The sequence below is a fragment of the Crinia signifera genome, chromosome 1 (genome assembly GCF_055691185.1).
Source record: "Crinia signifera chromosome 1, ASM5569118v1, whole genome shotgun sequence".
Classification (NCBI taxonomy): domain Eukaryota; kingdom Metazoa; phylum Chordata; class Amphibia; order Anura; family Myobatrachidae; genus Crinia; species Crinia signifera.
Window position 1 is genome coordinate 336,582,747 of NC_139217.1, and position 122,936 is coordinate 336,705,682.

The 122,936-nt window shown below is 45.1% G+C and overlaps 1 protein-coding gene across 3 annotated transcripts; it reads right to left on the reverse strand.

The window, feature by feature from the left end:
• Positions 1-1,013: 1,013 nt before the first annotated feature.
• On the reverse strand, positions 1,014-94,734 carry RASAL1 (RAS protein activator like 1). 3 transcript variants are annotated; one of them, XM_083145468.1, is made up of 21 exons: positions 94,162-94,734; positions 60,690-60,746; positions 42,291-42,404; positions 38,500-38,561; positions 37,408-37,537; positions 22,597-22,678; positions 17,216-17,362; positions 16,917-17,008; positions 15,921-16,038; positions 15,670-15,820; positions 15,398-15,462; positions 13,752-13,864; positions 10,690-10,882; positions 10,400-10,537; positions 9,312-9,456; positions 3,044-3,216; positions 2,187-2,327; positions 1,877-2,012; positions 1,676-1,796; positions 1,368-1,447; positions 1,014-1,268 (listed from the first exon to the last, which is right to left on the reverse strand). In XM_083145468.1, exons 1-21 carry the CDS (start codon positions 94,224-94,226, stop codon positions 1,147-1,149), a joined length of 2,445 nt encoding a protein of 814 aa, XP_083001594.1. In that variant the 5' UTR covers positions 94,227-94,734; the 3' UTR covers positions 1,014-1,146. The 3 variants fall into 3 exon arrangements, with proteins under 3 accessions (XP_083001594.1, XP_083001600.1, XP_083001606.1); XM_083145474.1 differs by lacking the exons at positions 22,597-22,678; positions 38,500-38,561; positions 42,291-42,404; positions 60,690-60,746; positions 94,162-94,734 and having other exon boundaries at positions 37,408-37,533; XM_083145480.1 differs by lacking the exons at positions 16,917-17,008; positions 37,408-37,537; positions 38,500-38,561; ... (1 more) ...; positions 60,690-60,746; positions 94,162-94,734.
• Positions 94,735-122,936: the final 28,202 nt, after the last annotated feature.

The window sequence follows — 122,936 nt, forward strand, 5'->3', positions numbered from 1 at the left end:
TCTCTTTTCACTACTTCGTACATCTGTATAACCCTGTATTTAAATACCACTGAGCTATAAAGCATCCATCATTTTGAAACTAAAATACAGGGACACATCACACCATCATTCCTAAAGATAGAGAAAATTAGCAGTCTATTACATTTTCAGTAATGTTACCCGTAGCTGTGACTCATGGCAGACCTATTTCATATGAATACAGTCATTGAAATGAATAGCCTACAAGGCCCAACATTCTGGTACTTGGGTCATTAGGCAGCTCATGTGACCTTTGCAGGTCATGTGACCTTTGCTTTTAAGGCTAAGGTTTCTAGATCGCTTAGAAAATGCCACTACAATCCTACATTGCTCAGCGTGTAAGGGCATAGCGATATCAATGTGCAGCCCCGTGCGTTGCAACCGCCCCGGCTATTAATACCCAGCACGCTGGATAATTCTAATTAATCGCCAGGGTCAGGGCCAGTGTTCTTAAGGAGAACACTGGCCCTGACAGATTGCGCAGCGGCACATTGCTGTGCAGTGCTGTGTGCTGAGCGATCTGAGCAATCTAGCAAAGCTCATAACACTAATTTCTACATGTGTAGGCCCCATTAAACCAGTGACAGCACACTGCATTTAACTAGCTGCAACTCCATGCACCGTAGCTAGCTATGTCTCATGTGCTGCAGGCCTCTTGACTACACTGGCGCTCCTCTGTTCTGGTGATCCTAGGACAATACTGCCAGATGAGCCCCCAGGACCACTATGAATGTGTGCTGAAAATGAATGAGTAATATGAATATCTACAGTAGCAATAATAATACTTCCAAGTAGAATAAGTGTTATACAACCACCAGAGTCAACCACAATGGTTACATCCAGGATATGCAGAGGCTAAAACATAGGTCATTCAGTGATAAATGGGGTATTTACAACAACTTAGAAATTGCTAAGAAGGTCCCTAATTTTGGCAGCATATAATCCAGTCATTACATTGTTCCTCTAAGAATAAAGAATAACATAAGGCAACTGACTGCATTGTTGGGTTTTTATATTTTGGCCTCAGTCTGAAAAAAAAAAATACAAAAATCTGAGGAACGCTTGGCCATGTTTTATACAGCAATATATAGGGCTTGGATACGTGTGCAGGCTGCCATGGTTTCTCCTCTAGGTGCAGTGCGTGTGATTAGGAGCTTCCTCCCGCTCCCTCCTCTCAAAGGCCTGGTGTGCTCTTTGCAGATCCTCAATCACTGAAAGCAAACGTCTCGCTGGAGAAGTCATTGTGGAACCTGGGATCAATTAAATGAGAAAGAAAGACGCCGCATTACATTTTTCATGTGGTGCTATTGCAAGGTAAACATTAATCTTGTGCAAAGGTCATACAGAACCTTCCAACCCTTTCTCACAGTAAACTCTACAGTCTGGTTTTCCTGTGGCTTCACTCTCTGCACCCTCCAGGTACTTATTCCTATTAAAAAAAGAAAACACCAGATCAATGGTTTCCAAGCAAAGATGAAGAAGGTCATACTTGGAAATAGTGTAGGGGTTTCACACAGGTACAGAATACAATGCAAGAGGGACAGAACCTATGATGAAAGGCACACAGGAAGCAGAGGATATGACAGTAATTCCAATGTTGGATTTACAGGCAGTTTGTATTTGCACATAATATATATGGAAAGCAGCGTTTGCAGACCTGAGCATGTCCTTTGCTGATAGGAGATGTCTATATATAACCTGAGCCTCTGCATCAGGATCTAAAGGATCACTCCAGTCTCCCAGAGTCACAGCCAAATGTGTCCGACTGCACCCGCGCACTGAAAGATACACATGACATTACCGGATAATAAAGTATAGAGCTTGCAATATGTTGGACTGTGTGTAGGCTGTGTATTACCTGTACGGTCAGACTGCAGGCAGCAAGTCCAGTGTGCATTGCGGTACGCCCCTGGGTGATAGGCCGGCAGCAGGCGCTGGTTACACAGACTGACTTTCCGCAGGGCAGAGAGCCACTGATTCAGCTCATTTACATTCTGTGCAGAAATAATAAAATATACACCATATTGTATCTGGATCCTACACTCTTGTATACCACTGTATATGCTTTATGTATCTCACATACACATATACAAGTGTTCTCCATGTCTCAGGTTGTAATATACATCTTTTAGTTTACATGTATCTTACACTACAGCCCTGCATCTCACCTTGCACTGTATATACATTATATGGCCACCCTGTGCCTCGCCATCCTGGGTAATGATCTGCATCATGTTTGGCTGTTGAAATGCATTTTCATCTACCCGCTCTACTGCACAGATCCGATGCACAGGTATAGAAGAACGCACCTGCAATAGGAAAGATTCATTTCAATGCAGCCAGTTTTGTAATGGGTACTACAACCAGCATATTCAAAGTGATTTAAACTTTAGGAAATGATTTGGAGGACCAAAAATAAAGCTTAAAAGTACAAAAGGAGGTAGATGTCTATCATGAGCCATATTGGAGATCGAAGTGTCCCCAATATCATGATTACATGGCACCATAACCTGTGCTCTAGGTCCTATGAACCTATTGCCATCCTTTATGCTTAGCTCAATTATTATAAATATAAATAAATCCTGCACAATAAATCCCAAACTTCGGGGGATATTCAATCCTCCACCGTTATTTCCTCTTTCGGAAATAGCAGTGAGAGCCTATTCAATGCCGACAGCATTGAACAGGCTTCTCGGCAAAACAAGCCCGTCTTTAGAAGCAGTCGGGCTTGTTTTGCCGAGAATGGCCGTGGGTTGTCAAGCTCCCGGCCGCAGCTTGACGATCCATGGCCGTATCTTGCGGGCAAACGCCCCCTTCTCGACGATCGACAGGTGGGACTTTGAATCCCGACTGCCTATTTCAAGTTGAGCTGGCCGAGAACGGGACAGGTTCACAGCTGTCGGGCCAGCTAGACAGTCGTGACCCTAGATTGAATACCCCCCTTAATTCTTGTGCAGCCTGAATATGAATAGCTTCAAACAGGGGGAATAATCATATTGGATACCTCTCATAGAAGGTTTCTCACCTGCCAGTCTGGGGATTTGGAGTAGGACAGAGTCTGGCTACTGAGCCAAAAGTATCTTTTCTTGAAAGTAAAACGAGTAACCAGATTCACAGCTTCTGCTTTACGCTTGTGTAAAAAGCCTTCCTTAATAGTAACGGATGGGTGGAACAACGTACGAGATGTATGCCAACACTCTACAGAGGAGAGATACAGATGTGATTAATGGGAGAAAGGGGTCGGCAGTGCTTGAGAAAGGAAAATAGAAGATAAAAGGCTGAAAAGATGATCAGCAGATATATATATATATATATGCCAACAACTGGTAGATAATTGATATATATAACAACAACTGGTAGATAATTGGAAAATAATAGGCAGATGTGTGTGACATACAGCCCAGAGACAAGTAATATCCCTCTGCAAGACACACACTAACACACTATGGGGGTTATTCTAAATCAATTGGTCCGACTGTTCGCGATTGTGCATGCACATAGGTTTTTATGCACATGGCAGCCGCTATGTGCAAGCGCCCACAGCGCTCGCACACAGAAGTCCGGGCAGGGGGAGTAGGGAGGTGGGCTGGAGAATTTGCCTATGGGAACGCCCAGTGTTTCATGGGCATTCCCATGAGAACCCTGGGCATTCCCATAGAGGTGTCTCAGATCTGCGAAGGCTGAAGAAATCATTTGATGGTCGCTGACCACCGAATGATTTTTCCCCAGCACCCAAGCCTGCGAATGGATGATTATGCAAATCATCCATTTGCATGCGCAGGTTTTTTTTGGGGGGGGGGGGGGGTCGGGGGCAGCGATCGTGCGGGCGGCATCTGGGGGACTCACAGCCTTGCAAGTCAACCAGAATAAGGATCTAGATTTCCTTCATAGTTTCGCCTGCTAATATTTTTATTGTGATGATCTGGAAATCTCCAATAAATGGTAATTCTCTAAAAGTTAAACTGCACAGGGCAGCCATTTTGTCTCTTTACCGCAGCAGAGATTCAGAGCCGAGGGCTTGTCACATAAAACATTTACAAGTTCCATTAAAAGTCCTAAGGACCAACTAGCAATGAATTATCAGAACAACCTGCTCTGGAAAGATTAATATCTTCCCATTTGAGGAGTCCAGAAAGGTGGAATACTTGCTATCGCTGGAGGTTTCCAGTTCAACGGTGGACTCAATGAGTATAGATGGATCCTCTCTAGAAAGCGGCTTAGTTCCAAATTTGCAATCACCTGTACACCAATCTTTCATCAAAAATCCTGACAAGTGGACCCTGAGAATGTGACCGCCATTTTAAACTGGCTGCAGCTTATTGGACTACTAGTCCCTTGGAGCTTCCAGGGTTTTGAAAAATATTATTATAAATAATATACCCCATTGCCCAAATTTCTGCTATCACCAAAAAGGCAAAACCTTTCAGAAGTATCTCACAAGAAATTCCTGTGGTTCATGAAGTTCAAGATTTTTCTTCTTGAAAATAATGGGGGTGATTCTGATTGACTCCCTGTCTCGATGTTTTTCGGACTGCGCATGGTATATTATGTGCATGTGCAGGCCTCTTTTGCAAATGGTTTTCACATCGGGACGGGGGCGGATGGCAACGGGGACGGGTATCGCCCATGGGAGTGCCCAGCGTTTTGTGGCCGTCCCCATGGGTAATCAAATGGGATGATGTCTGCTGGGGGTCGGCGACATGCGAGGGGTCGGCGACATGCGAGGGGACGTGTCTTTGTTACACATGCCCTCACATGTTAATGTGGGGATTCGGCGGCGGTGTGGGGGGGTATTCGGCGGGGCGGCATCACAGGCTCTCGGTAAGCTCCGCAGCCTACTGAGCAAATCAGAATCGCCCCCATTATATCTGTGGATTTTTCTATTACAAAAAATGATTCTATTAATGATAGAATAGGCTTGGAAGGTCTATAAGGAGCAATTATTGTTACTGTGTACATAGCCTATAAAAACCTTTAATACTACCAGGTGGCACGAAGACTTAATCCTCGCCAAGTACAATAGGAACTTTTATTTTCTCTATTTGTTTTTTTTTTCTCTCCTTTGATCCAAGAAATTGAGAGTACATATCCTCTCTCAAACATTTCCAAGAACATAAATGTTCAATGCATTGTGGCTGCTAGTCCAATCAATATTTACAAAATTCCTCCAGGGACAATAATTATAGCGTATTCTTCGATGATCAGTCAACAGTGTCTAGATAGACAGTCAATAGGTCAACACCAAAAGGTAAACATGCACAAGGTCAACAATGACAAAATGTCGACATGCACTTCGTTGACATTCACAAAAGGCCGTCATGCACTAGGTCAACATTGACAAAAGTTCGCCACAGGCAAAAAGTTGATGTGGCAATGGTCGACACGTGAAAAGGGATTTTTATACTGTAACATCCATGTGGACGCCAATTGGGAATAGTAATGTGGCCTGGCCAAAGAATGGCAAGTGAAAAGAGTCATGTGAGGGCACACGCTACACTAATTCGGGGTCCAGGTACTAAGTGTCAACTTTGACACCCCCCAAAAAATAAGAAAAACTCATGTCAACATTTTCATGTGTCAACCATTTCCATGTCCTCCTTTTGCTTGGGTCAATCTTTTGTCACTGTCAACTTTGTGCATGGAGTCGACATATTGACTATCTATCAAGACATCATTATCCAGAACCATTATCTTCACCCCGGGCATCCTCCTTTGGCCACAATTCCACTTATTGCGAACTATGGGCCTGATTCAGTTTTGATCGTTCGGGACAGAATTCAGCCCGGTGTGTGCATGTGTGAACCCCTGTGCAAACACCTTTGGCGAGTATCACGCTCACTGAGACGTTCCCACAGGCAGGAGAGGGAAGGAGGCGGATACAGGGCTGGCTCCCATAAAAACGCTAGGCACGACACGATGCCTGCTCGGTCGGTGGTGTTTACCTGTTCACTAGGCTGCGGATATGCAGCCTAGTGAACAGGTCTGAATCAGTTATGAAGAAACCTCAATAGGTGATATCATATCTGCCCCCTCGGAGTGCTCCTAGACAGGATATTTGCGTCCACATCCTCCTGTTCTGGAAATAGGCAAGACTCATATTACTAAGGTCATAATAATAAAACAGTTCTTTGGACCCATATCTCAGAACACTAGAGATATGTGGAACGTATTGCTCTCTGAGCAGAAGTCACTATATTAGTGTGTAGGTTTGCTATTGACACTACTGTTTGTGATCACCAATACGTCACCAAAGACACATATACTTCTGCAAAGACACATATAGGCCCTTATTCTGATCGGTGCGGCCGGATCCGAATATGCGGCCAGGACCGTGCGTGCGAAACCCCGCCTTCCATACGGATCGCCAACTCCGTCCGTACGCGGTAAGAAGCTGGCCGAATGGACCGCACGTGTAATTTTCATGGAATACGCCTCCTCCATCTCAGGGAACCTCCCCCATCATCGAATGCAGGACCGAGTGGTCCACCAGCTCCCGCAACCTCAGACCACACGGACATTTTTCCGTGCAAAAGCAGGGATATGGGCGGGCAGCTGACATCCGGCGATGTCATATGTCCGCCCCCTACACGTGCGTCACGACTGCATTACCATACGTACGCCCAGCGTTTGTATGGGAACGCCCATGAAACGCGGGGCGTATGCATATGGTAATGAGCCCAAATAGCCCTTCACGCCCCTCTCCACCCCCTGTTCGGAGTGTTCACATTTCATGCGCGATTTGGCCCTACGCCCCGCTCGCACATGCGCAGAGACGCCTCTGCACATGCGCAGACACAAAACATCGGCGGCACGAACGCACGCGGATATTACCGCACCAACCAGAATAAGGGCCATAGTGAGGCTGGTTCAGAATGTACACGAGTATATATGCAGGTCATTATGGTCAATGCTCACTTGCACCTACTGCTCCACATAGTATGTATAACAGATATGCCTGCAGACAGTCATATTTATGCTTATGTCCAGGGGCCTGATTCTGACCTGATCGCTGAACTGCGAATTTTGCAGCCAGAGCAATTATACATCCACTTTACATGTGCATGGACCTTACTTATAGCATATGCGCAAGGCCATCCTACTCATGAAAGCCAGCTACGGCTTTTTGGCACGGGCCACAGGCTGATTGACAGGCGAACAGTGTTTGGAGGAGGCACCTGACCATTTCCTGGGAATGTTTTCAGGGAGAACCTGTGACGTCAGCCGCAGCCCCGTTCAGGCACTTCTACTAAAGCCGCCAAGTACGTGAGGCCTCCACACACACAGTAGTGTAGGGGGGGACACACACTATCATTTGATGGTGGCGTGACATGAATGGATTCGCAGCCTTGCACAGGGGTGGAATTATACTCTGGTGGGGCAGCGTTTACCTGATCATTGGGCTCTGAAGATTAGCAGCCCAGCGATCTGGTCTGAATCAGGCCCAGGTCTGAAGAGCCTGCACTTGCATAGAACCGCTTTTACTCTACTATACCTAGGTGGGAATGCTCCGTTACTTCCTATGCCTCTTACATGTATATGACTTTGCATTGCCCATGCTTGTATACACAAGATATGCTCAGCTATCAGACGGATACAAATAAAAAAACGACTCTAACCTTTTTTTTCCTTATTGATAACTAAAGACATAATAATTGATTACATAACTACTGTTTTTTTGCAGCTTAAATACATCAACTGCAAAACAGACACTGGGGCAATCATATACTTAATTCATCAGAGTCCATCTGTATATATATTTCAATTGATTTAAAAATAAATACAATTTAGAAGCACCAATCAATAGATAAAAGAAAATGTAAAAGACTGAGTATTGCTAGTGCACTGCCAGTTCCATTATCAAGAAACCGAGAGAATGTGACACAACTGTACATTTATCTAGAACAGGCCTCAGTCAGGCACTTGTTAGGGAGGCCATCAAGAACCCTATGGCGACATAGTCATTCCTTCATGGGAGAGCATCATTATTAAAATCAAAAGCATTCATATCAAATCATAGAGCATTCGTAGAGCATTTTTTGACATTACACACATTTTAGGGCATATGCATCAATGCTTGGAGAGAGATAAAAAAAAATGACTGTAAAGCCCCATACACACTAGGAGATATTGTTCACAATATCACCCAAAAGGGCTTTCTGAGCGATATTGTGGACAATATCGCCTAGTGTGTACACTCCCTGTCATTACCGATGCGCATGCCTGCTCGTCGTTAATGACCCCCTTCCTCATACACCATGACCGGACGAGGTAGGTCCTCGTTAACGTCAGCCATGCTGCAGCGGCTGCACGGCCATCGCTCCCCTCGCTGCCCCCTTACAGTCGCTCACCTTGGAGATGCCATAAGCAAGTGTGCATGGGTCACTTAATGGGCTTAATGGTAATTTTCAGGGTCTGTATCTGCTGACGGCTGCAAACTGTATATACAGAGGCAGAACTCTGGGAGGCAATGGAGTCATCTGCCGCTGGGCTCCTGCTCCCAAGGGGGCACCTCTCCTCCCCTGTGAGTTTAAATTCATTAATTGAAAGCCATTAATATAGTATCTCTGGCTGTGTTCTGTAACATGTGTTCTCTCTCTCTCTCTCTCTCTCTCTCTCTCACATTTTCTATATATTTTATATAAGATTGTGTGTGTATATGAGGGGGGCACCAATATATATCTTGCCTCCGGGCAACTGGGACGAACTTACGCCACTGTGTATATAGCTTGCGAATGTGTACACAAATGTGTTTGCTAATATTAGCACCTCCAAAGCCCAGAAAATCATGAATTAGGCAAAAAGTACCAACCAATCAGCACCTGTTATTTTCAAACACAGCCACTAACATGACAGTTGGAAGCTAGTTGGCTATTACTTTATCTTTCTCCACGTTATCATTCACCAAACATTTATGCAGATCCCTTTTGTGTTAAACTGTAAGAACCCCAACATAAGAAAATAGAACGCAATTATTTAAATAGGGACTTCAGATAAAAACACAGGTGAGAAGGATGCAGGTGAGATTCAGTAACCTGTATCCTGGTAAAAGACACTCATCTAAATCCCAGTGACATAGACTAAACAGAAAGAAAGATAAACTGAGAATGAGATTGAAACAGTACAATGGTAGAATGAGTAGGATGTCATGTTAGGAAGATGAAGGCAGGAATGATGTCATGTTAGGAAGATGAAGGCAGGAATGATGTCATGTTAGGAAGATGAAGGCAGGAATGATGTCACCACCTGGATCTGCCTGGACATTAACTAATAACACTATTACTGCTACCACACACCAACATCACTCTCCATGTCTATGAGCTTGTCCAAGAAATCCCGCAACCGCCCTACACTCTGTTGAATGAGGGGATGTAATGGAGACATCCACTGTTCTTTTCCATGGCCCAACTGCTGACCAAGATTTCCAATACTTTGTACAGCCTGAGTCAAAGAGATAAGGACAAGTCAGTAACAGATACAGTACCCATGTTGCAATGAACAGAATCAGAGTAATTAAATGTTCTCTAACTAACGTACAGGTATTGACAAGACTGAAGCCATCAATGACCACAAACTCCAGCAATAAAATCATTGCCAAATATCACTACTAGAGTGATACCTGTGTTGTAATAACAGGGGAAACTGCAGGACCCAGCAAGTAATGCTCGCTATATGTTTACGAGGTTACTTCCAGATAAATTGCCTGCACTGTTGTACCGTAATACGTTTGGTTGAAAATAAGATGCACAGGCATTTCAGGAGAATAGCCAGTGGTGGTTTTTACCTATGGGCAGCAGGGCTGCAGCCCCCCCAGGTAAAATCCACCACTATAGTGAAGCCAGATGCAGTCTGTGAGACTACACTGGCTTCACTGTGACTCACAGTGACTTCCTACTGGAAGTCCGACCTGCCAGTCACCAAGGCAGTCCCATTGGGAGGTGTTACCTCCCTCCAGGAAGCCTTGCTTTGGGCTGCCATGCAAAAACGGCAAAATGCGCATGCGCAGTGCCTATATCGGAACTGCGCACGCGCTGTCCCGATGCCTGTAACTTATATTGTACAGGCGCTGGGACAATGATTACTTCTATGGGCTGCTGCCGAAGCAACCCATAGATGCTGGCCATATGTGCAGTACATATGTTTGTACTGCGCATGCTCCAGTCCCGGTGCCTGTCATCATAGGACAGGCACCGGGGACCTGAAGGTAGCAGCAGTGACAGGGGGAGGGGGGTGCCTGCGGCCAGAGGCAGCCCCCCTCCCTGAAAGAGGTAGGAGCCGCCACTGAGAACAGCACAGGCTACAATGACAGAGCAGAATACAAGCAATCTACAAACAAAACCCCACTCTGCCTAGCCAGAGCTTGGTTTACGCTACTGAGTGATACCTTAGCGAGCAGGAGTAAAGTGCGAGCAGTGCGTGGATCTGCGTGTTGCTCCCGTAAGTGGAACAGCTTAGGAGTAAGGATGGCAGGAGCAAAAAAGCGTAAGAAGAGGAAACCACTGATGGAGGCATACTTCACATCCTGAATTCAAGCAGAAAAATATTATTAGCCAGATTGTATCCCATGAGGCAATATTTCCACAAGAGTGTACTGTCATTTCTGGTGGAAGGCACTGCATGCTATTCTTTTTTGTAAAACTTTTAATACATAAAAACTTATATTGTTATTTTCACCTGGTTGCCTACTCCAGCAAACCGCTCCTCCACCCGCTTATGTAGCTGTTTGAAGCAAAGGCGCATACCAGGTGGGCATTGTTCCACTGAGCCCAAGATGGCATTAGTTATGTCACTTAGGTAACCTCTCAGAGACTCCACACTGCTCTCGCGGATCTGCTGCTCTGAAAGTGAGCCTTTAAAGGAGATACGTCTGCAAAGAGAGGGAAACACATTCAGTCCAGTCTTGGATGTTAGCAAAACCTGGAAATTATGTTGTATTGATTGGAAGACATTTAGAAGCCATCATGGGAAATTTCCCACAAAAGGGATCACATTTGCTGATGCTGTGCTTTGCTTATGTTTAACTACTCCTTTCTGTAACTAAAAACCCAGGCAACCTAGTCCAGTGCCAGAAGTGGCATTTCTCTGCAAGGTTTCTTTTCTCCATGTTGATAAATTATCAATGATTCTATAGACATACAGGTGCTGATTCTGAGTTGGACATAGGTAAAACATGCATTCGTTGCAGCAGCCTGTGGACTAAGATATGCTAATATAGCTATCTGTCCATCCAGGCCTATCTATGGCCCTTATTCTGATTGACGCGGACTTTACCGCATTCTTACGGATCGCGTCTTTTCGGCGTCTGCGCATGCGTGGAGAACGCAACGCGCATGTGCCACGCCTAGACTCCGTACCAGTTCGGCCAAATCCCGTCCAAAACTGTACCCCGCAATCAGTCGGGAAATCTGGGCGTATTATGGGCGTCATGCGGAATGGCACATGGGCGTAGTTTCAAAGTGGGCAAAACGGGGCGGAAACATGGGCGGACACGGGGGAGTACACTTATGTTGGGGGGCGTACATTCGGATACCACTCCGAATGCACGCGATGAAAAAGGGCAGAAATGTGCGGTGTCCACAAGTGTACTATTGCTTTGCGGACACCACTCGTTCATGCGGTAGGCGAACGTACGCCTAATGACTACAAGCTTTAACACCTGAACCCAATAGAATCTACTCCTTTACTCATTACTCACTAATAGGCCGCTTGTCAGTGCTTTAATTGAAACCATTGCTGCTTCAAGGAACCCTTACTAAACACCCACATATCCTGTACTTGTCAGACACTTTAAAACTGCTAACAATGGACATGACAGAATATTAATACTAGCAATACACATGTGTATTCGACATGTACTCATGAAACCACACATTTTTGGGTAAAGTAAAAAAATTTATTTCGATACATGTCACAGTCAATGCCACTGTGATGCAATGACCAAAAAATACAAAATCAAAAAAAATACTTCATAGTGGGTTGTTTGGCGTAAATACTCCGCTTACGGGCGGTAGCACCGCTTGGCTCCCGTTCGGATGCGGTATTCCCGTGCATACTCTGTAATACTCTGTAATACCGTGCAGAATCGGAGTGTTTCTCCCGCACACGCATGGTTTGTATGTCGTCCGTAAACACGCCCTGTTCTTAAAGAGTGAGTCCGTCCGAATGCGGAGGACACGTGGGCGTTTCTACGGACGATGGCCGCATGCGGCAAAACACCGTGGCGTGCGGACCGCTCCGTAAGAATGCGGGAATATCCGCACCAACCAGAATAAGGGCCTATATTAGTGCGCTGTCATGTGTCCCGCTCACACCACCCACTATTTTATTTGTGTCCATGAATTAGCTGTCATTGTTAGTATATGGAATTTCAACCGCCCCATGATGGGTGCAAGGAAATCCATCTGAAACATATAAATAACTTGTTGTTTGTACACTGGACTCTTATGACACTCCAATCAGACACATCCACTCATCTCCATACACCATGCCCAGTTGGCACCTATAGACGCCTACTTGGGTCTAGTCCCGGGACTAATGAGACCCTACAGAGTCGCAACTGCTTGCGGATTTGGACACAGCACGTGTCACGAGCGCACACCAGATTTTCCTATTCAGACAAGTGCACACCCCAACATGCAGAATCACCCCAACAATAAATGTGGTATAGAAAATTTGACAAATATTAAAATAGCTAGAAAAATGTAAGCAGTGATGAAATCAGCATTGTGAATAAATAAAAAAAATGTGAGTTAAAAATGTCACTGTAAAGCCTATCAGGCAATGCTAGTAGACTTACTCTATGTAGCTCCTGCTACTGAGATATGGGACTGATTCAGGGGTGCATGCAATATCAATTTGGGATGATTTGGGATGATTTGGGATGCAGTAGAGTGTTTCGTGCCACTGCACATGCACCGAAGTCAAGCATGCAGTGACTGAATAGCGCACACAGAGGATTTATTCATACAGCGAGTGACAGTTAATTTGGGAGTGGCTATAAAACCACAGGCGTGTTGGAGCCAATCAGCCAATGCAAAATCATTCACGTCCAGGCATCTAAAGTGAGATGCTAATTCTGAGACACCGTAGAGTTGCTCAGAGGTCTGTTGTGTGCCACATATTTTCACATACTGTATATGGGTGATTGACAGGTGTTAGACGCTGGCAGTGGAGGCCTCTCTGTGAGCCAAATCATATCTGTGCATGCAACTAGATGCTACTCAGACTTAGGTCTGTTACCTATTCAATCTGTGCCGATATTTCCTAACAATGGAAATAGCAGCACTCACCTATAACAGCATTGAAGGGTGTAAGATCTGAGTTTTTTAAAAGTTGGATCTGTTTTGTCGGAAACGGGCATGGATTGTCAAATTCACAGCCATTTTCGCTGATCCATGGACTTTCCAACACTCGACAGCCAGAACACTGAATTACAGCTGGGAAGAAACAAAAACGGCCTGGGATTCCAACTGTCAGGAAGTTCCGACAGTTGGAATCCTGGATTCTAGTTCTTTGTTCTAGCTTGACAGTCAATGCTTCCTATATCTGAATCCTTAGTGTTTGGGTAATGATTTTAAAATGGTGAATAATATTAAGGGCAAAATCTACTCAAGTTATTGAATTATTTATACTGTAATTGTTGCCAATTAATTTTATTTTACAGTCAAAAAACAGAAAATAATAACCATCATCAACATAAAATGAGGTATTCAGGAAAAGCCTGTATAGCCTCTTACCTACTGCGATTCATGTCAATCTTGCAGGGATCAAGTTCTACATACTTCTTCTCCTCAAAGATCCGGGTAATTATGGGCCTCAATACCTCATGAAGGAAAGGCATTCCCACTATCTGGCAGGAGAATGGTAGAGTAAGGGTCTCATTTATACAGTCCATTTCTTATTGCACAAACATGCCTAGGCCTATGACTCATGCTCATAGCAGTTGAAACCTATATCACAGTTTTTGGAATGCACACTGGAAAATCCCCCTATGAGCATGATTCAGAGTCGGACATGGGATTGACCGATGCTGAGTCTTCAATAGCACAGCATCTGAAAAGAAGGACCACATATGCACTGTGAGCAGAGACACGGCCGGCAGCACCTGCAGGACCAAACTATTGTCCTTTAACCCAGCCCCACTGGCGCTAACTGCAGCGCTGCCTACTGTCATAGATGCAGCATTACAAGACAGTATTTGCGTAATATCTGTATAGTCCCCCACATATGTGTATTAATACAAAAATGTATACTTTGTGTCAGATCGCTATTCGATATGAGCTACTATGAACAGTAACTTTGTTAATAGTAACCATTACAATAGAGACAAGGCACTATCATCAGTATACTGTAACATTTATTCTCCTGTAATAGCACAAGCAGAGAACAATAAGCAAATAATTAAAATGATAGATACGGACAAAAGACAGTGGGTGACATTTAATAGGATGCAAATTTTTTTGGGGGAGGGGCATATTTTCACAAAAAACATCCGTTTTCGCACTTTTTCCGAAATCGCTATTTTAATGAGATGCAAAATGCAGCAAAAATCTTTTTTTTTGCGGCAAAATCGCACATTTTGAAGTGGCAATTTTTACTCACACTTCAATTCGCATCCTGATGTTTTCCCATTATAAAGTATACAACTCACAACTTTAATGAGATTTACTAAAAATCATTGTGATCTGTGCATGGTTCCAGTGTAAAAAAAAGGCTTAAAACAAAAAACGGTCCCCCTCCTGAGCATAACCAGCCCCAGGTTTAAAGAGCCGGTCCTGGTTTCAGAAAAGCACGGGGCAAAACAAAAAGGGGTCCCCAGGATTTTATAAAACCAGCACCAGGCTCCCCAGTTAACCCTGCCCGTCACCCAATCATGGTCCAGGAAAATCCAGATTTAACTGTACTGCTGGGGGACTACTAGTCCCAGCGGGCCCTTTATTGCCTGGCATGCAGGAACTTGTGGTTCGCAAAGTCCCTGCATGCGGTGCTAGCTTGCTAGGACTTGTAGTGCCACAGAAATAGTTTTTCCTTTTTTTTACACTTTAATCAGCTCGATGCCCACCGCCCAGGACACCAAACACGCATAGAGACACTGCAGCTTCTATAGGGCTGGTGAAAGTTTCAATGCTGCGACCGGATCTAAGGTCGCACCAATCGGTAATTCATGTACACTGAGAGTGGGCGCCTCAGTTCTTGCACAGAAGTACACAAGGGATGGACTTTGTAGCAGCATTTGCATTAAGTTGCAGGTGAACAACCTCTAATAGACACAGCTGCGGGAGCTCCTGCCTCCACCTCTAAATAACGCCCTGTGACTTTCCTTGTTACATCTACCCCTGATGAAAATGTTGATCTCTTTACTACACTTGTTAGTGTGACCTACCTTCATATACTGCTCCATTGATTTTGATGCAAGTGAGTTTGACCGGAAAAGTGTATTTGGGTCAGCTACAAATCAGAAAGAAAACATAAGTTTTTAAAAAGAGGCGTGTAAATGAGTGAGAGCAGCACACGGTTTATAAAAGTGCTATAAACTTTTCTAACAGTATGAAGTGTCATTGTCCAGCAAGAAGATGGGCACTAGCTAGAGAAATGAAATGATACATGAGCTGATATGAGACTGTATTCGAAGAATCTGTCGATGGGTAACCTCACCAGTTCGATTCACCTCTCGCATATTCAGTTTGTCAAGGAAGGTTACCGCCAGCCCCTGCCCCAGAAACATTTTCACCAGCTTAACAGCCACCTCCTGCCGACTCTCTGCGGAGCACATCTCCTCTAGAAGTGCCAGCACACTACAGTCTCCCTGTATTGGAGAACATACATGATGACAGCTCACATCTGCACACACGGAATACAATTACTAATCTCCACAATGAGCATAATAACCACTATCAGCATCCCACCTGGCCAGATGACTGGACCGAATCCACAAGGAGCTGGATGAGGTTCTGGTAATAAAGAGACGGAAGAATTCGCTCCTCCGATAGGTTTACTTTGACACGCAGGGACCCAAGTTTACCTCTGGAAGACAGAATGATAAGCAATGTAACACAGGCCCCAAAGTGACACTTGAAATACTGTACATAGGCAATGACAACATGTACACACAGTGATGCGCTCACAATAACACTACAAAGCAATGTATATATAATAACATGTACACAAAAAATATAATAACATGTATTAGAATATTATAGTATGTCTATAAATCCCTAAGGAAAAAAATAGATGCTGACCTTGCTAAAAGTTTACTATAGTAGAATATATAATAAATGTATGACGCATGGCATTGAAGTAGAATATGCATGGTGGTGCGCCTGTTGTTCTAGTCACCTAGATTAACCCTTTGAGTGCCAAGAGAATTTGTCGAAATACTGTAGGTGTGAAAATTGCCAAGCAAATATTTTTATTCATCATAATGACCTGTAATGTTTAGCTTTGTAGGAAATGTAATATTTTTTGACACAACATGTTTTATTTGAATTTATATAACAAAGTTTGCTTTCTTTAATGTTGTACTTTTTGCAAACATTTTAAAAAAGATTTGTGTAAAAATAAAAATAATAATATTAAAGTGCACCTGTCACCATGAATATCTAATGATCTCAATATTAAGCATTATATTTATTTACATGTTTATTTTGTCTCTCTTTTCAATAAGCATATGCCAGTGGTTCCAGTATGCAATGAGAGAGTTTGGAATAAGTTAGCAACATTATGTTAGTGCGCAATAAAGAGGGCTCGTTCCACTGTGATTAGGGGAAATATATTTAACATTCCTTGCTGTTTTATACAATGTAGCTTTACGTCACAGTGACAGATTCGCTTTAAAGAGCAGCCCCACTCCCTTTTCGATAGCAATGTCATGGTATGATGTCACAGAACAAGCATCGTTCTACCCATTCTCCTCCTCCGTGTTTCCAAAAGGCAGGAGACGAAACCAGCCAGTCACCGCAGGATTTCTGTGCAGGGGCTCCAAAGGGAACCACACCTGAAGGGGGTTTGACAGGGTGAGTGATGGAAGACATTGTTTAAACATGCAAGGAGTGAGAGAACAGAGGAAAGTTAATTGATACAATAGGTGTATAAATCATGACAGACATATATTAAACAGTAGGAAAGAGGGACATGATGTAAGAATGAAAGATAAAGGTAAGAAGGATGAGAGATGAGCACATTTTAGAAGTCAGATGCTTACACGGCCAAGGAAATCATTCTTTCCAACCATATCCCAGTCCCAAACTTCAATGCTTATCACTTGGTCTCCAGGATCTAGTTCTTCTATTCCTCGCAGGTCAAACTCTAAGACATCATTCCAGCGTGGGAAACGTGTTCTTTTAATCACCTGCAAACAAGCTATATGGTAATATAGTGCAATTACACTGCAACAGGTACTGAGAATAGGGGGAAAGACTTGCATGCAGAGCTTTTTTATGGTACTTGGCTCATTCAGGGGTAGATGTATGAAGCAGTGATAAGGGAGAATTGATAAAGTGCCTGGTACATTATCACTGGCCAATCAGTTCCTAACTGTCCCTTTTTAAACCCAGCCTGTAATGTAAAAGTCAGGAGCTGATTGGCTGGTGATAAAGAACCAGGCACTTTGGGGGAAATTTACCAATATGGATTCGTAAAAAATAGGTGTATTTCTGCCTACGAATACACCTATTTACTATCCCGAAAATACAACAATTCGTATTCCTAATGATGGGACATTCGTATTTGTATTTACAAATACGAATGTCTACACCATCGATAGGATACGACAGGAATCACCATTCAAAAGAATGGTGGTTCCTGATTTACTGAGCAGCCGTATTGATAATACGGCTGCTAATTGGTGTAAAACAGGCACGTATTTTGGTCCGACGTAGTCCAGGGCTTCTTCCTCCTCCTTCCATCTTCTTGCTTCTTTTTCAAGCTGCCGGCGACTCCAGACTGTCAGAGCCGCAGAGATCCTTCCTCCTCGGCGTCTGTACTCAGAATGAATTCTGGCCGACTTTCCTGGCTCCTGATTGGCCGCTAGGCGGCTCCTGATTGGCCAGAATTCATTCTTAGTACAGACGCCGAGGAGGAAGGATCTCTGCGGCTCTGACAGTCGGGGAGCTTGCTGGAGTTGCCGGCAGCTTGAAAAAGAAGCAAGAAGATGGAAGAAGAAGGAAGAAGCCCTGGACTACGTCGGACCAAGCCAGAAGAACTTCCATGGAGGACCTGGGTGAGTTGAATTTCCCTCCACAGGTCCACCATGGATTTCTTCGGACCCGGACCTGACACCGACATGAAGATCGACATGGTGAAGAATGACGACATGATCCGGAACCAGGACAAGGCACCGGATCAAGACTCTGGGACCTACCTACGGGATCAAGATAGGTAAGTATCAGTGTGTGTATAATGTATGTATTAAACTTTTATTTTTCAGGTGTCAGTGTGTATTTATTTTACTATTTTTTTACTGTGGAACTACAAGACCCAGCGGGCCCTTTAATGCCCCGCAGGCTGGGACTTGTGATTCTCCAAGTCCCAGCTTGCAGGGGAGGCTTGCTGGGACTCATAGTTCCACAGTTTAAAACAATAGTTTATTCATCTTTTTTTTTACACCAAGATCAGCTTGATGCCCACCGCCCAGGGGCATTGAGGACAGCACCAGGCTTCAGCCTGGTCAGGTAAGTCCTGGAGGGGGGGGGGGGGCCTTTATTGGGGGGGTCCCCACTCCCCCAGGTCCCCTGGCCAAGCTGACTGGTCAGAGGGTTAATGCTTTGGCCGGGGGGACTTGTATAAAAAGTCTCCCCCCGGCTGTGGCATTACCCTGCTGGCTGGTTTGGCCTGGGGCTGGTTCTTAAAATACGGGGGACCCCTAGTCATTTTGTCCCCCGTATTTTGGGAACCAGCCCCGGACCTGGAGCCTGGGGCTGGTTGTTAAAAATTGGGGAACCCCTATTTGTCGGGTTCCCTGATTTTTAATTACCGGCCCCGGCTCTTTCAGCCTGGTGCTGGTTACAGCTGTGGGGGGGACCTCACGCTGTTTTTTTTTATTTATTTATTTCATTTTCTATTTTTTTTACACCTTGCAGCCTGCACGGATCTGACTGATCCGTGCAGACTGCTCACACTAATTCGTATTAGCGGCCGTATATACGGCCAGCTAATATGAATGGTTACACCATCGGAAGGTTACAAAGCAGTCGTATCTGACTGCTTTGTACATTCCCCTCCGGAACACGACTTTGCATACGACTGAAACAGTCGTATGCAGTCGTAGGGAAAATACTAATACGAAAAACTAGGTTTTTCATATTAGTAAATTTCCCCCTTTATCACATTTCCTCCCTTATCACTGCTTCATACATCTACCCTCCAGAGAAGGGGTTATATGTAAACAAATTATGTTCATTTATTTCCATTAAACTTCAGCTATTACTACACATACCATAGGCAGCACCTTTCTGATCGGAACCTTCATTTTTACAAATACATTGAGTTGAGTGTCTGCTTCTACTTTGAATACTCTGAAAGTGTCAGTAGTGTACCAGTCATGGGTGCAGGCTGTACAGTACTATGATTTACAGGGGCTCCGCACTGGCTGTCAAAGTTTCATTGGGTCGGTTGTTGACCCATGAGCTGGTCACAACCTTGGCTCCTTCTTACAGAAGAACAGAATTTAATGTCCTGGTACTTTCCACCCCCTACCCAACCTGGCTCTGCTTCCTGCATTTCAGCCTAGGATAGCATGCCTGGGCTCCTACACCAACATTAGCTACAGTATTAAAATGCTACTACTGATCTTACAGCAGAGATAGGAATGCTTTTGCAAAGGTCCACACCTATCAATTTCAGACAGGACACTGAAGCTGTACATTGCTCAGGACAGAGACCTCATCCGTTTCTCTTCTCAGATACAAGCGACTCACCCCTCCTCTTTCTCTCTCCCATGTTTACCGGTTCGTCCTTACTTATGGTCAAATATGGGCAGTCTATACTGCCACTTACATTAGTGGAGCCATAGAGGTAAGAAGCTAATATGCACACATGACAAGTGGAGTGTAGGAAGGACATGCCACATAAATCTTCCAGAATCTCCCCTTATCACATACACCCATCCCGAAATTGATCAACATAATAGACCATTTAACACTCATCCAAAGTACCTAGAAAATTAAATGGGAACGAAGATGCACAACTGAGAAAGAAGTAGCACAATGGCGGAATTATGGGCCCTACACACATGCTGATGTGTGTAGGGCGACCTAGCTGTGCTATGTCGGGCCGTTCTGCTCAGCACACAGAGCTGACAGCCCACACACAGAGCGAGCTGTCAGCTCTGTGTGCTAAGCGAGCAGACAGCGCCAGTGTTCTCCGGTGGGAGAACCCTGCCGATGCCGATATTGATGGACACTGTTCATCAATCTCGGCCAGCGACAAAGACGCGCGGGGACGATATAGCCCCCACACACACACCGATGTGAGGGCATTTTCTATGCGACTTTGCCAAACTAAGCAAAATCGCTTAGAAAATGCCTTAATATCGGCATGTGTGTAGGCCGTATTAGTAGCTAAACTGAGAAAATAGTAATTATCTAGGGCAGTGGTTCCCAACCTGGGGTACTAGTACCCCTGGGGGTACTCTGCAGACCAGTTGGGGGTACTTGAAAATAATATTGGTAATGGCGGACGATGAAAAGGTCTTTTGATGGCTGAAGAAGACCCATTGCCATGGAGACAAACCATGTTGTGTCATATGCCTGACCAGCAATCCACTGGGAGCTTCCCATGCTGCCCTCAGACATAAGCAGTCATCTGCCCTGCACTGACAAAGGTGGAGGAAGCAGCGGCATTAATCCTACCGGTGTTAGCGGGAATCCTGGAGATAATACACAACCAGTCTAGACACAGAAGGGCATGATTCCTTGCTGTATACTACTCCTCCGCTCCTCCTTTATATAAGGACATGCATAAGGATCCGCATACCGCTAAGTAATGTCCATATTTCAAAGTGAGAGGAGGGGGTACGTATCAATGAAAAGCCTAATCCAGGGGTACGGGAGAGAAAAAAGGTTGGGAACCACTGATCTAGGGCAAAAGACAGGTCCAGTGCGAGTGACCTGTGCATGCTTACCTACAACTTTCTACCTAAACCTTTGTGACAGAAAAACTAATACTAAGTACTTAGTACTCCATGTGGGAATTAAATTCTCCACTCGGCCATATCAGTGCAGCACCCGCCACATTTTATCTTGCATAAAAGTTTTTGCTCCCTCATAAGGTATCTGTGTGAATCTGCCATTCAGCTGGCCGGCCAAAGTGTGTGAGAGGGGTGTGCCTTTGGGGTAAACGATATTGCACAAAAAGCATAGCAACGAGGGGTGGTTAAGTACCTGTGTTTTTTTTTACAGTCCCCTTTTGCTCGATATACTTGGCCCAACGATATTCACACTTTTTCAATCCCTCCAAAAAATTGGTTTTGTTGAACTCGCTGGGGAACAATTCTGGGGAATTCCGCGGATGCGGCAGCAATTCTTTGCCCAATTCCACCAATTATTTTGCTGTGGCGACATGGAACGAGCATTGTCGAGGTAGAACAGCACTTTTTTCTTTGCCAAGTGGGCCCATTATATCTTGAATGTGTCATTGAATCTGCCCAATTATTAAGCATAATACTGCCCTGTGGATGTTCTTCCCTTTTCCAAATAGTCGATGAAGATTATAAGATTATGCGGAGCTTGGAGACAGCATCAGCTCCAAGTTATAACACCCACCCCCAATATGTGCACCGCTCCGTCCTTTCTAATGTCAGTGACCCATCTTTCTGCCGGGTCATTGTGGTAGCTTTCACACTGCAAATGCCTGTGCCAAAATCCCAGGCACGACCCAGCATTTGCTGTGTTAAAGGGGTATTATTGTACTTGCAGAAAGTAACTAAAAATGTAAAAGTAAATAGTTAATAAAATAATAATTTATTTAACATATTAATGATGGATGCATTAAGCATTTCTATCTTTGCAGGTAACGCAAAACAGGATCTATTTAAATTTCAGTAGTCATCTTACTATGTTTAGTAAACACTGCTACACAGTTATAAGGCCACCATACATTACTAGGACATCTATGAGGGGAGAAGTCCCAGATGATCTCCCTTTAACTGCCCAGGAACTTTCCGGATGGCAGGATAGCATGCAGTACTTTAACATGAAATATATTGCATACAATCCCAACAAGTTCTGCCGTAGGCTGTTGGATCCGACAGATCCTACATGCTGCACTTGCAATCTGGGGGCTCCAATCCAATGTGCACGGGACTGTGCATCAGATCCAATCTAAAACACATGCGACTTGCCCGATTACACCCGATTTCTTAGCCCGTTGTGTTGGAATTGGGTGAAATCTGTCAAAATCACATAACTGTATGGCCAACTTAAAGCTCAATAAACGTTGATTTACACAAACTCCGAAGACCAGAAGACAAAGAGGGGATTTAAGCGAGTATGTGAGCATTGCAGCCAGAATGAACAAACCAAGGTAGATGTTAGACACAGATGTTCACAAGATACAGACACAGGGCCGGAGTAGCAGTATACTCACTGAGGTCTCCAAAGTCTGATTGTTGCAGAAGATACGTACAAAGGGGTCTGATGTACCAGAGATGTCCCGGGGTGCTAGATCTCTGAAGAAGAGACAAGGCAACAGAACTCTTATATAGAACGCAGGTTACACAACAATTAACTAAACCCAGAATAGCATTGCATACTCAACTACAATCTTCATTTAACACAAGGCTTTATTCAAAATATTAACAAACATTTACATTATGTTTATGCTCATATTATGGAATCATGTACATTCGGGTGCCGGACGGGTTCCCGAAAGTCGGGATCCCGACAATCATTTACCCGACGACTCGGGATCCCGACTGTCAAAACGCAGACAGCCGGGTGCCCGACGGCCACCCGCTATTTTCCCTCGTGGGGGTCCACGACCCCCATAGAGGGAGAATAGAATAGGTGACTCGCGTAGCGAGCCACCGTGCCCGCAGCGTGGCGAGCGCAGCGAGCCCGCAAGGGGATTTTTTGCACTCGCCATGCTGTCTGACTCTGGCCAGTCGGGATCCCGATGTCGGGATAATGACTGTCAGGATCCCGACTGTCAGAGTCCCATACCACACCCGTACATTCACATATACCACAGATAAAATAGTTTCATTAAAAATGTAGGTAAAAACACTGGGTCTGTTTCCAAGGTAAGATAAAAAAAAAACAGCAAGTCATTTTATATCAGGATGAAGCCAAGTTGCAGTTGGGTATAAATACATTTATTTTTATTTATTTTTTTTTGCATGCATGCATGGCAAATGTTGGCTGTTTTTATGGAGTTCTTGTCAGTTGTCTGAGCATTCCTCCCTTCAGCCTCGGGTAGTGTCGGGTGGTAAAGGGGTTGTATCTGTGGGTCAGCTATTTCAAGATGGAGTTTTAAAATCTTTTACATAGCTGGCTGATGAGTTCAGTCTTCCTTCTATGTATTTCTTTAGATACCTACAACTTTGTCATCTCAATTCCCTCAAGGCCCTCCTGCTATACGGCACACTCCCTTTAAAATATTCCTCTTACCTTTAGACTCTATGCGTGCTCTCTCCTACTTATATTATTTCCTTCTGTCATACCATCCTACCTCTGACTTACCTAATTTACAACAGAAATGGGAACTGGAGGATGTTCACTTGCACTTCAACAAATCCAACAATTTATTCTTCATAGAACTTAAGTGATTCCAGCTAGGTTGGTGAAACTTGGTGGGAGGGCTTCAGATGCATGCCCTAAGTTTCAAGTTAGTTGTCACATGCCGCCAGGAGGCCATCGCACAAGAGGGACTCAGGGACTCAGTCTTCTCCCAACGCCGGCTCTCACTACACTGTAGCTACGTTGGTAGACAAGCAGACTCCATCGGAGCTATGCTGGTTGCTAGCGGATGAATATCAGTCACCTTCCAGCGGTAAGGTCTGCTCCCGGCGCCAGCTCTAGTACCATCAGAGCAATGCCGGTAGTAGCGGACCTTGCGCTCTCCTATTACCTAGTTTTCTTTTCTACCTCTCTGTCCTGTTGTCATGACTGGAGAATGGTGGACCCAGGAGTGACCTTGGTGGCTAGCTGACTAATGGAAACAGATCTCAGAGGCACGTAGATATAGTGAAGGAAGTTTATTGCATAATGGAAATAATGGTACAGGTGATTGCTTTGAGGAAAGGTAAATATCAGAGTCTGTAAAAGTCTTCGGGGAAGCTAGTGAGAATGATTGGAGCTGGGAGAATTCACCAGGGGAATTGGACTGGACACTTGGAGGTTGTAGCTGGAGACTGTGCAGATGCTGGAAGCAGATAATGCACAGAAGTTGGCAGCAGGAGATGTACAGGTACTGGGTGCCAGAAGCACAAAGCAGATGCAGATGAGGCACAGGTGCCGGAAGCACAAAGCAGATGCAGATGAGGCACAGATGTCGGAAGCACAAGAACTTGCAGCAGGGTTCGCACCAAGGCAGGAGGCTGAAGGTGCACAGGAGCTTGCAGCAGGGTTCGCACCATGGTAGGAGGCTGAAGGTGCATGGCAGCTTGCAGCAGGGTTCGCACCAAGGCAGGAGGCTGAAGGTGCACAGGAGCTTGCAGCAGGGTTCGCACCAAGGCAGGAGGCTGAAGGTGCACAGGATCTACTTGCAGACTGAGTGGTTCAGGACATGGAAGCCTGCCCAGAGAGAGCTCCTACAGCATGGAGCTTGGAAGCAACAATGCACAAGCAAGGTGTGTCTCCAGATCTGTGAAGATAACCCCTTAGAGAAGCACTGATTGGGTAGCAGGGTGATTGGGAATAGCAAAACCTGGAACAGTCTCTGAATGAGGCCAACAGGGTCCATAAACAGGGAACTTGCATTATTCCATTCCACCGGTAACTATGGAGTTAATGGCTGAATTAGAACTCACCCACCTCATTACTAGCACAGGCTCAGGACACATGATAGTCTAGCTGCAGCAGGCTAGGATAAACTGGACTGAAAAGCAGGCATGGCAGACCAAATACACAGACTACAGGCAGGATTGTGATGCCCTCTAGGTATATAGGGAATCTGCCTAGATTAAGCAGGGTCTGTACAAAAAGTCTTCTGAGCTATGCATATCCTTGGGAAGATTCCTGACTATTTCTAGTGCCTGCTGCTTGCTCAGCCCTGCCTGTCAGTTTATTCCAGCTGGCCTCTGACCTCATCGCAGCCTACACAGGCTGGTCCGGTTCGTTTGTCTGCTCCAGTCCACTGGGTTACACTGGACCTTCACAATACTCTCTGGTCTCAGCTTCAAGTCCAGTTCCAGTTATCATTGTCTTCCAGTTCTTCTCATTGGATCCAATTGTCTTATCATCAGCTCCATTCTTCTTTCTGGATACAATCCCAGCCTTCATTACCTTCTTCAAAACATCATCTTCTATCTCCAGTACAGCCTTCACAGCAATCTTCCATTACCCCAAGTTTTTCACTTGCTTTATTTACGTTAGTCACTGACTTTTCTCAAAGAAGTACTTGAGTTTGCTATTGTTTTCCCCTATATGAAATCATTTATTAAACCTGCCAGTTTCAACCCTTCATCTTCTGGCCTGGCTCCATTTCCTGAGAGCCACACAATAACATAAAATCCCTTATCCGTGACAATTTGTACTGACCCAATGGAATCGAGTGGGAATCAGGGAGTGCCCACAGACATTTTCGCCAGGAATTGTTACTTGTCTGGAACAATTGAAGGCATCCCAGTGACAAGTGGCTCAATATATTCAAACTTCAATACCTCTGCAAATAACTCCTATAGGTTCTCCGCTTCTGCTCTGACAGTGCTGGGTCCCCTACAGTCGCCCTTGCCGAATAAATACGATGGGTCTCCCAAGGCCTGTCGTGGGTTCCTTAATCAGTGCGATGTACATTTCACTCTGCAGCCATCCAACTTTCCAACACCCAAGTCCCAAGTTGCCTATATTGTGTCGCTTCTCACGGTCCCAGCCCTAGAGTGGGTCTCTCCGTTATGGGAAAGTTATGATCCACTGCTCTCCGACTATGCTGCCTTAATTTCCACCTTCTGATGGATCTTCGATAAGCCAGGAAGAGTTTCATCTGCGGCTACTGAGATTCTGAGAATCTGACAAGGTGGTCGACCGGTGGGCCAATATATAGTACAATTTCAAACTTTAGCTTCCGAATTAAGCTGGAACGAAGAGGTCCTCGTGTCTGCCTTTTGGAACGGCCTCTCCAGCCACCTAAAAGATTAACTCACTACCCGTGACATGCCTTCCACTTTAGTCTATCTAATATCCCTATGCAACAAAGTGGATCTATGGTCCCAGGAAGAAAAATAGGGCAGATCGCCTCCAATTCCGGTCTTCTTCTAGTCCTGTTTCCACACCCAGATCCAGCGCCTCTTCGACTCTACCACCAGAAGAACCAATGCAAGTTAACCATTTTCACCTTTCCCTGGAGGAGAAAGCTTGTCGAAGAAAAGAGAACCTGTGTATGTACTGCGGGTCCTCCTCTCACCTAGTTTCTGCCTGCCCTTGTCATCCGGGAAACGACCTCTCCTAATCACCATGGGGGAGGACAGATTAGGAGTCCTGTTCATATCTCCCACTTCACCTGAATCCACCATCTTTGTTACCCTTTCCGCTCCTTAGAAGAAAATTAGAGTAAAAGCTTTGCTGGACTCTGGAGCGGGTGGGAACTTCATGTCCTCCATGATCGCTACACAGTTTTCCTTTCCTGTGCTTCCGTTAGACCAGCCCTTGTTCCTTACCGCAGTCGACAACAGTCACAACCCCTAACGTACAGATTACCTTACAAACTCATCCTCCAGATGATGGCAGACACAGCGGGCAGCGGGCTACAGGGTTACTCATGAGATGATGACATCATCATCTCGCGAGTGCGTCTGTCAGGCTGCGGAGGCAGGCCTGGCAGGCGCAACATTAAGCGTCGTGACAGCTGGGCACTGGGGGGACAGGGGAGAGGCGGCACATAGAGCTGGAGGTAGGGTTGCCACCTCTCCCAGATTTCCAGGATTCTCCCGTTTTTGGTGGCAACCCTCAGGGAGACTTTTCCAGTCTCCCAGATTCCGGGATTCTCCCGGAATCCGGTGTCTGAAAAAGCCTCCAGCCCTATTTGCCGCGTCTCCCCCGTCCCCCCAGTGCCCAGCCATCATGGCGCTTAACGTTGCGCCTGCCAAGCCTGCCTCCCCAGCCTGACAGACGCACTCGCGAGATGATGTCATCATCTCGTGAGTAACCCTGTAGCCCGCCGTGCCTTCCTGTCTGCTGGTCATCATGTGCTGGCTGCGGGCTCAGTGCTGCACAGTGCACATGTCCCATGTAGTGTGCATTCCTGGTCAACACCCCATAGTGCTGTTCAGCAGCTTCAAATATACCAGGCACATAAAAGATGTACAGATTGTTCTTTCATACAGTACATTGTGTTTTAAAAATTTGGCACACAATTAAATTTTTTACACTAAATAACAAACTTGTCATTTTATACTATGCCACAGCATGCCATTTCAAATATTAATATCATCATTTCCTCTCTTCAAATATCCATGGGATTTTTGCATGCGAATGGCCTTATGTAGAATCCCCATCCCTTTCTTTATTCCAGCTATCCCCACACTTCAAATGATCCCGTGTTGCTAAGCGCATAAACCTGTTGCTAGGAAACCACAATCTTTTCTGCTTCATGCTGGGAGCTGGCAAATTGTCATTAAATGTCTAGATCTGAGGTCATATTTCTAAGCACATACATTCGTTTACAGCCCATCACTGGAACCTTTATATAAATATCAGTCTGAAAAGTGCAGAAATATAGGGCGCGCTTCCATTGCGCAGGAAGGTACTAGTCAATGGAAATGGTTGATGGATACCACAGTGATGTAAATAACGATTGTTGTCAAAGAGCTGACTTTTAAAGGAATGAATAGTATTTCCGAGACTGCCATTTAGTGATCTGCTGGCATGCAAAAGAGGCGGTCTATTATTTTGACAGAAAAGTCTTTGTCAGATGCTGCATAGGGAATGGGCATGATAAGTGGAAACTGAATGTTCATAAATAATGCTGAGGGAGGTAGAGGAATTCATTGCCAACAATGGAACAGATTGGGCCTCAACCAACTACATGAAGAATCAGAAACATAAAAAATAAAATATTTAAGAAGAATAATTTATTATATACTGGAAGATCCAGAAATGGAAGAGTTAAAATGTATTCTAAAGAACGAAATCCAGAAATGTAAGTAGATCTGAGCAAGCTTTTCATAACACAACATTTTCCACTTACAAAAATGCAGCGCTTTACAAACAAATGATCCTTTAATCTCTATGAATGTTGACAACTGTGAGAAAGCTCTTACACTTTTTCGGCCTTAACAGTAGGGCTGCATGGTGAACCCACTGTTCGGGTAACACTACAATCTTCTTGATTATTTCAGTTTAGCAACACCCTCATGCCCTGAATACATCTTAGAGATAAAACTGGCCATTGCCATCCAGGATAAAAGTAAGTGTAGACTTACTTTTATCCACGAAGGGAGGAAAACTCATTTCATGGTGATCGACCATCAAATCATTTTTCCTCCATGTCCTTACATGCGGCGGGGCGGCGTTTACCTGCTCGCTAGGCAGCGAATATATGCAGCTTAGCAAGCAGGTCTGAATCAGGCCTGATGTTCTCTCTCCAATTTTTGGTCAGCGCTCTTTGCACTTGGCACCATAGTAAGTCGCGCATTTTGAGTCCAAATCACCTGATGCAGCAGAGTATCAGTCTATACACTACGCTACACTACAATATATGCCTTAGTAGTGGAAATGAAGGGAAGAGCCTGAAGGAGGGGGGTGATACAGAGTTGTTTGCAGTGAGCTCAGGCACTGTTGGACTGAATAGAAGTGAGCAATGCTGGGGAGGGAGGTGCTGAAAATGTGCTGAACTGAGCACACTGTGTAAAATGCTTTGCATGCATCTCTTCCGCAAAAAAAGAGGTTCTTTACCACTTTTCTGATCAGACAGTTTGAGTCTTTCTACAGTGAGGTGAACTAAAAAGGTCAATAGCGGTTTAGCATCCAATGCAGTTGAGTGGCAAAGCCCAGAGATGACTGTCAGGGTACTGTCAGTATCTAGTTATGGAGACAGGGGAGTAGAGTACCCAAACATTAGACATTAATCAAGAATTTGTTTCACGCCAAAGTTATGTGTGCCAGCTTGCAAAGTTGAAAACAGAAAAAATATTGATACATTGTAATGTAAAAACAATACAGTAGATATGAGAAAACTGAACTGCGCATGGTTCGCTGTAGCCTTAGCCGCTAGGGCACGCAGCCTGCTGTAAAAGAGGTATGTCTGTTTATTCACACCAATGTATACATTACACAATATCTTTACTACTTTCTGAAAAAAAGAGGTTTCTTTACCATGCTATGTAAAGCGCCGCTTTAACTACTGCAATATGTTGGAGCCATTCATTTACAGTCTACAGCTATCCTGAAATGAAGGAAATGATGCTAGGGGGATGCAGAATTTCACGAAGTACGCAATATTATTGCATTTACCATAAATTGCACTGTGCCGTTAGGCAGGCATTGGTACATACAGTACCTGTACGTGTACATTGTATTATGTAGTTCCATATCCATCCGTGGCTACTCAGAACTGTACTGTAGTTTTCATTTGTGGAGCAATCACCACCTAGTGGTGAAGCATTGGAATTACATGCTTTGGATCCTCTTACACCTTACTGCGCCTTAACGTACCATTCTTATGGCGTGACTAGGATACCTGAATAGGGCGACTGCAGCAATGATGAGTGTGGCTATATCTGTAGATGGGATAGTCAGTCCCCTAGACAATAAAGGATACATTTATAGTATAGCAGCACTGTGAAAATACTTCTCTACTTGTACTTTCACATCCACATCCCACCAACAATACAAAAAAACACAAACATCCACCTTTATCTATCTCTCCTTTCTAATCTTATTAGCTGGTGACATATCACCAAACCCAGGCCCAAACCACCTGTCCCACTCAGATGTCATTGCTTCTAAGCCTAAAAATTCAGCTAACCTCATAAATATCACAAGCCTCCCACCACACACCAAACAACTTAAATGTGCCCTATTGAATGCACGCACTGTTTGCAATAAATTAACATCCATCCATGACCTCTTTATCTCTCACAAATTCAACCTGCTGGCAGTTACAGAAACCTGGCTCACACAATCAGACAAGGCCACGCCTGCAGCACTGTCACATGGTGGTTTCCACTTCACTCACACCTCCAGGCCTGGTAACTGTAAAGGAGGTGGGGTTGGTATATTACTGTCACAAGACTTCACATACTCAGTTCTACCACCTGTTCCTTCACTCACATTTACATCATTTGAAGTTCACTCTATTAGGGTTTTTTCCCCTTTCTCTCTGCGTGTTGCTTTCTATCTATCGCCCACCTGGGCTTCCCAAAACTAAATTTCTAGAAGATTTCTCTGCCTGGCTCCCCCATTTCTTATCCTCTGACATCTCCACTGTCATCCTGGGTGACTTCAATATTGCTATTGACAGTCCACCATCTTTGCATGCTTCCAAACTTCTCTCTCTAACCACCTCCCTCGGCCTCTCCCAGTGGTCTGACTCCTCTACTCATGAGGAAGGCCACTGCCTTGACCTTGTTTTCACCAGGCTGTGCTCAGTCTCTGATTTTACTAACACTCCCTTCCCTCTCTCTGATCACAATCTCATTACCCTCTCACTCTCCTCCATTACCCCAAGCTCACTGACACTGAAATCATGCAAGCCTACTCTAACCCGCAGAAATACTAATGCTATTAATTTTCCACAACTTACCACCTCCCTACAACAACAGCTCTCACTAATTTCTACATTTACCTCTCCTGACTCTGCTGTTTCCCACCTCTACCAGACTCTTTAAACAGCCCTTGATGACGTGGCTCCAGCTACCCATTACACCCCACGTAGGCTTAGATGCCAACCGTGGAACACCAAAACAACAAGACAACTACGAAATCAGTCACGTAAAGTAGAACGCCAATGGTGCAAATCTCGTAGTATGACTGATTTCCTCGCATATAAAACTAGCTACCACTCCTACTGCAATGCTTTGGACGCTGCCAAACAAAAATACTACCAATCTCTCATCTCTTCTCATGCCACCAACCCTAAGCGATTTTTTAACACATTTAAGTCTCTTCTGTACCCTCCCCCTCCTCCCCCACCGGTTATCATCAGTGCACTAGAACTTGCCTCCTACTTTAAGGACAAGATTGATAACATCCGAGATGGAATGGTATGCTCTTTCACAACCTCTAAACCTCTTTCTTTCCCACCTGAACCCTCTGGCACTTTCTCTTCATTTGAGCCCACAAATGAAAAGGAAGTATCCGCACTCTTCTTATCCTCTTACTCTACTACCTCTCCTCTCGATCCTATACCTGCGCAAGTCATTAAAAATCTATCTCCTGTGATTATTCCAACCTTAACTAAAATCTGCAATCTCTCTCTTACTACTGGTACTTTTCCTTCTCTGCTCAAACATGCAGTGATAACTCCTATTCTAAAAAAACAGAATTCTGACCCTAACTCTCTCTCTAACTATCGTCCTATATCTCAACTCCCATGCCTCTCCAAGCTACTGGAGAGACTTGTCTACTCTCGCCTCACAAACTTTCTTAACTCTAACACCCTATTAGACCCACTTCAGTCAGGCTTTCGCTCTCAACACTCCACTCAGACAGCACTGACTAAAGTGGTGAATGATCTGGTAACGGCTAAGTCTAAAGGCCATTACTCACTACTTATTCTTGATCTTTCTGCGGCATTTGACACCGTCGATCACTCTCTTCTCTTACAAACACTACACTTCCTAGGTCTTAATGATACAGCCCTTTCCTGGTTCACATCTTACCTATCTGATCGCTCTTTCAGTGTTCACTTCTCTAACTCTACTTCCTCTTCATTACCTCTGTCAGTCGGAGTTCTGCAAGGTTCAGTCTTAGGTCCTCTGCTTTTCTCAATCTATACCTCCTCTCTTGGCAAACTAATCAGCTCTTTCGGATTTCAGTATCATTTGTATGCTGATGATACTCAAATCTATCTATCAACCCCAAAGTTGTCACCAGTGGTTTTGGGTCGAGTCTCTGATTGTCTCTCTGCCATCTCATCTTGGATGTCTTGTCGCCAACTCAAACTCAATATTTCCAAAACGGAATAACTTATATTCCTGCCAACTAAGAACAGTTACCATTCTGACATCTCCATCGCTGTTGACAACTCGATAATCCACCCTACCTCACAAGCTCGTTGCTTAGGGGTCATCCTCGACTCTGAACTGTCCTTTCTTCCCCACACTCAATCTGTCTCCAAATCATGTTACATGCATCTAAAAAACATATCCAAAATACGACCCTATCTCACGCAAGACACTACCAAATCTCTTATCCATGCACTCATTATATCCCGCATTGATTATTGCAATAGTCTCCTAACTGGTCTTCCCAAGAACAGACTCTCACCACTGCAAATCAATTTTAAATGCTGCTGCTAGGCTGATCTTCCTTGCAAGACGCTCATCGTCTGCTGATCCGCTCAGCCAGTCCCTCCATTGGTTGCCTGTATATTACCGTATTCAATATAAAACACTTCTACTTGCACTCCGGGCTGCTCCCATCCTATGGAATGCCCTTCCACGCACATTAAGGGCAGTATTCAATGAGGCTGATTTGCCAAGTTTTATGGCGATTTTGTGCTATTTTCGTGCTGTACGGCGAATTTTTGACTAAAACGGTGAATCACCCTATTCAATGACCAAATGGCGAATACATTTCAAGGTTTTTATCGCCATGATTCACCGAGTAGCAATCGCTATCTTTTTATGGTGAAGTGGAATGTGAACTTTTAAAATAAAGTGTTTTGTTTTTTACATTTGGTGTAAAAAAATCAGGAATTTTATTCTGAGGAGGGACATGCTATTTTTATTCATGTGCTGTAAGCACATGAATATATATTTAATTTAAAAAAAATATATATTTATTTTTATTTATTTTTTTACACAGCAGCCAGCAGGGGGCCGGGAGCCGAGCCGCTCATTAGATATTCATATATTCACTGCACCCGATCATTACATATGCACGATCGGGTGTAGTGAATACCCGGTCCCCTGTTGGCTATCCCGGGGGGCAGCCTGTGCTGCCTGGCTCCCGGGGAGCCCACCTCCCCCCCACAAACGTTCTGGGGCAGGCAGGGAGACTTCCATCCCCCTGCCTGCCACCATCCTCAGGCTCCCTGTGGCATCACCGCAGGAGTTAAAATTCGCCGGTCAGGGGAAGTGAGCCCCTGACTCGTTGAATACTGGAGCCGGCGAGGCTCCGGAATGCGGCGGGCAGTGGCCAATGTGCAGCGAATCCTAAACAGGATTCGCTGCACATCATCAAAATTCTCATTGAATACTGCCCCAAGACTCTCCACCAGTCTCCAAACTTTCAAGCGTTCCCTGAAAACTCACCTCTTCAGGCAAGCCTATCATATTTAAGTCCTACATGCATAACCCTCCGAGGCACTTATGTATTATATAGCTTCCCTTCTGGACTTGTAACTACTATGCTATTACTGGTGCCTGTCCTTGTGTTTCCCTCCTATGTCCCTATAGATTGTAAGCTTGCAGCAGGGCCTTCCTACCTCCAAGTCTGTCTGTTGTTGCCCAGTTTGTCTTATCACTGTCTACTATTGTAAAGCGCAACGGAATCTGCTGCGCTATATAAGAAACTGTAAATAAATAAAATAAATAATAAAAATTAATTTACGATTACAGTTTTAATAAAACAATATAAATACATATAAATAAAACCTAATTTCACATGAATATATTGTATGTCAGCAAAATCCGACCTAATATCCATGCATGCAGGATAGAGTCTAAATAATGATATAGACCTGTTCCTATATATACCTCCAAGTGAAAAAGCTGCTTGCCAGTGAAACACGTCAATGCTATCTACCTAATATAGCCCACCTATGACAAGTCTTCTGCATCAGCACAAGACAAGCTGTGAAGCCTTCTTATTGTTTACATGAACTGTGGCTTATATGGACACTGTGCTAATTGTGGATCATATGTCCACGGATCTTGCCTAAAGAAACTTTACTCTATTGGTGACCAGAGGTATTTGCAAACAAATACCCTGTACACACTGACAGAAAAATCCCATAGAATATATTTATGTGATCATATGTTTTATTTATATGTATGTATATTGTTTTATTAAAACTGTAATATTCTTATATTAATTGTATTATTCTTTACTATCTTCATAGCTGGGCTATGTGGCTGCTCCAGGACAGGATAAGATACGATCAGGGGTGCTTCTAGAGAGGAGGAGGCCTGTGTGCAGACTGGGCTCCCTCCTCTCTAACCAGCAGTGCTGTAGACACTGGGAACTAGGGTCACTGGAGGATCCTAGCGCTGTACCAGAGTATACTGTGCGTGCGCAAAATGCTAGGAAAATGGTCAGCACACCAACATGGGACTCCAGTGGGCAAGTATTTAAAAATGGGTGCAAGGTGTGGGCCCCTTGGACTGCTCCCATTATAAATATGCCATTGGATAAGATTCAGCAGATGAGAACTTAAATAGGTAAGCTAGTATGGGGGAGTTGCTGGGTATAGATTACTATAGGTGCACTAAGCACCATTACGAGTATTTGTCCTGGGTAACAGAAAGGCTAGTTTCACCCATAGGAATACAGTAGAGAACAGAACCTGTAACTGTGAGTGGGGATGCACTGGAGACAAGGATAATCCAGGTGAGAACCAAAAAGGCGGAGAACAAAACAAACACGTATTTTCTGCACCACAATGCAGGAGACCACTAATGAGGGCCAAATCTGGGAGGGGGGGGGGGGGGGGGGGGGCTATGCTCACACTGCAATGGCCCTAGACGGATAGTAAAGACTGCAAAGAGGCCTGGTGTTCTTTTATGAACAGGTGTATTTTCGGTGCATATTTTACCCTGAAAGCTGATACTTTTACTGGGTGTAAAAGCTAACCATGAAGTGAACCTTGGAGCCTGGGGCCGTGTTGTGGGAAGCCCAGTGTCTTTGGCATTAAGAAGACTGGAAACCTGGGGGCCACGGAAATAAAGTTTTGTTTTATCTATCAGTACAGCAGCGTGACATGGCAAATCCATAAATCTGGACCTGGAAATAAGAAGGTGAAGAAGCTGAAGCCAGAAAGAGGGATTAAGCTGGAGAACACGATAGGCTTTAGTCCGGGAATGAGGCTGGAACCAGAGAGGGAAACAGTACAGGAGTCAGAGAATTAGATGAGACTGGAGTGGTAGAAATGACGATAGGAATGGGGCTGGGAGCCAAAGAGGTCGATGAAACTGGAGCCAGAGGGACAGATAAATCTGGAGAGAGGAGGTATCAGGTTAGAGCCAGGGGGTTGTAGGGCAGGAGTCGGAGATAGGGGGATGGGGCTGCAGCCGGAGAGGGTGATGAGATCAGTGAAATGGGAATGAGGCTGGAGCTGAAGAGGGGGGTTAGGTTGGAGACAGAGAGGGAAGTTACACTGTGGTGTAGACAGAGAGGGGGATCAGGCTAAAGCCAGAGAGATGAAGACTGGGATGGGTCTGGAGAACAGACAGGGATGTGTCTGGAGAATGGAGATAAATGGCCAAAAACTAGCTTATACCTACCTATACAGGCCTCAATATTTCTGTTGCCAGCCCTGCTTATACCTGTAGAGTATCTTGGATCCTATCAAAGAGTACCCTTGAGGTCCTGTAGTGTTCAACAGTATTGTACAAACTCATTCATTAGGGTCTCAATATAGAGGTCACAACATAGTACACTTCACGCAAATGTTATTGTCACAAGACTGATCATCATGGCTGGAAACTAATAAAATAATTTGTCTTATAAAATAGGCTATGGGTTACAATCACATTGGCAGCTATTCTAATAATATCCCTTACTCCCAGGAGAGCTGCATCTGCCCTTCTCATTGGTATGAGATGAAGAAAGTAGAGCAGACAGTTTGTTTTCTCTTGACCGCCTTTCATACCGTTTACCTTTGCAGTGAAACAAAATAGAACATCCCGTAATGGGAGATATTTCTAAACTAAAGAAGGGGTGACCAGCAGTAGATAGCCTGTGGCCACATGGGGCTGTTGCACGCACTTTAACCATTTATGTTATATATGTATGACACCTTCCATTAAAATAGGTATGAATCCTTGGTGTTCACTTTATAATAGAACTTTACCGGGCCTGCATTCATTTTTGTATCAGCAATTATGGTAATTTTTACAAGTGGCCAGGGACATCGTGTTATTGTTGACTTATGCGTAATGGTCTTATGGTTCCACTCACAGGCCTGTGCCCTCTTTCCCCCACATTTCTTTTATAAGCAAAAACAAAAAAAAATGGTATTGTGACGACACTTATGTAGTCTCTTTGAATATTGCATTTCAGTTCCATGGGTTTACTGGTACCATTTTGTGTATAGTAGCTTTATTGTTACCCGTGAGGTTTTTTAAGGCTATTTACTGTTTAATGCTGGTACATGTTCTATCTCTATGAATGTTTGTATATCCTTTCTGTCTGTCACTTACTTAAGAGAAAAAAAAAAAAAAGTTTGACAGGCTGGAAACAAACCTCACCGACACACGCTGGAAACAAACCTCACCGACACACGCTGGAAACAAACCTCACCGACACACGCTGGAAACAAACCTCACCGACACACGCTGGAAACAAACCTCACCGACACACGCTGACTGAGAAAACTCAGCTGGGTGGTCATTTGAATTTGCCCACCCAACTGTGATGTCAGTCCCTAGAAGCAAGTGCATGGGTGGTTGGAAGACCACCTGTACACACAGCCAGATGCGTCAATATACCTAAAGAAAAATCAGTAATCATCTGTGCTGCACAGCTGACGCAATGTGTCTTGGAACGTTGTTCACAGACATACCCGGGAGCACACTCCCGACGATTACCGCAATATATATAGGGCGTTCCATATATAAGCTAGAGTGTAAATTGCTAGGACAATATCCAACCCTGCAAAATCAAGCAAAGAGTAAGTATAACCTTTTTTCGTGATTCATTTAGCCGCAGGACTGCTGCAGCTCACCTGGATCTATTCAATTATTGCCAGCTATCCTGGGTGGTAACTCCCAAGGAAGCACTTAGCTTGGATCTGTCCATGCAACCTCTGGAGCTACAAAGAAAAAATGCGGGGAAATTCCATAGCTCCTGGAACTCCACATACTGATAAAATTGATTTGAGTTGCAGTTCTGTTGGCAAAAACTTCATGTATAGTACCTGGCCTCCAGGACATGGCAGTGCAGGTTGCTCTTGTGTTGGTCCTGCATTATATGTAACTCAAGGTAAATTTCCCCCTGGACTTCTTCATCCGGATTTACACGGCTCAGGTTAATCCAGCTGTCAATACCTGAAGAGCATACAAAGTATCTTACAACCTGACAATTTCACTGCAAGGAATACATGACAAACAGAATAATAATTAATAATAAATGCCAATTCTTTAAAAAAATAGGAATATTTGAGATATATATATATATATATATATATATAGAGAGAGAGAGAGAGAGAGAGAACTGGTGACAGCGGCACTCGAATAAATGACACAGACTGCCAGGGGTTATCACAACGTTTCAAGCCCTTCCAGGCCCTTTATCAAGGTGCAGAAGACACCTTGATAAAGGGTCCGGAAGGGCTTGAAACGTTGGGATAACCCCTGGCAGTCTGTGTAATTCATTCGAGTGCCGCCGTCACCAGTTCTCTATGTAAATCTTCATTGATTGTTTCCCGAAGGGCACCGGCTTATTCACATTTCTGTGATCCTAAATGGAGTGCCACACTCATCAAAATACGATGTATATATATATATATTTGTGTGTGTGTGCAGGGCAACCGAGAGGAATGCCGGGCTCCGGTAAAAAAAAAACCTCCTGCACTAAGGCCATGCCCCCAAAATATTTAGAGGAGGGTGAAAGAAAACTAAAAACTGTAATCTCAGCAGCAGCACACACCTACAGCATGTTCTGTGCTGACAGCAGGCTCTGCATGACCTCTCATGCTATCCGTGAGCCTGCTGTCAGCACAGCACATGCTGTAGAAGTGTGTGCTGCTGTTGCCACCCAGGAGGGATGGAGGGGGAAGGGAGGTGCCAGACCAGGGCCCCTACGGAGTGCCTCCTGGGCCTGGGTAATTAGTACCCGCTCCCCCCCCCCCCCCTCGGCTGCCCTGTGTGTGTGGTGTGTGTGTGTGTGTGTGTGTGTGTGTAAACAGTGGAGAATGCTAGCGACAACACCCCTATTCCCACTTTCTCCAGTTAAACTGCTGTGAGAAGGTGTATTACTCTATGGACCCCATTGTAAGCACTGTATTTACCTCGCGGTTGTGATGCAATATATTCCTTGCTGAGTGATATCTTGCCAATAACATCATCATGTCTGAGATAGGAGAAACACTGAGTTTAGTGTGACTGCAACGGAGTAGGAATGGCATGTGATACAAGTGACAGGAGGTAATACATTAAGTTATGTAAACATTAACACACTGGAACTCAGGAAATAGAATCAGTGAATGTGGATTTGACCAAAAGCAGATGGACGCCCCTTCTAATTTGTCACAAAGCCAAGCATTCTCCAATAGGCAAACATTGGCAGTACAATGGGTCATACTGAAGAACACAGTGACTTTCAATGTGACATTGTAATAGGATGCCACTTTTATAAAAAGCTAGTTTTCTACCCTGCCACACTTCTCTGCTCAACTGTATACACAATTACCAATCACCGGACAACACTACTGTGCAGGCATTTACAGGTGGTCTTTGCATCCAGCTGGGATGTCAGCTCACTGGCGACCTCTGCAGCAAGTGTACAGGCGGCTGACCACCCGTACATACAGCACAATGACCGATATATATGCACAGCTGACACGTCTGTAAATGTTCAACTGCGATGATAAACACCTGCAGACGCAACTATGATATATCGACCAGTGTGTACCCAGCTTAAGAGCAACAAAGGCTCAGGGACAAAGAGGAAAGTCGCACAAATTCCAAATGCGTGTCATGGAACAGGCCCTGTGTCCCTCTTATCGTACCCGGCACTGTCGTCTCATCTGCAGAGGAGCTCCCGCTAGCACAGTAAACATAACCATATTGTTTTGGTTAGCTGCTGGTTATTTGGTGCCTCTACCTGACTTCAGCACTGCATGGCGTTCTGCTACCAGCTCCCCCATTGCAAAAGTGGATTTGTGCACACACTCAGGCACCGCTGGGGTTTTCAAAATATTTTTGCACATGTGCAGTAGCAAATAATCACTCAACTATGCAAAACTGGAATGTGTGTGGTGAGTGTCCACCTCTGAATCCAGTTGTTTGTTGAATGGATAGCTGAAGAATGCTTCCTGTCTAACCACATACTGTCAACTGTAAAATGCTGTTCTGGGGCTTTTTTCTGGTTTTGCCTGAAGCAGTTCCAGTGAAATGAATTCTTCATGCTACAGCATTCAATGACATTTTAGAGCAGTGGTCAGGGAACTCGGTCCTCATTACCCCACGCAGTGCATGTTTTGCAGGTCTCCCCACAGAATCACAAGTGAAATAATTAACTTCACCTGCAGACCTTATAAAATGTGTCTGTGAGTAATTAGTACACCTTTGCACCTGCTGGGTTACCAGCAAAACATGCACTGTGTGGGGTAACGAAGACCAAGTTCCCTGACCACTGTTTCAGTGTGACAATGGACTTTATTTGGACTTGTACACAAAGCCAATGATTTGAATACAAGTATGATGGCAGAAAGTTTGAGCATGCGCAGGCTCTGTTCTGTGAGCTTGCACTAAGTGCCCCTAAGCTGTAGCATGACTGGCATAGGGAGCGCATGTGCTGGTCCCGGTGGCTGGGACCGTGATTTCCCTTCTATGGGCTGTTGCCGAAACAGCCCACATAGAAGCTGGCAACATGTGCTGCACAGAGGTCGGTATTGCGCATGTGCTAGTCCTGGCACCAGTCATAATAGTACAGGTGCCGAGAATGAGAAGGAACCAGGAGGAGCAGAGGCGTCGGCGGGGGGCTGTAGTGACCCACAAATGTTGCTCTGATCCACAGGATCAGATGACATATCAGGCCAAATGTAATAGGGTGTAATAATCAGAATAAATTATTTTTTTAAAACGGCAATCATTTACATGGCAAAATCAATTTAGTTTTTGCAGTGTAACTATTGCTGCTTTAAAATAAATTAAATACCTCACCCAAAATCTCTTACTTTCTGATTCTCACATCCTATTACATTTGGCCCATCACCTAGTGAGTACCTAGCTTTAGCGTGGATAGTACCAACCTGTCAGCTCCTTTCATTATTCAATTCAGCCTGTGACATGTCAGTTAGGAGCCTGGCTAGTACTTTATCTCTCTCCAAGACTTAGTACATCTTTCGTAAAGAGATTAATAAATAAATAAAAAAACTTTTTATACTAAAGAGGCCTACACATGGGGCAATTTCAGGGCATTATCTAAGCTATGTCACTAGAACGGTTAGAAAATGTCCCTACATTGCTTTATATGTAAGGGCCATAGCAATAGCGATGCGCAGCCCCGCACGTTGCTCTAGCCTGGCAATTAATATCCAGCATGCTTCCGGTGGTGGCCGGGGATGGTCGCATCACGTGGAGCTCCGATCTCCCATCCACGGAGCTCCACCATCCCCGGCCTCCGGAGCAGCGTGGCGGCAGCGGCGGGCAGAGAGGAGGAGGTGGCCGGTGGGAGCAGAACGGAGGAGGCGGTCGGAGGTGACCTGCGGCAGGAGAGGCTCCATACCCCCGGCCTCCGGAACAGCGTGGCGGCAGCGGCGGGCAAAGAGGAGGAGGCGGTCGTTGGGATCAGAGCGGAGGAGGCGGTCGGAGGTGACCTGCGGCGGGAGAGGGTGAGAAGTGAGCACCGTGTCCCCCGTGTCCCCTCGGCGCAGGATGCGGCGTCACCCGGCCAGAGGCGGACAGAGCTGTGCTCCCGCCTGCAGCACCATCGATCGAGCAGCACTGCGGGCCCCCCCCCCCCCCCCCAGCAGCTCCATCGGGCAGCGCGGCCCCCCACCCGCAGTAGCATCTTCTCCCCCTCTGGCAGCAACCCACCACCGGCAGCACCATCTGAACATTTGTCCGGGGAACCAACCCCCCCCCCCCAGAAACAACACAGGATCAGAAGATCCCCCGCACACTGCATTGGGGGAATATGGCTGAACAAGGCAGTTTGGGGGCAGGGCAGGTCTCCACATCATATCAGTCTGGCAGGATCCCCCCCAGACAGGCCGCACCGGCCCCGGGTAACTCTGCAGGCCCCCCAAGCCCTCCATCCCCCCTTCCTGACTGACTCTCCCCCGGCCTCACTGACTATTTCTGCCCCCTCCCCCCGCCACCATCACCACCACCACCACCACCCCAGGAAGATACAAGTTGGCGCCGCAAATGGCTGCCTAGGATCTGTGCACTCAGCCATATGTAACCCCGTGTCCCCTATGTGATAACTTAACTGTCTCTGCTTTAATTGCAATGTTTGTGCTCATACTGTTACTGCTACCTTCCACAGCTACTTCAGCGACCAGTGGCGCCGCGGATGGCTGCCTAGGCGCTGTGCTGATCGGCGGGCTGCGTTCCCCACATGTAATGTCTCAATGTAATGTATGTAATGCCCCCCCCCCCTTTTTTCATCCCTGCTGTTGCTGCACTGTATATCCACAAAAAATTCCTAGTGTGCGCAAGCACACATGGCCAATAAAGTTGATTCTATTCTATCTATTCTATTAATCGCCGGCACACAGCAAAGACACATCTAGTATCACTCAGAACCTTCAGAATATCTCCCCATGTGTAGGCAGCTTTAGCCTTGCAGAGTGATAAATTACCAATCAGCTCCCAATTGCCATGCTACAGGCTGTGTTTGAAAAAATACAGTTAGGAGCTGGTTGGTTGGTGGTTTATCTCTCTCCTATTACTCTCCAAGACATAGTACATCTGGCTCAGAGTTAGCAGAAGAGGAGAGCATGAATTTGATGGTTGTTATTATTTTAAAGACTGATGCAACGGCTTGAATACATTCTTAAAATGCCCTGCACATAGAAATTATTTCACATTTATAGATAATGCTCTGCAAAAGGAAGAAATATTTCCTCACCCAATTGTGTCTTCATCCATGACATAAAAGGAGAGTGTATGGAAACCAAGGGGGAGGTGGAGGGTGAACTCTTCACCCCAAAATGGGTTCAGATCCTTCCAGACAGTGGCTGTGCTGTATGTGAGCAAAAAAAAAAAAGATTTATTTATTTATTTATTAACAGGCTCTTATATAGGGCACACAAATTCTGCAGCGCTTCACAGAGCATAGTTATGAGCAAAAACACATAACAAATTACGATACTCTTTACCTAGAAGGGCGCCAGCGATTGAAATCGCGGTCGTCGGGGGTAAAAATCGCGGTCATCGCGGGCATCGCGGGTAAATCGGGATGGCCGCGATGCCCGCGATGACCGCGATTTTCCCATAGGGAACAATGTTAAAACGGCAGATTGACCGCGATTTTACTGTTAAATGCCTCAATGGACCCAATTTGGGGCCAAATAGGCCAAATTAACCCTTAAATGTCCCCCCAAATTTTTAACGCCACCCCACGATCCACGCCAACCCGAAGCGTGGCGAGCGCAGCGAGCCCGCGAGGGGCGGCGGTACGCGTCCTCCGACCTTTTCATGCCCTACTATCCACTAGGGCGTGGAGTGAGAATATAATAGTGTGGCGAGCGCAGCGAGCCACCGAGCCCGAAGCGTGGCGAGCGCAGCGAGCCCCGCGAGGGGACGCGGATACCTTCACAGGTAGACGCGTCCCCTCGCGGGCTTCACAGGTGTCCGCCTCGCCACGGACACCTGTGAAGCCCGCGAGGGGACGCGCATAACTGTGAAGGTATCCGCGTCCCCTCGCGGGGCTCGCTGCGCTCGCCACGCTTCGGCCACGGTGGCTCGCTGCGCTCGCCACACTATTATATTCTCACACCACGCCCTAGTGGATAGTAGGGCATGAAAAGGTCGGAGGACGCGTACCGCCGCCCCTCGCGGGCTCGCTGCGCTCGCCACGCTTCGGGTTGGCGTGGATCGTGGGGTGGCGTTAAAAATTTGGGGGTACATTTAAGGGTTAATGGGCTCTGTGGCCCATTTAACATTGATTCCTATGGCCAAATCGGGTGGATTGAGCCATTTAACAGTAAAATCGGGTCCATCGCGCCTTTTAACATTGATTCCTATGGGAAATCGGGAGCATCGCGTCGCGGGCATCGCGGGTACATTTATGGCCGGCCGCGACGCGACCGACACGATTTCCATGTTTAACATTGGTTTCAATGGGAAATCGCGATGCCCGCGACGGGCGCCCTTCTAGGTAAAGAGTACCCAAATTACAGCACAAGACAGTTTAGGACAAATACATGGTAAATATGGATAGTTGCAACAGGGGACAGGACACTGCAGCAATCATCAGGGTGGCAGAGGTTTATATATTCTAAGAAAGGCACATGAGGAGAGAGGGCCCTGCTCGTGAGAGCTTACATTCTAAAGGAATATATTTTCTTTATCTGTATTAAAAGGAATGATTCATAGAAACCTAAACAGTGTATGTAATGCAGTCATCTATAGGCTGCACAATTAGATCAGAACAGAAATTTATAATGCCAGGTCTACAAGCTTTTCGGGATGATCCATGCAGTTTATTTAAAAAACTAATTTAAGAGCAACAATGTACTGCAGTACCTATGTCTTCTTCTACTATGCTTCTTCATATTGTTATTATAGTTGTTATGATTATTATTTTTATTTTGAGTATCATCTATTGACTTTAACACCAAACGCTTTATTTTTTAGCAGTAAAATAATATCCTTTAATGCCCCTTTCCCACTGCAGCTCAAAAATGGTAAATTGCCGATTTTTCAGTGCAATATACCGTTTAAGGCTGCAGTGGGAAAGTGCCAGAGTTGAAATACCATTTAAAGTTAAATGGTATTTCAACCCATTTTAAAAGCAGAGTCCTACAAACTAAAATAACGTTTTTTAGTGATAACAACAGGCTACAATTCAGTGATAGGCTGTTGCCTGTGTTCTGACACTCCCCACCACCAGGAAGTTTGTGGGGAGAAGATTGTAGAAGAGTGCACACGTTTTTTGGAGCATTGCTGGTGATATTTAATCAAACAGCAGAATGTAAGGAGCTGCAAGACCCTCTCACATGCTGAATCAATCAGCATTACAGCAGAAACAATGACAAAATCCACAGAGACATGTGCTCTGCCAGCCACGGTGACTGTAGGAATGGCCATCGACCATCGATGATTCAAAATTATCGATGGTTCATGGCCGATGTCGAATACTTTAGCCATCGATGGGGGAGAACCAGATGGTTTCCCTCCATCGATGGAACAGCAAAACTATGTATTGTGGGGTTTTTTTAAGTGCCGGGACACAGAGCATAGCTCCGCCCCCCGACACCCGCGAAGCCCCGCCCCCGTGTTTTGATTGGCCCACAGGCCAATAAAACAAACATAATGGATGACCATCGATATGTAAAATTATCGATGGTCAACCATAGCATAGTTTAGCACTATCGATGGCCAGTTGCAGAATTGCCATCGATGGCAACCATCGATGACAATGGCAACGATGGCCATCCCTAGGTGATTGCTGCACTAATCCCTCCTGGCCCCTCCCCCTCCTTTTATACTGTGAAAACATCATAGGTGTGTGCTTTTTAACCCTGAAAAGCCCATTTAAAATGACAGGCACTCATTTCTGCTGTAAAAATGTTTTGAACAGCTTAAACGTTTTACCTGCAATGGGAATGGTACTTAAGTGGTATTTAAAACGGTAATCTGCTGCAGTGGGAATGCTAATACCGTTTAAAATACCATTTAAGATTACCAGTACTTTAAACGGGTCTGCAGTGGGAAAGCAGCATAATTAAGTCTTGCCTACTATTTATATACTGTATGTATCTGTAAATTTTTGCCTTTCACTAATGACCATGGATTCTAGTAATTTATAAAATAATATACCATCCAGTCCACCTAGTCCTGGATACTAGACACTGGACAGCATACTTTGTGCCTGATTCTGCAAGGCTTGCTAAGCAGCGGTCATTCGCTGAAACGCCGCCCGGCTGATCACCCACTTCCCCCCCACACACCTCCCTGCCACCGAATCTTCTCAGTAACATGCGAGGAGAGTACGTGAACACATGCCATCGCATTCAGCCAAAGGGGAGAAAAATAATTTGATGGTCGCCGACCGTTGTATGATTTCTCTCCCCTTCGGAAATGACAGTAAGTCTGAACTGACATTCATGTCCGCGGAAGAGGGGGTAGGTGCTGACGTCCTGCGACGTCAGCAGCCCACCCCCAGCAGACATGGGCCCACCTGTGTTCGCAGGGGAACGCCCATTGTTTTCATGGGGATGCCCATGAAACCCTGGCCGTTACCCCGCTCCAGCCCCGTTTCTGCCCCTGGCCCTCCCTACCCACAACGAACGGCCCAGCAAGTGTGTAACTCGCTGAAGCCGTTCGTTGCCGGGTTTGTACATGCTCAGAAATGCGCATGCGCAAACCCTAATGAGCGATCCAGAATCTCCCGACAGTTGGGATCCCGACAGTCATTAACGACGTTGGGATCCTGACTGTTAAAACACGAACTGCCGGGTTCCCGACGGCCGTCAGCTATTCTCCCTCGTGGGGGTGCACGACCCCCATAGAGGGAGAATAGAATAGGTGGCGAGCGTAGTGAACCACCGTGCCCGCAAGGGGATTTGTTGCACTGGCCACGCTGTCCGAGTCCGGCCAGTCGGGATCCCGATGTCGGGCTAATGACCCAACTGTCAGAATGGCATAACACACCCCCTGAATCAGCCCCTTTATTATTATGATTGATGTTGTTGACTTTGCTCTGTTATGTCAGACAGTAAGGACCACAAAACATACACAAAACAGGGGCATGCAAAGAATACAAAATAAATTCAGATGTAACAGCAAAGGGTAATATGAGCCCTGTTCCAAAGGCATTCATCCTTTACTGTCCTGATTTAGCAGTATATTCCCATTTTGTGGCTCTTTAGAGAGAAGGTATATACACAAATTAATATGGAAAGATAGAATTTGACTTCAGAAAAGAGCCATTTAGTCTGCCCTATTAGTGTGTGGTTATCAGGGTAAAAATGCGTACACATTAGCAGATTTTTATTAACAATATGCATGATTACAATATCGTTAACAATATTTTCGGGCATAGCATTAATGATGCATGCTCCCACGGGTCGTTCTCGACCTCTGCTGTATGTGCATGCAGTAAATTCTATAAAATGGTTTCATGTGAATGTACTATATATCGTTTGTCCAGGAGTTCCAGGCAGTTCCAGGCAAATACTTAGCACTATCGCCTAATGTGTTCCCAGTTTTACGGGATACAGTTGGTTTAGGGGTTTGCATTAGGTGTTTGGTGTTAGAATGTAACCCAGAACAGCAAATGCTGCTTTGTCAAAAAAAGGGGAGATTCTGGGTACCTAATGGAGGAGTTTAGATAAAGCAAATTTGGGATCACAGTATTTTATCCTGGTAAGTTTTAATGTTTAGAGGTATGTGCAGTAGCTGGAAAAGTATAAATAAGAGCAGCAAATGTAGCTCAGAATGGAGATTGTCACAGTAGTAAGTGTGAACAAACATGAGTATTATTAAACAGAGTCATCACAAGGAAGTAGTGGGCCATGCCCAGGTATTACACTGCTAGGTGGCACCACAATGCTGGCTCCTCTCAGGGCCGGATTTGTGGGAACGGGCCTAGGGGCAGCACATATTATGGGCGGCAGCTGGCAATTCCTCCCCTGCACTCTTTTAAGTTTTTGTTTTCAATATAATGCAGCGGGCGGGCAGTACCGCGTTCCCCTCTTCAGCACCGCGGATGCTGTCCCACTCAGCTTCCCCACTTGAGTCCCCCACCTCCAGCACTGCCCCAGTCCCACGCTCACCCTGCTGCAGTGCAGTCCCAGTGTACTCCTGCCAGCAGCACCTCCTCAGTCCCGCACTCCCCCCTCCAGCACCGCAGCTGAAGTCCCTCTCCACCACCACCATTCCATGCTCCCCCCACCGGTGCTGGTGAGAGGGAGCTACCAGAGCCAGTGAGCCGCGGTCCCATTGTACTCCAGCGGCGTCACTTCAGTCCTGCGCTCCTCCCTCCAGCACCGCATGCAGAGCTGGTGAGGGGTAGAACCTGAGGCTGAACTGCTGGAGCCAATGAAGGAAGACCTTGCGACCCTGTGCTGCCTTGGCTTTCAGGTACACAGTAGAGCCACCAATACAGAAGCGGTAGAGGGGGGAGGCACACAGCCTGTACTGGGGGGTGGGGGTGGGGGGGGGTGAGAGTGGAGGAATAAGGTGTTCCAAACCCATGCGCTCTCTCTCCTTCCTGCTCTCTGTCTATCTACCCCCATCTGGGGTGTCCAAAAAAGTTGTGCCTAGGAGAGGTCATTCGCTGAAACGCCGCCCGGCTGATCACCCACTCCCCCCACCCCCACACACACCTCCCTGCCACCGAATCTTCTCAGTAACATGCGAGGAGAGTACGTGAACACATGCCATCGCATTCAGCCAAAGGGGAGAAAAATAATTTGATGGTCGCCGACCGTTGTATGATTTCTCTCCCCTTCGGAAATGACAGTAAGTCTGAACTGACATTCATGTCCGCGGAAGAGGGGGTAGGTGCTGACGTCCTGCGACGTCAGCAGCCCACCCCCAGCAGACATAGGCCCACCTGTGTTCGCAGGGGAACGCCCATTGTTTTCATGGGGATGCCCATGAAACCCTGGCCGTTTCCCCGCTCCAGCCCCGTTTCTGCCCCTGGCCCTCCCTACCCACAACGAACGGCCCAGCAAGTGTGTAACTCGCTGAAGCCGTTCGTTGCCGGGTTTGCACATGCTCAGAAATGCGCATGCGCAAACCCTAATGAGCGATCCGGAATCTCCCGACAGTTGGGATCCCGACAGTCATTAACGATGTTGGGATTCTGACTGTTAAAACACGAACTGCCGGGTTCCCGACAGCCGTCAGCTATTCTCCCTCGTGGGGGTGCACGACCCCCATAGAGGGAGAATAGAATAGGTGGCGAGCGTAGTGAACCACCGTGCCCGCAAGGAGCTTTGTTGCACTGGCCACGCTGTCCGAGTCCGGCCAGTCGGGATCCCGATGTTGGGCTAATGACTGTCGGCATCCCGACTGTCAGAACGGCATACCACACCCCCTGAATCAGCCCCTTTATTATTATGATTGATGTTGTTGACTTTGCTCTGTCATGTCAGACAGTAAGGACCACAAAACATACACAAAACAGGGGCATACAAAGAATACAAAATAAATTCAGATGTAACAGCAAAGGGTAATATGAGCCCTGTTCCAAAGGCATTCATCCTTTACTGTCCTGATTTAGCAGTATATTCCCATTTTGTGGCTCTTTAGAGAGAAGGTATATACACAAATGAATATGGAAAGATAGAATTTGACTTCAGAAAAGAGCCATTTAGTCTGCCCTATTAGTGTAAAAATGCGTACACATTAGCAGATTTTTATTAACAATATGCATGATTACAATATCGTTAACAATATTTTCGGGCATAACATTAATGATGCATGCTCCCACGGGTCGTTCTCAACCTCTGCTGTATGTGCATGCAGTAAATTCTATAAAATGGTTTCATGTGTATGTACTATATATCGTTTGTCCAGGAGTTCGAGGCAGTTCCAGGCAAATACTTAGCACTATCGCCTAATGTGTTCCCAGTTTTAGAGGATACAGTTGGTTTAGGGGTTTGCATTAGGTGTTTGGTGTTAGAATGTAACCCAGAACAGCAAATGCTGCTTTGTCAAAAAAAGGGGAGATTCTGGGTATCTAATGGAAGAGTTTAGATAAAGCAAATTTGGGATTACAGTATTTTATCCTGGTAAGTTTTAATGTTTAGAGGTATGTACAGTAGCTGGAAAAGTGTAAATAAGAGCAGCAAATGTAGCTCAGAATGGAGATTGTCACAGTAGTAAGTGTGAACAAACATGAGTATTATTAAACAGAGTCAACACAAGGAAGTAGTGGGCCATGCCCAGGTATAACACTGCTAGGTGGCACCACAATGCTGGCTCCTCTCAGGGCCGGATTTGTGGGAACGGGCCTAGGGGCAGCACATATTATGGGCGGCAGCTGGCAATTCCTCCCCTGCACTCTTTTAAGTTTTTGTTTTCAATATAGTGCAGCGGGCAGGCAGTACCGCGCCCCCCTCTTCAGCACCGCGGACGCTGTCCCACTCAGCTTCCCCACTTGAGTCCCCCACCTCCAGCACTGCCCCAGTCCCACGCTCACCCTGCTGCAGTGCAGTCCCAGTGTACTCCTGCCAGCAGCACCTCCTCAGTCCCGCACTCCCCCCTCCAGCACCGCAGCTGAAGTCCCTCTCCACCACCACCATTCCATGCTCCCCCCCACCGGTGCTGGTGAGAGGGAGCTACCAGAGCCAGTGAGCCGCGGTCCCATTGTACTCCAGCGGCGTCACTTCAGTCCTGCGCTCCTCCCTCCAGCACCGCATGCAGAGCTGGTGAGGGGTAGAACCTGTGGCTGAACTGCCGGAGCCAGTAAATGGAAGACGTGGCGACCCTGTGCTGCCTTGGCTTTCAGGTACACAGTAGAGCCACCAATACAGAAGGTGTAGAGGGGGGAGGCACACAGCCTGTACTGGGGCGTGGGGGTGGGGGGGTGAGAGTGGTGGACATTAGGAGGAATAAGGTGTTCCAAACCCACGCGCTCTCTCTCCTTCCTGCTCTCTGTCTATCTACCCCCATCTGGGGTGGCCAAAAAAGTTGTGCCTAGGAGCGGTCTGACCCCTAAATCAGCCCCTGGCTCCTCTACATTGACAGGTGCCATAAGCTGGCAGTGTGATCTTACAGCAATCAGCTTCTAATAATAATGCCACTTTATAATAATGCCACTTTATAGGTCATTAGTACGGCCTCATCTGGAATACTGTGTCCAGTTCTGGAGACCATGGGCTAGATTCTCTAAGCTTCAAAAGTGATAAAATGGAGAGTGATAAACAGCCAGCCAATCAGCTCCTACCTGACATTTTTCAAACACAGTCTGTGACATGGCAGGTAGAAGCTGATTGGCTGGCTAATTATCACTCTCCATTTTATCACTTTTGAGGCTTAGAGAATCTGGCCCCATATCTTCAAAAGGATATAAATACATTAGAGAGCGTACAAAGAAGGGCAACTAAAATGGTGCATGGCCTACATCACAAAATGTACCAGGAAAGACTAAAATATCTTAACATGTATAGTTTGGAGCAGAGAAGGGAAAGGGGGGACATGATAGAAACTTTCAAATATATCAAGGGTTTAACAAGGTACAGGTGGGAGACATTCTTCACAGGAAAATAAGTAATAGAACGCGATGACATGCACTGAAACTGGAGGGAGGTAGGTTCAGGGGAAATGTTAGAAATAATTACTTCACAGAAAGGGTAGTGGATAAGTGGAATAGCCTCCCATCAGAGGTGGTAGATGCTAAGAAAGTAGAACAATTTAAATATACTTGGGATAGGCATATGAATATCCTTACAAAGAAATAAGGATTAAAAAGGGTTGAGATTACCTGAAGGGTAAAAAAAGGGGCAGACTAGATGGGCCAAATGGTTCTTATCTGCCTTCAAATTCTATGTTTCTGTCAGTGAGAAGACACCAGTTTCGTGGGCCAGCCCAGCATCACTGAGGAGAACCATGCCGCATACCTGTGTAAACATGTCCTCTTACCAGGGGAGCATGCTGAAGGGCTCTTGCCAGTCATGACTGGGAATTGCATAAATGGGTAGGAACAATGGAGAACTCTTGAACTCATGTGAAACAGTTTCCAGCTGCTACTAACAGCAACTAATGAGGTAACAGGTAACAGCAACGTATGCCATCTGAAAATGGCATTAGCTGTCGGTAAGCCTGGTAACTGACAGCTAAGTTGCCTCCCATACAATATGGATCTGATGTAGAAAAAGGAGAGACTACAGCATATATATTGGAGATATCTGCTGTGGTCACTACATGTGCCATTCATGAGATACTTAATATATGTCAGTGCTCCTTGAAAATACCCATTTTCTAGGAAGATCTCAAAAATATTACTCCCTAACTAGGCCACTTAGACACAAAGGTTTGGTTATATATGAGGATGGCCTTTGGGCATGACTGGTCCAATAAAACAGAATTGTATGATAAAAAAGATGTGAGAAGAATCATCTAAATTCAGCTACATGTTTTAATGATCTTTGATGAACAGAGCAGGACTAACAACAGGGGAGCATAGACCCCATATACTGTATATAGCTGCATCACCAGCATTGGGCGCTCTATGGCAAAGGTGAACTGTGTGACATTATAGTGTGCTTACATTGGTGGTGCTGAAAGTATATACACATTGAACATTATAATAGCAGCAGCATCGTTTATTGACAGGTTTTATGGCGGGACGCCCAAAACACTTAATTTTGCCCTGATGAAATAAATGTATTAATCCGGGAGAATCTGATGGGTTTTTACTGCACTGATTTACTAATTTTAAAAACCATTAAAAAACAACCCAAAACCACGGTTCAGAATGCAAAGGTCATTAGGTCGACAGTACCTAGGTCAATAGGTCTACCACTATTGGTCGACATATGAAAAAGCATACCTCCCAACGTGGCCCTCTCCAGGAGGGACACAATGTTCTGTTTCTGGACTTTCCTCTTAATTTAGGATTACTGTGTTGAATCACCTTTCTTAGCAATTAACCAGTTTAAAACACCTGACGACAATCATACATTAAGAGAGTCCAGAAACAGAGCATTGTGTCCCTCCTGGGGAGGGTCATGTTGGGAGGTTTGGAAAAGGTTCGATATGCATTAGGTCAACATGGTCAAAAGGTCAACATGGGAAAAGGGACAACATCAGTTTTCAGCGGTTTTTGTTGTCGACATGGACACCGTATAAGTGTATCGCATCTCCTGGTGCTTTGGGCACGGTGCCTCACTGTGATCAGCACACTATTATATTATTCTTCTATGCCCACTGGGATGGTAAAGTATGAACAAGTTTTGTTTTTTTAAATTGCGAAAAATTCATGTTGACTTTTCATTATTTTGACCTTTTGCTTGTGTCGATCTTTGACCATGTCGACCAAATGCATGTCGGCATTTTCATGTGTCGACTCTATTGGTCAACCCTTCGACTGATGACCAATAGAGGTCTACCTTTTGACGGCTGACCTAGACACTGTCGTCCTATTGACTGCATACCGAATGCAATTAAACATTCCTATTTTTTGAATATTAAAATTATAATAATCCACCAGATTTGTCCTAATGAGTCACCTACATTTGTCCCTGCTGGACCCCTTGCATCAATGCAAAGGTGATGTCCCCCAAATAATAACCAACACTGGGGCAGATGTATTGAGCCTGGAGAAACTGGGGACAAACTGGAGATAAGGTAAAAGGAGATAAAGTACCAGCCAATGAACTGTGTTTGAAAATGACAGTTGGGAGTTGATTGGCTGGTGCTTTATCTCCTTTTACCTTATATCCACTTTATCTCTTCTCCAGGCTTAATACATCTGCCCCATTAGCCCTTAAAGCCAGAGAGACAAAAAGCATGCAGTTGGTGCCAATATTTGAACATTTAACATGACAAATAACTTCTGTAAAAAATGATCCAATTTTCGCACCTTTAATCATTTGGAATGAAACGTGCATGGGTTAAATAGCATCTTTCAAACAGCTCCAGTTTAGTTGATGCACAGATACATTAAGGGTGCAGCGCATCCCTTGGGTATAACAAGGCTTTACTCCAAGCTTAGTAACAAGCTCAACAAGAGCTATAACTCCATCCTGTCTCCATGGAAACAGGATGAAGGGATGCTGAGAAACTCACACTTCATAGGAGGGGGTGAGGGGAATCTTTTCTCCCCCTCATCAAGAAAAACAGAGGATAAAACACCTTTATATAGAATAAGGTATAAGGCATTATAAATCCAGGTCAGCAAGTGGGGAGGGCTATTATAAACCGTCCATTATACTGTAATACACATACACTGCAGCAATGAATTGGCCACTAACTGGTGTAGTTACTGGGACTGGAGTATCTTTGGCTATTTTGACATTTTAATCAATTGCTTCTGTTAACCCACTCACCCATTAGCATTACAGGCTGCTTCTAAATTCCACAATATACAGTGTAACCATGATCTCTATGCCCTTCTTCCTGATATAGTAGGTTACCTAAAGTGTAAGTGTGTACATTTAAATAATGAAATAGCGATAACTTTAATTAGTGCTACAAAATTATCCTGGAAGGACAAGAAGATCTAAAGTCTTTTCTGCCTCATTTCACTGAACCGTGGAACATTTAGCTGTTATATTACTGCAGTAAAAAAACCTCCTGTCTGGGAGACAATTAGTGCTGCAGCCATGTCTCTTGTCCTCACTTTTCAAGAGGACATTTATGAAAAATTCATAAGAGATAATACTCACCTTGCTGTATTAAAAGTAACTTTAAGGACGTATTCAGTATAAAATCCAATTTTTGTTAAACATCAATAAATAGGCATTAAGTAAAATAGAAAGTGGCATGGTAACTATAATTTAGTAACCACTCACAAAGGCTGAATGGTGTAATAAGAATTCTACTACAGGTTGAGTATCCCTTATCCGAAATGCTCGGGACCACAAGCATTGTGGATAAGGGATTTTTCTGGATTTTGGAATATTTTTCTTTTCCATACTTACCTGGTCCCCTTGTTGTGCCCCGATGGTCCCCCGTCGTCCACGGTGTACCCCGGCATCCACCGCAGCCTTCAGGATCCTCTTCAGTGGCAATTCCGGTCCCAGGGGTGCATTGCACATGTGCGCCAGTAATAGGGTTACCAACTCATCCCTTTAATCCGGGACACATATTAATTACACAGGTTCTGTGGCAGTTTAAAACCAGGTGAAATGGAGTCTTGAGGCGTGGCAGTTTAAAAGCAGGTGAAAGCCAGCCACAGAACCTGTGTAATTAATATGTGTCCCGGATTAAAGGTATGAGTTGGTAACACTAGCCAGTAACTCGCGCAATGCACCCCTGAGACCAGAGATACCACTGAATAGAATCCTGAAGGCCGTTGTGGATCCTGGGTATGATGTAAGTATGAAAAAAAGGGGAATATTTCAGTTTTTGGAATACACGGATAAGGGAGACCTGACCTGTAATACGACTATAATAATAATAATAATAATAATAATCCTATATAATAATAAAATGCTGATGATGCTCCTCACCCCTATGGAAGAAATTCAGGTGTTTTGAGCACCAGCGGCCAATAGATGGTGCCCAATGGAGCAAGTAAAGTGTTGCTCTGTTCAGGTGAGCACAGCTGTCCTCGTTAACATTACTGTTATGTTGTTCCGTCATTTTGACTGGCTGGTAATTAGTAATAGCAATCAAAAGAAACCATATTTGGAGACTGCAGCTTGCATATCATCTGTGTTTTGAAGGATAGAACTAGATCTAATAATTCTTGACAGAGTACCAATTTAATAGCTTAAGCAGCAGTGTTCCTGAACAACTTGTAATAAAAGAATTCCTTCACCAGAGGTCAGATAAAATGTACTTCTTTGCAAGGAATAATTTGTGACATACTTTATACGACATAGGTTGGTATTCAATTACCCCCGATTGTCTTGGCTATTTAATTAGCCACAATAAGCCGGCACATGCTACAGCTTATCTGAGATTTTGTTTTAACTGCCTCAGGCAGGTAGTGTTTATGAAAGTCTGTTTTAGCAGGGCATCATGCCATGCCCAATTTTTAAAGGGCCTAGAAGGATCACTAGGCAGGCGGAAAAAAAATACCTGAAAACAGCCCTATTTTTTAATGAAAAGGGCTGTTTCTAGCGAAAATACACAGATTTCACTGAACCTGTGTGTTTTGGGCTGAATTTTTATTTTTATTTTAGGTGTCTAAATGGCATAGACTGACAAAAAAAATGTGTCCGTTTTTCGCACTAAAAGTTTCTTCCAGTCAAATTAAATATCACCCAAGGTATTTTTTTGTGTGTGTGCACAGTGATATTTAAACCAGACCAAACATTGAGATACATTTAACATGTTTTTTTTAGATACATAATTAAACTGAGGGATTGATTGGTTTGCACATGCCGTTCTGCAACGCTAAACAAAACAAAAAAAATGACTGCATATTTCTCCTTTATGTGCTATTTACCAAATACTTTTCTATCATTGGAGCAGAGCTGTTTACTTTTCCTAACTCTTGTATACCTTATACACTGTAACTTGTCTGTGAAACATTTGCATACAATGTAAATAGCAGAACTCAGATGTACAAAACATTTCATGTGTAAACCAATGATCTTTCATGCGAAAAGGTTAAATAAAAGCAGTTGTACTGGTGAATTCTTCTGTTTCTGAATAGCAGTAGCAACAATGACATCTGCAGATTATTTATTAACTGATATTTATATAGTGTCTACTTATTAGGTAGTGCTTTACAGATATTCTATTTAATCTATGCTTGCGTACTTTTTTGACCTCACCTAGGGAGATCCCAAAGGTGAAGTCCAAAGGCTAAGTAGGAAGCTAATGCGTCATCATGCAGTGGGGTGGGGTGCGAACTGCAAACCTACACGCTTATACTGAGATAGTTTATAAAAACAAAATTAAGGTCCATACTCACGGGGTGACTATGCCCAGCGTGTATGGACAGCTATGATCGTTTTCATCGCTGGGGGGAAGATTATGGGTGTTTGTCATAAGAAATCGCCGGCATATATTAGAACTGATAATGCTTCTTACTTTGGCAGGTGGGAAATGGAGACAATACTGTATCTTTGACTCTTTAAACAGGGAAGAAGATTTGGTAGAGAAGTTGTGCAAAGTATCCAGTCAGCTTTTGTCATTATCTAGCACAGTCCTTGAATTGACAGAAGATGATTGATTGATTTTGGCAACTGATCAATCTTTTCTCTCTTCAAGGCTTGATATCCCCTAATTTAAGGTTCATTGAAATGAATGGATGAGTGACATTATGGGGTAAATTTACTAAGAAGGGAGTCCTATTGAAGATGGAATGTTGCCCATCGCAACCAATCAGATTCTTTTATCTTCTATTTTTATCTTCTAAAAATAAATAAGAAGTAGAATCTGATTGGTTGCTATGGGCAACATCCCATCTTAGTAACTACGTGTCTGATTCTGAGGTGCGAGTAAAGCAAAAAAGTGCAGCAACTGTGCATCTGGACACGTTGCAATGCTAGGGGTGCAAATTAATAATTTTTTGCACCCAGGCACGTGCCCCCCCCCTGTCGTTTATTTTGTAGCTGAGGACCAGGGCTTTCTAACAAGCCCAGCCCCGTGTCTCTAGCCCCCCGGGAACCGGAGATATCGCCTGCCAAACCTGTAACTTTTTTCCCCATAGGATAATATGGGACCCATCAATTCCGACCCCCACCCGGTTCCGACGGCTGCCAGTTCCCGCCCTGGCATCACAGAAGCTTGGGATTGATTTCATTCAATTCCAAATCGCTGGGCCTTCAATATGATACCAGGCTGGTCCATACCGGTCATTCCGTTCCAGAGATATTGCGTGTAAACCGATTTTTTTATTTTTGAAATGTAATTTCATGGCTGTTCATGTTCTTTGAGGGCAGATTACTCTGGAACCAAATGTTCCAGTTTCACTGGAGCAAAATCATTCAAAGCCCACTCAAAAGTTCTTCAATATGATACTTGTCTCATGTAAATGGGTCAGTTGGTTCCGAAGATATAGCCGGTTAAATGAGATAACTGGTTAAAGGGGGGAGGGGTGGTTTTCTCTACCCCTGACACCAGAAAATGCAGGGACTAGGCTGGTGTAAAAGGGGCCAAACTGGGAATGCATTTTCTGGTGTGAAAGGGGTATTATTTCAAATAGCTGGGACCTGCAGTGCTCTGAATACAGCCAGGCTCTGCCACTGTCATACCCCTTTTACACCAAAATCCCTGGTCAGACCCTGGTCTTTGAACACAGGAGTTTCCAGGGTTGGACCCAGCTTCATACCCCATTTACACAGCACTGTGACCCAGGTCGGACCCAGGTCTGCGCCGTTCACACTGAACCTGGGTCAGCACTGCTTTTCCCTATGGATGACATTAAAAATGTCCATTTTAGGACTGATAAACTGCCAGCACACCTTCCTTCAATGATTTAAAATAAAAATTAAAAGACATGACTAGTTAGCATTGAAGAATGTTGGTTTGTTTATTTTGTAAAATATTTTTCAAAAAGTTTGATTCAGTGCTCAAGCCTACATACAGGTATAAAAGTGCAGCATCTCCCATGTTCACTCCCCAGCCGCTTCCCCTGCAGCAGCAGACCGAATCTCCCATGTGCTCCCCCAGTCCCCCCCCCCCAAAGAAAAAATTAATAATAGTATAAATGATACTGCATCCAATTATGATGTCTGTGTGCACTGCCCGTATCCTTCCTGGCTGCTGTCTTTTGCCACTGCAGCACACTGTGGAAAGGCATCCAGCACTTCTGGTATCCTTTCAGCACTACCCGGATGTCCCAACCTGGGTTGGGACCATTTACACCGCCCACGACCCAGGTCCAACCAGTGTTCAACCCTGGTCAGGACCTGGGTAGGAGACCAGTGTTACTGGACCTGGGTTGACCCCTTTTACACCAACATTGACCTGGGTTCGACCTGGGTCCAACCTGGGTTATTCCTTGGTGTAAAAGGGGTATTAGTGGCTATCACTTCTGCCTGGCGGCGGCTGTCCCCCATTTACCACGAGCATGTATTCCCCCTTGGCAATGAGCATGTAATCCCACATGGCAACGAGCATGGAACCTCTGGCAATGAGCATAGAACCCTTGGCAATGAGCATGTAGAGAAGCAGCACTTATGTAGCATAATTTTTAATAGGCATTATGGTGTTTGGCATAACACATAATGGACATAATGGCGTGTAACTTAACGTGTAAAGGCCTCTTCTCTATCCTCATCCAGCTTGATCTGTCGGCTGCCTTTGACACTGTTGACCACCCTCTCCTGCTCAACACCCTCCGCTCCTTTGGCATCACTGGCACGGTCTTCTCCTGGTTCACCTCATACCTCTCCGATTGCTCCTTCTCCGTCTCCACTCCGAGCTCCTCCTCTCCTACTACCCCCCAGCCAGTCGGTGTTCCCCAAGGGTCAGTCCTTGGCCCTCTCCTCTTCTCCCTCTACACCACCTCTCTGGGCACCCTCATCAGCTCCTATGGTTTTCATTACCACCTTTATGCTGATGATACCCTAATCTACCTCTCCTCCCCCGACTTATCCCCATCACTTCTGTCCAAGGTCTCCGAATGCCTCACGGCCATCTCAGCCTGGATGACCCAACGCTTCCTGAAACTAAACATGGCTAAAACTGAACTTCTAATCTTCCATCCCCCGAACATCCCCTCTTCTCCCACTATCTCCATCAGCATTGGTGAAACCGAGATCACGTCCACCGACCAAACGCGCTGCCTCGGTGTCATCATTGACTCCTCCCTCTCTTTCACCCCCCACATTCGTGCTCTCTCACAGTCTTGCCGCTTTCACCTACGCAACATCTCACGCATCAGACCATTCCTCTCCACTGACGCGACCAAAATTCTCATTCACTCTCTTGTCATCTCCCGCCTTGACTACTGCAACATCCTTCTCTCTGGGCTACCTCTCACCCGCCTCGCACCTCTCCAATCCATTCTTAACGCTGCTGCTAGGCTCATCTTCCTCTCCCGCCGCTCTACCTCCGCCTCCCCCCTCTGTTTATCTCTTCACTGGCTCCCCATTCCTTTCCGAGTTCTCTTTAAACTCCTCACCACCACCTACAAGGCTCTCTCCTCCTCCACAGCTCCCTACCTCTCTTCACTGATCTCTATCCACACTCCCTCCCGTCCTCTTCGCTCCATCGCTGACCGCCGACTGACCTCTCACCTAATCACCTCCTCCCACTCCCGTGTCCAAGATTTCTCTCGCGCTGCCCCCCTGCACTGGAACAACCTCCCGCCACCCATCAGGCTATCTGATTCCCTTACCTCCTTCAAGCGCTCCCTCAAAACCCACTTTTTTCGACTAGCCTATCCCTCCTCCTAACCTCTTTTGATCCTCCTATCCTGCCTCCGTTCCCCTCCGTTCCTACTTATCCTATTGTATTTCGTTCGTCCACCCACCTATTTTTAGTATGTTAACTCTTATGAGCAGGGCCCTCCTTCCTCACGTACTCACCCTACCTCATTACCTCACCTGTGCTCCTTTCCTGTTCTTCCCTTCCTCTACTTCATCTTCGGTCTCCTTGACTATTTTGACACCTACTTCTGAACTGATGCTGATTTTAGTTCTACCAGCTATACCCCTATTTATACTGTATCTTTCTACACACCCTGTACGTTACCTTGTAATTTTTTTTAATTTTTTTTTTTTGTTTGCTATGTACGGCGCTGCGGACACTTTGTGGCGCCTTATAAATAAACGTACTACTACTACTACATTATGGTGTAAATGTTTACTGCGAGCCTTTGGTGGACAATGTCCCTGTTTATGAAGTGTATTGTGAATTTTGGCTTAATCTGTGTGGCATTATGTGAATTCTGGCTCAATCCATGTGGCATTATGTGAATTTTGTCTCAATCCGTGTGGCATTATGTGAATTTTGGCTCAATCCATGTGGCATTATGGGAATTTTGGCACAATCCGTGTGGCATTATGTGAATTTTTTCCCAATCCGTGTGGCATTATGTAATTTTGGCTCAATTCGTGTGGCATTATGTGAATTTTGGCTCAATCCATGTGGCATTATGTGAATTTTGGCTCAATCCGTATGGCATTTTATGCATTTTGGCTCAATCCATTTGGCATTATGTGAATTTTGACACAATCCATTTGGCATTATGTGAATTTTGGCTCAATTCTGTGTGTGTTATTATGTAAATTTTGGCTCAATCCATGTGGCATTATGTGAATTTTGACACAATCCATGTGGCATTATTTGAATTTTGGCTCATTCCATTTGGCATCATGTGTAAGGGGCAAGTATAATGGGGTCTAGTATTTTGTTGCATAATGTGTAGAAGTTGTATATGGTGTTGACACGCACCCTGTTGAGTGGCCACACACCCTTTTCCGGAGCACGCCTTTGGCGCTCGCACAACTACATCCTTCACTTTTGTCGCCATGGTGGGCCTGCGTACTTTAAATGCCAGGGCCTATTTTTAATTCCATTCCCACCCTCTCCTGCCGCTCTCTTAGCATGTACACTGGCGCCACTAACACTGCCCCTCCCCCACCTAAACCCTTTTTTATCATGGTGCCCCCCCTGTCATTTTATCCTGGATCCGCCCCTGAGTGTGTGTATATGTGTCTATGTATACTGCAAACTTCATTTTAACAAGTTTATTCAGAGTATAACAATGTACAGAACTCACCGTGCTACGACTTCATTATCCACCTTCACAATGCAGTATGGGTCACTTGTGCCTGACCTTTGGGAGACAAAATAAAAAAGGTCAAACATTCACAGTGGCAAGAGACCCAAACTGTCCAGTCTGGCTAATGTTCTACTAATGTAACCAAAGGCAGTCATTACTAAACTATGTGCCAAGCTAAGGCAAGTCCATAAGTCATAATACTGTAGCATTCCAGTACAGCTCACTGTGCTCACAAAATACTAGGATCTTACTTCTTTACAGTGGCAAGTCTGAGTGGATACAACAATAGCAATACTCAAAGTTGAACTAATCTTAATCAGGCTTGCCTACCCTTCCGGAATTGCCAGGAGGCTCCCGAAAATCGGGTCCCCCTCTCGGCCCTCCGGGAAGGTCGGCAATCCTCCCACAATTGCCAGACAGCTCCAGCACCCCCCTTCTGTGCCGCACTAATTACTGTGTTTTCGCGGGTCCGCGGCAAGGGATGGGACTAAAATGATGCAAATCGCGTCTTTTCACATCATTTTAGCCCCGCCCCCTACTCACGGACCCGTGAATCGCGGCATTTGCGTGGATTGGGGGCAGGGCTTTCAGTCATCAGCCCCGTCCCCGCCCCCCGACCTGGAGATCCGGTTGTCCTCTCCGGGCTTCTCCCGGAGAGGCTATTTGAAAAGTTGGCAAGTATGATCTAGTAAGCCTCAATTTTTGTTCTTTGTTATTTTGTAAAAATAACATCAAATACTTTTAAGCATTATCTACTTATTATCTACTTATTTAATCTTATCTACTGTTCTCTGCCCCTACTAGGAGATCCCAGGCCTAGAGGGAGGTCCAAGTTTAAAGTGCATGTTCTCCAACCAGCCACCAGCAATGCAATGCCTGGTTGTAAAAGCAGCATTTTTAGCATTCACCTGTTTCTCAGTTATCCTCCCACAAATGACCTCTTTTCAAAGATTTAATCTTTTGCATGCTAAGTCAATTTGGCAAAATTAGTGTAAAAATTGCCAAGCAATCATTCATCATAATGATCTGTAATGTTTACCTTTAATATAATCTTTATACAACATTATTTAAATTCATATAACAAATGTTAGCGACGCTGGCCAATGTATTGCATATCTCTCACAGAGCTGTTGGTACTCATATTTTGTGCATCTCTCACAGACCTGTTGGCATTTTTAGCTGATATTTTTGCGTATCTCTCACAGATGTTGGCACTCAAAGGGTTAACATGCTGCCAGACACATTAATCTGTATATATGTACTGCTCTCACATGATGGCAGAGTGGGGAAAATAAGATGTCACAGGCAGACAAAGCTCAGGAAAAGGGCATAACTACCATAAGTGAAGGGTGTGCAACTACTATAGGGCCCACAGCTGCAAGGGCCCACCTTCCCTGTTATGGGGTGTACATACGCTTTGATTTTGACATGTTTTTGATTCGATTTTGCTTCTAGAAGCAAGGTCGACATGAGTTTTTCATTTTACTTATTTTTTAGCCGACATGTGCTGACAGCCGGTATTTCATGCCCTACCATCCACTAGGGCATTGAGGACTAATAGAATAGAGTGCCATGCATAGAGAGGCACCGTTGCCGAAGCATGGTGACCAGTGCACCAATACAGGGTACATGTCGACATTCGGGACAAAAAATGACGAAAAAGTGATGTCGACCTTTTGACTCTTGACCTTCCCATAGTAAACCTAATGCTTGTGTTGACCTTTTGACCCTGTCGACCTTAGCCATGTTGACCCTTTCATGTGTCGACATATTCCCTGTTGACCTTCTGTGGTCGACCCAATGCATGTTGACCTTCATTTAGTCGACCCAATGACCCATACCCGAACTCGCAAAATCAAACTCTTAAACACTCATGACGTAAGACACCAGTGACAGCTAAGATATAAATAAATGGGGTACTTTAGTTGGGAATACCAATACACCACTATGCTGGCTACGTAAACTACGTAATTTACACAAATTACGTAATTTATGCAAATTACGTAACTGGGGCCCTGCTAACACATTAAGGATCATTTGCCCACTATCCACGGCAAATGATAGCAGATACGTGTCCGCTCGCCACGCTTCGGGTTCGGTGGCTCGCTGCGCTTGCCACACTTTCTGAAATTGACTCCATGCCCAAGTGGACACTGGGGTTATGACGTGGATAGTGGGCATATGATTGTTTAAGTGCGTGTTGTTGTGTGTGTAGTGTGCATGATACTTACCATCCACGATGTCCCCTGCGGCTCTGGCTCTCGGCTCTCGGCAGTCCCGCCCGCCATGTACGCTATTAGCGTAGTGCCCCTGGGGGAGCTAGGAAACCATGTGATGCTCCCCCAGCGGTGACTACACTAAATCGCCGCCATTGCTCACCGCCGCCTAGAGGTTTCGGCCCCGCCCGGCCGCCGCTGAATCCCCGCCGCCCGCCCTTCAACAGGAGAATTTAAGTAAACACTCCCCCCCCTGTCTGCCCAGCCGCCCCCGCCACACAATCCCCGCCTGACGCCTGAGATTAGCCGGGGCCCGGCTAACATATAAATACCATAAATGGATACCTATGAGACAAAATGACTCCAAGGGATATATGTACTACATTTTCAAGAAATTATGTTTTCCTGTTGCCCATAGTAAACAAAATGTATGTATTGATTGTCCATTGCATTTTAGAAAATGATAGACAGAATCTGATTGGTTGCTTTAGATAATATTTCCACTTCTCTGTATTAGAAGCTCTAGTAAATCTACCCCCAAGAGTTTTAAATATATAAGAATTGGTCAGTGACATCACTACCCCCACCCCCACCCCCCTGTTGAGTACATGCAGTTTCTGACAATATTGTCAGATTGAGTTGCATGTACAGGTGACAAGGGGGGTTGTTAATGATGTGCAGTTGCGGGTTGCGTGCATTGTTAACAATATAGTGGGTACACAATTTGCACTATAGATATATATCATCCATATCATTAACGATATATCACCCTGTGTGTACCCAGCTTTACAATATCTAAAAGATGAAAGAAAGCCCCTCATTCTGTTCAGCAATCATAGGAACCCATCTTCTAGTTTCCTCCTTTTCATTAAGTATAAGCACAATCCCATGCACCTCACATTTATTATCAACTGTTGCATGTATAGAAAGACCAACGTGCCATAAAAATATCAGGCTGGGAGTGCTGAAAGGTTCTGTTTAACAGTTATGGTGCCCATACACTTGTGTGATCGGATGCGATGCAACATTGCGAGAGAGCTCAGCCAGAGGGCCGCCCAGTCTTTTGAAAAAAAAAAAAGGTACTCTTTACCTAGAACGGCGCCCATCGCGACCATCGCGACCATCGAATGCACTAAAAAATGGGTGCGATGCGATGCCCGCGATTTCCCATAGAGACCAATGTTAAAAGTGAGATTGGACGCGATTTTAGTGTTCAATGCCTCAATGCCCGCGATTTTTACATAGGAAACAATGTTAAATGGGCCACAGAGCCCAAATAGTCACCGTGAAGTCTGAAATGGCCCCCACAATTGTTAACGCCACCCCACGATCAACGTCAACCCGAAGCGTGGCGAGCGCAGCGAGCCCGCGAGGGGCGGCGGTACGCGTCCTCCGACCTTTTCATACCCCCACTATCCACGTCGGCATGGAGTCGAGAATAGAATACTGTGGCGAGCGCAGCGAGCCACCGAGCCCGAAGCGTGGCGAGCGCAGTGAGCCCCGCGAGGGGACGCGGATACCTTCACAGTTATACGCGTCCCCTCGCGGGCTTCCCAGGTGTCCATGGCGACGCGGACACCTGTGAAGCCCGCGAAGAGACGTGTTTACCTGTGAAGGTATCCGCGTCCCCTCGCAGGGCTCGCTGCGCTCGCCACGCTTCGGGCTCGGTGGCTCGCTGTGCTCGCCACACTATTCTATTCTCAACTCCACTTCGACGTGGATAGTGGGGGTATGAAAAGGTCGGAGAACGCGTACCGCCGCCCCTCGCGGGCTCGCTGCGCTCGCCACGCTTCGGGTTGACGTTGATCGTGGGGTGGCGTTAACAATTGTGGGGGCCATTTCACAGTTCAAGGGCACTATTAGGGCTCTGTGGCCCATTTAACATTGTTTCCTATGGCCAAATCACGGGCATTGAGGCATTTAACAGTAAAATCGCGTCCAATCACAGTTTTAACATTGATCCCTATGGGAAAATCACGGGCATCGCGTCGCACCCGTTTTTTATGTACCCGCGATGCCCACGATTTTTTACCCCCGATGCCCGCGATGCCAATCGCGGGCGCCGTTCTAGGTAAAGAGTACCAAAAAAAATATATCTAATTCTGCCGACCGCCACCAGAACGATGTCTACCAACCGATGTACATATACACTGAGGGTAAATGAGAATAGTGCTTTGATAAATCCTGTGCGACTGATTGCCCCACGTCCCCTTTCCCCAAAACTCATTCTTAGATGTATATACATTTTCTCTGGAAAAAAAAACAGGATAATGTCCAAAGTAAAATCAGTATATTTAATAAAAATGAAGATTGAGGTCACAAAAAAAGAGTTCTTAATATCCATAAAGTACGCAGTGTCCATAAAAACAAACACCTGGTGGAAAATGTTGAGCCTTCAAACAGCAGCGAATGTATTTGAGGATAGACACATCCATATGGCTCTTGGGGTGAAGTACTGTACAAAAAAATTATCTTACAGTACCTCCGTTGTCTCCAGCCGCGCTTCTGATTTGTGTCAGCCGCACTGTCAGTCGTCTGAATTCACATTGAGTGCTGTGTCTCCAAGCTAATACTGTGGTCCCGGTTTTTAGCAGAGACACTGGTGTCTCTCATATGCTGTGTGCACAATGGGGAATCGCGGCAGGAAGAGAGGAATGCTGGGAGCTGTAGTTTAAAGCTCCATACAATACCGGAAGTGACGTGACGGCACTCACGTCGTGGTCCAGGGAATGCGTTCCTCTCAAAGATATTGCCGGAAGTGACGTTACGGCAATCCCCGCCGCGTCTGGAAAAAGAGAGGTCTTCTCTAAAGAATTGTTTATGCACAACAAACCGGAGGCACGTCAGGGCACCGTGGTTGTCAAGGTTACCCTAGTTGCTGGAAACAGTAACAGGAAGTCCCGCAGACTCAGCAGGGGACTATGGGACATGTAGTTTTCTGATTCATTAATTAGGAGTCCAGCTGAGACGCGGGAAGGACTGACTATATTAAGGGCTCCAATACAGGGAAACAGTACACCTTGAAAAAGTCCTCTGAGGAGGAAGAAACGCGTTGGTGGTGGACTGTATTTGGACTCCAGGAGAGACAGTGGATTCCGTTTTTTTTGCAGCAAAAGTGCCCAGCTGTATTGCCTGTGTGAGAGACACTCTAAATGCATTTGGAGCTGATCTGTCAGTTCCCACAGGATCCGTTAATTTTGCAATCTCTGTCTTTATTGGATACCCATGCAATGGATGTTTTAGCATTTTTTTAAATCTTATATTGTGTTTTTTATGTGTATTGCCATTAAATGATGTGTGTTTGAATACATACTTCACTATTGCATACCATTTCTTATTCCGCCATATGTGCCGATTGGAGTTGAGAGAGAAAATCCAGTGATATAAGATCCCAAGCGCCGGATAAGTGCCTTTCTCAATTTTTGTTTACATGGTGATTAGTTGGTGAAGGTCTCTGAGAAACCTTTGGCAGAAAGGTCACTTATTGTGCAGCTGGATGCGCAATATATCTATTCTTTTCACTCTTGTCTACATTGTCTCTCATATGCTGTGTGCACAATGGGGAAAAAAATTTTCGGATCAACTATATCTCCACACTGATGCCAATTGTTTAAAGAAAAAAAAAGATAAAATAGCTGAAAAAGTTTGACCATATTCACCTGCTCCTGCCAACACGTTTCAATCCACTAGGGTTTTTTTTCAAGGCTCAGGTGGAGGTGGTCACGTGGTCACCTTTTGTAGTTTTGTGATATCTCATATCCAGGTTCTAGGCTGTTTGCTTTATGCCCTCTCCAGGGTTTTCTTAAAGGGATAAGACATTTTTACTTTTCACATATGTGTGCTTTCTAGGCATGGAATTATGCAAAGTGTTAATATTTTTTCAGATCTGGCATGCTGTCAATTAACTTCTGGCCCACATACTGACTAATGGCTGCCCATTTTTGCCTAGTCAATGCTTGGAGTTGGTCAGGGTTTGTGGGTTTTTGTTTGGCCACCCGCCTCTTGAAGATTTACCACAAGTTCACAATTGGACTAAGGTCTGGGGAGTTTCCTGGCCATGGAGCCAAGATGTTGATGTCTAGTTCCCTAAGCCACTTAGTTATCACTTTTGCTTTAAGACAAGGTGCTCCATCAAGCTGGAAAAAGGCATTCCTATACCTTCTGCATAATATCAGTCTGTGCCTGATATTTTTCCTAGAGAGAAGTGACTTCTTTGCTGCCCTTCTAAACTCCAGGCGATCCTTCAAAAGTCTTCCCCTCACTCTCTGCACTTGTGATACCCCAATACCCCAGCTGAATCAACTTTAGGAGGTTCTCCAGGTGCTTGCTGGCTGTTCTTGGGAACCCTGAAGCCTTCTTCACAACTATTGAACCTTTCTCCTTGAAGTTCTTGAAGATCCAATAAATGGTTGATTGAGGTGCAGTCGGACTACCAGTAATACCACAGCCTGTGAAGCCCTTTTTGTGCAATGCAATGATTGCATGTGTTTGCTTGGTTAATCATGGTTAACAGAGTCTGTTATTCTAACTCATTCAGCATGACAGAGTGATCTCCAGCCTTATCTTTATCAACACTCTCCCCTGTGTTAACCAGACAAACACTGACATGATGTCAACTGGCCCTATTGTGGAGGGGATGAAATGAAGTTGAATTTTTTTTGGGGGGGGGGGGGGTGATTAAGTTCATTATTGTGGCAAAGATGGACTTTGCAATTCAGCTGATCGCTCTTCATGACATATGAAAATTGGCAGCAGATACTTCGTTCTCAAAACTTTTGGCTATGGATGCACATGTGCCAGAGAACAAGACATTATAATTAAGAGAATATTAGATAAAGTCAGCTCAACCCTCCCCCTTAAAAAAAATACAGGACATACAGTGACAGTAATCTTTTTGATAATAATCATCTAACAGTACATATAAATGTGTTGTTGATATCATGCAAAATCTATGCTATCAAGAGTTAATTTCAATTTTATTCCGATTCTAGTTTTCACAAAATGAATTAGCTCATCCTCATGTTTCCTTATCTGTACACCTCCTCTGCCTCCCACCAGTCTTCATCAGCTGTTTTTTTAATTAGAATTTCTAATTAAATAATGAGTGCTGATTAGGACAGGGAGAGAGAGAGTGGGTGAGAGTGAAAAGATTGGGAGGGCCCATCTGGATCTGAAAAAAAAAAACAGTTTTGGCATATGGATCATTCTTTTAGCAGCCCCCCGCTGGGAGGGTCTGTCTGGGGAAACTTCAAGCTGTGTTTAAATAGGCATTTTTAGATGTTCAAAATCAGTAAAATCAGAGCCGTCTCCTTGTTCTTTGTCTGACATTTCTTGGTTTGTTTTGTCTCCTATGAATATTTCTTTATCACACGTATTGATCATCTGTACAGATAAACAGACATACTTAAATGGGCAAAGAGCATGATTTCCATAATATATATCTGCTCTTTCAAGACCCTCATGGTACCTCTCACAGGTCCCCTAATTGGTAATGGTATATTATCGAATACTAGAAAAGGTCTTTAATGAAGATACAATATTATGCATCACAGCTAAAAGGAATAGAGATTTTTGTACAGCAAACAGCAGCTTAAGATCATCGTTGCCAACATATTATAACTTTTTCCAGGCAGATTCGTATTATTAGAATATGTCCAATTTTCAAAACTTTGTTTTATTTAATTAGAACCAAAGGGCAATTTAATCCATATCAAATCCTTACCTATACAAACGAGTTTACACTAGAATGTACTTATAGAATACCAGTGTTTGAAAACTCTTCAATATTTACAGAAAAAAAACATGTTTTCACTGTGAATACAAACCCATTCCCATCTCATTTGTTGATAACGGTGGCTTTCAAACTGTGGCATAATTTTTTTTTTTTTTATTAGGATTTGAATTACCTCCCTCCCTGGCAGGAACATCTTACAGTCAGTAACAGCTGCATGGTAGTCAGGGGAGTTGTCACCCTGAGCAAGGTAGTAGTGAGATACAGCAATTTCACCCTAAGCCAAATTAGACTGCCAAATCACCAGCTACACAGTAAGTGAGTTTTCTCTCCACTGCCTGAATTGGTACTTGGGGGAGCCATGTTAGAACCAGGATTATATTTCAAGATACAAAATGTTCCCACATCTGTAAAACTAAATACTGCTGTATATTAAGGGACATATTTATTGTCAAACACAGTTTTATTGTGTTATGAGGTGCTAATTATGCTTCAACTCACGTTAATTGTATATTACAGCATGCATTAATTAGTTTATTAGTTGCCTTAATGGAACAGAGCTTCCCAAAAAACTGTAACTTCAAGGAGTACTCTTTATATTTACCAGCGGAAGACTGGAAGTTATCATCGCTGACGTCAAAGACCCACCCGAAAAAACTCCTCGTCACTCCTGCATTTTGACATACACCCCAACCAAATGTCATGTGTACTCCCCTTAAACTCTGGCTTCCTGCTAATCAAAATGCGACTGCATTGATGCAGAATGCGTTCACAGAATAATTAGCAAATAGAGGGCACGAATGCAATAATCAACTGGATTGTGTTTTCTCAATTTAGCAATTTATAATGAATTAGGTATATAAATCGGAGCTAAGAATTGTGAAATCATGGTAAAAAACCTGATATATAATAAAATGTTTATAATAAATGTGCCCCTTAATATGATAACCAATTATATCGCCACAATGGAAATAGCCTCACACTATCAGATAATGAACACTAAGGGGGATATTCAATCTTCGGGGAGATGCCCGCCGGGCCCTATTCAATGCTGTCTTCCCCGACAGCATTGAGCAGGGTATCTCGGCAGAACGAGCCCGACATCACTAGCTGTCGGGCTCGTTCTGCCGAGAACAGCCGGGAAGTGACGAGCTGCCGGCTGCAGCTCGCCTCTTCCCGGCCGCAACTCGCGGCCACGCCCCCTTTTCGCTCCCCGGCAGGCGGGACATTGAATCCCGCCTGCGTGTTCTCGGTCGAGCTGACCGAGAATGGGACTGGGTCACGGCGGTCGAGCAAGCTCGACTGCCGTGACCCTGACATTGAATACCCCCCTAAGGTACCACCTAAAAGAACTAATAATTAGACCTATAAAATAAAAAAGACTGTGATAATTGCAATCTGTCATCTTATCTCTGCTAAACAACATTGTCTTTTCCACTGTTATATAATATACATTTTAAGGATTTATGTTTTCCAAAATATAAAATAGTGAAATATTTAAATAATTTACAAGATGTTTTAAATATTGGTATATAAAGCCTTGGCTTACCTACAACTATAACTATAATATAACAATATATATTAGGCCATTCTGTGGCACTAGGTTATTCTGAGAACCTCATAGCAAATTAACGTTAAGTATCTTGTGTCCAAGAAATGTTTTAAATATTTATTCCTGCTGTGTAAATGAGATGAGTATACATGATCTTAGACAAAGGTATATGATGAAATGCATCATACATGGAATAGAATGTGTTTACTCCACTGGCTCATAGTCCTTTTAGAGATACAAATGTCAGAGAACGGGGAGTTTCTAAAATACCTATGATCTGTTCAACCTTCAAATTCTATGCATTAATCATAAGTCAACAGAAGGTATACATGTGAGGAACAGGCAGGAGTAGTGATTGGGAAGTCTACCTCTACCTAATGGTTGATGTGTGCCTGTAGTGTGAATGGAGACCACTATGTTTCAATTTAAGGAAACAATACAAATAGACATCTCTGATATTCCAATAAAGGCTTTGAAAGGCTCCAGGCTGTATGCCATAAAATCCAGGTGTGGTATAAAACACCATCATTAGCCCGACGTCGGAATCCTGACTGCGGGGACTCAGACAACGGGGGGAGCGCAACAAAGCCCCTTTGTGGGCACAGTGGCTCGCTATGCTCGCCACCTATTTTATTCTCCCTCTATGGGGTCGTGGACCCCCACGAGGGAGAATAGCCCATGTTTGGGGCTCTAAGCAGTCGGGATTCCAACGTCGCTGTAATGACTGATGGAATCACGACTGCCGGTCAGTTATCCGGCACCCGTAAAATGCTCCTTAACAAAAGAGCACACTATTTGAAATGTCTTCAGTTTTGAAAAAATGTGAAACAGCATTTCCGCATAGAAAAGCTTGAATTTCATAATTTATAATATACATACTCTGCTCTGTGCTGGAAGATTTTGAATTTAGATGTACAGTTAAGATACAAACTGCAGAAAGCTTTGAGCTTTATCTAGAGACCTCATCCAGGTCCGGTCACTGCTGCTACTCATGCCGCAAAGTACCGATTATCAGTACTTTGTACAGGACCTGTTCTGCGCATGCACAAACAGGTCCTGCGATGTATGAAGCAGGAGGGAAACAGACTGTCAGTAACTAACAGTCTTCTGCTGTCTAGGTTGGTAGAGACGTCCTCTATTTCCCAAAATGCCACCTTTTAGGGTGAAGAAAGAGGCTGGGTACCTCCATTGTTAGATAGAGATATCCTGGCCCCTGCCATGGGCGGTGTGCTGCTGAACCATTGTTGCCATAAGCCACCCAATGGTGTCAGATCACTACTGGTCACCAAAGGTCAGATCACTACTGGTCACCACAGGTCAGATCACTACTACAGCAGAAGGCATCTGCTTGTAAAACATGAATCCTGCTGCATTACCATACAAGTAGCAGTGATAGCAACTCCGTCCACATCTGAAAACCCTCTATATTTTTAAGGATCCCTTCCAGTAGGGCGAGGTATCGTGTGATACCCAGCCAACTCACCCGGCAGCTGCCTGGCGGCAGGATTGCATATGATACATTGTATGCGGTTCTTCTGCATACATTGTATCATATGCGATCCTAGCCAGGGCTACAGATTGCAACAAATATTCATAACAGCCCATAGGATCTGCGATGCGTGATGCAAGGGAACACGCCTCATATCGCAATCGCAGGAAAATGACATGTGATGTGTCACTTTTCATGCAATCCGTGGTCATATTGCACTTGTGTATGGGGCCTTTAGTCAGCTGCAAATTGAACACTAATGTTATTGAATATTGTCTTCAAATTTGAAGTGAGTGTTAGACATGTAAAAATGCCCCAAAACTTAATCGCTGAAGCCATCCAGTACAAAAATAAAGGATGTCCTAAAGAGACATTCTACTGGCATTCTACTGGCAGCAACATATTTCTGGCAGCCACTACTGTCAGGAACATTAGCTGTGCCAGTAAATATATTTTAAAAAAGTTAATTGTGTACATAAGGGGTAGGATAGAGGATATGGGTTGGGGCAGGTCTTATAAAGTGAAAGGTTAAACAAATCTTGCACTTGGCTATCTAGTAAGATCTAAGCGATCTAGTGAGGTCACTTAGAAAATGCCCTGAAATTGCCCCGTGTGTAGGCCCCAACAGACTGTCTGGATAAGTGTTCGGATGCATATTTTATTAATTTATTAAATGATTTAAGTTATTTCTGGTTTCTGGAACTAGTTACAAATTTGTTGTACTCTTCTACAAAAAAGAAAGCCTCATACTTTTCTCTGAAAAAACTTGGTACTGGAATTGGTATCCAGCATTGTTTATGTGATATTTAATACAAATCAGATTTCATTTTAATTCAACATTTAAGTATTTTAAATAATAAAACAAATTAAAATGTCATGGACAAAAATAATGGCACCCTTATTTAGTTGCACAATCTTCAGAGGCAAACACTGCAATGAAGCCATTTAATGTAGCTCTAAATGAGACTACTGTAACAGGTATACTGGCCATCGCTTCCTTATCACACAGCTACAGCTTCTCAGGTTTGATGGCTGCCTTCTCCAGATGACAAGTTTCTGCTCTTTCCATAGATGTTCAATTTGATTCAGATCAGGACTAACAGAAGGTAATTTCTGAATAGTCCAATTTTCTTTTCTTATCCATTTTAGCTAGGTATTTGGGTTCGTTATCCTGATGAAAAGCCCAAGACCTGTGACTGAGATAGAGCTTTCTGGCACTGGGCCATATGTTTCACTCCAGAATGCATTGATAGTCTTCAGATACTCATTGCACCCAATGCCAGAGGCAGCTTAGCAGCCCCAAAATACAAAACCCCTTCAAAGTTTCACAGCAGGTAGGCTGTTATTTTATTTAAAACCTTTTTAATTTTTCACACATATTTGTATAACTTATGTGATTTAGAAAAAAAAAGCTCCAAATTATTTATCTTTCCAAAGGACATTCTCCCAGAGGCATTGTGGCTATTAATGTGCATTTAGCAAATTCCACATTGGCTTTTTTTATGGTGAGTCCTCCTAGTGTGTTTTCTTACATGGAGTCAGGGTTGCATAAAAAATCAGATTTAAAAAGTAAACTCAGATTTATTTGATTTAAATATTTTTTTTATTTATAGCAGATTTTTTGGATTTAGGAGTTTTTTATAGAAACAATTTTAGTAAAATGGTTTAATTTGAGATGTTTAAACTCTGTTGAGTAATACATGAACAAATTTTGAAGTGAGAACAGTAACAAAATGAACACAGTAATAGAATTAATAAATACACACTAAACAGTTCCATCAAGAAGTACAATTAGACATGTTTTTGTGCACGTCCTCACATCTGACCTCAAGAGAAAAGGCTCTATAGCATGCAGCCAGCTTAGCTGGTTTTTCATTTCCCAATCTGTTGCTTGTTTTTGGATTGTACCAAACTGTACATTGAAAAAAATCCTTTCAATACCTGCACTTGATGAAACTGTGGTGAGCATCTGCTTCAGAAGATTTACTACAGAAGTGTCTAACTGAAGTTGAGCGGCGTAGGACATCCATCAGGCTAGAGGAGATACTTGGCGTAAAGTGTCCACTTCAAACATGTATGGTGCAAATGGTTCATGGATGTACAAATGTTGATGATGACTGGCATAATTTGACAATTATTGGCATGCGCAAACTCTATAGCAGTCTCAATTTCAGCTGGACTAAGCTTTTTTCCCCTGTACCCAAGATCAAGCAGATTAGCCAGCAAGTGGGAACTGTGAGTGCAATTTTAGCTCTTGTCTTTGCCATCTTTACTACATTGCTGTGATGTCCTTTCTCTTCAAGATCATGTACCAGCTTCTTTCACACTTGTGCATCCTCACTGATTGTGTACTTGCGTCATTGTGCACGATCCAGGGCTGCAGTTACAGGTTTCAGTCAAGCCAAATCATTTTCAGCACTCCGCTTAATACCAAAGTTAATAATGTCTTGAGGAATATCATCTTTGTTTTCGTCACATACTCTAAAAAGAATGGGCCAGTTTTTCAGAAAGTACTCTAAACAGTCTGCCATAGTGTTCCAGTGTCAGTCACTTGGTAGTATAAGCCTTATCCCACCTGATTCTTTAGCTTCTGAAAAATGGACATTTCTGAAGTGCTTAATAAGAATGATATGTTCCTTAACTCCTGGAATGTTGAGGTCATGTGCATGAAGACTGTGCACGAAGTGTGAAGAACATCCATGTGCAATAATATCCAGATCATCAGTTTCTTTCATGTCTGCGCTCATCTTTGCCATATTGGCATCCTTATCACTCACAAAGCTCTTCACAGAACACTCAATAAATTCTTCACACATTTTAATACTTTTGGCTGCAAGTTCACTTAAGGACTCTGCATTCTGACTTTGGCCTGATGTGTCAATACTCTCTACTTAGTACTTAGTCATCTGAAGTAACCGAACAACAAATAATTGGTTCATTTTGCACATTGCTTCAGCCACTAATAGCCATATACACTATATTGCCATTCAACTTTTCCTTGCTTTCTTCTTGAACAGACCGATACACCTCATTAACCAACTTCCCACCTACACCATTGCAGTTGGGGGCTTGTATCCTGGGTGAAGCATCTGCACAAACGTAATCATGTCTGGGTTTTGAACACATTTAAATGGTGCATTTGTTGCATAGATGTTCAGAGCACATTGAAGGTCAAGAGCTTCTTTTTCTGATTTGGTAGTTTTGACTACAAAATTTCAGGTGTTGTTGCTTTTGTGGCTTTTCGCCTACTTGCATGTCCACTAGAAAGCCTTGGTGGGCTGCACATTTCCATATCAGAAGAACAGGATGGTGAAGGGGTGGAAGTTGAAGGATGAGAGCTCACACCAACAGCAGCTACAGATTACTTTTAATTTCCATGAGTAGTGGTACCTTCTGGAATTACGATTTCCATCATAATCAGAACCTGAATGTGAAGCACATTTTTTCCAATGGTCTTTCATTCTTGCTAAAAGTCCTTGCATAACTTGACTGCATGTTTTACATTCTGCTTTACATTCAGAATTACCTAGGACAGTTTTTTTTGTTGAAATATAACCAAATGGCCTCCTGTTTGCTGCCAGAAGTAGCCATACTTACTAACGGCTTGTGTCTGCTTGCTTCAAAAGTGAAAGTGAAATTGAAGAGCCATGAGAATCCCAAAAGTACATGGGAAACTGAAGAGCTATGGGGAATCGCCTATTCACCATCCATTATTAGAATTACTACTTTTCTCCCTTGAAATGGGCTGAATGATTAGAACATTGAAGACATATGCTGCTAATTGAAGGAGTCATTTAGTTTGAAATATAAGAATAATCCATTTGCATAATATATTTTGTAAGGGTATCAGCCAATCTAACCAGGTAATTTATAAAAAATAATAATAAAATAAGCAATAATGTATCTCTTTTAACAGTTCCTTTGCTTTATTCTTTGACATACCAATAGCAAACAGGTATCCATGAAACAATAACTTTTAATTAATAAGGGTTAAAAAAAAAAATACTCTTATTTTGCTGGGACTCCAGATACAGCGCCATAACTTCTTAAAAAATTGCCTATTATATTACTAAAGTAGTGTTTTTATTCAAAAATTGTATGTATTACTATTCATATACATATTTATAAGCAGAACTAATTCTAAACATTAACTTGTTCTTATTTTCAATTTCATCTGTCTCTGAACTTTCCATGTATTAATATGTTTAAGCTATCTACATATATTTAGACGTAATAGGAATAAATAGCTGTAAATAATTCAAAGATGCTAAATAAATCAAATCAAAGGCTTATACCATTATTAATGTTCCAAAGCAGTAACACATGATTGATGAAGGTTTCTTTCTAGGTTTCTAATACAAGATTCATTTTATTTTATTATTAAAACATTAATGCAGAAAACTAAGGATTGGAGCTTTGTTTCAATTAGCTTTAAAGACACTCTGTATACTGTAAGTGTTCAAATGCTTATATTATCCATTTCTAAAATCATTTCACTGATTTCTTTCTGTTTGTGGAACAAGTTATTGGGAATTTGAGAGTACACAAAAAAGTGCTGGTACAGTGTAACCCAGAGTACCACCACATAGAAAATATTGGCTCCATTCTCTGTATTTTGCCTGCCTGCAGGTGAAATTCTCTGCTTCTAGTTCCTCTAGAATTCTCTTCAAACTGCTTACTCTCACCTACAAACCCTCACCAGCATTTTTTCTCCATACATCTCTTATCTTGTAGGAAATACAATTTTTATTAAGCTTTGACAACTCTCCCTAGACTTTAAGCTTTCACTAACAGAGGTCTCTTTACCTTCTGTCTCATGCAGTGGCGTAGCTAAGTTTTGGACGCCCCCTCGCCGTTAGAGGGGGGGCGCCCCCCGTCCCCCCGCCGCCGCCCATGCAAACCCCCCCCCCAATCCCCCGTAGCCTCACCTATCGCGCTGGTCCCGGCGGCTCCGTTCTTCTGCTAAGGACCACCACAAAATGGCCGCCCCCATACAGCAGACAGTTTCAGAGAACTGTGTGCTATATGGGGGCGGCCATTTTGTGGTAGTCCTCAGCAGAAGAACGGAGCCGCCGGGACCAGCGAGATAGGTAAGTCTGCGGGGGATTGGGGGGGGGGAATGTGCATGGGCGGCGGCGGGGGACGGGCCCCCTCTAACGGCGGGGGGGCGCCCAAAACTTAGCTACGCCACTGCATGAGACAGAAGGTAAAGAGACCTCTGTTAGTGAAAGCTTAAAGTCTAGGGAGAGTTGTCAAAGCTTAATAAAAATAGCACCGCAGCCCCCGCCGCCTCCACATGCACAGCGCCCCCCCCCCCCCCCGCGGTGGCGGGGGCTGCGGTGCTATAGTTACGCTGCTGGTCTCATGCACCGGTGGAACTACCATTGGTGCAGCAGGTGCAGTGCACTGGGGCCCCCAAGGATTAAGGGGCCCATTGCTGACCCTGTCACCCTCTTCCTCTCATCCACTGTTTTTCTCTGTCACACTCTGCCTCCCACCTGCCTCTTCATGTCACCACCTGCCATGTTGCATATTGTGAACTTGGGTTGGAGTGGAGGAGGGTGGCCCAAATCATATGTTTGCACTTAGGCTCAACACCCACAAGTTCTGCCACTGGTCTCATGTATGCACTTCCTCCGGTGACATGCGGTGGTGGTTGTGTAAAAAGAGGCACTGAACACAGCCACCACCCCGCTGCCGATGACAAACACCCCGCCACAAATACAAATAAGGGAACAGTGGAGCTGGGGCACCAGGGGAGTGCCGGATAACAGCGGCACTTCTAGAAGCTTAATTGTCAGGGGCTGTTGTGATTGGACAACTTGATCTGCTGTCCAATCACAGCAGCCCCGGTCAATAAAGCACATCTAGAAATGACACTTTTGCATAAAAAAAATGTAATGGCTTTTTAGTCCCACGGTTTAGCCCTGCCCTCTGATGCTTCATTCCCTTCACTTATCAGTTGGAAGCACCGCTTATTGTTGCCTCCCAAACAAATCTTCAGGTTACAAATTACTAAAATAATATAAAGAAAATACTCATGTCAAAGAATATGTGTCATATATTCTTTGTATTATTCTAAACAGAATCACTGCCTCCCCTGACTTCCTCTGTCTATCTCATTTGTAACTGTTTTGCTTCCTGTTAAGGCCCATACACACTTAAAGATTTTCATTTCAAAAGACTTTGCCAAAATCTCTGAAAGATATATCTTTCACCAAAGTAGTTCGTACACACTGAGCTATTTTCACCAAAGAGCGAGAGATTTTCAGGTGGCGAAAGACTTTGATGAAAATCTTTCATTAAAAAAGGATATTTACATAATGGGCAGGGTTTGAATTCCAAGGGTGGGAGCAGGGGCCCTTTAATTTCAGTGCATTTCTGTTTTTGGGGCCTGATTCAGAACTGATTGCTGGGCTGGGTATATTCGTAGCCCAGCGATCAGGTAAACGCCACCCCGGCTGTTACTGCATAATATACATTGGTGGGCCGTGGTATATATAGCCGGCAAGATAGCTGGCACTCAGCTCTGTAGGATAATGGGCCCCGTGCCCTCAGTGGTGTCCGGTGATGACCGGGCAGATAAATAGGAGATAAATGTACAGCGGCACTGGGGTCTTCAAATAACTCAGACAAGACGTTGCCACACATGTTAATGTTGTCTGAGTTGTTTGAAGACCCCAGTGCCGCTGTACATTTATTATATATATATAATTTTTTTATTTATTTATTTATTAGGGAAGCCTTGCATTGGTGGTAGTGGTTTATATATATATATATATATATATATATATATATATATATATATATATATATATATATATATATATATATATATACATACATACATACATACATACATACATACACATATATATATATATATATATATATATATATATAAAAATAAATAAGGAAGCCTTTCATTGGTGGCAGTGGTTATATATATATATATATATATATATATATATATATAAGCCTTTCATTGGTGGCAGTGGAGCTGCGTCAGCATAGGGACACTGGAGCGGGCGGCTGGAAGCACTTTTCCGCGTTCCGACACTCAGTCAGAGTGTCAGAGGGTCAGATGACAGCAGGGACCAGGAGCTGCTGCGGGCGGGTAAGCGTCTTTTTCCCCCTGCTCCGTCTCCGTGCTGCGAGCAGGGGGAGGGGAAGGGGGGAGAGCAGGGGGAGGCGGCGGAGCGGCGGGGCGGTACACGGGCTGAAAGTGGATAATCTTTCAGCCCGTGCTGCGTACAGACTCAGCGATGATGGATAAAAAACCATCCATCATCGCTGGCATGCTGGTAAAACCAGCCGACGTGGGTCCTCGCTAGCGATGATGCGGGAGCGCGCATCATCGCTAGTAAGCAATCTGTGGGTCATACACACTAGGCGATTTTCAGCTGAAAATCGCTCAAAACGGCTGTTTTGAACGATTTTCATGTGAAAATCGTTAAGTGTGTATGGGCCTTTAAGCAGAGTCTGATTAACAATAGGCTGATTAGGCTGCAGCCTAGGGCGCCAAGACTGGGGAGGTGCCCTGCAGGTGACAGTCGAGGAATAAAATCATGGCCAAATTTATACCATGTTTGTAAGTACGGTGGGGATGGGGGGGGGGGCACTCAAGGTGACTGCAAGAGGGCTGTGCCAATATAACTTAATGGTGGAACCATTACTTTACGTACATTGTGCCAGATGGTCAGCCTAAATCCAAGGTCTCCTTCACACACCACAAGCACTAGATCATACATGCCTGTGTTAAATGCACATGGGCAGTGTGAATGACGAGCCCCTGAGCACCCGTACACATGTGTTTAGCAGCATTACAAGGCAGCTACATGTGTTTTAGCCTAGGGCACCTGGAACCATTATACAGACCCTGCTGTTAAAGATCAAATTATATGATTTAATGTATCTCTACATACTTAATCTGATCTATATAATTAGAATGTTTTATCATTTTAATTGTGTGGCCCCATGATGATGATGAAAGGGGGATTTAGATTGGGATGCGGCATCAGATCTGGCCAATCTGGGCTACCTAGCATGTAGACTCATCCGCATCTTTTCTTGCATCTACAGTATGTGAAAACCATATATTTATGTTTGTCATTGAGGAAGGTAACGGCCACATCAATGCTGACTATAGTTGCCGCTGCGTGAACTGTTGCAGCTATTAACTTTCTACATTTTTATTCTGTTTTTTTCTAAATATTTTTATTGAGCATGAAGAGAACACAACACAAAAATCAGAAATGTGCAGACAATGATATGGTAAAATATAACTAAAGTAAGCAGAACATACATTACAAGGGCAATGGGGGGGGGCGTTCACGTATCGCAAGACAGATAGTCTTGGCTGCATTGACTACATAGTTTATATAGTCAAAATTGTGGCACTGCATGCATGCCGTGCTATGCGAGTCCCGATACGATCTGATCGTAATGGGACTCGCATAGCACGGCATATCTACCGTGTGTACACACCATAAGCATGACAAAACCAACCTTGCCTGGCCCTTTATAGAATGCTACTTTAGAACATTGGGCTCATTGGGTCTTAGCCAATGCCTGAAGACTATTACATTTACACCATAAGCTTAAGTTTGTGTAGTTGCATTTAAGAATGGCTTCACAAATACTACATGCCACAGTCTAAGAGGTGATTAAAGTTGTTGTCCCTTGCATAAATAGCCACATGAGGTCCGTATCTTCCAATGGTGAGGGACACACCACTTTGACAGTTCTACCCAGGGCTATCACATTTTATGGTCACTGCCAAGACTTTAGGGTTAGTTCAAAATATAGCGACGTGCTGTTGCAATGGCGCAGAAATAACACCAGTGGTGCATCAACTCACAACTGCGGGAATGTGCACTCTTATCAGTGGGGTGAGCCAACATGAGGCTAGTTAAATTAAATCAGCTCTCATGGGTGGATATTTAGTTATAGAGAGACAAGCAGCATAACAGGTTCATACATGTCTACAGGTGTGAAGCGACTGCATGTGTGATGTATTAATTTACACTACCCTGTCCATACTATGTGCTGCTGTCCATACTATGTGCTGGAGTTTGAATGAAAATACTTTTCTTCATTTTCACCTCTCTGGGTCCTGTCACGCTTCTGGTTTCTATGGTAAAAGTAGCAGTTTTACGCAATTCATTTTCTGCAGCATTAAACCTAAGATGGAAGCCTGGTGCACATCAAATCAGCAAAACGGAACTCAATGAAAGAAACCAGTTCAGTATAAGCGCTTTATAACGGTGTTCATTGAAGCCACAAGCACAGTAATAATCTATTCCAAGCAAGAAGAAAAGCCATGGCACTCCATTTACTAAACAATATTGTGAGGTATAAATACCCAGAAACCTCATTTATAAGCTAGTAACAATCATGCAATTCTACAAGGAAAAGTAATAGCAGTCAGTTCACATTATTCACATAGCATTATGTTCACCTGGTCCTTAGTACATGCAGCTTAGAAGAATTGTGCTAGATTTTCAGTAACTAAAACTTTAATATGAAAATGGCCCAGCAGCATATAGATCACACAGGCTGCGGCACAGAAGACAATTTTCTTTCTAAAGTGATTTATCTGTGAAAAGGCTGTCGGTTAACTTTTTCTGTCAAGCATGATTGATGAACATCATACCAGTGTCCTCTACAGCACACTCGTGTAGCTCACTGATGCACTGGTCCTCCGACAGAACAGAAAAGCTGAAATGCACATACTTCAGTCTGTAGACTGGAGGACTATAACGCTAAAGTATGAATTATGGGAAAAAACCCTCCTATGCGATAATTAGAGTGACCTTAGCAAACAGTCTAGTACTACGGTGAAGGAAACATATCTATAAAACATACGTTACTAAATATAGCACATAGTGATGTGACCTGGCAAGAGATCCATTGAAGCATGTACAGCGATTCTGGGCCCAATAAATAGAGATAAGTAATGTCATCTTTACACCATGTGATGAATTGTGTAATTTTGCTGTCCCATTAAATGTCTATGAGGATAGCAGTAAGCACCAGTAACATAAATGAGAGAAATGTTAAACAAAATGCATCAGCAATCTTCATTAGATTTTAGGCTTTTCATGGCTTAATACTGTGCTTCGCAACGTCGGTTCTCAAGACTCCCTTACAGGTTTTAAGGATACTTATGTTTGAGCACAAGTGGTGTAATTAGTGTGCCACTTTTCTTTAACCATCTGTTTTCAATATCCTTACAACCTGGCCTGTAAGGGTGCCTTGGTTTATTAAACCGACCTTCCAGTGTTGTTAATATCTCTGGCTTTTAGATAATCATTATCATTTATATATTTAGCTCCACAAATTAAAATGTGTTGTACAGAGTATATTCGGAGCTTACAGTCTAAGGGCGCCTGTTGGGAATGGCTGCGGGGCCCTATTCAATGCTGTCTTCAACAACAGCATTGAACAGGGGATCTCGACAGAATGAGCCTGACTTTACAAGCAGTCTGGCTTGTTCTGCCAAGAACGGCCGGGAATTGACGAGCTCCCGGCCTCAGCTCTCGGCCGTGCCCCATTTTCATCTTGCGGCAGGCAGGACATTGAATCCCACCTGCAAATTCTGGGTCGAACAGACCAAGAACGGGACAACATTGAATACCCCCCTAAGGGGTCCATATATCATTGTTGGTAGTGGGCCACTGGTAACTACGGTATCACTATGTATAGCTGCATATCACAGATATAAATAATGATATACAAGTGAATTTTCTGTGCTGGTGCTCTGCCGCTAACATTATTCATTGATTGTTCACAGTAAAAACTGATATTTATGATTACTGTCCATGCATGCACAGTTATACCCTTTTCAGACAGAAGCACAAGCTCCGACCTACAATACTGAATATGGGTCAGTGGTTTTGGATGTACTTACGCTTTCACACCACTGCTAGGACCAGGGTTATTCCCTGGTTGTCGTTGTTTACGCAGGATGCTTGCAGGCGACATTATCTCCAAGCACTCCTGAACCTTCTAATCAGCAGCCTTTTAGGTATGACTAGGGAGGCCAATCCCGGGATCGGGATCGGCGGGATCCCGGGATTTTAGCCTAAAAACGGCGGGATTTCAATCCCGGGATTGAGCCTTCCAATCCCGGGATTGCGGGATTAGTACCTGTTTGTAAAAATCCAGCAGACGGCTGTTTGGAACAGTGTCTGTGTGTGCTGTAGCGGCATGACGGTGGCCGGGCTACGCAGCGTGACCCCTGACATCACATAACGCTGCACAGCCCGGCCGCTGTCATGCCGCTGCAGCACACACAGACACTGTTCTGAACTTGTTCACCTGGCCGCCCGCTGAGGAGCTCCCAGCCGCTCGCCCGCTAAGGAGCTCCAAGCCGCCCGCCGGCCCGCTGCGCAGCACCTAGCCGCCCGCTGAGCAGCTCCCAGCCAAGCTGAGTAGCTCCCATCCGCATGCCCGCTGGAGATGGTCCTGCTACTGCCTGTCACCACAATCATGTAAGTGACCGCGCAGGGCAGGAGGGATAGTGGGGATTAGTCTGCCGTGTTAATGTGCGGGTCGGCCAGTTTGGGGAGGAGGGACGTGGTTTTTTTTTTTTTTTAACCATGGAGGCCAATCCCGGGATCCCGGGAATCCCGGGATTGAGCATTTTTCAATCCCGAATCCCAGGATCGAAAAAATGCCCCGGGATTGGCATCCCTAGGTATGACCCAGGTGAAAAGACTTGACTTGAATCTTGCCATTCACACTGGTAAAGTATAGAAACTCTGAGCAGATAGCACCGTGGCCCAAACATCACCTATTATCATTATTAAAACATTGGGTAGCAAGTCAGAGATTTCTCCAATGGAGCTTTCAGTCTCTGCATAATTGATTATGGCAGCGAAGCATGATCTGCACTTACTAAGTGATGGAAAACTGATTTGTTTTGTTGCTTGCTGAGTAGATCGGGATTTTAACAGAACCCATGCTGTAGTACATCAGAACTTGTCTGATGCGTTACAGGACTTGCGAAGATCACCAGAGGGGTGACCTACTGTATCTCTTCTCTATTCCAGTGGCCAAGATGTTAAAACCTCTCAGAGTTATTGCTTTAATGGCATGAAATGTGCCTTAATAATATATATCTCCCTACACTTCATACCCATTTCCAAAAAAAAGGTAAATTTGAGAATTCTATAACACCAGGAAAGATACAGTGGGGCAAAAAAGTAATTGGACAGCCACCGATTGACCCACTTAACAAGATGAGAGAGGTCTGTCATTTTCCTCATAGGTACACTTCAACTGTGAGAGACAGATTGTGGGAGGAAAAATAAGGAAATCACATTGTATGATTTTTAAACAATTTATTTGTATATGCTTGTGAAAAAAAAATCTTTGGACAATCAAACAGTTATGGTGTGTACACACGGTGAGATTCTCTTGCTATTCAACTTAAGATTCGAGTGCTATGCAATCTTGGCTAACTCTGTACTATTTACATACAATTCATATAATCTGCATTAGATTTGCACTATATAGTCATTACTGCCCTGTCTATCTGGGTTTTGATTTGTTCTGTCACGGGAGCGTGCATCGAAATCACAAGGTAAAAAACCTGTGCGATCTGCATGCGATTTTGACTACATAGTCAAACGCTAATGTTAAATCTCACCGTGTGTACACAGCATTAAACTCAATACTTTGTAATAAAACCTTGGTTGGCAATTACAGAGGTCAAACATTTCCTGTAGTTCTTGACCAGGTTTGCACACACTGCAGCAGGTAGTTTGGCCCAATCTTCCATGTAGATCTTCTTTAGATCTGTCATGTTTTGGGGCTGTCGCCGGGCAACATTGACTTGCAACTCCTTTCACAGATTTTCGATTGGGTTGAGGTCTGGAGACTGGCTAGGCCACTCCAGGGCCTTGAAATGCTTCTTACGGAGCCACTCCTTAGTTGCCCAGGGGGTGTGATGGGGTCATTGTCATGCTGGAAGACCCAGCCATGTTCCATCTTTAATGCTCTTACTGAGGGAAGGAGGTTATTGGCCAAAATCTCACTATACATGGCCCCATTCATCCTCTCCTTAATACGGATCAGTCGTCCTGTCCCCTTTGCAGAAAAGCAGCCCCAAACAAAGATATTTCCAAACTCATGCTTCACAGTGGGTATGGTGTTTATGGATGCCACTCATTATTCTTCTCCCTCCAAACATGGCGAGTGTAGTTTATACCAAAAAGTTATATTTTGCTCTCATTTGACCACATGACATTCTCCCAATCCTTCTCTGGATCCTCCAGATGGTCACTGGTAAACTTTAGATGGAAAAAAACTATAAATTAAATAAAAGTAAATTATATTTATAAAATTATATTCAGAAAAAAAAAAAAAAATCCACAGCTAGTACTTCAACACCTGATTGAGAGAGGTGTGCTTGAAACAAAGGACATGTGCTGGCTTAAGCAGGGGGACCTTTTGGGTGCTGCAGGATTTGAATCCATGACAACATTGTGTGTTACTAATGGTAGTGGTCCCAGCTCTCTTGTGGTCATTGTTCAGGTCCCCCCGTGTAGTTCTGAGCTGATTCCTCACCATTCTCAAGATCATTGTTACCCCACGAGGAGAGATTTTGCATGGAACCCCAGGTCAAGGGAGATTGTCAGTGATCTTGAATTTCTTCCATTTTTTTAATAATTGCGCCAACAGTTGGTCTCTTCTCTCAAAGCTGCTTGCATATGGTCGAGTAGCTCAACCCAGCCTTGTGCAGCTCTACAATTTTGTCCCTGGTATCCTTAGTCAGCTCTTTGGTCTTTGCTATGGTGGAGAGGTTGCAGTCTGACTGTTTGAGGGTGTGGACAGGTGTCTTTTATACAGACAACCAGTTTAAACAGGTTCCCTTAATACAGGTAATGAGTGGAGGATAGAAAAGCTTCTTAAAGAAGCAGTAAAAGGTCTTTGAGAGCCAGAAATCTTGCTGGTTGGTAGTTGTCCAAATATTTATTTTCCGCAGGAATATACAAATAAATTGTTTCTTTCCCCCACATTCTGCCTCTCGCAGTTAAAGTGTAGCGGAAATTACAGACCTCTCTCATCTTTTTTAAGTAGGTAAACTTGCACAATCTGTGGTTGTACAAATACTTTTTTGCCCCACTGTAGAGTAATGCTTTTCATTCTGCTTCTTTAGCATGTTTACGTGGCTAAGTTATGAAAAGAGGTGTTCAGCCCATAATAATAAGGATTCCAAATTGCCACAATTTGCAGAAATTTGGATCCTTATTTGCATAACTTTAGATGACTCCTTCCTCACCTAAATGTATTATTGCTAAGTCCCTGGGACCAGAGCTCTGATCGGAGTCTGTCCCTACAAACAGTATAATACCACTTTCACAATGCCAAAATAATCCGGGTAATTGCCCACACCTAATAACCCAGGTTGCCCTATGTATAATGGGCGACCTGGGTTTAAGGCGAAAGCACCAGACCCAGTTCAGAGTCCGACCCGGCATAGCGATGTGAAAGGGGTAATTCGTAGGGGTAAGAGAGTTCGCTTTTACTTGGATCTCAAAGTGGGATCTTATTGGCTAAACACATATCTAAAACACATGACAGCCGATAGCCAATCGGCTCACCCCTAGTAATTAGTGATCACATTTATGATAATGTGACTTTCTATTTCAGATGCACATGCACGTTGGCGGCCAAATGTGTTAATAATAATGAAAATTGTGACAGTTTTGTCTGCTGTTTGCATGTTAACCCCATGTTTATATGGGTTTTCCCAGGTTCTCTGCTTTCTTTCCACAATCCAAAAACATATTGGTAAATTGCTCAGCTTCTGACAAACACTTAACTTTAGTGTGTGTGTCTTTCCGTGTCACAGGGAATATAGAAATTGTAGGCTCCACTGGGGCTGAGACCGATGTGAATTCAAAATATTCAATGTAAAGCATTATATAATATGTGCATATTATAAAAAATAACTTAATAAAGTAAAGAAAGAAAGTGGCACAGAACCTTTGGTGTTAAAAAAGGATCCTTGAAAATAAGCCTATTAGCATGAAATGTGTTGGTTCTGCCTACCTGCCTGCCACAAGACATACCTGCCATATCCAGTTTGGGATACACTTCTACTGCAAAGCGTATGAGTGTAAATATAGGGAGTACTGTAGCATTTGGAACAACATATTAAGAAAAGCCCTCATGACACTCACCACCTTTTGAGGGTAGGAACTTTACCCTTACCTTTTTTTTTTATTCCTTTAATTCGACTTTTATTGTAATTAATTTTCTGTCCATTTGCTACATGTTATTTTTACCATTCATGTTTGAATGAGATTTCTTTTTGGAACAACTGCACCAAAGGTTTGTGTGCCTAATACTTTCTTTTCAATATTCAACACAGTTACCATCGGCTTCAGCCACTGGCTCTCATTGGGTCTGGATCATTAGGTCAACCCAAGAAAGATCAACACTCCTTGGGTCGACACCGGAAGGTCAACAGGCAGAAGGTTGACAGGGCCTTAAGGTTGACCGACGGATGGTCGACAATGCACAAAGTCGACACATATTTTTTTTATTTTTTTAGGGGCCAGATGTACTAAGCTTCAAAAGTGATAAAATGGAGAGTGATAAACAGCCAGCCAATCAGCTCCTACTTGCCATGTCACAGACTGTGTTTGAAAAATGTCAGGCAGGAGCTGATTGGCTGGTTGTTTATCACTCTCCATTTTATCACTTTTGAAGCTTAGTACATCTGGCCCTAGGTGTCTACAACTAGATGGCAAGTTCTGGACACTGTCTATGTGTACGGCAGCTCCTTGCATTGCTCATTACGCTCATAGGGCCTTATTCAGATTTCATCGGTACTGCGCGCATTCGCACGCAGTACCGATGTTGTGCGTCTGCGCATGCGCAGGCGTGTTTCTGCGCATGAGCAGGCGCATGGTGCGTGCACCCACGGCGACCTTTCGGGTCGCCCGGTGCACGCACCAATGACAGTGAGGGGGGGGCGGAGATGGGCGGGGAGCCCCGGGCTGCCCCATTACCATATGGGAACGCCCAGCGTTCCATGGGCATTTCCATGAGAACGCTGGGCGTTCTCATGGTAATGAGGCAGTGACGCGGGTGTGTGGGCCAGGTAGCTGACATCACCGGATGTCAGCTGCCCGCCCATATCACGCCAGCGTGCACGCATATATACGCAACTCAAAAGTCACTTATATAAGCGTGCACGCTAAACATCATTCGATGGTCACCGACCATCGAATGATGTGGGCGGACACCCCAGCAAAGCGAATGGATGTTTATGCAAAACATCCATTCGCTGCTGTGCGGGCGAAGCCGCACTTTGCTGGGGCGGTGGGGGGGCGTGCGTTCGCCGGGCGGGGTTTGGTGGACTTGCAAAGCTGCGAATTCGCAGCCTTGCGAATCAACCTGAATAACCCCCATAATGCTTTGCACCAGGTTGAAGCAGGGTTGCACAATTTAAATCAAACAATGTAAATCAAAATATTAAATCATGGATTTAATCACAAGTTAAAAAACTACAACTTCTGCTTGGAAAGAGATAGACATGTAGATGTACAGAATTTGCTCATGCCAATAATTGTCAAATTATGCCAATCATCATCATTTTCGTGCATCCATGAAACCATTTGCACTATACACTAGCCTGGTGGATGTCCTACATAGCTCAACTTCAGTTAGACACTTCTGTAGTAAATCTTCTGAAGCAGATGTTCCCCGCAGTTTCATCAAGTGTAGGAAAGAATTTTTTTTTTACGTACGGTTTTCTACAATCCAAAACATATTGGGAAATGAAAAAGCAGCTAAGCTGGTTGCATGCTATTTTTTTCTTTTGCCTTTTTCTGTTGAGGACAACTGTGAGGGGGTATGGGTCATTGGGTTGACCAAATTTAGGTCAACATGCATTGGGTCACCCACTGAAGGTCGACAGGCCTTAGGTCAACACCTGAAATATGTCGACATGGCTAAGGTCGACACAAGCATTCTGTTGACAGTCAAAAGGACAATGGGGGTTATTCTGCTCGCTACGGTGGGACTGTCAACGGGCGGAACGGTTTTTTTTTTCATCTGCGCATGCGTAGCTTTCGCAATGCGCAGGTGCGGCGACCTCACACCGCTCACAGACGGGTCTCTCCATGCGAAAAAACCTGTCCGCAAGAGTACGGACATTGTGGGCGGCATGGGGGCGTTTTTAGGGGAGCAGCCGGAATAATGAGGGAAACGGGGCGTAAACATGGGCGTACACGGGGGTGTGCACCAAAAATGTACGGTGCTACAACTGCTCGATCGGCGAACGCACCATGCATTTTGGGCCAAAAACAGGCGGACGCCAAAGATAGCTCCAGACCACCCCTAGAGATACCGTATGAGAGCGGACGCCTGGGTCTGCTAATTAACGCTGATTACTACACCTGAATGTAATAAGCAATGCTGCAGCCTATTAAGTGAATACCATGATTTCACTACCTGCAAGCCACACACAGCCCTCAAACACATTGGAAGCATATCTTTCTACACTTCTCTACATGTAAAGGTTGGTTTAATTGTAGGTAACATTCATTCTAAGACCTGCTTATATATGGCAAGGTAGTTATTTTATAACCATCTACACCCATTCAGTAATTGTTTTTATATACTTTAAAAAGCAGGACACTCAATTCACAGAAGTCGACATGTGTCAACTTTTTCACTGTAACACCAACATAACTTTATTTAAAAGTAAAACCAATGTGGGGACACATAGATAGTGATTAAAATGCCACATTAGAACATAACAAATATACATGTAATGAGGGTTAAAATGTTGTTTTACTAGGGTCTTTATTAAGGTAGACAATTGAGTTAATATCAAACAATTATTGAATAACAATTAGAATAATTAATCAATTGTCTTAATTATAGTTGAAAGTCAAGATTTCCAGTGCCATATATGTGAAGGGTATGCCACCGTGCATGGACGTACGCTCACTCACGATCGGTGACACACGCTGAGTTTTCCATTGAAAAAAAGCCAGACCCGTCTGTGCCACGCTCAGATATACGGAAGATGTCGGTGGGGAAACGGACTAGACCCGTCCGTATACGGTGGCGTATGTTCTGTGGCTAAGAGGGGATCCATCCGTGTACGGTGGCGTACGCCCAAGTGTACGCCACTCCCCTTTGTCGGTGTTTGTGACCGTCCGTATGCGGATGCTGTGTGGGCGGACTTATGCTCACCGTCCGCTTACGGGAAACGTACGGTGAAACGGACCGTACGTACGTTGCACCGACCAAATCAGAATAAGGGCCAATGTGAGGGTTTCACGTTTCTGTGTCGAATGTCAACATGGACAATGTGTACTGCGTCCCCTCGCATGGCTCGTCATGCTTCGGGCACAGTGCCACGCTGCACTTGGCACACTATTCTATTCTCGCTTTACCCCCTAGTGGATGGTAGGGCATGAAATACTGCCTGTCGGCACATGTCGGCTCAAAAACAAAAAGTTAAAAACTCATGTAATGCTAATGCTTATGTCGTGCTTTCAACCCTGTCGACCTACAGTATTTCAGGTGTCAAGTTAAGGCCTGTCGTCCTTCAGTGGTCGACCAAATGCATCTCGACCTTAATAGGGTCGACCTAATGACCGTATCACCTGTGAGAATGTGGACAAAAATATGTACATGTTTGACTCAGACCCAAACATCTGATTGAGTGAAATTCAGAGCCTAATTGTACTTCTTGGTGCATAGGTTTAGTGTGGATTTATTATATTACTGTGCTCATTTTCTTACTGTTCTCACTTCAACATTCATGTCTAACTGTTTACTTTACTGAAAAAAATGTAAGAAGAAAATCCTTTTTAAATCAATCTGCTTTAAATAAAAATAATCTGATTTAAATAAAAAAAATCTGATTTAAATCAACAAAATCAGATTTTTTTTTTCAATTTTGGGGGGCAAAAACTGATCTTTACGCAACCCTGGCCCAGAGCAGGTGTCGACACAGACACCAAAAAAGAACAACTCATTTCGACCTTTTCCCATGTCAACCTTTTTCATGTAAACTTTTTTGCTTGGGTCAGCCTTTTTTACCATGTCAACCTTTTTGATGTGTTGACCCATAGTGGTGGACCTTTCCACTGTGGACCTAGTCACTGTTGACCTAAGGACCCATACCCGCTGAAATTCTGCCAGGTTGAACAGCTATTTCCATGTGCATTTCATATTAAAGCTTCAAACAGAGAAGAACACCAAAGATTTGCCTACAGATCTTAATACTAGTGGCATCAGAGGCAGAACTCTGGGAGGCAATGGAGTTATCTGCCGCGGGGCTCCTGCTCTCAAGGGGGCACCTCTCCACCACTGCCAGTTTAAATTCATTAATTGAAAGCCATCAAAATTGCTTCTGTGGCTGAGTTCTGAAATATATGTGTGTTCTCCCTCTCTTTCTGTATATACATACAGTATATAATATATATTTCATAACAGACTATATATTTATTTTGAATAACGTTGTGTGTGTGTGTGTGTGGGGGGGGGGCACCAATATTCATCTTGCCTCCGGGCAACTGGGCCAAACTTACGCCACTGAGTGGCATATTAAGTTTAGTATCACAGTGCTACTAACTAACATGATGTTAAAATTCAACATAACTTACAGCAAAGCCCCCTTCACAGCAGACTACTTCTGCCAGGGATTAGCTTCTGTGTCATGCGCATGTGCAATTAGGGATGCCAATCCCGGGGCATTTTTTCAATCCCGGGATTCGGGATTGAAAAATGCTCAATCCCGGGATTCCCGGGATCCCGGGATTGGCTTCCCTAATAATAAAAAACACCCTGGCCGCCCGAGCGCTGGGTGGGTGGGCGGGTGTCAGGGACCGCTGGGTGGGTGGGCGGGTGGTTGTCAGGGACCGCTGGGTGGGTGGTGGGTGGTTGTCTGGGACCGCTGGGTGGGTGGTTGGTAGGGAGCGCTGGGTGCCCGTGAGCGCTGGGTGGGCGGGCGGGTGGCCGGCCGTGAGTGCTGGGTGGGAGGGCGGGTGGCCGGCCGTCAGCGCTGGGTGGGTGGCCGGGCGGGTGGCCGTCAGCGCTGGGTGGGCGGGCGGGTGGCCGGGAGCGCTGGGCGGGCGGGCAGCCGTGGATGTGCGGCTGTGCCGTGTGCCCTGCGCAGCGTGACCTCGCAGCGTGACCTCGTCACGCTGCGCACTGCGGGGTATGGGGAAGCCGGGCAGCGTCTGAGTGCTCAGACGCTGCCCGGCATTAAACTGCGCATGCGCAGTTTAATCCCGAAATCCCGGGATTGGAAATTCCAATCCCGGGATCGAAATCCCGGCGTTTTGGGGGCCAAATCCCGGGATCCCGCCAATCCCGGGATTGGCCACCCTATGTGCAATGTCCATTTCTTGTTCACCCAGCGGAGCCTCAGCAATGAAGCTTGAAATGCGCTATTGCGTCCCCAGTGCCAGCAATGGGGACCATATAACTCTTGCCATCTATAGATGTTGTAAGCGATAATAAGCCAAACAGATTACTGACGTTTATTGAATACTGAAAGGGGTAAATAACCCTTTTGGCAAGTGCCTAAGGGTCAGATGTATCAAGCTTTTAAAAGTGATAAATGGAGAGTGATAAACAGCCAGCCAATCAGCTCCTACCTGCCATGTTACATGCTGGGTTTGAAAAATGACAGGTAGGAGCTGATTGGCTGGTTGTTTATCACTCTCCACTTTATCACTTTGTGAAGTTTGATACATCTTCCCTAAAGGTTTATGTCTCATTCTTAAATGGGAACCGTAGACTAGTATTGCTGTGAGCTACAGCCATGCTATACAAAGGGGTATATTTAATCATTTTAAAAGGTGCTCCAGCCAATCAATTTTTCAAACACATGACAGTAAGGAGCTGATTGGTTAGAGTACCATTTAACATAAGTATCCAGTGATAAGAATATCATTGTTATTAAATACAGGTCCTTTATCCGGATATCCCAAAACCAAAATATTATGAAAACCGTAGGTTTTCTGAATATTTTGTCGCGCCCGCCCTTTTGTCCCCCTCGCACCTTTACTTATACTCACCCTGTCCCCCGGTGTCCACGGCAGTCATCAGACTCCTCTTCAGCGGGATCCCCGGTCCCAAGAATGCATTGTGCGGGTGCCCCGGTGTAGTCATTGGCGCACCTGTGCAATGCACCCTTAGGACCGGGGATGCTGCTAAAGAGGAATCCGATGGCCGCCATGGACACCGGGAGACGGAGTGAGTATAAGTAAAGGTGCGAGGGGGACAACAAAATATTCAGAAAACCTACGGTTTTGGTAATATTTTGGTTTTGGGATGTCCGGATAAGGGACATGTATTTAATAACAATGACATTCTTGTTATCACTGGTTACTTATGTTAAATGGTAGACGCCACGAAACACTGTGGATGTCGGAGAACCTTTGAAGGACCGCCAGGGGACCAGATAAGGGAAACTCCACCTGTTTACCCAAAGGTGTAAAGCGCTTGATTATTTTTAACTATATAAATATATTCTGTGCTGAAATTAGTGGTAGATTCATCAACAAGTGATATTCTTGTTATCACTCACTACACATGATAAATGCTTCCGAATGTCATTCTTCAAACACATGACAGGAGGTGATTGGCTGGAGCACTCTTTATCATTCTTAATAAGTAGTTCTAACTGAAATATCAGTTAGGTTGTGTACAATATTTCCAAATATGAAAGTGGTCAATTTTGACCAAGCTTCAATGCTATGAATGTAGATCTGTATTCATGCAGTAATCTATGTGCTATTAATTTGCTTATCAAGTTATTACTCCCTATAAGAACATTTCCCTGTTAAACTCACCGGTAACAGCATGGAATAGCTAAGAAAACATTAATGCCCCTACATGAATGCATTTACCTGCAATTTCCTAACCCCCTAACACATGTCTTATTACCTTAGTACAGCGTAATTCGCAAGTGATGACCCAAGCTTAAAGCTGGCCATATACCAGTGCCATTGGGTCACTTTTCATCCATTTCCGATGGATCTGGCCAAGAAATCAGATGAAAAAATTTCAAATTGTATGTGTTTTATCTCCGATTCCAATCTGATTCATGGTATGCGCATCGGATCGGTGTTGGAGATGGACAAAACACAGGACAGTCCTGTGTTAAGCCAATGGAACCCATGACCAGGAACAGCATATATAATGAAGGGAGATGATAGATAGATAGATAGATAGATAGATAGATAGATAGATAGATAGATAGATAGATAGATAGATAGATACAATAGTTGTTTTATATATAGGAAAATAAATAGGAGTATGGGATGCAATGGGGAGAGGGGGAGAGGGGGAGGGAGAAGGGAGATGTTGCATTTTGTCCCAGGGTACCACTATTTTGTCGAGCCGGATACACCCAGGAGAACCTGCAGCAGCCTGTACAAACTTCATGGCTGAGGTTAGAGGGAGATGCTAGAGGAAAGGGCATGACTTACACATCCTTAGCGGGCAGGTTCTTCCCCTCCACCAGCCTGAAGTACAGCGCTGTGTTCCGGGCCATGACGGACAGTGACCAGCCAAGTGGCAGCAGTGGCTCCAGCTAGACTCGGAGTGTGGCCGGCAGCAGCAAGCCCGCAATTCCAGCAGAGGACCTCCGTGCTGCTCCCGCACACATGCTGGACAGCCCCTTGTTCCTGACTGTCTTTGGTTAAGTTTTCTGATAAATAAAAAAAATCCTTTTACAATGCCGCTGTCATGGTCTGTATACAGTGATTCCCTATTCAGAGACCATCCTCCGCCTACTCGTGCCTTCAGCGTGACAGACTGACCAACTCAGTGTCCAGGGTAGCATCACACTTCATAACATCAGCGAGGAGACGCTTCCTGCTGCATTCAGCCATATGTCACGGACCGGCGGCTCCTAGGCACCATGTAGGTAGTGGATGGAACACTGCTGTAGCCACAGGTTGGAAGCGCAGATGTATTATGACTGAGCAGTACAGTATGTTATGCTGCTTCCCCTGCTGCCAGTGCCTCCTCCAAACTAGTGTGAGTGAGAACTGGATGAGGCAGAAGGAGAGAGCTCAGCCCCCCCTGCAGGTAGTCTTGTGTTATGAGAAAGAGCCTCTGTTTACCTCTGTATATCTCCACACGACTCTTCTGCAAGAAACAAGCTCCCTGCTGCTAGGACGGCAGGAATCATGCTGCCCGTCTTCCATTAGTACAGAGCTGCTCAGAATTAACCCATTGTGTAATGGTAAAGATATGTGTGATTTCTGCTAAGTCAGGGGTGGGGAATCTTTTTTGGGCCAAGGGCCAATTGTATGGTGGAAAAATCCTTCGGAGGCCATATGTAAAAATTTCTCTTACAAATTGTCCTGCTACAGCCGTCCCATGCTCTGGCGGCTGCCGCTGAATAGGACTGACAGTCTCCGGTTGCTGTTGATTAAGAGGAATCTCGCAAGAACTACAGACCTCTCGCAAGAAGTCCCCTTTACTTGACTCCCAGCAAAGCCGCTGGGTGGGGAGGAGGGCCACTCAGACCGGCTACGGGGGCCGCATACGGCCCCCGGGCCTGAGGTTCCCCACCACTGTGCTAAGTAGTCCAAATTCCCATACACTGTTATACCCATACTTGCCTACTTTTGAAAACTAGTTTCAGGGAGATTATAGTTGGTAGTAGAATTTTGCACAGGGCCCCATTGAGGGGGCGTGTCATGCTCCACTTAAAGGGCGTGCCTAGTTCCATATATGTAAAAAAAAAGATTGTGAATGTGGCACCTAGAACTATTGGTGTGTACTGCTACATCTGAGAGGAATTTCTTTAAATGACTTATATACAAATGTAGATGATCCTCAACGCAGTTAGCAAGAGCTACTATACTTGGTAAAGTGCTGGGAAATGGTGCTGATGATTCAATGTAAATTTATATATCTCTCATTCCTTTTCCCCCCCAAAAAATATAACAGTGTATGTGGGCTAGGTGAAATGAGGGAGATTGCTAGAATAATGAGGGAGAGAGGGAGATTGCTGCTACTGTATTTCAGGGAGTCTCCTGCAGAATGCAGGAGGGTAGGCAACTATGGTTAGAAAATCCTGTCCTGTCTTTGGTTTCCCAAGTGAAACTACACACAGTGGAAAATACAAGGGGGTCTACAGTTGCCCATAAACCCCCTTTCCCACAGCCTGGTCAGCAGTATAATTGTTGGAATGGAGGTAATGCACATGCCCAGTGACCATACCTTCCAACTGTACCAATTTTTGGGACTGTCCTGCGTGTGGGACAGCAGGACAGTGCCAAGAAAATCGGGACAGATGGGAGGTATGGAGTTTTATATAAGTACATATTAATTTAATTTACAGTTAGATTAATGTACATTTAGGTTCTTGACATTTTCTGTTAAGGACAAACTCAGCAACTCAGCTGTTTTGGGATAAACTCAGCACAAAAGGACAAATCAGTTGAGGGAATTAACATATGAAATTGTTTACTGAAAACAATGCTCTTGGTTGAGCCAAACTAAGAGCTTCTTCACAGGGCGGTATTCAATGTAGACGGCAATGGGGTGTCTGCGGCGAGGGTGGCATGTTTTTGGCGAGGATCGCCGAAAACAAGCCATCCTTGGCATTTAACCCAACACTGGCCGTTCACCCTGTTCAACGTTCCAAAACGGTGAGGATCGCCGCTAATGCTGCAAGCCCGCTGCATTTAGCTGTGAGCCTCAACATTTTGACGGCCGCACTCTCCGTTTCCACCTCGCTGGAAAAACCCAGCAAGGTGGAAACGGTGAGTGAACATTGACCCGCGAGCTGTGGTGGCGAGTTATCGGCACTGCTCGCCGTCACAGCTCACTAAAAAGATTTGAATATACCCCAAAGACTGCCCTCAGGAGAAAACACAATGCCTGGGTGATATACTTTTCAAAGATGGATTAATGAGACAAAATTGGGGCAGTAAAAAAATGCCTACTTCTGTACAAGTGGTGAATGATTACTGATGATGTGGATGATCATATTTTTAGCTACATTCCAAACACAAAGAATCGCTTTGTAAAATGAGCTGAAGTTATGCAACCTAGAATTAAAAAGACAAAAGTCATTAAGTTCCATATAAGCTTGTAGCAATGTGTTTGCAATGGATCACAAGAGCTCAGCCACTGTAATATAAATTCATAAGTGACAATTCCTGTAGACACTTCAAATGTAGCTTTAAGGTTAGAGGGCCAGATTCTCTACGCTTCAAAAGTGATAAAATGGAGAGTGATAAACAGCCAGCCAATCAGCTCATACCTGCCATGTCACAGACTGTGTTTGAAAAATGTGAGACAGGAGCTGATTGGCTGGCTGTTTATCACTCTCCATTTTATCACTTTTGAAGCTTAGAGAATCTGGCCCTAAATCCGGCTGGTCAATGGCATATACTTTCACGGCCATAACCTTTTAGCTCCCAATAATGCTAGTTATAAATAGTGAGGGATTATAGCTATAGTTGTTCAGCATTTAAATATTTCATGGTTATGTTTGGAAAATAAATTAAATCAGATCATAAACTACAAAAAGAAGCATTCTGAAAGGGTTGCTCCAGCTACAATGCAGAGACTGATAATGCTTTCAGACAGTGGTTCCCAAACTGTGAGCCTAGGCTCCCTGGGGTGCCTAGGAGCACTTGCAGGGGTGCCTCAGGTTGGTGGTCCAGAATCAATTCAAGTTATTTATGGCCAATGAAATAGGCAAAATCAGTGCTTGTGGCTTCCAATTAGGAATATGTGGGTAAACAGAAGTGAATCATGTTTCTCACCACATAAGTGGACCTAAGGAAAACATTTAAATCACAACTTTTTAAATATTTTTCCTGAAGTTAGTAACCAACATTTGACCTAGGGGTGCCGTGAAAAATAGTCTGATACTTTAGGGTGCCGTGATTCAAAAAGTTTGGGAACCACTGCTTTTAGAAATTCCACCACAAAGTAAAAATACCATATAAGGAAATGCTTCGGGCTCAGGTGTATTGGGCATTCCAACAATACCCTGAGCAACACTTAAGTTTAAGCAAAAGTAAATTTTTTAGATACATCTATAAGTGTCATGTCTAAATTAACGATCTTCAAAATAGAGGCAAAAAATGGTGAACTGTTAAAATAGCTGGTGGCTATGGCATGGAATAGTTAGAAATAATAGGTTCCACAACAGTTAGGAAGGGATGTGCAATGAGTTACCAGATGTGCAGTGCATAGGTAGAGAGAGTGAGACGCAATCTGACTGTCTAGTTGTGAACTGTAATCTCTGACTAAAGTTCTTGTGAAATGCCAAGGCACTGACCTTATACTAGCAGCACTGCACACCAAAGAAGTCCGCATGTTTACTTCCTTCACAAACTCCTTATGGAGCTCAACAGAGGCTACTGGAGAGCCATGGTCTTCTACCACTACAAGCATGGCCGGCGGGCCGCCATCAAGTAGGGTAGCAGACGGGATATCAGTCCCAGACCCAGACCAAGAAGGGGCCCAGGTTGGAGCAGCATTAATTGGGACCATCGGCAGACAACTATGGAGAGACAGAGTTTGGAGGTATTTGGCTGTTACTCAAACCATCAGTAGTCCTGAGCAATGCTGCTACCACCTGGGCCCCTTACAATGCATGAACTGCTGCGATCCAGCACCCAGAATGGCTGAGGCTGGAGCTGCGCGGGTGTGTGTCACTATGGGGCAGTTTGTGTCACTTAGGGGCAGCATGTTAGCACATGTGTGTCTATGGGCAGGGACCTGGAGGGCGGCAGTTCGCCCCTCACCCCCAGCGAACTGTGTAAAAAAATTGCTGCCCCCGCGTCCCTGCAGTGCTGGGGCGGTCAGGGGTGTTGGACCCATTGGAGATGGACCCTGATAGAGGAGATTCACTGTGGCCAGCCAGTGTCCATCATCTCCAAGGAGTTTATATGGATGGCTGATAGACAATGTCTAGGTTGTCAGTCAATAGGTAGACACCATATGGTCAACATACAAATTAACAACATGGTCGAAAGGTTGACGGTATCCAGACTGATCATAGATTGACTCTAGGTCGACAGTCATAAGGTCGACCACTATTGGTTGACAGTCAGAAGGTCGACAGGGTCTAAAGGTCGAGAGTCAAAAGGTTCACAGGGTCTAAAGGTCAACAGACAAATGGTCGACAGGGTCTAAAGGTTGCCAGACAATAGGTTGACGGGGTCAATAGGTCGACATGGTCAACATGGAAAATGTCGGCCTGAAAAAGGCCGACATGCTTTTTTTGAAAAAAAATTTAGAGTGACATGTGCCGACAGGCGGTATTTCATGCCCTACTCTCTACTACGGCACGGAGGGAGCATATAATAGTGTGCCGAGCGCAGCGAGTAAGGGGACACGGTACACTTAGACACTGTCCATGTCGACCTATGTCTACATAGACACCAAAAACCATGAAAAACTCATGTCAACCTTTTGACCATGTTGACCGTTTGTCTGTCAACCTATTGACTCTGTCGACCTTTTGTCTGTAGACCTTTAGGTATATGAATATTCTTACAATGAACTAAGGATCAAATAGGGTTGAGGTTACCAAACGGTAATTCTTATCTGCCGCCAAATTCTATGTTTCATTCCTCATTGCTGCATATAACAGCAATAATATATCTCTTGCCAGGAGGACAAAGGCTACAGGAGAGGAATCACATGCCACCGTAGGCAGAAAGAAGCTAATGCCAACTGAAGGCTGCACGGTCGTTAGGTCAACACAATTATGGTCGACATACATTGGGTCGACCCCTGAAGGTTGACACAGACAAAAGGTCTACATGCCTAAGGTTAATAGGGTCAAAAGGTCAATTGTAAGCTTGTAGCAGGGCCCTCTTACCTCCAAGTCTGTCTGTTATTACTCAGTTTGTTTTATCACTGTCTACAATTGTAAAGCGCAACGGAATCTGCTGCGCTATATATTAGAAACTGTAAATAAATAAATAAATGTGTCGACCTTTGACCATGTCGACAGTAGACATGTCGACCTTTCATCTTTGTTGTCCTAAGGCATGTGCATACCTCCCAATATTACCCTCTCCAGGAGGGACACATTGCTCTGCTCCTGCACTTCCCTGGTAATGTATGATTGTCATCACCTGTGGTGGAGCACCTTTCATGTCAATTAAGTAGTTCAAAACAGATGAAGGTAATAATACATTAAGAGGGAAGTCCAGGAACAGAGCATTGTGGCGCTCCTGGAGAGAGTCAAGTTGGGAGGTATGCATGTTGACCCAGTGTATGTCGACCTTCATTTGGTCGACATAATGACCCATAACCATCTGAAGATGGTGTTATCCAAAGAGGACAATCACACTTTTTGGGACTTGGTACATAGATGCAAGGTTGCAATACCCTTTAAGGATAAAGGGGACTGTGGTCTGCTGTCCTAATTAGTAATTTGACTGCAATGTATCCTGCATTAGACTATATTAAATAAAAGCAATATAGGAAATCATGGTTCTGCCTGATTTAAGTTAGGGCCAGTGTAAGTTTATTTGGCACCCTGCCTAGGCAAAATGTCAGATAACCGCTCCCACCACCCACACCCACACCAATACCGACATTCCAGTACCTTGGGTGAAAGTGTGTAAGTGGATTCTAATGCTGGCCACACATCAGACCAACTTCCCTCCAACCATCCAACTAGTTGCTTGGATGGAACAAAAATATGGTACTGGATGGGAGCAAATGTAATATTTACTTCAGAAATTTGCTCCCAAAATCTGGAAAAGGACAAAAACTGTTGCTCAGACACAGTATTGTAGTTGAACCTGTTTGATTTAAACAATTTGACTGGATGTTTTTCTCCATTTTTCTGGGTTTGTGAGCAGTGGCGTAGCTACGTTTTGGGCGCCCCCCCGCCGTTAGGGGGGGGCGCTCATACCCACCCCCCGCCGCCGCCCCGTCAAGCACCCCCCCCCTCCGGCCACCCCGTCGCCTATGCTAACCCCCTCCCCCGCAGTCTTACCTATCGCGCTGCGCTGGTCCCGGCGGCTCCGTTCTTCTGCTGAGGACCACCACAAAATGACCGCCCCCATACAGCAGACAGTTTTAGAGAACAGTGTGCTAAATGGGGGCGGCCATTTTGTGGTGGTCCTCATCAGAAGAACGGAGCCGCCGGGACCAGCGAGATACGTAAGTCTGCGGGGGATTGGTGGGGGTAACTATAGCACCGCAGCCCCCGGCGCCCTCACATGCACAGCGCCCCGACCCCCCCCCCCCCGCCCCCCCCCCCCCCCCCCCCCCGCGGTGGCGGGGGCTGCGGTGCTATAGTTACGCCCCTGTTTGTGAGAACATTTCTGATTGTCCTTTGCTCCCATCCATTACCATATTTTTATTTCATTTAAGCAACTAGTTGGGTGGTTGGAGGAAAGTTGGTCTGATGTGTGGCCAGCATTAGAAGTCCACTACCTGCCGTTTGCATTCCTTTCAACAAGGATGCCTCTCTGAATCATCACTAATTTTGTCCTCTATGCAGCTGCCTAAAGGTAGAGCCAGTCCAGGTTTAAGTAGAATAGGGAGATAGGCCCCTTAGAAATTGAAATCTGCCAGGGATGCAAAAAAGTAGTAGTTTACAGGGTGTATATAGTGGGTTTATATCAAGAGATCCGGTGATCAGCGCTGTTACATTTTTTTCTTTTTCTTACAGGGGGAATATATCTGGCATCAGCTGCAATGTCGTACATGCCAAAACATGATGCTTATGTTGAGACTGCGTGGCCATATTCCTACCATTAACCCTTAAAGGTTCCTTGTTTTGCATACAGGCTGCAAATGTGTATGCAATTATGCGTGTGTTTGCGATGGCTCCGGTGGAAATTATTATTTTTTTTTTTTTTTTCATTTATTGTCAGCAGCTTCACTTGCTATCATTAGCAGCTTCGTAGCCTATAAATCGCGAATGCTTTTGCATAAAAACAGTGGCAGATATTCCACAAGGCAATCTAGGTGTCTGCTTAGGGCTCGCCACATCCAAAGGGGCCCCATAAAGATATCCTGGCCGGGGCAGTACGGATGGTGTAATGGTTAGCATTACTGCCTCACAGCACTGCCGTCATGGGTTCGCTTCCCACCATGGCCCTAACTGTGTGGAGTTTGTATATTCTCCCCGTACTTGCATGGGATTCCTCCGGATACTCCCCACCTGCAGTGCACATGGTTTTGTCCATTAGATAGAGAATTTGCTTTTGCAAGTGAACCAGAATCAGGCCCTATGTCATTTGGCTCCTCGATACCAATCGTGGGTGCCTCCGTGTGTTTGGGCCTAATCGCAGTATGGCCTTGCCCCCAGAAGTTTCCTGTAGTGTTTCCTGTCCGGGCTTCTCCCATAGAGGAGATTAAAAAAGTAAGTAATACTTAATGATGTGAGCAGTACACTTGAAGGCCGAAGTTCCTTCTGCTTGGTACTAGCATCCCTCCCATCTGCCGAATGTGCTTCTAGCCCCTCCCCTTATGTGTCACGCCTCTCCCCCTCAGCAGCCACGGACAGCTCCCTCCTCTGCAGCAGCAGACAGCTTCTCCCCCCCCCCCTGCAAGAGTGGTTATATATATGGGCCCCACTGCACTGCTTTGCCCGGGGGCCCCTAATGCTCTTAAGATGGCCCTGCCCCTTGGCAATGAGCAATTTCACCCCCCTTGGCAACGAGCAACCACCCCCTGGCAACAAGCATTTTCACCCCCCTTGGCAACGAGCAAGCATTTTTAATGACATCCACAAGAAAAAGCAGGGCTGACCCAGGTTCAGTGTAAATGGTGCAGACCGAGGTCTGACCCAGGTCGAAGTGCTGTGTAAATGGGTATAAAGCAGGGTCAGATCCTGGAAACTCCAGCGTTCAAAGACCAGGATCCGACCAGGGTTTTTGGTGTAAAAGGGGTATAACACTACATTTTATAACATACTGCAGAATTAATCATTCAGCATTCTATAATATGATCAAGATGCTATTCTATACAATGCGTTCTAATGGTGCAAAGCCAAGCCTTCTTGTATCATCATGAATGTTTTATTTGTTTGCCAGAAATGTGGGTGCAGAAATGGACAAACGCTAAACGGAAATTAAACAGATTTCCAGATGGTGTAAGTAATTATTAGGATTTATTCCCTTCTGCTTCTGGAACCATCAATTTAGGTTAAACATTTCATGGTTTATGACCATCAGATATTCAAAGAAAATTGCATAGAAACAGTACATGTTTTCAATGATGTATAGAAGTACTGACCATAAACTCACCATCGGCAATCTTTATGCCCCACACTTTAACAACTCATTTAAATCCTTAACCTAACTTAACACTAAAATAACGAGACAGACACAAGTGTTGGCATTTCAGAATATGATGTCAAATTTATTAATTGACAGCTATAACTTGACTATAAAGGGTGGCGGCCCTAAAGAACGGTCATAGAAAAGAGAAGAGGTAAGATCACAACACACCATTCATACATCGTTGGTGTCCAACTCTCACCTCGCAACCCACCCGTGCGGATGGTGCAGCCCATCCCCTGTCCAAGGGGCATGGGCTAGCGACATATCGATGTTGGGAGAGCGTACCCCACTATCTTCATGCGATTTTCATTTAAACAAGGACCGTTCTTTACCGCCGCCAAGAAAAAAGAAAATTAGGCAGGGAGGGTGGGTGGGGAAATTCAGACCAGAGAGGAAGATCACCTGACTTCCTGACTATTCCTAGCTCAAGGAACTCCTCCCTTGAGCCCTAATTGGCTATCACTGATCTTGTCATAACACCCTCGCAACTCACTACCTAAAGTGCAGGCAGCTCAGATTCCTTTGGTGGTTTATGTCACCTCTTGCTTAATCAGCCCTTGGTTTTCTTAAACTCACCATCGGCAATCTTTATGCCCCACACTCCTAAACTAACCAACTAAACAAATCGTCCAGAAAAATGGCCATCCCTTCTGGACAGAAATGAACACCGCCCGGCCTATACAGGCTGTCCTGCTTGTAAACAATGCCATCATGCCGGATGATGCCCCCTCCGTTCGCCAACAGGTAACGCTTCATCGCAGAATTAACCTTTTTACAGGCGCCAATCAAGCGGGGACCAGACCTGGCGTTCCTCCAGACCCGCCTAGGGATCATAGAGGACCATACCAACTGGCAACCAAGGAGCATCTGTGCAATAATGTGCAGGTCCCTGATGATAACAGATCTAATCTCCAAAGCTGTGCACTGGCCTAAATCGCTGCCACCCAGATGCAAGATAAGCACCTCCGGGACACCAAAGTCCCGCACTGATTTCGTTAACAGGCCTTGCAATGCCTCCCAATGCATACCACGCACGCCAATCCATCGGACCCGCTGGGCCCGAGGACGCACACCCTCATCCAAGACCCCACAGGACTAAGATGCCCAGTGGACAAATGAGTGACCCATCACCCACACCATCTTGGAATCTCGGCGACCTGCAAGATGTCAATAACAGGTTAGCATGAATGACATCGTCAGCCTCGCCACGCTCACATATCCATGCATACAAGATGAGGAGAGAAGAAAAAGGAACCACAGCCGACCAGACCTAGAGGCACACTGCACAGAAAACCACCGGAGTAAACTAACAAGGACGCCATATCAGATTAAAAGTAGGCAGAATAGTGTCCCTGGGCAGGGCCGGTGATAGGGTGTTCGGCGCCCCCCTGCAAACTAAAAATGTGCGCCCTCAGCGCTTGCCGAAGGCACACTATGAAAAAAACACATAATAGGCTTAGTAGCAGCAATGCCATATCTAGACAATTTGGTGCCCTGTGCCAGAAAAGAAATTGGTGCTCCGTCCCCCACATCCCCCTCCCATACACACATACATACCAAAACCAGCACATGGCAAAATTTACACCGTAAAGCCTATTACACATTATGGCACACACCGTATTGCCCATAACACATTGTCACACACCATAATTCCTATTACATGTTATAACCCACTGTAATGCCTATTACACATTATGCCAAAACCGTAATGCCTATTACATATTTTACCACACAACATAATGCCTATTACATATTATACCACACACCGTAATGCTTATTACATATTATGCCACATAAGTGGTGCTTACCTACGTGCTCTTTGCCAGGAGTTACCTGCTCGTTGTCAGGGGTTTATTGCTCAAATACAGGGGTTACATGCTCCTTTCTAGGGGTTTCATTACATTTAATTTGTGTGGTTTTAAATAAGTATATTAAATTGCTTTTAAAATAAGGAGTTTATCTATTATAACTCTGCTTTTCCTGGTGATCTAGGGTGAAAGCACTCAGCAAGTGTTTATTACCACACAACCTACCCCTCCCCCCTTTCCCAGCAGTTTTGGGGTTGGTGGCAGCCAGCCCAGTACACCTACCCTAGGCAGTGAAGAGAAAGCAGGGCTGGTCCATGCTGTTGCTGCAGCTCCAGGTGTTTGCTGCGCATGTCACACAGGCAGCACAAAGCACAGCAACAATGCAGCTGCCCCAGCAGTGTCCAGGCTATTGCTGACAATCCTGGAAACTGGATGGACTCGCAATGGGGAAGACCCGATTAAGCAATAGCTGATGCGGTAGAGTCAGCTCTGCATTGTTGCTTCTGGCACTGCTGTCTGTGTGACAGGTGCAGTACAGGAGGCACCCGGCAGAAGCAGAGTGCGTGGTAGTGCAGGGAGAGACTGAACGCATCTTCAGCCTGGCGCCTCCCTGCACCGCAGGAGCCGCTGAGTGGGTAGCGCCGGCCCTGCCCCCGGGGGAAAGTGGACCACCCGCTAAAGTGAGACGAGTACTTATGCATCCAGTCGGCTACGGTCAGGCAGATGGACAGATAAACCAGGCTGAATGTATTTGCGGAATGCTGCCGAGCGCCATCGACCCAGAGACTGTATCTCTGCGTCGGAGTGGCCCGCAGCAGCAGCAGATGTGGCCGCCCCGATCCGAAAGGAGTGTGTTCCAAACTCGTTCGGATCCAGACCAAGGGAGCCCAAAGCTTGTCCCAACATGTGACAGAACTGGTACTTGGTCAATGAAGAACCATGCCTCAGGGCGGTCGGGGTGCACCAGTTCAAAGGCTCTCGCCATTGCCACCGGGCAAATTACTTCCACCGGGCATGGAGGCAGTGACAGCCACTGACCTCTCCCAGCCTGATCCGTCTTGGAATGCCGCACTCGGCACCAAACCAAGTCAACCTGTATCAACACATCCTCTAACAACAGAGGAGAAGGTCGATGCCTCGAGGATGCTACCAGCTGAAAGCTCCGTAGTACACCATGGCGTATGCCAGGTGAAACAGCTGAACCTCATATTCAGAGTGGCATATATCCTGTTGCGCCCCCAGTAAAGGAGGCAACAGGGACACATCTATTGGCCTCCTGCTGTCTGGAGCCACAGGAGCAGTGCAACGCCAGCCCTGCAAGGCCCGAGACACAATGAGATGAGATGAAAAAAACGACACCCCTGCTAACAGACATCTCACCGTCGACACAGAGTGTCCACCGGAGTACAAACTCCACACAAAAGCCAACACGACCTCACAAAGAGTCTTACCTGCCTGGGGTGCGGACAGTCTGAACTGCTCCCACTCAAGCCAGCCGGCTTGATAGCGTCGAAGCATCCGAGGAGCAATGGCCTGCATGGCTAGTTCCTCCATGCCGGCCTGATCACCTGCCAAACATAATGAGGACAGGGCTCACCAACCAAGTCCACCCCCGGAGCTAGGGACCGAAACCTAGTTCAGTCCTGCCTGGACAGGGCGTCGGCAATCGAGTTGTCCACCCCGGGCACGTGCCTGGCAACAAAATGCAAGTTGACCTGCAGACACTGCTAGACTAGGCGTGCTAGCAAAAGCACTACCGGCAATGTGGACGAGCTTTGATTATTGATGGCCTGCACCACCCCCAGGTTATCACACCACAAGGTGATGCAGGCCCATTCCTCCGGCCAGGTCGAGGCGCACCAAGACCCATGCAGGAAAACCCCAAAAATCCACCCCGCCTGCAGCGTCAGTGAATAATTGCAATTCATCGCTGCTCCGTGAGGGGTTGGGTCATATCAAAACCCTGTTGAACCTTCTAAGGAAGACCTCCCACATGTGCAAATCACGCTTCAGTTCAGCGTTCAAATGCACAAAGAACTGTGGCCTAAAGCTGCCTGCCATGTATCGTTCCAGTTTTTGGCAGAAAACTCGACCCATGGGGATTACTCTACATGCAAAATGGAACAATCCCAGTAGGGACTGCAGCTGGAGCACCCTGAGCTTGCCGGAGGCCAGAGCCGAACGAGCTTATGTAGTGGAAACCTGCAGCACCCAGCAACCATATCAATCTCAATGCCCAAGAAGGAGTGGCACGTGGTCTGCCACTCCGACTTGTCAACCTCTATCGGGACCCCGAAATGGCAAAACACCTGTTGCATTCTGCTCAGGAGAGCCCCACACCGCAGGGAATCAGCCGGGCCAACACACAGGAAATCGTTCAGATAATGAGAGACCCCTATCTCGCCTGAGCTCTCCGGGATGCACCAATGCAGAAAGCTGCTAAAGCACTCAAAGTAGACGAAGGACACTGAACATCCCATGGGCAAACATCTGTCACCGTAGAACCCCGTTGGAAGCCTGAAGCCCATGTACCTGAAGGACTCAGGATGCAAAGGCAACAATCGAAAAGCCGACTCAATGTCCACCTTTGCTAGCAGCACCCCGCCCCCAAAGCTACGCACTATCGCTAGCGCCTCCTTAAAGGATTGGTACCGCACACGACACAACTCCGCCGGAATTGCATCAATAACAGACAATCCTGGGGGGTGGGACAGGTGTTGAATGAGCCAGAACTTACCCGCCTTCTTTTTTGGCACCACACCGACAGGGGACAGGACCAGATCCTGTACCGGAGGCTCAGGAAAAGGACCCACCATCCTGACCAAAGCCAATTCTTTGGCCAACTTATCCAAAACTACCTGTGGCATGTCTATTGCGGATCTCAGGTTCCTTGGGGACCCGGATGTTACCTCCCCCAGTATGTGGAGGCAAAATCCCACCCTGAAACCTCAAGCCAGGAAATCCACCTCATCCCTGAGAGGGTACAGACACAACCAACTTGCCATGCGGTCCCCCCTCACAGGCAAAGGAGCCCTACTGAGGAGGTCCTGAGGCTGGAGGGGCTCCAGCGTTCTGCCTAGGAGCCGCTCCCGCCGGCTTGCTTTGGGGGCAGTCCTTAACAGAGTGTGCCCCCCAGCATTTTGAACACATGTGCCTGAACCGACAGCGTGACCCCGCTGCGCAACCGGCGCTGTTGAAGGCGTAACATTTTCCAGCCGATGTCCCCTCAGCGCCCCCACAAAAGGACGAGGGGGCCCTGCGGGGATTGGCTGGAGTGGCAGGAACTGCTGGCGCTGCGGCCAGGGTGGGGGAAGCCGACGGCTTCTTGCCCATCCAAACCTCTACATCATTGCAGCCTAAGGCCATGATTTCGTAACCCGACTGTTTGCGCCGGAATTCCTCATCATGTGCCTTCCACATCGTGCCACCTTCCGCCACGAACATGGCATGCCTCATATGTATGTAACGAAGCATGTTCATGTGCTCCAAGGGGATAATCTCCAAACAGCACGCTGTGAACATAAACAACCCTGTCTGCCACCTCTGGTATATACAGTGCGCCTCCTCACCTATACCCCCTCGATGCTTCGTGGCGCGATACTCCTTCTCCGCCTGCGCCGTCATAGTGAAAAAGTTGACATATTTTCCCTCCTTTATCCTATCTCATACGCTAAGTCGGAGGCCTCACAGCACTGCCGTGTAGTCGCAGTGTACCACTTCACCCCTTGGAAACAGTGGAGAGCCAGAGGTGCCACTGGAAGACTTGGAACGTCTGTGGTGTCTCCTAGAGCACCTATGCCGATGCCTAGACCTGCACCCCCCTCTTCACCGAAGGTCACCGTTTCCGACCCCGAGGAAGAGGGGGTGCGAGAATGCCTGTGCTTCTTACATACATTCAAAGACCCATCTGTAACAACACCTGCTGGTGGAATTCCTGCATCCACGGAGGGACCAGCCGCCTCCCCCGACACAGCTACTGGAACAGCATTCACGGAGACCTGCTACTGCGGAGCCGCCTGCACCGCAGCGGAAGATGATGTAGGAGACGACGTGGCAGATTGCAGCCCCAGGGCTGCCAGGACCTGAGAGGAGACACCCCCCCCCCCCCCCAAATCGAGAGCCCCAGGAGACAGGCCCGGTGGTGCCGACCCTGCACCAGCCCCATGCTGCACTGGCTGGCCCACCAGTGGTGCCAATAACCAGTGGTGCCAATATCGCCACCAATTGCTGCATTGCCGCCATGTTAAGCTCAGGCTGCACCGCCTGGACGGCCACAGGGGAACCCCTGGCTCTACCGTTGTGGACGGGGAAGCCTGCACCTCAGAGCCCTGACGAGCACGCTGGGGTAGCAAACCTGCCCTGCTAACCCACCTCCTCTTGGCCCTACGCAGTGGCGACATAGGGGACCCGCCTGATGCGCACTGTGGGGTAGAGGGTAACGCGCCCCTTCCCACTGCCTGGACCTGGGGTGCTGGCATGTCCTGCGCCCCTATATGCCCTGGGGCAGACCTCCTGGCCAAAACAGGTATGCCGGAGGGGCGCAAACTGGACTGTGGTGGGACCATAGCCCTGAGTTCCTGAATGATGTGCATCCCTGCAGGCACCCGGCGGTCATCTTGGATTCCCCGGCCTGAGCCCACTCTGCCCCCCCCCCCTTGTGAACTAGCTGCCCTGCTGGCGCAAGCAGACCCCCTCTGGTGCCCCCTCACTACGGTGCCCCGGCCCCTGGTAACGGAGCCCCCGCGACCCCCGGTGGGCACGCTTGCTACACTATCAGGACGTGGCCTACTGACACGGCTAGACACATCATAAGCAGCTGCCGTGCGAATGCCCGCTGAGCCTCCCTGCTGGACCCCCCGTCTCAACGCACGCCTACCGCCCTGCCCGCTGGCAAAAGGGCCAAGCGCCAACTGTACAGGTAGGGTCCCAGGATCCTGGAAGCGGGCTGGGGGATGGCAGACACAGCGCGGGCGTGGCATAGTTAGGCCGGGCAGCAATCAGGGCACAATATGCACAGATAGAGGACAGCTAAAGGAAGAGAAGAACAGGTAGAGAGATAGTTAAAGTTTGAGGAAGAGAATATAGAGAGAATACTTTGCAATTGCAGGAGCAGCTCTGGAGCCTACCTTCTCCTGCATAAATTCAGCCCAGAGAGGAAGATCAACTGACTTCCTGACTATTCCTAGCTCAAGGAACTCCTCTCTTGATCCCTAATTGGCTATCACTAATCTTGTCATAACACCCTAGCAACCTAAACGGAATCGGTACATCTGTCAGAATGAACTTAGGTCTACAGTCATTAGGTCGACCCCACTAGGTCCACTGGCAGGAAGGTCGACCTGACCTAAGGTCGACATGGACCAAGGTCGACATGACTTAAGGTCGAATTTGCATAAAGGTCGACATGAGGAAGGTCGACTGGTCATAAGGTCGACATGGGTTTTTCAATTTTTTTTGATTTTTTATTAGATTATTAGATTATTATTTGATTTTTTATTTTATTTGCTCCATTAGACTCTCCCCGACCTTGCAAAGCTTCAAACGGGCACTGAAAACTCACCTATTCATTAAAGCGTACCCTTCCACTGCATAAACCAGCTGGTTCTCCGACCCCTTGCCTGTTTACATCCTGCTATCTAACCACCACCCCCTCGCTTGCACCTCTTGTAATCTGTCTGTCTCCCCTTCCTACTAGATTGTAAGCTCCTCTGAGTAGGGCCCTCTTCCCTCCTGTTGTCAAAGCCCACTTCTCTTCACATGTCACTCACAGCTCTCCTTTACTCCAACACTCAGTGACCATCTTCGTCTGCATACTCATCTCCATCATTGGCCTCAAGCCTCTAGTTGTATGTTGATTGGGTCCTCACTACTTACATTTAAGCTGTAATGTGTATTGATCTGTGGCGCTCTCTGTACTGTATTTTTGTTATTTATTCAATGTTATGCCAAGTTTTGTCTCCCTGTATTGTTCCTTTGTACGGCGCTGCGAAACACTTGTGGCGCCTTATAAATAAAATTATTATAATAATAATAATAATAACCAGAAGGGTCCTGTGAATAGACCTAGAGCAAGATCACTTACAACTAGTGGCAAATGTTAAAGTCAATATCCACCAGCACCAGTAACTGCAATTGAAAGCACGGTTGTGGTATATTACATCTACAGTGTCTACTTCTAAAGTGAAAAGCTCAACAACTATTGGTTGACAGTCAAAAGGTCAACATGGGCAAAAGGTTGACAGGGTCAAAGGATCGACGGTCAAAAGGTCAACATGGTTAAAATATTGTTAAAGATACTACGGTGTACCCAGCTTGTGTTAAATATTGCCACCTTAGCAGTTCAGCAGACTACCTGCATGCTCGCACATGCCATCAGACCCCAACATGCCTATAAAACCACTCCCTCAATGGCAGGTATTCAATGCTGTTTGCAAGTGGTGACAGCATTCAACACACCGTCCGCATACGCCAATTCCCTCTCGCTCCGTTTTTTGAGCGAGGGAGAATTGGCGGATGCGGCTCCAGAAGCAGCAAGACTCGCGGCTAAAAACTGCGAGTTTTCTGCAGTAGCCGCGGGTCTCGCTGTTTTGGGGAATTCTCGCCGTCCTGTGACGGCGGGGATTTCCCCAGAACGTTGAATATAGCGAGCGGCCGGCGCGGGGGTTAAACATCGAGGATCGCTGCTTTTCTGCAATCCTCGCTGTTTAACCCCCTCGCCGGCCGCTCGCTGCAGCATTGAATACCCCCCAATGTATATTAAATGCCCTTAAAATACACCATGCCCTTAAGAATAGCCTACCTGTATTAGACCACCTGACTTGCCCCTTACATGCCATCAGACAACTGCAACATGTCCATTACATTCCAACAGACCTCCCCACATACCCATCAGACCTCACAACATTCCATCAGTGCTCCCAGAATAATCCTTATTTGACAATCAGGTCCGCCAACATGCAATGAAATATACCCACAAATTCCCAACGTAACATTAGACCTCCACAACGCAGGTGTTCTTTTGCCTGCTCGTGGCAGACAGCTAATATTACATAACGTCAGTGCCTGCCAACAAGTACATCTGCCCCACCTGCAGTGCACATGGTTTTTCCCATATTGAGAACAAATTTATCCTGCGATCAGGTCTGAATTAGGCCCAATGTCACATTAGATATTGTGCAGACGGGAAGTATTTTGATCACTAAATAAAATTAAATAAATTCAGAAAATAGGTGAATGTATGAAAAAAAAGAAAATGTAATTAAAAGAATGTTTCTGTCACTGTGACTTACTTGTTAGAAAAGTATTGTTTTCATTACAATAATAATATTTGCCATCAGATAATAGACTTGGCTTGCTCTTTGAAGCACTGCAGCCCATCTGAGAGTGTTGGGGAGAACATAATTGTTTTATCCCATGGTTCTGCTAGGATTGATGTTTAAAAGCGGCACTTTTTCAGCTCCCTGCCTCCGCTAATCCCACAGCTCTTTTGTAATGGATGAGAGTTGGCGTGTGAATGCGTCCTTGTCTCTCACCATCCTACCAGTAGTTGCCACAGCAACAGAGTATGAAGCAGGTGCTATGGGAATACAAGGATATAGAGCCCCAATAGGGAAGGCAAGGAAAATGAGGTGGGCACTGTGCTCTGTACAACCTTGAGTTTGGCTTCAATAAAAAAAATAAAAAATTCAGACTTAAATTAACCTCTCTGTTATTTAGTTTTATTTAAATAAAACCTTTAAATACAGAAATAGGTTGTTTTATTTAAAATATATTGTAGTTTTTGTTATGATAATATAATCTGAAAACCCCTAAAAACTAAATGGAAGCAAGCAAAAATAGTTTTATCACATGTTCTGTAGCCAAGCGCACACACCCAAGGTCCATTCTTAGTGGTATTCACCTCAGTCACACCTCTGTAGGGCATCACTGAGAGATAACTGGGCACTTGCACAAAGGTTTCCTTGACTGAGGATGTGTTATGACTCTTTTTTGCAAGTATGAATTGGTACATTAGTATAATAGTTTAACCTTTATTTTATTATTTCTACAACTGATGTCAAACCAGTTAGTGGATGTCTATTATGACTGGTAAAATTATCATTTATGATGTAACTTGACATTTATTGTACAAGTGGGCCAGGAGCAGGGTAAAATAGTGGAAGCCCCTTCTTTGGAAATATAAAAAAATATTAGCAACGCCGGCAGCAGGCAGTGGGCGGGTACATAGATACAATCAACCCACACATCGTGCCGGGAGAGAGGAGTAACTGCTTCTGCAACTGCCTCTCTCATCGGTGCAGCAGACATCTTGTGCACTGGGCTGGGGACAGGGCTTCTGCTGCAGCAGTTACTCCTCCCTTTTCCTGCTGCCTACAACAAGGAAGGGGGGGGGGGGGTGCAGCGGTACCAGTCCAGGGTGAAGAATACCCGCCCCCCCCCTCTCAGCTCCGCTGGTAATGCCTACCATGATGTACTCTGGGTTCACATGTGACATTATAGGTTGAAGAATGTTGAATTTCCACTTAGGAAATTGAGTGTCCCATCCACTGGGCATCCACTCTCATGCTCCTTTCAAACTCATATTGCCTTGTGATGAGCAGCCTAGACAGTGTTTAAGCTGATTCATGAGATGTCAGATTACAAGTGATGCAGGTCTGGATATTTCCAAGATGTCACAGTACAGTGATCTGTTCATACAATTACTTTTGCATACTGCTATCCCATGACATTTTCCATTACATGGTACTTGTCCACAATCGTTACTTCTCTCTGGGAGATCCCAAAGGGGAGGTCCAACTCAGAGGTTCAGTCATGGTCCCTTCCCCTGCTGCACAAAACAATAAAGCCAGTGGACTGCCCGCAAAGCTACGGAATCTCTTCTCTCCAGGGAGTCTGGTGGAGGACAAAAGGCAATTATTATTATTATCAACAACAATATGAACCATGTTTTGTCACTTACGGTTCTGTCTTTAGCATCATCAGTGTCTCCTTGTGCTTTTGCCTGACTATCAATCTACAGGGAGCTTCCTATGCTGCCCTCAGACATCAGCAATCATCTGCCCTGTGGGTGGAGGAAGCAGCGGCATTAATACTACAGGTGTAAATGGGAACCCTGGAGACAATACACAACCAGCGACCAGACATGGAAGGGCACAATTCCTATCCGTTACTCCTTAATATAAGGATATGCATAAGGATAGGCATATCGCTCACTTCTTCTCCACTCGTAAGTACTGACTATATTTAAAATTGAGAGGAGGGGGTACTCTTCAATGAAAAGCCTAATCAAGGGGTACGGGAGAGAAAAAAGGTTGGGAACCACTGATCTAGATAAAGAGTTGACTGCACCCTTAGAGCCGACTCGTCTATATGAGTACAACAGGCTTTTGAAAGTATAAATATACTGGCAGCATTAAAACAAAAGGGAACAAAATATGGGCACATTTACTATACAGCGGGTTTGACAGGGGTTTGGATCCACAACATGTTGCTGATGGTTTTGACCACCCAACCACTTACTTTTCTGCAGTTTGGACATTCTCAAGAAGATGGAGCTGTCATGTATCTGTAGTTTGTACTCGTATTCTACATAAAGTGCCCATGTAACATTAGATTTCAGAGAGACGTCCAGTAGAGTTAACATTGTTACTTCATTTAGGGGCGTGAGTTCATCACTGTCGTCCAGAGGCAAGTATAAGTTTGGTGGGCCAACTCTTAAAAACATGAGAAAGGGAGGTCCATGACTTCCGTGACATCAAAGGCTGTTATCACCAGCGACTCAGCGTGGCTGCTGGCTGGCCCCTTTACACTCAACTGGGCACCTGCTGATTTAGCTGTACACTACTCCGCTTCTGCTGGTGACAGAGTCAGAGGTGGTGTGGCCTGCCATCTTAGACTGTACTGGTGGCCCTGTGCTAACTGGCGCCCATTATGCACCATCTCCTTTTGAAGTCTATTCTTCCACTGCTCCCCAGTGGCATAGCTTTCCTAGTGAGATAACTTCCTTTTTTTAATTTTGAGTCTGTTTATTGTTGTAACTTACCTAACCACACTCTGTTTAAAGAAGAGGAGCTGTGCAGACATATACATAACTCATTTTTAAACTGCCTACTTGCCATGTTCTTTATATTACTACACCACTGACAACCCTATGATGTGATACTACAGGGATACCGTTAGATATACAACAGGTAGCTTGTATGCAACACCATGCTATTTGAATTAATCTTTACTGCACATGGACTTTTAAACACTGATGCGTGGCCCAAATACTCCGCTTTTCTTTTGATCTTAATCTCTCTGCATTGTTGCCCCCAGTCATATTCCTATTTCAACAGCTTTATATGAAAAAATCTTAGTGCCATGATTTCTGCTGGCTCAACCTTGGCCAGAGGAATTCATCTGATTATGTCCCCCGCCGCTGCATGCTGCTGCTGCTGCTTTCACTGTGTCCCTGAGCCGTCAGCCATTCATAGCTTGCGGGCTGGCTCCTGATTGGCTGCCAGCCCGCGAGGTCCTCTGATTGGCTGCCAGCCCAATGACACAGTGAGCGAGGGGAAGGAGAGACGCGCGATGCGCTCCCCTCCCCTGGGGCTCACTTGTGCCTGTTCGTTGCGGACGGGGAGCGTGGAGGCGGCGGCGGGGGGACGGACTTGGAGCGGCGTTGTGGGGAGCTCAGCTGCCGGCTGTGTAACAGAGGTGGACAAGCCGTGCGGCGCCCCGGGCTGCTGCATGGCTTGTCCGCCTGTAGAAACGGCCCTGCCTATACCTTACACAATAAAGTACAGGAAATGGATATCCCATTATTTTGGAGTGCCTCCAAAGCTGCCCTTAGAGCACAAATCATGTTATACGCTCATTCTAAATACAAAAATAAAAACTGTTCCATTTCAGGAATTAAGCACTACCCTTACTTTGGCTTATAGACAATATAAATGTCAATGGCTTACCTTTCGGCAATGCAAATTTACCCTAACTTTCTCACTGTGCAAGCTCAAACTTCATATGATTTCTAATGGAATAAGTTTCACAGATGGGGTAGCAAAGCGGGGAGACTCCTAGCAAATTTAATAAAAGGGTCTAGAACTCATACTTGGTTTAGTGGAATAAATAACTCTGGCATTATTGTCTATGACCCCACCACCATATAAATCTCTATATGCTAAAGGTTCAGATGATGCTAAAGAAAGCCTTTCTTTGTTGGAGGAGGCCCATTTGCCTACTCATTCTCAGGAGGAGAGGTCCTTGGCACTATCAAATCCTTACCCAATAATAAGAGCCCGGATGGCTTAGGGCAGTGGTTCCCAAACTGTGCGCCGTGGCTCCCTGGGGTGCAAAGGGTTGGTGGTCCAAGACCAATACAAATTATTTATGGTTAGTTATTTATGGACAAAACCAGTCCTGGTAGCTGCCAATCATAAAATGTGTACAGACAGAAGCAAATCCTGCCCTTTACCACATAACTGACCCTAAGAATCACATATAAACACAATCTACTTAATGTTCTAGTTATTCTTCTTTTTTTGGGGGGGGGAGGGGGTCTAGGGTTGCTGTGAAAAAATTCTGATAGACTAGGGCGCCGTGATTCAAAAAAGATTGGGAACCCCTGGCTTAGGGGATACATTTTACAAAATGCTTAGTGACGAAGTGGTCTCTACTGTAACTAAGCTTTGCTACCACATCCTTACCTCTAAGGAAAGCCCCCTCCGATTTAACAAAGCTACAATCATAGCGTTACCGAAACCTGGCAAAGACCGTTCTCTTGTCAGCCCATATAGGCGGATATACCTTCTTAGCCTTTTTTAAAGTTTTAAGGATTTTAAAGTTTTAACCAAATTTATGGCCAGTCGTGTACAAATTTGCTTGATCTTGCCTGTACAACTGGAATTTTTAAAAAACATGCAATCTGTAGGGGGAATTAGAGCAGCTACTGCGGTGATAACTCACATGCCTCCATAAAGCTGTACATAATTTTCTTATTAGATGCAGAAAAAGCGTTAGATAAATTTGCATGGCCATATGACAATGATGTCTTTTTCCCCCTCTCCCTTTTTACTTGGCTCTGGAACCCTTTATTTGATATATTGCACAATTACTGGGGTTTTGAGACATTTAAATAGGAGACAGGGAAATGAGAGTGATTGCTTCCACAGATGACATCCTTTTTTTATGTCTAATCCTAAGCAATCTATACCTGTGCTAAAGGATGCTACAGTATATTTCCTACATTCGTGGGATTCTCCATTTTGAAAATCCGAAGCTATGGCTATGTTTGGACAGGCAAAATCAGATTAGAATAACCCCTTTCGTTTCTGCTGGGCGGCCCTTCATATTACTTATTTGCCATCTAATCCTACTTATCTTTATTCCTATAACATTCCACCAGTTATTTGTAAACTAAAGATTGAGCTTAGTCTTTGACAAAATCTATCACTTAACTTATTGGGCCACTGTAACTTAATCATATTGGCTGTTTTTTTTCCGAAGCTGCTGTATATTTTACAGTTAACCACTCTTTTCTTGTAAACTCAGGTGCAACAAGAGACCCAGAATTCATTTCAACCCTTTGAGTGCCAAGGGGATTTGTCAAAATAGGTGAGAAAATTGCCAAGCAAACCTTTTTATTAACCCTTTAAGTGCCAATGTTGCTGTGAGAGATCTTCATAATATCCGTTAAAAATGCCAGCGCCACTCACAGCAACTGTTATTTTTTTGGGGACAAAACTTTAAACTTGAATGAAATGACTTGGCTGTATTTGTATTGATTTATACTAAAAGATCAGTTGCTGTGAGCGATGCTGGCATTTTTAGTGGATATTTTGAGGAACATTCACAGCAATGTTGGCACTCAAAGGGTTAAAAAACTATCTCAGACCACACATTGAGGTGGGGTAATTCTGTCTAACATTAGACAGTATAATCTGGCTTGTCTTTTATATTTTGCCATGGACTGGCTCAAGGGCACATCCCTTGGATCTAAAACTTTCCCAATTTGACAATTTGCTTTTACACTCTACCATTTGGGCATGGAGGGCATCCAGGAAGTCTCTCAACCTTCAATACTTTTATTCCTTATCTTTGCCCTTTATAGGTAATTTAGACTTCCAGATGGAAGAAGCCTTGATGCCTTTTACAGCTAGAATTCTGGAATTCTAAACCTTTGCAGACTTTTAAATCCTTCAAGTACACCCCTCACCTTCCATGAAGCCATGGAAAAATTCAGAATTATCTAAACACTAATTTTGTATCTTCAAGCTATTCATTATTTACAATCTTCTCTATCCAAATTACAGGATCAGGATTTCTAAAACCCCATTGATAGTCATGCACTCCTGTGCTTACTCTATTTCCGCTAAATTTATATGCACGTATGCGCATTGAAATTGACCCTGAGACTGAGTTATCACAGCTAGGCAAATGGAAATCTCAGGTTTTCTCTATATCCACTGAACAATTTTTGGACACCTTTTATACATCTCTGAAGCTTATTATAGTGCGTTAATATCAAGAAATGAAATACAAGATATTATATAGAGACCTAGGATACCCGTTTCCACTGCCCCTGGACCCGGGAGCGTCCAGGGTCCAACCCAGGTAACTACCCAGGTTGGAGTCCTGGGTCAGTTGACCCCGGATTTATGCTTTGGATGCATTTCCACTAGCAAAAAACTTGGGTCGATGCGCGTCCCCACGCATTGTCCCCAGGTTATTTTTGCTAGCGGAAAAGGGGTATTAATGGGTATTTTCAAGGAATCAGGATGTACTAAATGCTCTACCATGGAAGCTGACATTATGTATTGCTTTTGGGATTTTCATTATATTTCACATATTCTGGACTGAATTGCTGTGTTGCATGCAGAATCTGCAACAACTGTTTTAATTCATATATACCCAGATTAAAAGACTCTGAGACAGATATCTCAAGCTTCAAAAGTGATAAAATGGAGTGTGATAAGGCCCATACACACTATAAGATTATGCGGCTGGTTGCAATGAAAATTGAAAAATTTCTGGGAACAAATTACAATTAACCATGTGCTCCCAAAGGCTGGAAAATTGACAAAAACAGCAATCTACAGTACATAAATTTATTTAACCAATTTGCCTGAATGACCATTTTTGTCTATTTTCCATGTTTTGGACCAAAATGGTCAATTGCCATTTATTCCCATACATTTCCAGATTTTAATTCCAACCAACCAGATTGGAAAGATAATCTTATAGTGTATATGGGCCTATACACAACCAGACAATCAGCTCCTAGCTGTCATTTTTCAAACCCAGTCTGTAACATTGCACATAGGAGCTGATTGGCTGGTTGGTTGGTTACTTATCACATTTCATTTAATCACTTTTTGAAGCTTGATACATCTGGCCCTAATACAGCAACACTATATTGGTAGTTTACCATCTAGCGATGTGGTTGTTGTTGGGATCTGAGGGCTTGTGGCAGAACATACACTATTTCATGGCCCTTACCAATCTATTCTGCCAATGGGCCCTTCATGCCACACCAGGACACTGCAGGAACCACACTTCAGGATGAGGGGCCTAATTCAGTCTTAATTGGCAGGCAAATTTGTTCGCAAAAATGGGGCAAATGTAAAATGTGCAGAGTTAGATTTGAATGGGGTGTGTTCAAACTGAAATCTAAATTGCAGTGTTAAATAAAGCAGCCAGTATTTACCCTGCACAGAAAAAAAAGAACTCACCCAAATCTAACTCTTTAGACATGTTACATCTGTCCTACCTGTAGCACACATGGTTTTGCTCATTTTAAGAACAAATTTGTCCTGCGATCAGGTCTGAATTAAGCCCTATATCTAGCAGAATATAATAAAAGCACTACACAAAACACTCATGGGTATAATTACTAAAGTGCAGAGTGTAGCGATTATCTTCTACTAGTTAAAAGCCTGTCAAAATGATGGCATAGTCACAATTTGCTCCTAGTGTACCTCCAATCTCTGAATTCATAGCCAGTTCAAATGGGGTCCCCCTGTATTTCTATAAACAGCACTAGGCTCTTGGTCCGGTCCTTGCTCCCAGAATACGGGGACAAAAGGAGTAGGGGTCCCCCGTATTTTGGAAACAAGCATCGGCTCAAATAGACGGTGGTGCCAAGCCACAGTCAAAGGACATATTTTACATAAGGTCCCCTGGCCAAAGCATCCCCCTCCACCATGACGGGTCCCTGGGGGAGGGTAACCCCCCAAATAAAGGGATTCACCCGCTCCAGGGGAACCCGGCCCAAGCTGAAGCAAGGGTCTGTCCCTGCCATCCCTCGGCTGTGGGTGGCAGGCTGATGGTGTTAAAAGTGGGAAAATAAATAGTTACAAATAGATATTGGGATCTGTGGTAGAACTACAGGGCCCAGCAAGCCTCCCACATCCCAGCATGGGGGGCATTAATGGGCCCACTTGGACTTGTAGTCTTACTACATAACAAATACCCCAAGAACATATATACACACCTGTAAAAATAAAACTTTAATACATACTACATACATTCATACATACTTACCTATCGGGCCCAACATAGGCCTATCCTCTTGACCAGTAGAATCCACATGTGTACCTGTGAATAAAAATCATACTCACCATCCCATCTGGTGAAGAACGTGTCCTCTTCGGTCCAATTAGCATCCAGGGTTAATACCCGGCACCAACGAACTGAGGGAGCTGCAAGTGTGTTGACACTTGCAGTCCCTCCCTGAGAATGAGGGAATCCCCAGTGATGTCAGTCACATGCCTTTCTTCAGCCAATCAGGAATGGGCTCTGCACGGCTCCATAGAAGCCCATTTTATTAATTTAACATGAGCTTCTATGGTGGGAACTGGCAACTCAGGTTGACCGCAAGTGCCCCTATTTAGTACCGGGACTGCAGTTGTCAACACACTTACAGCTAGCTCAGTCTGCTAAAGCCGGGTTTATTATTTTTTTAAATCTGGATGCTACTTGGACCAAACAGGAAGCGATCTTCACTGGATGGGATGGTTTGATTTTTATTCACAGGTATGGATGTGGATTCTATTGGACAGGAGGGCAGGCCTAATTTGGTAAGTATGTATGAATATATGTAGTATGTATTAAAGTTTTATAGTATTTGTAGTAGGGATACGAGTCCCAGTGGGCCCATTAATGCCCAGCAGGCTGAGACTTGTGGTTCTCCAAGTCTTATCATGTGGGGGAGGCTTGTGGGGCCCTGTAGTACTCATACAGTACCCAATATCTATTTGTAACCATTTATTTTCACACTTTTAACACCATCAGCCCACTTCTCACAGCCCAGGGCTGGCGGGGACAGCCCCGGGCTTCAGTCTGGGCCGGGGTTCCTCTGGAAGGGGTAACCCCTTTATTGTAGGGGGGGGGTCCCCACTCCCCCAGCCACAATGCTTATGCTTCCGACGGGAGACCTTATGTAAAAAGTGTCCCCTGGAAATGGCATGGCATTGTAGGCTGTTTAAGCCCTGTGTTGGTTTCTGAAACACAGGGGACTCCTACTCCTTTGGTCCCCCGTATTTTGGAAACTAGGTCCGGGTCAAGAGTCTGGTGCTGGTTATAGAAATACAGGGGACCCCATTTGATTTTTCACCCTGTATATCTGCAACCAGGACCAGCTCAATAAGCACAGGGCTCTGGTTATGCTTGTTGGGGGGACCCCATGTCATGTTTTCTTAATTGTATAACATTTTTATTTATTTATTATTTACACAATAATACGATGCTTCGTGCTCGTCTGTATTTGGCTGCCGGGAAACAAGGCAGCCGGTACTTGTGTATTATCACGGCGCCCCCATTTCCATCGCATGGCATTGTAGAACCAAAAAATCGCGTCGCATCGCATGCCATGCCATATGATCGGATGCGATGAGACGCGATTATACCCGATTTTAAATTGTACACGCACCCAGACCCGATTTTACATTGTACACCCACCCTGATGGGTACTGACAATGTTAAATGCCCCCCCGATTGTTAACGCCACCCCACTATCAACGCCAACCCGAAGTGTGGTGAGCGCAGCGAGCCTGAGAGGGGTGGCGTACCTTTTCATACCCCCACTATCCACGTCGGCGTGGATTTGATTTTATATAGTGTTAAATGTTTTATTTATTATTATTATATTTGGTACTTGTGTAGTTTCAGGGCGCCACTTACATAGTCAGCATACTGTCCCTGTCAGCATCAGCGTCGTGTTCCTGCGGCCAGCATAGTCAGCGCAGTCAGCTTGTGTCTGCGACTGTGTATGTGCGCGCCTAACCGGAGCTTACGCAGTTAGCATAGTCAGTCAGCGTTACGCAGTTAGCGTAGTCAGTCAGCGTTACGCAGTTAGCGTAGTCAGTCAGCATTGTGTCAGCACTTATTACATTGTGTGGGAACCATCGACCATTTTTAAACTGCCTGACATGACAGGTGTGAATGTATTCCTGAAATACCCCCACTATCAACGTCAGCCCGACGTGGTACGCATCCTCCCGACCTCCCGACCTGGCGAGCGCAGCGATTAACCAAGTCCAAAGCGTGTCGAGTGCAGCGAGCTCCACGAGGGGATGTGGAAAACGAGCCTGAAGCATGGCAAGCGCAGCGAGCCCCGCGAGGGGACGCGGATTACTTGACGTGTATTCCGTGTCCCCTTGCCACGCTTTCGGCTTGTTTTCCGCGTACCCTAGCGGGGCAAGCTGCTATCGCCACACTTTGGGCTCGGTGGCTCGCTGTGCTCACCACACTTTATAAAATCAACTCCAGGCCGAGGTGGATAGTGGGGGTATGAACAGGTCGGGAGGACACGTACCGCGTCCACTCACCATGGTTTGTGCACGAGGTGCACGCTCTACCGAACCCCTAACCCTGACCGTCTTCCTGAAGTGGACACGGGCAGGGTTGCCGTACCCTGCCGCACGAATTACTGAGACGCACTTGCGTATGAGATGCTTGTGCGTCTCAGGCAGATAAAGTGCCTCTCCGCTGGCGCCCGCATGATTGCCTCTTCGCTGGCATCTGCCAGCGCAGGGGATCTGGCGGTTACTGGCGCTGTGTGAGAGGCGTTCACTAGGCTTGCCAGGGACGCCGGGGACAAAGCTGCAGCTCACGGGGACAGTAAAGGGCCCCATACATCAGCAATTAATTGTGACAATTTTCAGATATGGAGATGATTGCCAC

Bases quoted from the DNA above. Each gene is read 5' to 3' on its own strand.
- RASAL1 (XM_083145468.1), bottom strand. From the start codon at position 94,226: ATGGCCCGGAACACAGCGCTGTACTTCAGGCTGGTGGAGGGGAAGAAC. The intron at 37,538-38,499 runs GTAAATACAGTG...TATGCTCTTCAG, and splicing joins TATTGCATCACAACCGCGAG to GTATTGACAGCTGGATTAAC. The intron at 17,009-17,215 runs GTAAGCATCTGA...AACCCCCTTCAG, and splicing joins AGAATGATTTCCTTGGCCGT to GTGTGGTTCCCTTTGGAGCC.